The sequence below is a fragment of the Pocillopora verrucosa genome, chromosome 5, assembly GCF_036669915.1.
Source record: "Pocillopora verrucosa isolate sample1 chromosome 5, ASM3666991v2, whole genome shotgun sequence".
Lineage (NCBI taxonomy): Eukaryota > Metazoa > Cnidaria > Anthozoa > Scleractinia > Pocilloporidae > Pocillopora > Pocillopora verrucosa.
Window position 1 is genome coordinate 11,058,694 of NC_089316.1, and position 142,762 is coordinate 11,201,455.

The 142,762-nt window shown below is 38.0% G+C and overlaps 11 protein-coding genes, 2 long non-coding RNA genes and 1 pseudogene across 17 annotated transcripts in view; 7 read left to right on the forward strand and 7 right to left on the reverse strand.

Annotated features, from left to right (window-relative positions):
- LOC131780456 (protein toll-like) overlaps window positions 1-1,704 on the forward strand; it is a 3,602-nt gene extending 1,898 nt beyond the window's left edge. The window contains exon 1 of the mRNA XM_059097065.1: window positions 1-1,704. This exon is cut by the window's left edge and continues 1,898 nt beyond it. Within this exon, the coding sequence (XP_058953048.1) occupies window positions 1-1,042 (1,042 nt within the window). The 3' untranslated portion in view covers window positions 1,043-1,704.
- A 16,600-nt stretch (window positions 1,705-18,304) lies between these two features.
- On the reverse strand, window positions 18,305-18,871 carry LOC131780453 (uncharacterized N-acetyltransferase YjgM). The gene has a single exon (XM_059097061.2). It carries the CDS (start codon window positions 18,869-18,871, stop codon window positions 18,305-18,307), a length of 567 nt encoding a protein of 188 aa, XP_058953044.2.
- Window positions 18,872-24,918: 6,047 nt separating this feature from the next.
- Window positions 24,919-25,854, forward strand: LOC131780421 (holothin acyltransferase-like). Its single transcript, XM_059097027.2, has one exon. It carries the CDS (start codon window positions 24,919-24,921, stop codon window positions 25,852-25,854), a length of 936 nt encoding a protein of 311 aa, XP_058953010.2.
- Window positions 25,855-27,311: 1,457 nt separating this feature from the next.
- Window positions 27,312-28,070, reverse strand: LOC131780452 (probable N-acetyltransferase CML1). The gene has a single exon (XM_059097060.2). The coding sequence runs from the start codon at window positions 28,068-28,070 to the stop codon at window positions 27,312-27,314; it is 759 nt and encodes a 252-aa protein (XP_058953043.2).
- A 7,252-nt stretch (window positions 28,071-35,322) lies between these two features.
- LOC131780470 (pantetheinase pseudogene) lies at window positions 35,323-38,424 on the reverse strand (annotated as a pseudogene).
- A 1,018-nt stretch (window positions 38,425-39,442) lies between these two features.
- LOC131780435 (extended synaptotagmin-2) lies at window positions 39,443-43,481 on the reverse strand. 2 transcript variants are annotated; one of them, XM_059097044.2, is made up of 2 exons: window positions 43,334-43,481; window positions 39,443-43,124 (listed from the first exon to the last, which is right to left on the reverse strand). In XM_059097044.2, the coding sequence occupies exon 2, from the start codon at window positions 43,093-43,095 to the stop codon at window positions 40,777-40,779; it is 2,319 nt and encodes a 772-aa protein (XP_058953027.2). In that variant the 5' UTR covers window positions 43,096-43,124; window positions 43,334-43,481; the 3' UTR covers window positions 39,443-40,776. The 2 variants fall into 2 exon arrangements, with proteins under 2 accessions (XP_058953027.2, XP_058953026.2); XM_059097043.2 differs by having other exon boundaries at window positions 43,330-43,481.
- A 2,341-nt stretch (window positions 43,482-45,822) lies between these two features.
- On the forward strand, window positions 45,823-53,045 carry LOC131780431 (extended synaptotagmin-3-like). Its single transcript, XM_059097038.2, has 3 exons — window positions 45,823-47,802; window positions 51,206-51,448; window positions 52,118-53,045. The coding sequence occupies exons 1-3, from the start codon at window positions 46,094-46,096 to the stop codon at window positions 52,494-52,496; spliced, it is 2,331 nt and encodes a 776-aa protein (XP_058953021.2). The 5' UTR covers window positions 45,823-46,093; the 3' UTR covers window positions 52,497-53,045.
- Window positions 53,046-53,951: 906 nt separating this feature from the next.
- Window positions 53,952-71,705, forward strand: LOC131780442 (protein PHTF2). The gene is made up of 21 exons (XM_059097050.2): window positions 53,952-54,250; window positions 56,370-56,429; window positions 57,039-57,111; window positions 57,668-57,764; window positions 59,078-59,186; window positions 59,394-59,429; window positions 60,054-60,148; window positions 60,994-61,106; window positions 61,512-61,702; window positions 62,347-62,404; window positions 63,066-63,151; window positions 63,734-63,832; window positions 64,682-64,752; window positions 64,857-64,953; window positions 65,797-65,928; window positions 66,140-66,226; window positions 66,358-66,422; window positions 67,425-67,521; window positions 67,973-68,068; window positions 68,785-68,910; window positions 69,715-71,705. The coding sequence occupies exons 1-21, from the start codon at window positions 54,212-54,214 to the stop codon at window positions 69,733-69,735; spliced, it is 1,848 nt and encodes a 615-aa protein (XP_058953033.2). The 5' UTR covers window positions 53,952-54,211; the 3' UTR covers window positions 69,736-71,705.
- Window positions 71,706-73,936: 2,231 nt separating this feature from the next.
- LOC131780449 (uromodulin-like) lies at window positions 73,937-79,382 on the forward strand. Of its 2 annotated transcripts, XM_059097059.2 has the most exons (5): window positions 73,937-74,040; window positions 74,791-75,056; window positions 76,117-76,234; window positions 76,701-76,823; window positions 77,520-79,382. In XM_059097059.2, exons 1-5 carry the CDS (start codon window positions 73,971-73,973, stop codon window positions 77,888-77,890), a joined length of 948 nt encoding a protein of 315 aa, XP_058953042.2. In that variant the 5' UTR covers window positions 73,937-73,970; the 3' UTR covers window positions 77,891-79,382. The 2 variants fall into 2 exon arrangements, with proteins under 2 accessions (XP_058953042.2, XP_066022816.1); XM_066166719.1 differs by lacking the exon at window positions 76,701-76,823.
- Window positions 79,383-84,423: 5,041 nt separating this feature from the next.
- Window positions 84,424-87,624, reverse strand: LOC136280908 (uncharacterized). The gene is made up of 4 exons (XR_010717467.1): window positions 87,566-87,624; window positions 87,380-87,442; window positions 86,789-86,840; window positions 84,424-85,943 (listed from the first exon to the last, which is right to left on the reverse strand). It is a non-coding gene; the product is annotated as an uncharacterized lncRNA (long non-coding RNA).
- A 2,585-nt stretch (window positions 87,625-90,209) lies between these two features.
- Window positions 90,210-91,447, reverse strand: LOC136280905 (G-protein coupled receptor GRL101-like). The gene is made up of 2 exons (XM_066166717.1): window positions 91,395-91,447; window positions 90,210-91,239 (listed from the first exon to the last, which is right to left on the reverse strand). Exons 1-2 carry the CDS (start codon window positions 91,445-91,447, stop codon window positions 90,210-90,212), a joined length of 1,083 nt encoding a protein of 360 aa, XP_066022814.1.
- Window positions 91,448-91,506: 59 nt separating this feature from the next.
- Window positions 91,507-120,697, reverse strand: LOC136280706 (carboxypeptidase N subunit 2-like). Its single transcript, XM_066166365.1, has 13 exons — window positions 120,624-120,697; window positions 116,831-116,902; window positions 116,585-116,656; window positions 107,629-107,700; window positions 103,518-103,589; window positions 98,792-98,863; window positions 97,317-97,388; window positions 94,628-94,699; window positions 94,329-94,400; window positions 92,638-92,709; window positions 92,392-92,463; window positions 91,957-92,028; window positions 91,507-91,522 (listed from the first exon to the last, which is right to left on the reverse strand). Exons 1-13 carry the CDS (start codon window positions 120,695-120,697, stop codon window positions 91,507-91,509), a joined length of 882 nt encoding a protein of 293 aa, XP_066022462.1.
- A 10,873-nt stretch (window positions 120,698-131,570) lies between these two features.
- Window positions 131,571-133,871, forward strand: LOC136280907 (uncharacterized). Of its 2 annotated transcripts, XR_010717466.1 has the most exons (4): window positions 131,571-131,797; window positions 132,659-132,733; window positions 133,199-133,346; window positions 133,594-133,871. It is a non-coding gene; the product is annotated as an uncharacterized lncRNA (long non-coding RNA). The 2 variants fall into 2 exon arrangements; XR_010717465.1 differs by having other exon boundaries at window positions 133,199-133,871.
- A 134-nt stretch (window positions 133,872-134,005) lies between these two features.
- On the forward strand, window positions 134,006-138,694 carry LOC131772409 (diacylglycerol kinase theta). Of its 2 annotated transcripts, XM_066166720.1 has the most exons (9): window positions 134,006-134,043; window positions 134,551-134,699; window positions 135,252-135,607; window positions 135,936-136,026; window positions 136,962-137,004; window positions 137,359-137,427; window positions 137,652-137,705; window positions 138,017-138,115; window positions 138,424-138,694. In XM_066166720.1, the coding sequence occupies exons 3-6, from the start codon at window positions 135,369-135,371 to the stop codon at window positions 137,382-137,384; spliced, it is 399 nt and encodes a 132-aa protein (XP_066022817.1). In that variant the 5' UTR covers window positions 134,006-134,043; window positions 134,551-134,699; window positions 135,252-135,368; the 3' UTR covers window positions 137,385-137,427; window positions 137,652-137,705; window positions 138,017-138,115; window positions 138,424-138,694. The 2 variants fall into 2 exon arrangements, with proteins under 2 accessions (XP_066022817.1, XP_066022818.1); XM_066166721.1 differs by lacking the exons at window positions 136,962-137,004; window positions 137,359-137,427; window positions 137,652-137,705; window positions 138,017-138,115; window positions 138,424-138,694 and adding an exon at window positions 136,452-136,598.
- The last annotated feature ends 4,068 nt before the right edge of the window (window positions 138,695-142,762 follow it).

Consider the following 142,762-nt stretch of genomic DNA (forward strand, 5'->3'; position numbering starts at 1 on the left):
TGTTCCAGCTTATCCTTACATGGTTAATGTTACCATATTAAGATTGACCAATAACCAAATTAAGTCGCTGACGGCTTCCACAGTGGAGAGACTCGAGAATATCGAGATTTTGCTTATTGATGCTAACCAACTGACAACTTTACCGAGGGAAATCAAGACTCTTAATTTCACAACGTTAGCATTGGATGGAAACTTTTTCAAATGCGACTGCACAACCAAGTGGATGAAAGAATGGCTAGTGAAGGAAAGGAATCGGATAAAGAACATTGAAAGAGTTCTTTGTAACTCTGAGCATGTTCATGGGCAACCAATGTACAGTTTACCAGACGACCAGTTCATCTGCCCTCCTCAGCTTAAAGAAAAGAATGCAGGAATCATAGCCGCGTGTATTCTCGGCGCGCTCCTAGCCTTAGTAATGATTGTCGCTGTCTTAATATACAAGTACAATGGAGAAGTCAAGGTCTTTATGTTCACCCACTTTAACTGGCACCCATTTGATCGTATAGATGACTCGGATCCAAACAAAATATACGACGCTTTTGTATCGTTCAGTGGCAATGATGTCGGCTGGGTCGTAAACACATTACAGAGACGTCTTGAAACACACAATCCTCCTTACAAACTGTGCATTCACCACCGCGACTTTGAGCCTGGAGTTCCAATTGTGGAAAATATATGGAAAAGCCTTGATCAAAGCAAGCGTATGCTAGTGGTGCTCTCTTCGAGCTATGCTACAAGTGATTGGTGTTTGATGGAGTTTCGTGCCGCTCATCGCAAAGTGATCGAGGATCGCATGAAGTACCTGATTTTGATACTGTTAGAAGATGTGGACACCAACCAATTGGATAAAGAGATACAGAATTACCTGCGCTCTAACACCTATCTAACGGTGAAAAGCAAGTGGTTCTGGCAAAACCTATTTTATGCAATGCCCTTTCCGACCAGGGAAATAACAAGCGAAAGGAATCAGGAGCATTTCGCCGCTATAGAAGAAGAACGTGAGATGGCTTGTAATACTGGAGACACAGTAGAACTTGTTTGAAGGGCCGTTTGTAGCAGGATCTACCAGGGAGGTAACGAACCAAACGTTTGTACAAAAGTGAACTCCAAATAACCGATAGCAAATGGAACACCATTTTCAATTTGTGTCGAAAGCAGTACGAGATTGCTACGGATTTGCTTTACTTCGTGGTGTGATTAGTCCAAAAACCCCTCGCTACGCCCTCCATCATATAGATGCAAAACTAAAACTTAGTTACCCGCGTTTGTCAGCACTTTGGGCAGTTAGTTGCTTGGTTTTAGTATAAGTTCTCTTTGGTTCCTTAGGGCATTTTCTCCTCTTCTGATAGATCTTCGTGATAACTCTGGTTTTTGTTCTACGACACTCGACCGAAAAGCGCTGTATCGAGAGATATTGGTCAACGAATTAAGCGGTATCGAAGAAAGTACTTTCACCCCTTCTGATATAATTACACTATTTTTTAACAACGGAAACCTGCAGCCTTTTAACCAAAACCTGAGAACTACAGATATCACAGGGAAGAGTATACCATTTTCTTGTAAAGAAAGAATTGAGTGAATAGTTAGCTCGGCCAGTGTAAATGAAGGCTGAGGGTTGTATCGTGTAGTTGAGACTTTCTGAATATGCCCTTTGTCGCTAAGATCTGTTACTTCCATAGATTCAGGAGTAGTTTCACATTAAAAAGCCAGCTGACACAAGACTGTGAAGGCGTGTGTCTGATCTTGTTTGAAACTGCGATGTGAATTCATGTGACTGAAAATCTAAAACCACTTGCACCGTGTTTACTTTCCAAACTCGACCCTCCCTGCCTCCCTTCCCTCCCTGCCTCCCTTCCCTCCCTCCCTCCCTTCCCTCCCTCCCTCCCTTCCCTCCCTCCCCTCCCTCCCTTCCCTCCCGCCCTCCCTCCCCCCTTCCCTCCCTCCCCTCCCTTCCCTACCTCCCCTCCCTCCCTTCCCTCCCTACCTCCCTCCCTCCACATGACAGCCACTTTTTTATACGTGCGCAGTGCTTTATCATGCAGTAAAAGTTTAATATTATTCAAAGTCTCGAACGCCAGCGTTGCTCGAGAAATGAGCCCGCGCTCTTCCCCTAACGGCATTCAAGGAAACAGCAGACATAGCGTTTAAACGTTTACGCATGTGCGAACCTTGTGGTGGCTAGCTGGAGTGCTCTCAGGCCAAAAACTAAATTAAATTGTCTAGCAGGAATTATAATCAAACTAGGAAGTCACGCTTTTTTAAACGCGTACGCCTTTTTTGATAAAAGCTCAAAACAAAATGGTTAATTATCAGGATATCCGTTAGCAAACAGGCTTGCGAACGAAACTCTCAAGTTTTCGTTTTCCATACTTTTGTTTCAATAGGCCATTTTATAGTTGTGTACTCAGCTGCCAAGCCTCTAATTTATTGTGAGGTAGAAGCTGACCGTGTTGAAATAGAGACCAGTATCTAGTTAGCATGATAACAAAGTAATTTACATTTGAAAAGCAGCTTGGTTTGTATCATAACAAGGTCACCTTAGCGTCACTTCTGTTCAAAGCACGAAGCTGTAAAATGGACTATTCACAGAGTTCTATGGACGTTTCCATTTCCCCATATTATGCGTGACGGTGATTGTTTCTTCCTTTGAATTGTTGGTCAAGAAATTGGTTCAATCTTGGCGCGCAGCCAACCGAGATTGATCTCCATGCGCAGACTCGTCGTTTGACCACAGGTGGCGCAAGCTCTAGCTTTGAGATGATTATCTCGCAAAGTAAGAGTCATGGCGACATTACAAGAGTTTTTATTGCAATACGACCGCTTTTAGAAATAGAGAGATGATCATCTTGCGAAATAAGAGTCTGCGAAATTATAAGACTTTGTATGGGAATATTTACGATCGCTCTTAGCAATAAAAAAAATGCAGTCAAATTCTCAATAAAAATACCTCACCTTACTTTCACAGAGCATTGCTTGCTATCTGACCATTTATTACGTTGAAAAGAACCCATTTTAGCGAGTTATCCATTTCTAGGCTTACTGCGTACATAAGAGAGGCTTCTCTGTGGTTTGATGCTCGCGCATACTAGCACTGAGCAGCACACTGTAACACGAACACTGAGCAGCACGCTGTAACACGAACACTGTGAAAGAAGGCAGCGAAGGGAAATACAAAGAGGACCAAAAAGTGCAAATATTGAAATTTCCTGTACATAACAGACGGTAGTTTGTATTCAACCGCCATTCTTTCTGAAAAAATGCTGAGGGAATTTGGAGCGACGCGAGGAATCTTCCCTAAATTTTTAAATAATCAGGGATGCTTTTTCCGTGGGATGCCTGTGGCCAGGTAGGGTTTCATGGCGTTCCTTAATCATCGTCGACGCAAATCGACAAATTTAATGAATTCTTGAGATACTTAAAAATGTTTGACCTTTTCCGTATCTCCTAGCAATGAATGCTAAATTAGCATCTTCGATATTTTTCAAGTCACTCAGAACGCATTGCAAATAGCTAATCATAATCAACTATTACCCCCAATGTTTCTCAGCTTGTTCCTTACAAATAGGCAAGTTCACAGTTATGATACAAAAGTAGCCAATTGCTATCGACTAAATAACGCACGTACTAATCTTAGAAACAATTTACAATACTCTACCAAAGTCCTAAAATTTGGTATTCTCTCCCAATATCGATCACTGGTTTGACTGGCTTTATTACTTTTAAAAGAAAGATGATTGATTTTTTAATGAAATGAATCCGAATTGGCTAAGCCGCACGTCCACATCCACAATATAATTACAAACATATTGACAACCGAGATGGCCTCTCCTATAAGCCTGGTGGTTTCTTCGAGGTCTCCTCACCCTACCATACTGTTAAACGTGTATGAATATTATTTCTTAAGTGGCTAATAAATAAAAAGATGATGATGATGATGAATAAGTTGCCATCAATCGGATCCTTGCGTTTGCGCAAGATTGTTTCTAAACACTAAATGCCCGGCAGTTGGGCACAGTAATGCTCGGCAGTCAGAAATTTTCACAGAATTTCCACTATAGGGTTCCTCTAAACTTCTTAAGAATATCTGATCTTTGTCGAGAAATGTCAAGCAGTTTCAAAACCTAATTTGGTTTTTTTAGTGGACAAATTCCCCCACACTGCCACCCTTTCCACCCATAAATTATCAGTGGTGGATCCAGACCCGGAGCTAAGGGGGGGCCTGGTTTTTTGTCGCTTGCCCTGCCGGCTTTTCTTCCTTCTGTGAATCTTTTTTTTTCTTTTTTTTCACCCATCAAGTGATAATTCCTCAAGATAACGTTGAAAAAGGATTGATTTTCTTGAAAACCCCATGATTTTACCAATCCAAAATCTTTCAGATCCGTGTATTGTGCAGAAGAAAATGTATGATTTCATCACAAACCAAGTCAACTTGCATTAGGAAAGGATAAAGTAGTCAGGAATCTGTCAACTATTCTAAACAATGTACATAATCAACATCAAAATGGAAAGTGTCATCATCTTTCATCATGATGTCGCAATATGAAAATGTGAAATATTGGCACAGAAACTGAGTGTCACATTCTCTCAGCTCAGATGAATAAGTTTGTTTATCTTTTGTCTGAAAGATCCTTATAGCCAATCGGCTTACGTTTAATCAAGGTGTGTCCATAAGATAAGAGAGCAATTGACTGGAGTTTTAGTCAGTCTGAGATATAACTTTGATGTGTACGCAAGAGGATCTGAGGAATTAAAATCTGGAAGAGAAAAGGGACGGTGTGGGTTCCTTACTAATTCCTCACAAGGAAAATGGCTAAGACATGAAAAACAACTTCGCATCAACTAGAAATTTCACTTTTCCCAGACTTCTTTCAAAGATGCAAATTTTCCCTGACTCAGAGTGAAATTCTCAGACTTAAAGTAATCCATTTATTCCTGAATTTTCCTAAACTGTGAAAGCCATACCCTAACCACTATCGTTCCACTTCATTATGAATTAAGCAGAAACTAGACTCCAAATTTGCCTTTCCTTCTCTTCTCCTAATATAAGCATGTATACAGCAGACACCTCAATAAGGCAAAGTTGAGACAGCAAGTTTTATTTTAACCCTAATCCTAACATATAGAGAAATATTCTCCATCTGTAATAAAACTTTGTTTGAAGATTGTATAAACTATTCTCCACTTCATGGCCCAATTGAAAGAGCAATATTATCTTTTTAAAAGTAAAAAATAAAGGTACTTAAAAACACACACACATACAAAAGAAAAATAATGACAGTGAACAAATACAAAGAGATATTGAAATAGGTGACATTAACCCTTTAACTCCCGTGAGTGACCAAGACAGAATTTCTCCTTACAATATCAATACAATATCAATCAGATAAGTGATGAGAATAAAGAGAAAAATCAATTTGAGGATTAAAAAAGGATCCAATACATAATTCTCCAAAGTAACATCACAAGACTTGTATGGCAGACAGTAAGGAGAATTACTAATGAGATCTTGGGAGTTAAAGGGTTAAGGAACACTCAGAAATCAGCAGCCATATTGGAAGGGATCCTTATATCATTATGGATTTGAGTATCCCTCCACCATTATTTTACACGCATGGGTGGCCAAGTAACAATTTCATTTTCAGTAAATCACACAAGATGTAAATAAAACAGGAATGTGCCTTGTATTTATCACTGTTAAGTATAGTTTCCTAAAATCGTATGGAAAGTTTAAAATATGCTTCACAAGAAAATATCCAAGCAGGTTACAGAAATGGTTTACGAATTGTAAGCTAATGTGTCAACAAAACTCTCCAAAATTATGGTGTCGATACGAATTTATCGTTCATAATTACTTATGAAATTCCAAGATTGTTCCTCAATGAATTCAACAGAAAATATCCAGTAAGGTTACAGATACGGACTCTCAAAAACTGCTCTCGAATTCGAAAATTGTACACTAGAATTATTTACGCTAACCATGTGCTTACCAGCGTGCTTGTGGGCTCAAATCGCCAGGACCCGCTCACGATCACAGCTCGGACGCCTCTTGCAAATGTGATGACTATTAATTTCAGAGATTGATTCTTCAGTTTCCAGCATAAGGAAAAAATCATCGTATCGCAGGCATGTTCATCATAACCCGAGCGTTAAGTACGCCTCGAGCTGTTGATCGAAGAGAAGGTGGCGCCATGTTTTGTGAAACAAACCATTTCAAGTTCGAACGAATCGAGTAGAAAGCATGAAAACATAGCACTGAAAAGTACCATGACCAAACAATGAAATTCACTCCTTCCGCTACAAGATTAACACCATTTTACCCGTGAATTTGTTTGCTCCTCACAATTGCGCTCGGTAATTTAATTCTCAGATGTTTGACGGGTTCTTATATGACCATATTTTCAAAATTAAATTACCGCGTCAGACTTCATGTAAACATGAATATCGCTGACTCAATCTTATTATAATTCAATTTTGGGAAAGGCTATTACTTCGTTCTTAGGGTAAAACAACGAACCTTCGACAAAGCACGATTTTTTAAATAGATGTAACATAAACCTTGCCATAGCGAACTGAAGAGAGAATGATAGAGACTTGCTCACGCCGTTCGCTATCATTTTGAAACTTTCTAGGCAAAACATAATCCGCAAGATAACTTCTTTTCCCTAAACACCACGACTGTATTTAACATTCCAAAAGGTAGGTCAAGAAGTAATTTGGAGAATACGAACACTTTGAAATGTTATTCGAGCGATGAACGGACGCGAGGGTTTTAAAGCGATGAATGCAAAAGTCATTGTTTTACCGAAACGGCATTTGAATTATAAACTGAAGCTAGTATCAAACGAAGATTGGGAAAAAAGGTTTGAATTTTTCTCGGACTCAGCGTTAGAGAGAACCCAGATTAGACGCGACTTACCTCTTCTTCTTTCTCGGATCCTTTGTGCTTCGCTTCTCTTTGTTGATGACCCTTTTTCAGTCTTTGCCTTTACATATTAATGGCTAAGAACGTGCCTGCAATACACTTGGCAGCGCATGCTAAAAGTAGCACCTTGTACGGTCGGTCGTAAGGTCGCACGGTCGTAAGTCCAAATTTTTTCAGCTTGATGGGTTACTATTGTTTCATATAATTACGGGGCTACGCTGCGCGCGCTGCGAGCACGGCTATAAACGCGTGAGGCGTTTAAAAACACGAGACGATTTATGTCATAAAAAAAGGTAGGAACGAGAGTTATTGCGAATGAAAAATATTTTAAATAGGTGACTTAGCTATTACATTTTTCGTCAATCTATAATGTACACAAATAGACGAAACTGAGTGAGCGGTAACAAATGTCACACCAAAAAGGAATCAATAACAGACTGGGGCAAGTAACATGGCATCCTCTTCTAAGCTGTCGTGGACAAAAAAAATTAATAGCTTGCAGACGTCAGAAAATTTTCATCCAAAGTTTATTCTCGCACTTGAGATTGTGGTTGGTGAAAAAAAGTGTTTTAGTTGTTTTAGAGCGTTTTGGAAAGAGCGATCAGTCTGCAGTTTCAAGTGAGTTGCTTCACATGTAAACAGTTTTAGCTGATGGATTTGAAATACGCTCGGAAGGAGGATTTTTCCACTTGTTGGGATTTCGTGTTTAATTACTAAAATGAGCGAACCCTTGCACCTTTCGATTAGCTCCGAGTCTGTGTGTAATCATTACTGTCTGACTTGTTTACCATGTGTGTGTGTGGGAAATTTTGCTCTTGCTTCAGTGACCTTAGCATTATTATCAGATATTAACTGCGATTGAATTGGACAAGAAACTTGGCCGCAGTGAATCTCTGGGATATGAAAAACTTTTTCAGTAAATAACCGACTTAATTTTGTAATTCTGTTTACTAAAAATATCTTGAATTCTTCATTTTCAGGTCCAAATTTATGCCGTGCAATACCAAAATAATTTTAACGCACTTGGCAAAGAGTGAAAGAATCACGAATTTAAATATTCTTCCCATGGAGTTGATCGGAATAAGTCAGCAGATTTTGGTCCTTACGACACAGCAAGCAGTAAATTTCATTCAAGAAAGGGAGGGTCACAAGTTTGCCAGTTCTTAGCTGTGATGTGTCATCCTCAGTAAATAAATTTATTCTAATTGTTATTACTATTCATCTGTATTTTAATATAAAACATGTTGCATGTCAATGTGCATGTTGTGCCTTGTGCTTCTTGTTTTCGAATCTTCTCTTCTTTAGAACGAACAAGATTTTCAACGGGTGATGTACAGTGCTCACTTTGTTGACCAATGGATGTGGCTGCAAGTTGCTGTTCATCTTCAGAAGTGGGTTGCTGAATCTCAGTTTCAAATTCTTTCTTTCTCTTCTTTGGTGGTGCAGGGGAATACCACACTTCGGCCTGAACATTGATTCTCTTCCAGTTTGATCCAGGGACATCCCGGACACACCAGAACCGTTCCTAATGACGGCTTCCTCCAAGTTCACCTAACAGTTTTCATCGTCAAGATAGCGAACTCGTATTTGATCGCAACTTATATCCTGAAATGTTTCGGTTATCTCTTTCACTCTCCTTACAAATCCGTAATAACTGAAATAGTCCGTCGAAGAGGTGAAAAAAGTTTTGCATTTTTTAAAATCTGGTCCGTAATAGACCTTAACTTAGTACACAGCCATATTGCTGACCCCGGTTCGGAAAACAGGAGCGAAGCGCGAAAATACCACGTGATCAGTCTGGGCGCTCCAAATGGTCACTTGAGCAAGCCCAGAATTCAAATGCAATCGATGGTTTTTTCTGGGGTGATAACAGTTTAGTGATTTCGGTAGTAATTGCAGTGTGAGAAGATAAAACAGAGGTGTTGCAAAGTTTTCTTTCCAGATTGAATTCAGGTGAGAAAATTGGTATACTAGTTAATGTCATATGCTTCTCCTGAGTCTTAAATTATATTGCCCTGGTTTTTTTTTTGCAAAGCCTCTTTTATATCTGTTTGCAAGCTAATGATTGAAATCTCAGTGAACAAAAATGCCACATTTTAGTAGTTTTTTTAAATTCCTTCTGTAAGTTTTCGACATTAACTGTTCTAAAATTCATAACCGGCATTTCTTTTCCATCCTTGTAGAAATATTACACATTTCAATAACTAAAAACCTGAATCATGAAGTCAACTTAATTTCAATGAGTTTTAAATTTCATTCTACATAAAAACACTTTACTGGAGTATGATGTTACATTTATTCACTGTCTTTCTGGTGCATACGAGAGGTGTCTTAACCCTTTAACTCCCAAGATTTCATCAGAAATTCTCATTATTGTCTGCCATATAATTTATGTGATGTAAGTTTAGAGAGGCAGGGAGAATTTGTTTAACAATCAAGAGATTCTTCAATTGTATATCATTTCCTTTATTCTCATAACTTAATGTTTGACTGAGGGGTGATATTGAAAGGAGAAATTAGATGTTAGTCACTCTCAGGGATTAAAGGGTTAATAACTGTACACATTTTATATTCTGCGCCTTTTTAAAACTTACTTCATAGCCTTCACTAGATATTTATTCAAATAAGATAGTCAGTATCAGTCTGACATTCACTCTCACTTTCCACTGAGCTTGTGGAAAGATAATAAACTCAGTATTTCTTTAATTCTCTTACCACAGATAGGTTTTTTTGTGCATTATCAGTACAAACCTGGCCCCGGTTGTTTGAGGGTTTGGATAGCGCTGTCCACTGGATAAAACTCTATCTCATGGATAACACTATACGTTTATCTATCACTCATCCGCTGGATAGCAATTTATCTGTTGGATCGCATTATCTGCCCTTAATACAACTGCGCCCTGGTCTAATTTGTACACCAGGCGATTGTTCCGGGTAGGCTAACCTTAAAAATTATTTGTGAAAATTTCCTGAACCTGTTGTTGTTTGAATGTGTGACTCGATTTTACCTCAATAACCTAAACTAAATAAATTGAAACTTGAAATTGAACTACAGGTTTACAGGAAATCTACATGTGCATGTGTTTTCAACATATAAAACCAGGATTATGACTAATTTGAATGACTTTACTATCTGTACAGGCAGGTGTTGTAAAAAAAGTTTGCTTCGCTTTTTCATTAGTACACATTTCATTTTCTAAGAATCTTGATTTTCCCGCCTATGCTGAATTCTAAGTTTTCAACCAGATTTTCTCTTTTTTTTTTAATATTCTTAGATTCCTTAGCATCAGTTAATATTCATGTAATTAAAATAATTAAATGAACTCTTACAGATGTATGGTACGTTATTTTTTCCTCTGATCTTACTGACATTTTATTTTGTATAGGGATTGGTATTGGCTGTAAAAGTATAGTCATATTAAAGTTTTGTGCACAGCCTTATTATGCATCAAATTGATGTAATAAAATATTGTATCCTTATTAAAACTAGTTTATCAGAATAAGAATGAGTTACCAGGCACAAGTATGGCTTTTGGGATGAAAGTTTACAGGTTTGAAAAAAGTCATTGCCCATTAAAATGATCTTAGTTCCTTTGCCCTGACAGCCCAACCTTATCAAAACATTGCCAACAGGAGTGATTAGCAAATTAATGATGCAGACAATAAAGCCTATTCCCACATGCACCATTCTCAATCCTGTTTGCTTATTATGGACATGGTATTTGAAACATGGTGTATATGCCACAAATATTCCATTTCCCTGACTAACTATTTTGTAATAGTGTTTATAAGTTGTGGAAAATGGTTGGGTTGAAATATAATACAAAGACTTGCCAGACTACAACTTAACGGCTTAGGAATTGTTCAAAATAAATTTAGTCTAAATGCGCCTGTTTGTAACCAGTTGTCGCGTTCTGATTAGAAACCCCCGCCCGAATGCTCATTTCATAGCTTTCGTCATCGGTGAACATGCTATTCTCGAAAACTGGTTCATTCATCTCGCCGTTTATTAGAAAAAGCGGTAAGTTTTACTCGCTTATTTTAATGGTGTTGTGTTACAGTATGATAACCTGTCAAAACTACGTCTTGCTCTGACTCGTATGCAATTTTTAAGAGAAACTGGATTTGCTCTTTGTTTCCATATTTGTCAAATCATTGATCGATGTTCACCAAATTGCGCGAAAAATGGGAACTTAAAAATTTACAGCACGATACATGTAGTTCAAGTTTGTTTAAGAATCGCCGGCGCGTGCAATTGGGCAAAACATCAATACCATGGGCTGATGACAGACTTTAGAGTTTGTTTTGAAATATCTCAAAATTATTGACAGACGCTTGCGTAATATGATACTGAACGGTAGTTCAGTATCATATATATAAAGCCTATTCGGTTTTTAGATGAATTTTCGTCTTTGACATTGCGATTTACTATAACTTGACCTTTCATCGTTGTAATATGATGCGCTCCGCAATCAAACAAATCATCAAGAGCGATGCGAAATGAAACTGTCTACATTCCTTTACGTAAACTCTGAAGCTGGCAATGATTGCAATGAATAAAACAGAACATCAGTCCCAATCTTAAACAGTATATTTTCCTTCTGATCCTCATCGAAGGTGATCAAGGTAGATTCGAAGTTTCGAAGAAATCATCACCTGCGATGCCAACACCAAATTGTTTACATTCCGCGACGTAAACATCTTTGAGAGCGCTAATTGCAATCAATAAATTGGGAAGCATATTAGTGAGTATTTGTTTCGTTACTCGCTCAATGAAACACGTGTTTCGATGTCTTAAGTAAGTGACATTTTCCTTCCCAGCTGATTCATCAATAACTCAAATCAAGCAAATCTACTGCTATTACTCGTTATTCAATAAATTCGCGAAGCGACGCGACAGGAGTGATTGTAACATGATAGCCTCGTCCTCGCCTTATGGGGAACTTTGTAAGCGTATCGGTCTCTCACGTCTTCGTGAACAGCGATTAGCGAAAATATTGTCCACTGTCTTCAAGATATTAGCCAGTGATGCAGGTCCAAAAAGCTTACGGGATCTTATAACAGTAAGGTGCTCCACTTATAACCTTAGGGGCACCACAATACTGGACCTCCCAAAAGTAAAATCAACAACCTTCAGGTTAAGATCATGGAGATATGCTGCATCGAAATTATGGAACGCTTTACCGGATGAGTCTCGAAAGATACAAACATTTACTACTTTTAAAAATTACTTAAAAACATTAGATCTCACGGGACTCTAATGTGGTGAGGATCTATCCTTGATTATATAAACTGTTTTTAATGATTACATTTTATACATTTTACTTGGTGACTACATTGTTAAATTCTTATATTTTAATATTAGCTAGTTCTTAATCTTAATTTATTTAAATTTATTTAAATTTATATACCTTCACAAGGCTTTATAATTTCCTTTTCTCTTTTTATTTCGTGGCGTACCTGTAAACTAGCTTTTAGCTAAGCGTTCTGACCACGTTAAATACATGACGAGCCAGACGTTCTTAGCAACCGAAAAAAGAGCTTTGGATCCTGCTGAGATCGAGGAGTTTTACTCCACGATCTCAGCTTGACGTCCAGCAGCTTGCAACATTCCATTGTAACAATATCCCTGCTACTGATCATTTATGTTACGCTGAAAGTGCGAACTTTCGCGCGAGCGTGTTATAATCCTGAAACGAGAGTGTGCGTTTATAATTAAAATTTCTATTTTGGTAATTCAAAACGTGTCAGTGAATGTATGCCACATTTGGAGTGAATGACGTATTTTGGCTCTTTGATTTTTATCAATAGGCCGGGAACAAAAGCGAAAGCGGACGAGCCGACTTTATTGGCTGACTTTCCAAGTCAGCTTTCCTTTTCTGAAACCGCTCTATTTTCTGGACCGTAAACCGCCAGACAAATACGTACGTGCCAGCAAATCGATACTAAGAAAGAGTATAATAGACCCTTTTTGTTGAACGAATCTCGGATTTCGTCATTTTGGGTCATTTTTAACACTCACGCGAAATTCCCCCTTTTTTAAGTCTGCCTGAAATGAACAAGGGACGAACCGGACGCCACGACTTTTGCCTTCGATTAATGCACGCAACACGCTCACGCTACGACTACAAACGAAACGCGTATGTCGATCAAAATGAGAACGTTGCGGAGTTTGACGGTGAAATTTAGCCGTTTAAACCGTGAAGTAGTGCGAATTCAGCATGTTAAATTTTTGATACTGTAAAATTTCGGTTATAAGCCCTTGGCTAATACTAACTACTTAATAACCGGGCGCGAGGGCTTAACTGTAAAATTCCAGACTGAGGGATGAAATTTTTGCTTTATGAACCGAGCCTCTGGGCGAGGTCCATAAATAAAAATTTTTTTTTTTGAATCATTGGTTCTCGCCCCCTTTTGCTTTTTGTTTTCGGCACCACGTTTCCGTATTACAATTCCATATTATTTGAAATGATCCCCCCCCCCCGAAAAAAAAAAAAAGAAAAATTGGATGATGAATAAATTTGGAACTTATTGAACAATTATTTGTTTGTTCATTCAAAGAGGGTATTCTTACGTTAAAAAAATAGCCGAATAGCCGCTATGATGGAAAGGGTATTCTGATAATAGTAATGAAAGGTAGCATCGTGAGGGAATAACATCATTTTCCAGGTTCTCCCATACCATAATCCAACAGAAATACTTAACAATTATTCCACGAGTACGCATTGGATATGAGCTGGTAGATAGCCAACCAGAGGATTGAAGTTGGCTATAACCATGTCTTACCCAACACACGCGAACCAAAATACTTATTATGCTATATATCCCAGAAGCACTCAGGCATACAACTATGCGAGGACTTCAACTTGGGTGAACCAAAGAGGATATATGACACTTGCTAGAACTTCAAAACCATGTGCGAACCAAAGTACTTATTATGTTATATATCCCAGAAGCACTCAGGCATACAATTATGCCAGGACTTCAACCTGGGTGAACCAAAGAGGATATATAACACTTGCTAGAACTTCAATATCTTGTGCAAACCAAAATACTTACTATGTTATATATCCCAGAAGCACTCAGGCATACAACTATGCCAGGACTTCAACCTGGGTGAACCAAAGAGGATATATTACACTTGCTAGAACTTCAAAATCATGTGCGAACCAAAGTACTTATTATGTTATATATCCCAGAAGCGCTCAGGCATACAATTATGCCAGGACTCCAACCTGGGTGAACCAGAGAGGATATATAACACTTGCTAGAACTTCGATACCATGTGCGAACCAAAAGTACTGCTCATGTTATATATCCCAGAAGCACTCAGGCATACAATTATACCAGGACTTCAACCTGGGTGAACCAAAGAGGATATATAACACTCACTAGAACTTCGATTTACCATGTGCGAACCAAAATACTTATTATGTTATATATCCCAGAAGCACTCAGGCATACAACTATGCCAGGACTTCAACCTGGTTGAACCAGAGAGGACATATAACATTTGAGTGTCTCTACTGGTATTCTGAAGAAATTAAAGATTTATGCTGAAAAAGGAAGATCTCGTAACTGAAGCTTAGGCTTAAAAGTTTATGTAACGCAATAATTTCAATCCAGATAATGAACTAGTAGATCTGCTGAAAAAATGAAAAGTGAACCAGACTTTTCTTACTCGTGCATTGTTCTTTGGTAACATTCCTTAGTTACTTTTCATGTGCAACAATATTGTTTACTTTCCTTATCACACTAAGTCAGTCAATTGCTTCCAGGGCTTGGTTCGGGTCTTTTTTTCTCAGCAGCTGTTCTGCGATATCGCTCATCACTTTAGCCACTTCAACATTCTGGTCCACCTGATCGGCGAATAAAGATGCAAGAGGCACCTGGAACTTATCGCAAAAATCGCCGATCAAGGTCCACATATCGCTTGTACTGTACTGTCCGGGTTGTCCTTTGCCGGGTCCTGTGTGCCTGAGCTCAGCGTCGATTGACCGCCGTTTTTCACCTCATCTCGAAGGGCCTCTAACTGGGAAAGCACAACTTCAAGTTCAGCCTTAAGCTTAAGATTTTCATCTTGACTCTTCTCGATATCCTCTATGGATATGGCTGACCTTGAATCGACTCCAAATACTCTTTGTACAGGGTCATGAATTTTGTCCTTGTTGTTGTCACGTGTGTCAGTCGCTGTTTGGCAATCTTCATTATCTTGGCCAATATTTAGGCTGTTGATGCCATCAACCAACCAACTGTACTTTTCTTCTTCGCCCGCTTTTAGTTTTTGCCGAAGTATCGCGGAAACAACGCCGAAAGAAGAGGCTATGAATACCTCTTCTTTGTGAACTAGTCGTCGATCCAAGTGCCCGCCATTTTTAAGATTCGAGAGTTGCACTGTGTTAAATTCTTTTGGAAAGCTTGACACCAAAGGGCTACTCGACATGAATTTTCCTACAGGAATGCCGCATATTTTGGAATTCAGGAGATACCAGTCCCTCGAATCGCTCGTGGAGTGCAGCAATTCAGCTCTTCGAATATCGAAGGCATCCATGCCGCACAGCACCTGATCGAAATGAGAACAAATTTCCCGCTATTGCGAGTAATGTCTGAAATTCAACCTCAAGAAAAGTCAAAAGAAAAATCCAGCCCCTCAAAATAAACAGGATTGACGCCATTGGAGGTTGTACACAACGGTGTTAAGGTAATCACCGAACGCCACCCTGTTGAAACCACAAATCGAAAGCGATGATAGCTACTGAGCCGGATCATGATGTCACACCATAGCAACCAAACCCCACGAATTTTTTAACATCCGGTTTGCTCTGGCTCGTCATGATTGATTGATTGATTGATAGCTTTTTTCATTATGTAAATTTTCTGTGGTCCACTCGCCGCTTTTTCAAACCAAAAAGTTCTTTGTTTCACTCAACAATGCACTACAAAGGAAACTTCTAGCACTGAATAACAAAGGCACATGAGTCGCGCATTTTTTCGACCGTGGAAAAATCGTATATACGCGTCTGACTGCCCTGCGTCTGAGGGTATGAAATTCGTCTGCGCCGTTAACGTATACGCGAGCAGTAATGTAGATAGTCAAATGAAACTTTTTATTTATTAATAACATTTATTGTTGTGTTTCATGTTCACATGTTGCGACAACTCCACCTTTCAGTAAATTCAATTTATGGAAAACATGAGAAAATACCTCTAAAACTTTTCAACCCATTTGATATAGCCAATAACAATATCAACTAACTTTAAAATTAAAGAGAAAACTTGATTGACGTTTGGAATTGATTTCTGCGATGGAAAAATGAAATCTAGGTGCTATCTGATGTTTTCTTTAAGACACCCACATCGTATGCAGAAAAATGGTGGGGCAAGCAGTCATACCTGGCAACTTCAAGAGGAGAAAAACGAGAAGCCCATACGATTCTAGAATATTGTTTTACTGGCTCACTGTTCTCACTCCTCCAATCGACCAGTAATGTCTTGACGCGAAGTAGTTCACCGTCGTTTCTTTCGATTTTCCTCAATTCCACCGAACTGAAATTAGACGTCACGCTCATTATAATATAATTTTAACCGATGCTGACATCATACACTTCATCTGAAGAAGAAAACATTCTATATCTTCGAAAATTTGATCAAAACATCAGGAACAACAACGAGCATCCTAGGCTGTTTGAAGGTACCGCGGACTAGCATGTGTGTTGATCGCTTTGCAAGTTTTGAGAACACCGTCCCCAAGCTCTAGACCTCGTCAGTTATTCCCCCCTCCCCACCCCCCGGAGTGGTCTCTAAATCCCCTTAAAGAAAAACTCTTCTACAGCCGGTCTTTAAGAGTTTTATGGCAGTTCTTATTCAGAATAATAAGGGGATGGAAAATAAACTAACAAGAGCTCCGCTTTTAGGCTCGGCTAAATCTATATATTATACTTATCAATCAAATGTACGTTTAGATTCGTAACGTGACTTGCGTGACGTGCAAAAAAGTGATTGCCATAAAAATGATTGGTTACACAGCTGCCACGTACCAAGATGGAGTCCTTCGTCGACCGTAAGCTGGCGACAGATGAGCAGGAATCGTTCAAGATTCGCCTGATCACGACTGAAGAATAAATGCAAAGGTTTGCAATAAAACCAATGGCGAAGGAAGGCTGGCGGCCGGGCTTACTTACTTCGTGCAGAGGGTACCCTTGGATATGTGGCCGTCAACAATGACGGTTTAACCGTGGGTTACATCTCTGCCCGACCGACTTTTCTTCAAGAGGAAGGTTACTTAATAGGACCTCTGTTTGCGGATTCTAAAGCCATCGCAGAGAGGCTACTGAAGGCATTGTTCGAAAAGCTTTCTCATGAAGAGAAAGCTGCCCCATTGGTTTGCATGGATGCCTCAACAAAGCAAGGCATGGAACTTGGAGAAGAACTTCAAGGAAAAAAGGTGTTTGATTTGGTTTACATGGTGACAAAGGGTCTCCCTAATACCTGTTTGGAAAAGCAGTTTGGTGTCACTATTTTTGACCTTGGATGACACAATAAGGAATTTAAACAATGCTATAGGTGTGTATCGGCTGAAGATCAACTTCATTGAGATCCTCAATCAAAGTTGGGAATTCCTAACATAAGTGAAATGTGAAACGCGTGTCTGGCCTTTTAGAGCAGTGTATGATAAAAGAAAGAAAAAAATCAACAGAGAAAACACTAGCTCTATAAAAATCGGTCAAATCAGATGGGATTTTGCTAACCCGAGGAACTTATTTCCATTAAAACTTGTTCATACATTTTTTCAAGTGGTAGAACTTTAAATAAAGTGTATTAGAAGTTTATTAACATATTGTTTCAATCAAATACATTCAGGTGTTTTGTAAACCGTTGGGAACACATTTTTGTCTAATGATGTACTCCTTTTCTTTCTTGTATATTTTGGGGTGAAAAAATAAAGTTGTTGTTGTTGTTGTTCCTTAGTGATTCAACTTGTTCTATGGTATTAACAACAAGCACAGTAATTAAGTGAATTTTAATAGACGCCCTTCAGGCATACATTGAGTCAAATTTCCCTGTGGAAAAAGGGATGAGTGTGGAGCTGATATTTTAATTCTCCACGAACAGATACCACACCATAAGTGCCACAACATCTTAGGCTGCATATTTGTTCAGCTGTGCAACAAGCTTTCCCGTATTTTCCTTAATCTAGATTATTTTAAAATAAGTGATTAAAAGTTTAAAGGGATCCAGCTGAATTATGGCTCATAAAAACGTGCACTTTCTACCACAACAGTTACGGAAGAAAAGGCTCTGCCTCAAAGCTTGCAGATGAAATTACGAAATGTTCACCTAAACTGGAAAGGTGCGAAGACATGTAATACTTAAAGGAATATTTTAAGATGCAGCTAACGAGGAAATGTCTAATTTGAGGTGCATGTCATGTGGTAAACTACGTTTGTTGATGACAGGCACTTCGGTAAACTTGTCACCTAAACTAGCGCTGGAAAATATGAAACCATTCTTCATGTACAGTTGAATCGCTGGCACCAGTGTAGACGTTGTTTTTAAGAAAACCAATTTTATTCTATTTGTCTTGGCATGTGAGATAAGTTCATTAATCAGGTTATTAGCGATCCCCATTCTCCTACAACTCGGGACAACGTACATGCGCTTGAGTTCATAGACGCCTTGTTCGAAGTTTTCCTCGTGAACGAGGCCCACCATCCCAACAACTCTTCCATTCAACTCTGCTACCCACAAGTGCGACTGTTGAATCGACATGTAGGACTCTTCGATGTCCTTTAAATCACCTGAATTCAGTGTATGATTAATATAGAGCCAGCCTGTCAACTGCAAATATATGCAGATGAATGCCAAAACCATGCATGCCATCACCAAAAACACAGCAAAGATCCATGCCGACCAAATTACTGCTGCAAGTATGGCAAATATAGCAGCCATAACAATATACCTTACCAGCAATGATAAATATATTACTGTGATACTCTCTATAAACTCTTGATATCCATCCTTAAATATGTTTTGGCATGCTGATTGGTCCTTACGTTCGAATGAACGAATGATCGGCAAGATCCTGACTGCTTTGTTCTCGGTTAGTGATACCAACTTCTCTCTAAAGATTGACGGAGCCATTTGGAGCTGTGAAGAAAACAATTTTGGCGGCGGTCGCATCAAACTTCACTAATTGAATCTAACTTCAATCACAAACCCACTTCGCTCCAAAAAGAAATTTAAAAAAATCGAAAAAGAATTTGAGCGCCGCTGTCAAAGTGTTTTGGGAAGGCAGATGCCTAAAACTCGGGGATACCCCAAACACTTTGACAGCGGCGCTCAAATTCGTTTCACTCCAAAGAAAAAGGATAAGATGAACGAGAAAAATCCTGCCATCGCAGGTCAAACTAGACTAGCTGACTAAAGTATTTTTTCCTGATGAAATTTTATCCTGGCATATCTTGCATACCATGGCAGCTTATGGTTGAAGAAAACAGAATGTTTGTGTAGCCAAAATTTGGAAGTCTCAGAGGCAGGACATCGGATCCTTCAAAGATTTTGCAAGTTACAAAAATTGAAAAGTTTTTCGAATCGAATGTTTTTGAAAAATGGAAAAGCACGGATATTGATTATCACCGCTGAAAAAAGATAAAAAACAGCATAATAAGCGATAAATCTAAAAAGAATTGTTTTCCCATTTTCAATTTTCCATTACATTTTCCTATTCCCCATTTCTATTCTTCATTTCCTATTCCTCATTTCCTAATCCTCGTTTTCCACTCCACATTTCCCGTTCTCCATCCTTCATTCTCCATTCCCCATTCCTGCTTTTAGTAACAGTAATAATAAAAAAATGATATAACTTCGAAGCGTGAAGAATGCTCCACTGTTGATGCGTTTTTTACTACTGCAATAATTCCGCAAATTGGGATCTGTCTTTTCATAAAATGTCCTATATTCTTATTTCTTATTTTGAAATTCTGTCGGCCTTTCCCACTCTTGTTCATATTTGAAATTCAATTTTTTTTTAACTTCATGGAACTTGGAAATTTTGTGTGGGTCTCTTGAAACTGGACAACGTTCCTTGAAAATTCGGAACAAACATTTAGACGTCAGGCGTAAAAATTGTCAAATTTTAACAGTTGGTCGTGAGAAAAGTTAACCATAAAACTTTCTCTTTTAGCCACAAAAATCATCACCCCATTGAGAATTTCTAACCGTTCTGCACATACTTCTGAAATATCCATTTAACACAAATCGTAGTAATCGCCTGACATTTAATCGCCAATAAAATAGATAAACTTCCCTATTTGTTCCTAAAAATTCAACTGCAGGGAATAAAAGAAAGGAATAATATGCAGTTACGTATCATGAACTACCCATAGATATTTTGATTACCTTAAATCGAGTTGCAACGGATCAATTTCAAATCTCCAGTTGTAGAGGACCAGTTTCAATATGACACAAAGAGGCAAGCTAGTATATACACAGGCTTCTCAAGCTCAAGTCTGATGAAATTTTAAACAGCCATCTCATGGCTGCATATAAACCTTCCTTTGCATAAAATTGACAAGTATTTATTGTATAATAATGATACTTTTTGAAATAAAACGACAAACGTTCATAAACTTGAAAAGCAGAGACAAATTGATATTTAAAATCACTTTAAACGATTCGCTTAGAAATTACAATCATTTTCGTTTCTTTGTCATCTCGCCATGTAAATGCTTAAATTAATCACTAAATGACATGTACAACGATTACATTGTGTAAAGGAAATAATACAGAGTATATCAAAGACTTCAATTCTGCCCTCAGCATGAGAATAACCTTTGTCTATGGATGGCAAATGCGATTCAAGCAGCTTAATTCAAATGAAGAAACTTCGAGATATTCAACGGTATTGCTAAATCAAACATTGTCCTAATGTCTATCAATAAAAACTTAAGAAAGATATCCCGCCAACGATAGAAAAGTTGGCCCAGGTAACTTAAACAGGTAATATTTTCGGTAAATATGCGAGAACAAGGTGGGATATTTTTATTTAAAAAAATGTTATTTTTACAGATTCATTTGGCCGTCTGCCATGCCGAGGCACGCTTAGCCCTGGAGGACATATTGAAATTCAAATGTTCTTAGAACGTTTTTAAGCAAAATATGTTTGTTCTTGCAGGTATTACCCAGAATATGCTCTTCATTCGAGAAAGTATCGTAGAGGTGGACATGGGGGGTTCTGGATATAAATAATAGAACAAACACAGCATCGCCGCAAGAAATATTATCAACACACCGACACCGCGAGATTTACTTGGTCTAAATGTTTTAATTTTTTTTTAAAAACGTCATTACCGTTACTTCTATTTTACAGACATACAAAACACATCACAAGACATTCCTACCGCGTTCTCCGCTTGTAAAATTCCTTGTTGTCGCCTACACTTCAAAGATGACTGCATAAATGACTGCAAAGATGATCCAAAGAAGTTACCGCTGCCAAATGGGTCAGTCGTGCATCCTCTGAAGTTAGAATATAATCCCACAAAATGTGAAATTTATAGTTTGCTTCCTTTGATGTCACGACTTTCTTTGTCTAGTTTTATGTTTCATATCCATTTTCTATTTCATGAGAAAAGCTTATATAGTTAGTCATCGTGGTGACTAACACTGACAGCTAAGTTTATCGTTTGTCTCCTGATGTAGTTAAAGAACTGGATAGTCCGCTGTCATTCATTGGTTTAACAACAGCTGCGATTGGCACATTTCCATTCCTGTTGCTTGGCAAAACGTTCCGCCGTGGTCGACTCTCGTTCTTCCTTGCAAATAATCTTGGCTTTCGTCGCTGGCTCCTTGATTGTCTCTTGAAATTGAACAGCATTCCTTGGAAACTCATAACATATTACATTTGAGACTGATAAAAACCCAATAGTTATTTAGCCGGCACTTACTTCCTTGCTATGTTAGTTGGATCAGTTAAGAACGTCTCTCTTTTTTTCAAAAATTTATCTTGAATTTGATCGGTTTTCGCGTGTGTGACTCACATAGTGTGACACCGATAGTGTCACACTATGTGTCATAGTGTCATTCAAGTCTATCTGTTTGCTTGATTGAAACGTGATGTTTACGAAAGTCGCCTCGATAGATAAGATAGAGTTAATATACATGTTTTTGGTAATTATTTTTTGCTGAGTTCCGTAGTTTTTTTGTAAATTGTCCTCCAAAGTTGTCTCAAATTAAAGTCTTGAAAAAAGTCACGACAGCTTCGCTCGAGTGAAGTTTAATTTCCGTAAAACTCTGAAAAATAAAGAGATCCGATCAAACGGATTGTGGTTTTAGTGTAGGTACATGAGTGTCTTACAACACACAAGAAATGTGCTAAATCCGTCGACCGGACCGCTCTTACAGAGACACTCTCGTAAGACCGTGTCCGGCTGACGGATGTTTAGTCATTTAAATTAAAGCTAGTTTTTTCGTGCAGCGATTCTTTCGACGAAGAAAGGGGTCGCTCTTTCTTCACGCTTGCAGCGCAATTATCTCTTTAAAAAATCTGTAAAAACCTTGCGACTTGACTTACTTACTCCAGACACCTTGAGGCAAATGATCCCACATTTTTCGCCGACGGTGGCACTGTTTACAAATACAAGCAGAAAACGCTTGCAGCGCAATTATCTCTTTAAAAAATCTGTAAAAACCTTGAGACTTGACTTACTTCCTCAAGACACCTTGAGGCAAATGATCCCACATTTTTCGCCGACGGTGGCACTGTTTACAAATACAAGCAGAAAACGCGTGGATTTCGTAAGCGCGATGCTAATCGAACACCGTCCTCCTCTTACTCTATACCAAAAATCGCTCATAATCTTTTCCTATATCTTTGATGCAAAATATGTATTTGAAATTGGGCGCTGAATTGCAAATTTACTCGAAAAAAGGAAAGTAAATTCCCCCCAATGTTGTTGTTTATCTCGATAACCTTCACGCTAACACGTACCAATTCGCAAGGAAATATTATCAGCATACATTATAACATACCTAGTAAATTTTAAGAAGCTAGAGTTGCTCTCGGCTAGGCCTCGAGCAACTCTTACGCATCTTTCGTGCTCTCCAAACTTCCCACGTGCTTCATATCTCGATGAACGCACGCTAAAAAGTAACTAATAACAAATGAAAGAGGAACGAACACCGTGTTTCCATACGTTCATGTAAAATGGTTTTATGGCCAATCAGAGCGCGCGTACTATTTGAATTATTTTATAAAATTCGATTGCGCGAGCGTGCTTCATATTCCTATTGTGCACGCTCATGACGTCAGCAAACAAATCCGTCGAGAAAAAAAAAATTGAAAATGTTATAAAACAATTGGTTCATACGTCAGCTGTGCGTTCATCGAGGTATGAAGCACTTGGGAAGTTTGGAGAGCACTCAAGAAGCTTGAGTTGCTCTAGGCTACGCCGCGAGCAACTCTTACGCATCTTCCGTGCTCTCCAAACCTCCCGCGTGCTTCAAATCTCGATGAACGCACGCTGACATATGAACCAATTGTTAATTAGAGTGACGTCACGGAACAGGATTAGTATCGGGTTTGCATAGACGTTCCCTCGCTTCCATTCCACCATGGGAAGGGGAAAGCTACACGTAGGCTAGCATGGAAACCCTAACAAAGCAGGGGATGGAACTTGGAGAAGAGCTTCGGGAACAAAGTTGTTTGATCTGGGGTATATGCTGATCAAGGTTCTCCCTAAAATATGTTTTGAAAAGCAGTTTGGTGTAACTGCAGTTGAACTTGGATGAGTTAAAACGGTACTTACCACCAAGTTGTAGGTTCGTTATTTCATAAAATTTCGATTGTTTTAATTATTTTTCCAGGAAAATAAAACAGAACTATGGTCCAAATTGGTAGATGTTTTAATTTCCATTCCTAGAGATGCTTTCATTAATTAATGCCAAATTTAAATAAAGAGTTATGCACTTCTCACTCATGACAAGGTGAGGATTCTTAAGTGTATAGTTTAAAACACGACAAGTGTATTTCGCTTTCTTCAACTTTGTCTGGTCAAATAATAAGCTTGAGAGTGATTCAACTTGTCTTGTGATTGTTTCATTCATCTTCTAAATTTGTTCAGTTCATCGAACCTCTCCCACCCCCCCCCCCTTCCTTTGCTCTTAAGTCAGAGAAATCTAAGTTTAATTTTTCGAAAGGAGAAATACAACTGAAATCTTAAAAATAAATGCGAGATACAGCTGAAAAGGTGTTTTATGGTAGCTGGTGCCGAATAGTGAATGGTGTAGTAATCCGGAAGTCTCCAGCAAAGTGTTGACGTTTTTCGCGAACTTTCGTTCGGGATTTCGGTTTGCATATTTCGTTTACATCGCGTATTGCGCCACACAAAGAAGTGAATTCGTCACATTTCCGAAAACATTGAGAAGTAAGAGTCTTCATGAAAAGGTCAAAAAGAGAAGTCACCATGTGGCAAATCCAAGAGAAAGCCAAAAAGATCGAAGGCAGAAGATTTGGTGAGGCGAAGAGACCGACCATGCTCTTCGGTGTCTTTGCTTTACGCAATGAATTTGTAGGAGTTCGTTTAACCGATTCGTTTTGCCTGGTGAGGTCGTGAGGTGAGTTTTCTTGCTTGTCTTTCTGGAAAAATTGAGCAGGAAAAAAGAGCTTTCTTTGCTTGTCTTGCTTGAAAAATAGAGTAGAAATAAAGCATTCTTTGCTTGTCTTGCTGGAAAAATAGGGCAAAAAACAAATTTAGAACGAAATTAAATGAAACGAACATGTCTTTTAATTTTTGGTGCTTTATCAAAAAACTTCGCCAAACCATGCGATTTTCACATGAGGCACAAGCCTCCTCGCTAATGCATAATGAAACTGATAATGATCACAATGATAAAGATACATTCATCTACCACCTTTTTATGTGCTCTATAAATAGACCTAGTTAACATGATAATAGTGTCATTTCCAGAGGACATCTTGCTTGTCTTTAGTACGAAAAATGGAGTCTCTCGTTCACCTTCAGCTAGAGAAAGATGAACATAAATCGTTCATGATTCTCCCGATTACGACTGAGGAGGAAATGCAAAGGTTTGTAATAGAACCAATGGCGAAGGAAGGCTGGCGGCCGGGCTTAAAAGACGCCGAGTGTTTTCTCGCTTGTGACCCCACGGCAGCTTTTGTTGGCGAACTGAACGGGAAACCCATAGCCACAGTAAGAATCTCAAAATATGGCGACAGCTTTGCTTTCATTGGAGCTTACCTGGTGGATAAGGAATATAGAGGAAAGGGATACGGCTTGAAGATCTTCAATGCCGCCGTGTCAAGTGTGAAGCCAACCAGCAACATCGGATTATATGCTTTCCTTCACCTTGAGAAAATGTACGAAAGAGGCGGATTCCGAAGTTACTTTTATGCAGCGCGCTATGACTTCCATCTCCCAACAGCCATGGCTTGTTTTCCAGGAATAGTGAAGAAAATCTCTGTAGAAGTAAAAGCTATAGAGGACGTAGAACTAGAGAACTTATTCCTGTACGATAGGCATGTGTTTGGCTTCGAACGTAGCGCGTTCTTATCGAGATTGCTTCGTGCAGCCGGTACCCTCGGATATGTGGCCGTCAACCGTGAAGGCTCCATTGTGGGTTACATTTCTGCCCGACCGACTTTTCTCAAAGAGGAAGGTTACTTAATAGGACCTCTGTTTGCGAATTCTAAAGCAATCGCACAGAGGCTACTGAAGGCTTTGTTCGAGAAGCTTCTTCATCAGGAGAAAGCTACCCCATTGGTTTGCATGGATGCTTCAACAAAGCAGGGTATGGAACTTGGAGAAGAACTTCAAGGAAAAAAGGTGTTTGATTTCGTGTACATGGTTACAAAGGATCTCCCTAATACCTGTTTGGAAAAGCAGTTTGGTGTTACTAACACTGACCTGGGATGAGATGATGAGAATTTAAAACAACGCTATTGGCGTGTACCTCACGTAATGCTGTATTGGTGAATTTTACTGGACACGACTCGTACACTATTAAAGTGTGAAAACCTAAAATCTGCATAATGTCCCACTTTGATATGTATCTCACTACAATGTATGCTAGTTACCCTTTGCCTTTCAGTGTACAAAACTGTGTTGCACAATAGGTGCTGCATGCTTTTATTGATTAATGCTAAATTAAGAGGGTCTTAATAGGGAGATGGCTTTTAGGGCCAGCGGTTGAAATTATGGTCATTTTACGGCTAACGATTAATTTCTTCCTGTGACAATTAACAAAAGTGATAAAAAGTTCATTTCAGCTACTTAAAAGCTGATGATTATCTTTCGTGCTTTCAAATACACTTACACCCTGGCTTTTACCATAAGAGTTAAGCAATCAGGATTAATCTAGAGCGAGCGGCTTTTGAATGATAAAGAGTAATTCGCTATTGGCCACGTGACAAGAGATATAACAGCCCAAGATAATTTCACTTTCAAAATGATGCATTGTAGGTAGGAAGTTGTTTTTACGGTTAAATTTTTTCTGAGACCAACCGTTAAACTTTGTCTGTTTTAACACCTAACGGCTAATTTTCAGTTTACGGTTAATTTCATTGGTACCCTCAATTAAAGTTGAGGATTCCTAACATAGGTGAAATTTGAAACGTGCATTTGGCCTTTTAGAACAGTGTTTATAAAATAAGTCAAATAGTATACGCGCTCTGATTGGCCATAAAACCACTCGATAAGCTGGAAACCCATTTCTTCAATGATGAAAGAAAGAAAAAAAGCAACAGAGAAAACACTATGTCTGTAAAAATTGGTCAAATCAGATACGATTTTGCAAACCCGAGGCAACTTTTTTCCCTTAAAACTTGTTCATACACTTTCTCAAGTGGTAGAGCGTTAAATGGAGTGTATTGGAGGTGTATTAACATATTGTTTCAATTAAATATATTCAGGTGTTTTGGAAACCGGTAGAAACACATTTTGGTCGTCAAATGATGTGCTCCTTGGTGATTCAACTCGTTCTGTGGTATTAACAAATCATTAGTAAATTAAATAGACGCCCTTTAGGCGCGCACTCTGAATCAAATTTCCTTGTGGGTGTAGGGATGAGTATGGAGCTGATATTTTCATTTTCCACGAACAGGTACCCACCATAAGCGCCACAACATATTAGGCTGCATGTTTGTTATGCTTTGCAAAAAGCTTTCCTGTATTTTCCTTAATCTAGATTATTTTAAAATAAGTACATAAAAGGCTTCTTGTTTAAAGGGATCCAGCTATGGCTCATAAAACGTGCACTTTTTACCACAACAGATACGAAAAGAAAGGTTCTGCCTCAAAGCTTGCGGATGACATTACGAAATGTTCACCTAAACTGGAAAGGTGCGAAGACATGTAACACTAAAAGGAATATTTTAAGGTGCAGCTAATGAGGAAATGTCTAACTTAAGGTGTATGTCTTGTGGTAAACTCCGTTTGTTGATGACAAGCACGTCGGTTAACTTGCCATTTAAACTAGCGCTGGAAAATGTGAAACCATTCTTCATGTACAATTGGATCGCTGGCACCAGCGTAGACGTTGTTTTTAAGATAACCAATTTTATGCTATATGTCTTGGCATGTGAGATTAGTTCATTAATCAGGTTTCTAGCGATCCCCTTTTTCCTACAATTCGGCACAACGTACATGCGCTTGAGTTCATAGACGCCTTGTTCGAAGTTTTCCTCGTGAATGAGGCCCACCATCCCAACAACTCTTCCATTCAACTCTGCTACCCACAAGTGCGACTGTTGAATCGACATGTAGGACTCCTCAATATCCTTTAAATCGCCTGATTTCAGTGTACGATTAATATAGAGCCAGCCTGTCAACTGTAAATATATGCCGATGAATGCCAAAACCATGCATGCCATCACCACAAACACAGCAAAGACCCATGCCGACCAAATCACTGCTGCAAGTATTGGAAAAATAGCAGCCATGACAATGTACCTTACCAACAACGATAGATATGTTACTGTGATACCTTTTATAAACTCTTGATATCCATCCTTAAAAATGTTTTGGCATGCTGATTGGTCCTTACGTTCGAATGAACGAATGATGGGCGAGATCCTGTCTGCGTTGTTCTCGGTAAGTGATACCAACTTCTCTCTAGAGATTGACGGAGCCATTTGGAGCTGTGAAGAAAATATTTTGGCGGTAGTCGCATCAAACTTCACTGATTGTATCTTACGTCAATCACAAACCCATTTCACTCTAAAAAGAAATGAAAAAAATCGAAAAAAATAGTATTTTGGGAAGGGGGATGCCCAAAACGCGGGGATACCCAAAAATGTTTCACAAATACTGCAAATCGTAACATTTCATCCCCAAAATTCGCATAATGACAGTCAGATAAATAAAGTTCACTTACCTTCGTTTTTCTATGTTGTCTGGAGTGATATCGGAGGGTTTTGGGTCGGTTAATTCCCCACTTTGCACTGATGCCCCTCCAAACGTAAAAAAAAAAACGGGGCGTGTAGCTTCCAGGACCGCCTGGGCCGAAAGCGTAAAAAAAAAATGCCGAATTTCTTCCGCTTCCAAATGTCGCTCACCTCCCAGCCTTGGGCACGCTAAAAGACGAAGGAAAAAAAAAGTGTAAAAGCGAAGCCAAAAATCAGGGCAATTGCCTACCTCTAACCACCTCAAAAGCCTAACCGCCGTAGACTCATGATGTGGACCTACTAGTCTATCCAATCAGAACGCAGCTACTACTGACAACTTCGTTCCAATTGGCTAATATTTTTTTTCCGGTTGCGGAACGGAAGTGGTAAAATAATAGTCTTAGGGGAACGCTGGTTTGTACCGTCTTTCGACCGACACACTACGCACTGGCGTGGGGAGGGTCTGGTGAAATCTGAGTTCCCTTAGTGTTTAATTTGAATTTTAATACGGTTAATCGAAGGCTTATGATCTACCTCTTCGGTCCACATCATGTGTCGACAGCGGATGATAAGCGAATGTCGGAAATCGAGCAGGCTTTTGAGGTGGTTCGCGGTGGGCAACTGCACTGATTTTTGGCTTGGCTCTTACACGTTTATCGACTTAAGGCAGGAGCCCATTACCTTGCTTAAGGTTACTTCCCACCTTCAGAGGCCGAAAAAAATCCATTTTTCTTTTATTTGACTAAATTGAATTAAAACATTCAACCTAACGTTTCCAGAAATATTTAAAGGTAACCGAGTTATTTAGAAAAACGTTTTTTTTTTTTGATGAAAGTTAATAAATCAGGAAGGTGCCATAATCACGGACCTGGGCGAGTCCCTTGGAGGAATGTTTCGGAACCGCTCATGGTGGGGCTCGATTTTCATGTTATTTCCATATTTTTTTTACATCGCACACTTTACAAAATTCACACGTGGAAGCTCTTTGTTTATGAAAAAATCTTTGGTCATGGAAAAATCAAAAGTGGAAGAAAGTCCTCGGTAAAAGAAGAAGAAGAAAGAAAGAGTACCATTCTGTCAAGAAAAGAGAAGAATTCCTTTGTGAAAGCGACTGGTACCGGCGGAGTTTCACGCTAGCGTCCAGATTTCGAACAGAGGATTCGCCGTCAAACCAAAACTTGCCCTACATGATGTTAAAAACGAGGTTCCTTTTCTTTATGCAAGTACCAGCTGTGATACAAAAGCATTAAAAGTCACCTCGAATCGTAATTTTGAAAGCTATATGTCGATTCGTTGTCGTGCTCCTCAGCACATTTTCCGTTTTTGCCGCGGGTTTTTCCTTTGCTTTTGGCAACTTTGCTCATTATTGTGTTGTCCTCCTTAACGCTCTTTGAGCGATCGAGATAAAAGATAAACTTGTCTGCAATGGGTTACTTTTCGCGGTAAATCTTGATCCATTGTCATTGACGCCAGGAGGTTCCGCTGTCCTATTGGTTTGCAGTTTCAGGAGGCGAGATAATCTCCAGACGTGGCGCGAGGTTGTTTGCGAACCTTTATGAGCTCGCATTTGATTTTGGGAGGAATGCAACCACTTCGAGCGAATTTATAGGGTATATGGATTTGACCGATTTTCGTCAAATTTCACCAAAATCCTTTAGGAATAATGACAAACGAAACCGTGTCGGGAAATTTTGATATTTGAAATATTTGTCCCGTGGCGTCCATTTACGCAACACGACTCGCATATTTTTAGCTACTCCAACTTTAGATGCCGATATCTAGACAACCAATCAGAATATCAAAAAGCCCGACACGCTTAACTGATTAATGCCTTGTGAATAAGACTGTGCAGTCATTTTGCTCGCGCTGTGGCATCCGACACCCGATAAATTCAATAGAAGAACCTTCGGTCGTTTCACGCCTTACCGGCTCCTTATCACTTCCCTAAAACAAATGTCGCTTAAATCATATTTTTATCGCAAACTTCAGTTATTAAGCTTTCTTCTGATATATAGTTTACCAGGATTTTAGTGAAACTAGCGCGCGTACGAATATTTTCCCAAAGGACACCCGCGAAGGTGGGAAGTAACCTTAAGTTCGACGTTCGCAAATGTAGAGTGAAATTGAAGCGAAACCTAATGCATACATTATGACAATGTCGCCCCGAATACTTTCTCAGTGGGATAACGTGAAACGCATGCATAGATTTGTTTCAGATTTTGGAAAATGACGGCTTGGAAAAGTACCTATGCTCGTAGGGATGTCAATGAGGATGAAGATGAGCTTGAAGTCAAAGTGCGAAGATGAAAGCCTATCATCTGAGCAACTCGAAATCAGTCCAAAGTCGGATTTACCGGAAAGTTCAAGCGTATTGGGCTCCTTGCAAACTGTATCTCTTACCAAAACATGTCAGATACGCACAAGAATAAAGAAAAAAAGACCTCTACATACTCGAAAAAGTTTCTTAAATCTTGCATGAGAGTATGTATTCCAAACGTTTGTCCACCAACCAGTATTTCTTATGACACGGCGGCAAGGTCGAGCGATCATTCTGTTGGAGTTTCGAAAGTTGGTCAAAATGCATAAGATGAGGAGGAGCATATGTATGCGTTTCCATATTTCTTCACGATATGAAAGCAAAGCATGTTGTGTTAACATCCTTCTTCTTTTTTCTGCTAGCATTCGATGTAAAAGAAGAACCCTTTTTCGTTGATCTATGGACAAATCCATGTCAGCCATCTTTCAGCTGACTTGACCCTAGTCTCCTAAAGCGATGTCTTCTTAGACCACTGAGTTAGAACGAGTCAGCAGCTATTAAGTACGACGTTTGAATCAACTGTCGTGCTGGAATCGAGCTGAAGTCGAACTTAATATAAGTGAGTTCGACACGAAGATAGCACTACGTTTGAACCGGGCCTAAGAGTTTAGCTAGCGCATAAACAAACGTCACGAGGCCTCAAACCCATAGGGTTGTCTGCCTGTGGTACAACGATTGCTTTGCGTAAAGGAAATAACCCAGAGGATATCAAAGACTTCAAGTTTACCCACAACTTGAGAATAACCTTTAATGTTTATCAATAAAAACTGAAGAAAGATATGCCGCGAACAATAAAAAAGTCGACCGAGGTAACTTAAACTGGCAATATTTTAGGTAAAGAGGCGAGAACTAGGTGGGATATTTTCATTTAAAATGGTGTTCTTTCTACAGATTAATCTGGCCGTCTGCCATGCCAAGGCACGCTCAGCCAAGTAGGACATTGAAATACAAATGTACTAAGAACGTTTTTAAGCGAAAGATATCTATTCTTGCAGATGTCACACAGAATTTACTCTTCATTCGAGAAAGTCTCCTAAGATATGGCACGATTCTCTGCCGTAAGGCGACTACAAATGTTGCAGGTTTCTCAGCTTTTGCTCTCTAGTACTGCACCTACCTTTCATTTCAAGATAATTCTGAGTTTAAATGCCGATGCATCCACTCGATATTTTACCACACGCGTTATTGAGTACCTATTTACTGATGGAACCTCAGTCATATTCAAACATTTATCATTCCCAGAAATGTCGCAATCTCTGACCCTATGATAATGCTTCAGTATCTAAGATCACGCCTCCAAGAGGCTAGCTAAGGGGAGTTTCTAATCCCCACGCACGAATTTTTAAAAAATTCACCCGTCACGTATTTAAAAGGGAAAACTGTTTACCTTCTTCTTCTTGTGTATAAGGTTGCATGGAAATTCTGAGCTTTGCACGAAATGAAAGAAAAAATTCAAGCATCTCGTACCTTTCAGGTAGGCACATCACGCCTTTATCTATAAGTTCATATTTTAATGCAAAATTATGAATCCAAACTTCCTACTTTGCGTTGATTTAACTGAAAATAGTTAGAGACCTGTCGGAAGGAATCGCTAAAAATGCCATAGTTTTCAAAATCATAGCCTGTCTGCTGTATGCTTTCCAGTCCTTTCGGAAAAAAATCTCAAGCTTACAACGGAAGCTTATGACGTAGATTAGAAGAAGCTTCTGCTCACAGGCAGAAGCTTATGCGTGATTTGCTATTTTACAAGCACATGACGCGTGATTTACAAGACTTACTAATTAGATGTCCGTGGTAGGTGAACGCTCTTTGATCTAGAAGAATACAATTCATTCAAAGTGAATAGATTCTTTTGAGACTGTTTACTTTGCTGAGCGGCTTCTCGATCTTTGTTAAAGAAAGATCAATAAACCTTTTCTGTCTTCTTGCTGACCTTTGCTTGACCTCTGATGTCTCTGATCTTCGTGGTAGGTCCAAAGGCAAAGGTGAATATAGTTAAAAATTTACACGAGGATTATGACCTTCAGTGTTCTTTTTGTAGACCGCGTAGTCGTGGTTGTGCTTCAGATCGTATGCAGAAAGACCAGGAAGTAACCGAATCCATCGAATAAAAGATCTGAAAGAATGCCGACTTAAACGATCCAAACGGTTGTACGCTACGAAGCCCAAGTAAACGCTCTCGGAGCACAGGCAGCCCAAGCTCACGTCTGGAGAAAAAGCCAATGGTTAATTCATCAAAGCGTCACGGGTTGTGTGACTCGGTGTTAAGCTACGAGAGGAACCGTTGAAAATTTGAACACGTTATAAGGAATAGTATGGGGAACAAAATATGGTCGAAGTCGTCTTTTGACATGAATAATAGTGATCGTAAAGCAAGCTTAAAACGGCAGAGATCGCCAGAAATCGCCAGAAACTACAACGGATACACTAGATATGAGTAAGTTCTATTGATTTGACGTGTAAAATATTCATATTTCGAAATATTTATCGTTGTAAGTTCCCCATACTATTCCTTATAACGTGTTCAAATTTTCAACGGTTCCTCTCGTAACTTAATACCGAGTTACAGAACGCGTGACGCTTTCATGAATTAACCGTTGGTTTTTTTTTTGAAAGACGTGAGCTTGGGTTGCCTGTGCTCGGAGCGTCTAGTTTCAACAAGTAAGTCGTCTCTATTTGTCGAGCGAAAAGCAATATGACCAGTTTTTAATAATACATTCGATAGGTTGAAATCTTACAGTATTAGCTTAGCGAACTTACTCCCTTTCACGTGACGCGTGATTGTTTAAAAAAAGTTCTCTGTGATGTGTGATTAAATAGAAAAATTCATTGTGATATGTGATTGGAACCCTCCTTTTGCCGCCCTATATAATATGATTTAGAGCTATTTAGATTATGCCGAGGAAAGGAGATGGAAAGAAGTTCAACCCATGATACGTTAATCAACCCTGCAGATAAAAAAAAGAAAAAAAAGCGCAGTGCGTTATATATTTTTTGGTAGGTAAAAAGGTCAATTTTCTTCTTGGTCTGACATTTGCCCAGTGAACGACAAGCTCTCCTTTGCACACAATCGTAAACAAAATCACGTTTTCGGAAAAGCTAAACGCATGTTACGTGTTTTGAATATAGATTTATACTTTGCGGCTTCACCTCTGACGTTTTCGAATGCTTCGGTTTTCCTTTCCTTCCGTCGAATGAACTAGTTAAGACTTGGTGACGTCAATGTTTTCTTTATGACGTCAATTTTTCCAAGCATATATACATAACGTTTTTCTATAAATAACGATCACGTTTTTTCCAAAAGGATGTAAATTACAAGGATAGAATGTAGCAAACAAAATCTAGGTAATCACATGCATAGAATGGAGCGTAGTGTTAAATGAACCCGACAAGAATTTCTCACTACGATGTAAACAGCGTTTAATTGACAGAGACCAATGTTCCTTACAAAATCAGTTAAAATGAATCGCGTGCTTTAAGCTTAACAATTGGTTCATACGTGAGCGTGCGTTCATCGAGATATGAAACACGCGAGAAGTTTGGAGAGCACGAAAGATGCGTAAGAGTTGCTCGAGGCGTAGCCAAACCTCCCAAGTGCTTCATATCTCGATGAACGCACAGCTGACGTATGAACCAATTTTCACATGGTTTACAGGGGAAGTGGAGTAAAATCGGTAAAATGAATATGAAAGCCATCTTCCCAGTAGCACCCGCCACTCCCCCCCCCTCCCCAACAATAAATAATTGCTGGTCCCTAAAGCATACTTGAGGTGAAATCTCCTGAGTATTTTCATTACAAAGTGGTAAAAGGTCATGACAGATTGCCTTTTCTGCCTTATATCATTGGGTGTCTGGATATAATTACTTGGGTCCTCTACAGAAAATTATCTAGCCTATAGAGACCAATCATTATTTAGTGCCTTGGGTGAGGGGAGGGGTGGGAGGATTTTTGGGGGGGATAACATGGTTTCAGGGCAAAAGGAGAGGGGACCAGTTGTCACTAACAGAGTGTCTGCCAATGAGGGGGATCACTTGGATAGTAAGTCAGCCCTGAGATTGCTACACTGAACCTGTACTAAGCAAAAGAGTCAGGAATATATTCTTCTTTTGTTATTTAGTGGTAATGAAGTTATGACAGTACACTCTGAAGGACTTTTTTCCTTTTAAAAAGAGTCTTATGACTTTTAACACAGTAAGGCTCCACACATATCCAGCAAGCAAACTGGGTCAAGCAATTTTTGGGGATAACACAGTTTAAGGAAAAAAAGGGATCAGTTGTTGCTAATGGAGTTTAAGGGGGGGGGGGGGACTGTAGAAGTGAGAGGGGGATCATTAGAATACTGCAGAGCCTTAAGGGGGGGTCAGAAAAAATCCTTTGTTCTTCCCCTTCCCTCTCCCCCCCCCCCTTCCCCCCCCTCCATCAAGTGATAAATGACCTGTCCTTATGTCAGAAGATGTTGTCAGGTATAACAATCATGCTTGAGCTATACTTGTTTGAAAAATTTTTTACCCTACCAAGGAGTAGGCATTTCAGAAAGTTGGGTCTGTTTTACTTGTCACCCAGGAAATATTAACCCCTTGGAAAAGGAATTTGAAAGAAAAAAATACTCAAACATCTTTCACCAAATTCTGGTCCCTTTTCAATATATACTAAGTTAACATTGGCACAATTACTTTGCCAAACCACTTTTTTTAATAATTGAATTATAATGGACAGAGCTACCTAAATTGTTTGATGATTGTGATGTTATGAATAAAACTGGGCCTTTGGTACAAAGCCAATAGCATCACATTGCATTGTCCTGATCAACAAAAGTCTCCAGTAATTTAATTAAATAATAATAGAGTTAAACATTCAAGTAATGAACTTTGTTTAAATTCCACACTTTTCATCCCTAACATTGTATGAACTTCAAAACAAAACAAAACTTGTACTCAGGAAAAACTTGTGGTTATCAGCAACAGACTCCCAACTGAGCCTGAGATTGCTACACAACCTGAACTAAGCAAAAATGTCAGGTAAAATACATTATTTTTCTGTTATGTTATGGTAATTAAGTTAATATGATAGTCCACCCGAAAGGGGCATTATTCCTTTTAACCCTTTAACTCCCATGAGTGACCAAGACAGAACTTCTCCTTACAATATCAGTACAATATCAAGCAGACAAGTAATGAGAATAAAGAAAAATATTAATTTGGGATTTGTAGTTGATCTAATACCAAATTGTCCAAAATATGGCAGAAGATAAGGAGAATTACTGATGAGATCTTAGGAGCTGAAGGGTTAAAAGAGTCTTGTGACTTTTAACACAATAAGGCTCCTCATGTACTAGCTACCTAACTCAACATTTCATAAATTCCTCTTTAAATGCATTTTCTGTATTACTTCTCTCCTAGCCATACTCTGTACACATGGCTAAATGTATGTAGCTAGAGTGCATTCTCTGGGGGCAGGGGGGGAAGACTACATTTCCAGGCTACTCTTTCAGTGCATAAGGCAACATTAGTGGTCTAGCAGATATCATCTTATAGAAATTACCATGCACAATCAGGGGTTAAGCCACTGATTAAATAACCTAGATTGAGGACATGTTATGTCAGAAGGTGAAGCATTGCACTAACAATATAAACCACTGTCAAATGATGATGATATGCTATAATTGTACAATATTACACAGACAAGTGATTAGAATAAAGAAAACTATCTATTACGGGATTATTAGTTGATCCAATGCCAAATTCTCTGAATTAACATGACAGACAATAAGAATAACTAGTATAACTACTGACTGCTAGGTTTTTAAGGGTATCTGATTAACATTTTAAATAGGTTTCATTGCATAATCTTCGCAGCCATGACAATCAAATTCAAATTTCTAGTTTTTAACTACATTATGAAAATAAAAAACAGATATAATGTCTCTAACCTCAGAATTCAGCACTAAGTAGAATGTTTGTATGAGTTCTGATTTCCTGCAAGTGTGAGTCATTTTGCTCTGCACAACTGATCTCATATCAAGATAAAAAATGTTCTTAATTCTACCTAATGCATAAGGATATTTCCTGAGCTTTTGAAAAACATTTGAACACATAATTTACTGCCAAATAGAACTGCTTTAATTGCACAATGTGAACAGACTCTACAAATCCTGCATAACTTCATTGTAATATTTGGGGCTATACCCTGCACATTTTCACTTTTCCTCTTCACTTAGCAGACTCAAAGAAGCAAATGTAATGATGGTTACTAATTTTCAACATGATCAGCTTCAAAAACTCGACCAACAAGAACAGCTGATACTAAAGGCTTGTTAAAGGAGTCTACACTCATAACATTTCCTGATATCGACATTGCCTCAGCTGGTATAAGTTCCACATCGGAAGCCAGAACAGCTGGAAAAACATAAGCCTTTGTTGAAAAGTTCCCCATCAGATGAAATGATTTGAATACAGTTGATGAAGTCTGAGTGGCAGTACCACAGGATGACTCCTCCATGCTGAAGCATTTTATCAAAACACAAGCCTGGAGTATGTAACCCTCTGGGTCATGGTGACCATTGAAAGCTCCTAATGCAAACATTTCTCCACTGAAAGGCTTTTGACTTTGTGTAATGTAGCTTGCATGGCAACAAAGCTCACTCCCACAGACTGAGACCTGAGCCTCAGCACTGTCAAGTTTGACAAATGTGTACATGTCATTCATCAACTTGGAATGGAATGGCACTCCTTCTTGCCATCCTTCTTGCTTGAAGTCATCATTTTTTGTTGATGGAAGTGAGACTGATTGACAAGGTTGCTGATAGCATTCTTGATTTAAATCTGGTAACTGCGCAACAAGAAGGTGTCCTTCAAATGTCTTCATATCATACACATACGATAATGGATCTCCACAAGAGTAAATTCCACTTCCTACCATATCTGCAAGAGGGAAATGCTGATTGGCTGCTAAGAGATTGACACATGTCAATCTTGACCATGCCTGTTGATACTCAACTGAAGCCATAATAGGAAAGCCATCCATCCAAGCAGTTGGAAAGACAATGTTCCGTATGCCATACTTTTCCACAAGTTCAATCGCTGGATCACGGAAGACCATGTCGAAGCAAGTAAACACACCAAACTTGACTCCAAATGATGTCTTAAAAATTACGATTTCCGGTTTTTGGGGAGTGTTGAACGCTTTCTCGTGAAACAGGTGTTGTTTGTGATATTTTGCTAGCATTGTACCATCCGTATCGAACACAACATCTGTATTAAACTGGTATCTGCCATCTCCCGGACAGTGAGGATCTGACTTTTCGCAGTACTGCACATCACCCATATTGGCTACCACTGCAATGGAAGAGTTTTGAGCAATACAGCTCAGTTCTCTTAACACTTCAATGTTGCTATAGCGGGCTGGATCTTTGCAGGGATTCCAGCTCTTCTCCAGTTGGGAAGGATTTGGAATGACTTCTAAAAAGGGAAGAATCTGTTCACGGGTGTAATCGAAACCATATATTCCATCTTCCGGGAAAACTATGATCTCTGCCCCCTTAGATTTCGCCAAGACAGCTTTCGTCTCGAAAACAGCGAGATTTTTCTTCATGATTTCCAAAGCTCCAGAGCGAGTTACCTCTGTCTTGTTTTCCATTACAAAGAACGTAACGTGTTCGTACACCGCAGCAGTGTATTTAGATGAGCAGAAGCTGAGAGAAAGTATGAGAAAAATAGATGACAAATAAGAAGCAGTTAACTTAGACTCCATCGTGACGAAGCAGACTGATTTTACAATGTACTTTGAACCAGACGTTATTTATATTTGTGGACTGGATCCAACTAGGTTTTGCGTGACATCGAGCACAGGCCGCCCAACCTCCAGCTGTGGGATGATCATCTTGCGAAATAGGAGTCATGGCGAAATTATAAGAGTTTGAATAGGGATATTTACGACCCCTCCTACGAATAAAAAGATACAGTAAAATTCTCAACAAAAATACCTTACTTCCATGGTGCAGGTGCTATTTATATTTATAGACTGGCTCCAACTAGGTTTCGCGTGACATTAAGCACAGGTCGCCCAAGCTTCAGCTAAACGCTGATCACCTTACTTCCACAGTGCATCGAATATGGATAACTCGCTAAAATGGGTTCTTTTTAACATAGTAAACTGTCAGATAACAAGTGATCACTGTGGAAGTAAGGGGAGGTATTTTATTGAGAGTTTGACTGTATCTTTTTGTTCCTTAGTGCGGTCGTAAACATTTCCACACAAACTCTTGTAATTTCTCCATGACTCTTATTTTGCAAGATGATCATCTCACAGCTGGAGCTTGGGCTGCCTGTGCATCGCGATGCTTTCTACAAAGAAGTCTGAAATTTTGGTAAGGAGTCTATTTTGCTCATTCCAAACGGGATATTGTCGGGAAAAAAACGCGACTCTTCATAGGTAATTCAAAAAATCCCAAACAGACAAGGTGAAACGAGTATTTTTAATTCGGGGACTGGTTTGCTTTTCGTAAAAGGTAAAACTTTCCATTTATTGACCAGCAACTGATTAAAATATTTAAACTTTAAAACCTAGACCTGTTACACCTTTCCTTCTGAGCCATGCTATCGCAAAAGTGGACACTTTACCTTAAAATACTTCCGCTGTAAATACTTGGCACTTTTGGTTCAAATTCCCCGCCCTACTCAGGCAAGGTTCAAATTTCCCACCCTCACTGGCACGGTCGGAATACTCGTGGAGGTGAAGGGGGGTGGGGGGGATTGAAGCAAGAAATTAATCAACGCATAATTATCACTCTTGGTGTGGCAATAATTATTATAATCATTTTTATTATCATTCTTGTTATTATTACTATTCTTGCTGTTATAAATTATCATAATTATTAATGTTGTCATAACAATTATTGTTCATCAATACACTTGTTTACGATCTCTAGGCCCTTGGGTTACCAATGGTACAAACCATTTTTTCATTGAGACTTCCTTCTCAATATTCTTGAGGTTTCAAGGAGAATATTTTTTCAGTTTGCGCTTCTCTGAAGGATCACGCGAACTACCTTATCTCGAACCCCCTCTCATTTTGGCACTCTCTCGCTCTAGAACGCCCTAATATAAATGTATTCGAAATATATAAGTATAGGTAACAACATGATTTCAAGTGCGATTTTTCGTGTTTGAAAAAATTTATAAGTGCTAAGTTAGATCAAGTTGCACAAGAAATCCTGTTGTTACTCGTTAATAATTTACCTGAAAAACACATCACAAAAGTTCAGACGGACGAAATTTTTTCAGCACTATTTGTAATTTGCGCACGTGTTACACGAAAAATGCACTCGTTTTCAACCAATCAGACGCGCCTGATTTTTTTATGTATGTTATTACAAGCCTTATCTGATACAGAGAATGTGCCCCCCTTTTTAGTTTGTTGGAAGGCGATGGCTCTTTAATTACCGTCGGGTCACAATACAGCAAAGAAGCGTCCGACTTTCATTCCTCAAGTCTCAATTGCATAAAACGTATAGTCATGTGAGTCATAACTAATTATTAAAAGTATAGTATCAGTAATCATGATGATGTTGAATTGAGTTATTTGAGCTTGCGATGGAATTAATTAAATTTGTCGTCTAATACAAATCAATGGATTCGTTTCCTGGTTCCTCGCAAACATTCGTTACGTTGCTAGAAGCGATAAGTAAGAATCTGACGGTTAATTCGTCTCTCAGATGAAGAATAGTAACCCAACACTTAAGTGGAATCGAGTGCAACAAATGTTTACAAAGTGGACATGGATTACAGCTACACAAGATAACAATAACTTATTTGGCTTCGGCTAAATTCCAAAAGAGCACTGACTATTATCATATTTTGCGATAAAGAAATTATTAGGGAGATCATTCTTTTATAATAAAAAAGAAAAAAAAGAATTTGCCTCATAAATTAAATAAGTTAAGAGAATCTAAATCTGTTTTTGCTGATAGTCATTCGACAGATTTTGTGTTATAGTGTTAACAACATCCTCGACTCGTTCCCAGTGCTCTTGAAGAGTATTTGTTGCTGATAATCACCATTGACGCATCGTGTCTCGCTTCCATTTGGGTGGGACCATCCGCGAGGGTTTTCTGGAAGTCGCACACTAAGCTAAGATTTTCATTTTGTTAACTCGCAGTTCATCGTCACACCAGCGGACAGACTCAACTCGCAAAGATTTATTGTAGTAGACCCAATCAGATCCCTGCGTTTCCTGGGCAATTGGACAAATCTCTCATTTTTGATGATCACTTCCAAGTACTTACTGCTCAACTGGTCGAGACCGATAACGTATTCAAAAGTTTCGTTAAAAACGGGATTCAGACTTCCGGCGTAAAAATCCGTCTTGCGAATCGATTTCTTGGAGCGAGAAGGTAGCAGATTTATCTGTACGTAAGGATTCGTTTTGGACAAAGGTTCTGATGACACAAGTTCCTTTGCACTGAGTACAGTGACGACCAATCTGTTTCTACGATGATCGTATATAAGCCACAATGATACTTCTCCCCGGGACATATAATCCCTAACCGAAGCCTCGGGACTTTGCCCGTTAGACGTGTCACCTACGATGCTCCCACTGGGAGACGAACCGGAACCGGAACTGCTACCTGACGTTTTCTCGGCGGCTCTGCTGCTGTCGCTCTCGGTGCAAGTGGAGGTAGGTGGATCATCTTGACCATCCACTTCCGGTAACATTGTGGGCGTATCTGTTCTCTGGAGACAGATTTTATTGTTGTGTAAAGCGTTAAACTTCCGGCCAAAGTGTAAAGGCATTGGTGCATTGGAGGTGTCTGAAGTCTTCAATGCGCGAAGGATGAACTTGCACTCAACACTTCCGGTCTCGTTACTCAGCCGGAAAGAGTCTTGTAGAGCCATTTCTGGTTCCTCTATCAGCTTTCGAACAGTGAATACCATAGATCCCATGCTCCTGTTTTCGTTACCATCCATGACTTCAATACGGGCCTCTTCGTGGGGATCTGTAAGTAGGAATCGTAAAGACTGCCCCCAGACCGTTTCATCTCCGTGCGCAAGAAAACTGTTTAGCGTTGTATCTCCAACGGATACCTTACAGAAAACTTTTCTTGTCACAGCTAACCTGGATGAGGTTGGGAGATTTTGCGCTTTGATCAGTTTAACAAACAGCACAGCTACGGACTCCTTTCCCTTGGTATATCTAAAATGCAGTGGATCACTGCTCAGAGAAAACCATTCCAGGTTCAAATGGATCTTTCCCTGTTTGGCTTTTTCTAAAGGCAGCCAGATTTCTTGGACGCCATCCTCCACCACAGAACCAATTTTAATATCGACACTTCCAATTTTAGAATCTTTCGAAGCAATATCACGGTCGTAGAGGTAGATTTCTAATTCTTGGCCAATGGAATTGTCTATGAATGACTCAAAGGTTTCCTCCCACGCCGGATTTGAAGTATTGTTCTTCGTTTCAGTGCGAAACTTTTGCGCACCAACTTCCATGATGACGTAAGGGTCGGGAGCACCTCCGCCAATCAGTGAAAAATCAGACTTTACCAGTTCCCGCGCTTCCAGAATTTGCACACGTAGGAGGCCCTCCGGGATTGGGTACTGCAGATCGTTAAGGTCCACGCTCTCAGCCAAGGGTATCGTAATCCTATTGGGCAAAACTGCAAAACTAGCGATGACGTCATCAACAATGCCACGCAAAGTTGTCTTTAATCCGGGAAAATCTAACACATTCAACAAGTTTGTCAAATTGAAAGCGATTCTGGGCCTCTTGAGAAAAAAGAGTGTCACACCGCCGACGATAGTTTGATCGGAGATAAGAGGTTTTAAGATAATCCGAAGCGAGCCGTGTATTTGAAAATCGGAGATTCCCAAAGTGACACTTTTGATTGTTACTTTCACCTGCGCATCACCATTGTATGTGACATCGACGTCCATTACAATTTCAGAAGCTCTCTTTTCTCTGTTTCCACTTCCATATGATTTTATATTTCCGATGAAAGGAGGCTTTTGCCCCAACTCGATTTTGTCGAAGGAAAGAGTCTTCAATGCCGAAGGAAGGTTTTTCTGTATTTCAGGCTCGATACGTTCCTTAATTATATCTTTTGTCATTTCTTCGATGGAGGGCCACAGTTTTTTAATCAACTCGTTCAGCCACGTCGCGCTTTCTGTCTCCGAAAGATAAACAGATGGTATTGGGAAACTTTTTATCTTGAACAAATTTGCTTCATCCGTCATCTTACGGAAGTTTTGACGCTTCCGTTTAAAAAATTCTGAACGATATTCTCCAAAAACATAGATCAAAACAAATATCATTATCCATGCGAAGCTAATATTCCAACACCCAAACAACCACAGCATGGAAGCGACAAGAAAATGAAAAATAATTTGGGTCCGATCGATCCTTACCAATGCTTGAAACATTTTCGATGAAGTATTCCTGTTTTGTTGATGTTCCATTGCGCGTCTATCGACGATCTGTCGTCTTTCTGTTGAATAAAAATATATTGATTCTAATGTATATGTTTTGAAGCAAAAGCAAGGAAATGTATTTTCCTTTATTACTCAGAGACGGGAAAACGAAAAAGCCACACTTTATAACGCATTTGTGTAAGATATTTTTCGAGCATGCAAGAGAATGAAAAAAATCCACATATTCGGAAAACCAAAATCTCCCAAATTTAAATAACTCACCGACCTACGCCAACATTATAGTAAAAGACCAATGGTTCGACGAGATCTGTTTACAGGCGCACAAGTGACTTGTGATCAATTCTTGTTAGGCTTCTATGGACATTTGCATCTCCCCCAGTTGTCTAGATTACTTTGCGTTTATTTGCACGTGGCCAAATGTCTGTTTTGAGAAACCCCCAACTTGCGATCTTTTGTGTGCGAAAGCTTTTCTCCACTTGTTCAGCCAATCATGGATTGATTTTAATCCATTGATCTCTGACCGTAACCATTTATAATTAGGGGCTTATGCAGATCAGCGAGCTACTTTCATCTCTTTCACCTTTCATGATCATGAATTTTTAATCAGCGTCGTTCAGCACTGACGACTGAGTTTGATTGTGCACAGAACTCACACTTTAACGATGAAGTGAGGGCCCTTATAAAAATAAACATATGATAAGGCAGATATCTACTCGAAAAATACTACATGTGATTGTTTGCATTGGATCTGCGCATCTAAAAAAAATATTGTTTGGAATATTTCTACTAATTTAAATTTTTGACCATAAACTATTTCTTTATTTCATTGTATTTCATGGTCCAGATGTTTCTTCTTTTCTCCATATTAATGTTTTCCTGGCTGTCTCCAAAGCGCTCGGAACGCTTAAGAGGCGCCAGCATTTTTCAGTGAAAGATTTCAGTATATCGTGTCCGTTTCCTCCCTAACATGACTAACATGTTCATCTTTTCACAGTTGTTGGACTTTCGAATTTAGGCGAGCGCCTGCCTATTTAAAACACTTTTTTGCTTTTAATTACACGAGTCTGGTATCTTGTAGCCCATGTCACGTTAATGCTCTTTCTCCCGCTTCCAGACTAAACCGATTTCCATCTATATTTCCGAAAACACACTAACTAGCATCATAAATCTAAAGATTCTTAATCGAGTGACTTCATATATCACCAGAGGTTTCAATAACTTTTTCCATAAGCGGCCGCCGGCTGTGCTCGGAAAAGGGACAGTAAGGCGAAACCCAAACAGAAGGGCCTGCTTGCAGACTTAAGAGACGGCGGTAAAAGGTTTTAAAGGCGGAGGTACACCACTGGTCCGGTGAATAGCTTTAATTGAAACCTTGTATTAGTCACACCTGCCTACATAAGGACCGATAGATTCACACGACTCGACTAAATGCCCTGGGCTTGTTTCCCGTCGAGGTGCTTCAGAAATATGCCTTAATGGAACCCTTAAAACTATAACTAGGTCGTTATGACTTAAAAGCACCCGCCTCATCGTTTATTTTTTTTTCTCTTTAAATTCTATCTTGGTGGGGCATATCTTAAAATTATATCCGATTTACGGTTTACCAAAACTTAACAAAAAATAGAGAAAATTATCAATCAAGTGAAACTTAATTTTACTCCCCCCTGACATACAATGAAATAAAATCATAATACATAATAATCATAATAAAAATCATAATACATCATAAAATTATAATACATTATTTCACAAAGTGGTTTCTTTACTAAATCGGTTTCTTTATTATGACCCTTAAATGTAAAGCTGTTCTAATCTACTGGCCTTCTTTAGGTCGTTTCGAAGCCCTGTTTTTAATTCAACCATGGCAGCAGAATTTCTGCCCGCCCGCAAAAAGCTCCACGACATATTTTTCTCGTGTGTACTTGTCATGCAAAGTAACACAAGAGCGTGTGCCAGGAGCGAAAAACCCTCGTGTGTATGGGTCTTTGCCGGGGCGTAACCTGTGCGTGTGCCTGCGAATACCAACCTTCATTTGTTTCGGCAATTTTTCATACGATTCAAACAGTACTTAGCCTCACCCTTTTCCTTTATGAAACGGTCATAGTTTACATCTGGCCTGATGAAGGCACTTCATGTCAGAAACTCCCTCTACCCTCCCCCCCCCCCTTCCCCACTCCGCGCGTTATTCTGTCACGCTCTGGTAAGCGTAAGAGCTGATTAACATGCGTGAGCTCCGCACTAACATCTTTTCAGCGCAGTCCGTTGATCATTTACCGTCAATTACACGTATTGACATTTTGCCCACTGAACCATAATTTCGCCGCTTTTTTTTTTTGAAAGAGTGCGATTTTTACAACTGAGAACAAATGCGATCTATGTATTGACAAGTCATATCAATATGAACGATTATGTATTTATCTGAATATTTTTACATGAATTTTTTTTGTTTGAAAAGCGTTTGCATTTGGCTCAAGTCCAGTCTGCCCGTAAGCTTAAAACGCGTTGAACCTTCTTGCATCGCCCAATCGTGCAAAAAATGTAAAATATACATTTGCCAGCATAAATGATATTAGGACACGCTCGATGCTTATCGTAGTTGACTGTAGGTTTCTGAGGTATTCAAATGCCCGTCTGTACGTGTCACTGTTGAATAATTAGCCTAGACTTTTAAAGCTGATTGGCTTATTAGGTGTTTATTTCACGCAACAATGGAATTGAATCTTGATGACCTTTGAATAGGGTATAAATATCTATCCATGCATGTTGTTTTTCGTCTGGGCGTATTAGACGTGTGCCAAATAATCTGTGGCTTGCCTTTTGTTTGGAGAGGAGTTTTACGTCGTTTTTTAGCCTTACCTGACGGGTTTGTGGTCAAATTTGTTCAAGCGAACTTCAAGGATCATTCATAAAAGTCTCATACCGGGAGGCTGAAAGATAACAGCCCCGTGATTTCGATTGCACGAGAACTTTCCCTCCCAAGTAGCACTCGAACAAACATCAAATTGTTTAGCGTTTGATTTGCGACATGGCGGACACAACTTCGACGACAGTTACCGCTCCGAAACCAGCCCACAAGCGAATTCTCCACAACTTGAGGAATATTTCGCGCGACGAAATTAAAGAGTTGCTTCTTTATTTTGCTGTCACGCTCTCTCTCTTTCTGGTCGGCCATTTTCACTTCAGCTTCGCATGGATTATCATGATTCTTATGGTGTTCGTTAGCTGGGAATATCAGATGGACGAGAAGAACAAGCGAAGGGATCGCATGGAAAAAGCCCTGAAGTCTTCCTTTATCGATAAGATAGAGAATCTTCCCTCCTGGGTCTACTTTCCAGAAAAAGAGCAAGCAGAATGGGTTAATAGCATCATTGATCAAATGTGGCCCTACGTAGACGGCATGGTGTACAAAATTCTTAAAGAAACTGTCGAACCTGAGATGCAGAAGAACATGCCCAAAGCCCTGAACACGCTGTACTTTGAAACAATCGACCTCGGGAACAAGCCACCTTACGTAGCGAATGTGAAGTCGTATCCTAGCAAGGAAGAGAGGAAATCGGAGTTTATTTTCGATATGGATATAGTGTACAATGGCGATGCTACAATCAAGCTTGCAGTCAAGAAAGTGAAACTGGGCCTGTCTAACATTGAACTGCGTGGAGTGCTCAGAGTCATTTTCAAGCCGTTGGTTGCCGAATACAACCCTGTTGGAGGCGTTACAGTGTTTTTCTTGAACAGACCCAAACTAAAATTCGATCTAACCAATTTATTGAATGTTCTGGATCTTCCTGGGCTCAAGAGCTCTTTGCGCCGAATCACAGATGACGTCATCGCCTCCTTCGTGGTGCTTCCTAATCGTGTCGCCGTTCCCCTCGCTACGGGTGTCGACGCCAGCGATCTTCAGTATCCAATCCCTGAAGGAGTTCTTCGTGTGAAAGTCGTGGAGGCGAAGGACCTGATAGCGAAAGATATCGGCTTCGTGAAGAAGGGAAAGTCTGATCCTTACGCCATAATTCGCATCGGTGCTCAAAGCTTCCGCACCAAGATGATCTCAAACGATCTAAATCCCGAATGGAACGAAACCTTTGAGGCGTTTGTGGATAACAGTGAGGGGCAAGAGCTTGAAGCTGTGATCTACGATGAAGATACATCTTCAAAGGACAGCAAGATTGGTCGACTCGACACCGAGATTGTTTCCACAGTGGAGACTGGCCATCAGGACCTCTGGCTACCGCTTGAGGGTGTCAAACAAGGGAGGGTCCACTTACAGCTAAACTGGTTCCCGCTCAGTGCCAATGCGTCAGACCTAGAACCCCCTCAAGGGGAGGGCCTCTCAGTAGCAGCGCTCATCGTGAAACCCATCTCTGCCGACGCCTTACCTCTCACTAGTGGTCAGAAGGAAGCCCTGAGGAGTGTTTACTGCGAGATCACAGTCGGCAAAACCACTCTGCAAACCTTCCAGTGCTATGGAGAGAAAACCGAATGGAAACAAGCATTGCGATTCCTCGTTGGCGACCCTGGGGGCCAAGAAGCTGAGGTTAAAGTGATCGAGGCCAAGGGCACCAAAACATTGGGTAAAATGTCGTTCGATATCCGCAAGCTGCTGAGCAAAGATGGTTTGACCGTGGAAGAAACCTTTCCCTTGAAGGAATCTGGCGAGAAGAGTACCTTAACCTGCCGCTTCACCTTGAGGGTCCTGAACACACCGGATGTTAATCCAAGCGAGCCTGAAACGAGGTAATTCAATGTTGGAACTTTTTTTCATTTCTACGTATAACATTTACAACTGAAAAAAGGACTGGTACTTCTAAGAGGTGATAATTTTTTTTTGGCATTTGAATTTAGGTGATATTTTTGTTTACAAATTTGGTGTCGATATTTGAACTCTTTTTTAAACCCAACAACTAGGGGTTAGTCAATCTAATTTTAACAGTTTTGAGTGATGGACAGAAATTCTGATCTGCTATCATGTACGAAATAGTGCCTTGGTTTAGGTGGATGATTTCTTCAGACTGAAATGCTGAGTACATGCGATGGTAGATTTGGAATTTTGTAGTTCATCAGGACAACTAAGTCTTATTGATAGTTTTGCATCTTCTCTGTACAGCGTCCTAATGATAATTTACGTTGTTGTATTGAGAAGTTTCAATTCATATATGGCTATTGGGTTGACTTCACTTAAACTGTAAAAGTTTTTTTCCACAGTAAGGAGTGTCTCGGAAATTTGAATGTAGGTTTGCACTACAAGGAAATATTTGCACCTGTAACTACTCCAAAAAAAATAAAAGCTTGTTAAGTGCAGGTTTAGCAAAAGTGCTCGAGATCATCGCAGATTTGTGATGATCAGGTAATTGTACACAGCGTGTCACGCAGTTCTGTCACGCAGCATGCTGCGTGACAGACTGCTTTCAAAAACGATTGTTACCTTTCGTGCGTTGACATTCTCACAAGACATCCATGAGATAACGAAGACTCCATCTAATCCTTCCACTCCTGAGAAATAATAACTGAAAAAACTCTCCTTAAAATGGTATTACAATGTAAATTAATCAAATTGTGATGAGAACTTTTAAGCTTATCAATTATGGAAAATTGTCATGATATTTCTCCAAGTTCTCGAGACAAGCCAACGATAGAATAATTTTTTTTAAATTAGCGGAATTGGCTTTAAGACCTTCAGCCAGAATTCAAATTTTATTTTTCTACTCTTGTTATTTTTTTCGTAGTCTAGGAGATATATTTTTTGAACAGCTCGGATTTTCTGATAGCATTTCGGAGTTTTTCCGGTCTTTGACCCCTGGCTGTCTTGTGGATATCAACCCAATTCATTGTTTTATGAGGTGAATGCATGTATTTGTAAAGAGGCTTCAAGCACTAACAGTTTTCGTGACCACCGACTGAATCTACTGTAATGTAACCTCTCTGTAGCAAAAGAGCTCATTAAATGTGGGTTTGCATTTTTTGTTTAGCTGTTCCTTGTGTCTGTGATTTTTCGGGCACTAATTCGCTCAGCTTTAATTAATCCTTCTATTTCTTTACACGAAGAATAACACCTTACCCTCGACAAGCATGATTATTTTGTCGTAAGTTGGACTAACGCGCTTTGTAGAGGCAAGCATCAATTTGAAATAATTATTCTGACAAATTGACCTCGGTGCGAATTTTTTTTGTAGTGCAAATACTAAATTTACAAATCACCATGCTCCTCACGTGACCACAGTTATACCTTGCACGTGTCAACTCGAACGTTTTGCGGGATATCCCGTTTCACTTAAACCCACTTGCGCGCGACGCCCTCTTCTCTCCGAGATCTCCGCCTTGTTTGGAAGCTACCCCTTCACAAAGGGTCACGGTCGCTGAATTTAATTCCAGTTGAGAACTGTAAGACGCGCACAAAAGATGACAGACTTGCGTGAGAGATGATGATGATTCTCCCTTAGCTCCGGTTGGAGCATAGGCCATTAACCACTTCCGTCCTCCATCGGGTTCTGTCCTGGGCAAATCTTCCTAAAGTGGCCCAAGTGTGGCCCCAGTTTCTCATTTGGGACTCTACACCTCTTCTGCTACCCCTTCACAAAGGGTCACGGTCGCTGAATTTAATTCCAGTTGAGAACTGTAAGACGCGCACAAAAGATGACAGACTTGCGTGAGAGAGCACGCTCTGAAAAGCGTTGCATATTCATGTTGGATTTGTTTGGAGGCGACCTGTGAAATACTAGGTCGAGTACAGTAGGTGGAAGCCCTACGCGAAAAATGAATGAAAAAAACCAACAAATTCATCCGCTTCGTGGTTTAAATTGTTCTGCTTGGCTTTTGTTCTCTTTTAACCCTTTAACTCCCAGTTGTGATTAAGATGAAGCTTCTCCCAGTAATATCCCATACATTATTCAGCAAACAGGTAATGAGAATATTCAAACTTATCAGGTAAAAGCTGCTGTCTTGATCTAGCACCAAGCTCTCACAACTAATTTACAAGGAAATGTGTAGCAGCTAGAGGGGAGAATTTATAATCGAATCTTGGGAGTTTAAGGGTTAAAAAGCTGCCACAAAATTTTATTTTCATCTGTGCAATGCAACTTTCTAAGAACTTCGGGTTCAAAAAAAGGACAATTGTAATCGTTTTGCTAAATTCTCCGTGGAAGCAAACCTCGATTTCGTGTACTCGACCCACTTTTCTTGGACGGCACCTAAGCACATCGATTTTTAACCTTTGGATGGCTGTGGATGTCAAGGAAACGGCTGAGTGTTTTTTTTCTTTGCTTGACCCTCGCTATTTTTTTCGCGGCCCCTTCTCTGTTCGTTTAACTAACCAACAGCCTTGCATAGGCAAATCAGTCCTTCTTCGTCCGTTGCAATGACGCGCATGCGTTCGGCCGATCGCCTCCCACAAACCTCCAGGCAAGCCTCTACCAACGTGAGCGTTTTCAACCTCTTAATTCCCAGAAGAGATTAAATTGTTACTTCTCCCTACAAAGCCAATATATTATCCAGCAAACGGGTAACGAGATAACTCAAACTTGTTCGGTAGAAGCTTGATCCAACACCCAATTCTCATAACTAATTTACAAAGAAATGTGTAGCAGCTAGAGGGGAGAATAAACAATCAGATCTTGGGGGTTAATTAGTTAAACCCGGAATCAAAAGGGGTCAACCCTTTTACATACAGGAACTGTACTTGCATAGTCCCCTTACGGGGTTAATCCACTGTCAAATAAACAGGTTATAATAAGAATTTAGAGAATCTCAGAAACGGGATGTTGTTTGTAAAATACAATAAATTTCTTAGGACCGGCTAAGAAACAAATCTCTTTTCATCTGTTTGATGGAATTAGCTTACAGATCTTGGTTTGGTCTGCTCTGTTTGTCGCATACATCGTGAACGATCGTTTTTGAAAATTTTTTGTAATATCAAACAATCAATCCTGGTTAATAAGTTTCTCTCTTTTCATGACTTTTTTGCTTTTGGTCGCTTTGTAATTGTAAAGTTTGTGGTACTGAGAAATTGAATTTTCTCAAAATGAGCAGAAAGATCCTGTCCGCGGGACTCCTGAGGCGGGGCGCTGGAGATAGTGTACACTTATGGATTTTTTAAAGAAACTTTGAATTTTGATCGACTCATAAAATCATCTCACCATTGTAGGTCTAAAGTTGAAGTTGATGCTGGACTCACGAAACCAGAGATTCCCTTGGCTCACTCAACTCCAATACCAAAACTTGTTATCAATGGGGTTAATCCTGAAGAACAAGCGGAAGCAGGTGAAGAACACGACAAAGATTCTGACGCCGGAAGTGTCTATGACGGAAGTATTTATGGCACCGAGAGTCAACGAACGGATTCCAATGACGACTTGACCAATAAGGGTCAACTGGATTTGCACTTAAAGTAAGTGGCTAGTCTAGAAATAGGTGCAAATAGTTAGAAGAATTTTCAATTGAGAGTCGAGAGTACGGGTCGCTCTTCACTTCGGATAGTCCGCGGTCTGCAAGGATCATTGTTGTTCCCAGGGAAAACATGACTTGCGAAATAAAATATTGAAAATATTTACCAAAGAAAAACCGCATTCGCAAATCGGAGATTTCATATTCAAACTCACTCGAAATATCCATCTGCGGCGAATATCCCCGCCTGCCACTCGACAAACTAGAAAGTGTGAAAGTATCACGTCTTTTTTTGTACTTGTCCTTCTGCGTGAACAGAAAATCGCCGAAACAATTCCCAGCAGAAATTTCATTCCTTTTGAACCGCAAAAATCCGTTCCCGCAACACTGAAATTAATATCGTACATTCTTAAAACAAAACATACTGTTAGTGCAAAAGTTCTTATGCAACATAATGTATGACTCAAGTTTCGAGTGTTTTATTTAAACGTGTTCTGGTTCCAAACAAAAATTTTAAAGTATGCTTTCAAAGACCGAACACTCATACGAGACTGAAATTTGTGTTTTACTCGACAAGTATAGAATGCAAGAGATATTTCCTTAGTGACATTAGCGAGTGATTTTACTGAGCTGGATGTGAGAATCAAAATCAACACGCTTATTGACTTCCTAGATACAGTCATTTGAAGAACTGCCTCTCCGTCACCGTTAAAAGTGTTCGAGAGCTCGTGTCTCGTGACTCGCCTGGCAAGACCAATCCATTGGTGCGCCTGTACTTGTTACCAGATCGCTCCAAACGCTCCCGGCGCGTCACAAGAGTGATGAAAGGGACCTTGAACTGCGTGTTTAACGAAACCTTTGAGTACATGATTGGCCTAGATCAACTGGGCACGATGAAGATCGATGTCGCAGTGAAAAGTGACCGTGGATTTGCGATTGGACGGGTGCGGCATCGACTGATTGGACTCGCTGTGGTGGATTTGTCTGGAAAGCATCTCACTGAAGGGTGTGACGTCAGTTGTGAGCTTAGAAAGTTTAGCTTAACATTTTGAATGGTTCTGGAGAAAATGGATCAATGTCAGTGTCTGAGCAACGGCATACCTACCGCTCTCCAAGCGAACATTAACCCTTATTATCAGTTGAGTGTTGTTGTGTTAGGGGAAAGGTAGGTAAGCAGTTTCGCAGATACTTAGTTTGCTCCGAGAAAAATAGCTTTGTAGAATTGCTTCAAGCTGCGTTGTGTTGCTTTCAAGAAGAAGATAGGAGTATGAAAAGGCAACGCACGCTATGGTAAAATGAATTGTGTAGGTAGTTTGGCAGCGAGAATAACCTACACCCAAAACGTAGTGCACTAGCAATACAAGTTTTAGAAACTAAAAGCTTTCGTTAGCAAGATATCTTTTATGTGGAAAAATCGATGTATTTATTTCAAGGAAAGTGTGATAGGAAAGTGTATCTTCTAAGTAGTTTTAGTCATACATTAGTGTTGTTAAGTTAACTATAAAAGTTTTTTAACTTGAAGAGATAAAACGTACTCGAATCTAATTTTTAGAGCGCTTTTAATATATGTAAAACAGAGAAATAAACCGGTGCATGTGTGATATGTCTTTTTGTACACATGTACTGCTGTTCACATAAGGGAATGAGGCTTCACTCCATGTAAACGCTCGGAAAATTTATGCCTTTGCGTGACATATTAAGTGCCATGTCACAAAGGCCTACTCCGAAATAGACTTCAAGGATTCCCTAATCTACTCCTTTCCGTGAAACAATAAAAGTCGGCGAAAAAATATCCTAGCTCAGCGTGGACTCTGGGAAACGTTGACGGTTGCCGGGATCTCTGGGAAATGTTCACGTAGAGATATCTGGGAAATGTTTACGTTCACGCGCGTCACGGGGTGCCAGACTATTATTTTAACCCGGTGCAGCAAGGATTCTTGTCTTTTCAACTCGGAAATATAAAATTTAAGTGTTTCCAAACGAATTTAAAGCCGCAAACTTCCGATCGAAAGTTCTAATGCTCTCCTGTGGCAATCTTGAGCAGAATAATGTGGATTTTAGCCGAACGACTTCACATGTTTAACGAAAATGCAATGAAAAACTCGCCATTTTCCTTTATTAAAATGAGGGAACGGAGGTTGGATAAAGAAATAAAATCTTAAAAGTTCATTCGATAGTACGAATGCTGTCTGTAGTATAGGTTCGTGTTTGTAATATCGCTATGAAATTCATTTCCGGGAATAGCTAATATCGGAGTAAGGCCAACATGACCGGAAGCGAGAACTATACAGCCTTCTTCAAGAAAAGAGAAAATGCACCATTCTGCTCCAATTCAAATTAAAATTGAGAGTGCCAAATGGAATTTCATTTATTGTCTAGTGAGCGTTGCTTAGAGCGAGTCGATTACTCGATTTGCGGGTGTTAAAGGAAATGAAAATTTGAGTGTGCCCTGGGTTCTACTATAAGTTTCCACTGAGCCCGCGACAAATCAAAGAGTTGCGCGGAGCTCCGCGGAGCGTAAAAACAGTTCATAGCACTAACTACGGCAAGAAATTTTATTAGGCTCAAACTATATATCTGTGCTGTTTGTGACGCCTACCCACTTAGAACTGTTCTATCTCAACGTCAATTTCAACGTATCTGCCTTCAGGGACTTGTTTCTTCGAGCGATATCCCATTTTAACACGCGTATCTTGAGGCACACAACATCAGCCGTAATTTTGACATTGTAAGACCGGCAAGCTTCTCTCGGCCATTCGAGAGTTGAATGGCTTTTGATCAGAGCATTTCCTGGTTTCAGCAAAAGGTAAGATTCTTCTTGATACATGAACAGAAAAAGAAAATTCTGAAGGGAATTATTAAGTTTCCTTTGTGTTATTTACACTGCGCGCAAATCTTAAATTTTTCGGTTACTGTATGCGAAATAGATTCAATTTTGAAATATTTTCAATCTTGGGTGAAGTACTCTCCATTCTATGCTTGAGTGTAAGCTTATTTATGTTGGATTCTGAAACGAAATATTCTTTTTTTCTTTTCTAAACAGCTGAATTCGGTCCAAGCAATAAGTGTGTTTATTTCAACTTTATCTGATTTGCATAAAGCACTTGAGAAACTCTAAAGGCGCGACGAAAAGCGCCGATCGTTTCTCCGTGATGTGTACTTGGCCAATTTCACTGCTCCCTATCAGATATTTTCCCTAAATTTAAATTCCATTCCTTTTGGATTCAAAAACGTCATCGAGGTTAAGGAAACGAGGTTTACCTTTAAATCAATATTCAGGCTCTAATCAATTGGTTAATATTGAGCTAAGCTTCTGCAGTTTTAAACCTAAAATTATTTAAATCGCCTCCCGCTTTGCCCCCTTTGAGTTTGGTTTTATTTGCGACGGTAAATGTCGGTCAATACGGTACGTAGTCAATTTTTCAGCTGTGTTTATTATCTAAGAATAGTGGACTGTGAGCATATCCACATCCTGATTGGTTAAATTGTTTTGTCTATGTTTCAATCATTGATTTTCTTGGGGAAGACGTTCATGCTAATTTCTTGGTAATTACTTTGTTCGTCGGGCGAAAACAACTTTTTAAGTTAGCCATATTTTGGTAAGATTTCATTGGGAGAAATTTTTAAAAAATCTGAATTTCGAAAGGGCTTTTTTTTTATTTTATGAATATTATTTTGCTAAACCGGCATCTGGATGTTTGATTACACAGAGATTAGCAGCAATTGTTTACCAATACAGCAAGTGTGAAGGTATTGGTTAAATAAGATTAAGTCTGATGAAAGCTGTGGTTTTCTAAGTAACTGCATAATTAAAGTTGGTCACTGGAGACAGAATGACACCAACCATGCTGTTTAAGACATCTGTGACTGTTACAAATTTTTTATTTGTTTACTCATTTGTTTCCCGAGTTTGTCTCTCTGATTCAATGGCTGCTATTAATGTCTAGCAGATTTTTTTCCATTTCTAAAAAAATTGGAAATTTGGTCACCAAATTTGAATTAATTTCTATATAAAAAAATTTTTCTATTCCATAAATTTGCCCACAATAAAATGTAAACACCATTTTTTCAAAACCTCAAAGCAGAATATTAAATCATGTTCTTAGTTAATTACAATTTGAGTTCAACCAATTTCTGTAAGCCTGGTGAATTTAGTATTATGACAAAACGCAACATGGTGGAAAGGATAATTTTGCTACATGTTATATCAGCACTGTAATTTATCCATACAACATTCAGAATCAGAATTTTTCAGTTGCCTTTTTTTAAGATTTTATATTTTGAAATTAAAACCCACCCATTAATTGTTGCACAATTCTATCAGTTTATTTACATCACATGGTGTATTTAATCCTCCCTGACAGTTTTGATGCAAAATTTCACTTTTGCCCTTGTAGCTTTGCTTCTCAGCCAAATATTCAGCTTTTGAACATCACACAATTTCCCAGGGCTTGACATTATCGGCTGACATACTGTGGCCTGAAGGTTTTAATTAACTATTCACAATGAAATTAAAAGAAGTAAATTAGATTAGAGTGCACAATTTACTTGAGATGTCAGTAACCTTAAAAGCTGATGAAATATAATGTAGGTAAACACTCTTTGGGTAATGTAAGTCTTTAATGCAACAGTCAAGAATAATTGTTTGAAGTTTTTTTATAAGTGATCAGCTCATAAAATGATTTTATTTACACAGATACAGTTACATGTTCATGGGTTTTGACTCGCACTTGCATTTGAAATTTTATTTCCTCCTTACCCATCAATCTTTCTGTTGATGATTCAAATCAGGATTGTCTTAGATGAAAACAAATCTTTTGTAGCCTCTGATTTTACTGTACAAGGCTTTTAAAGCCTTCCTTTCCCATTTTTGTTTTTCTTTTTTACTTGCTTGTTTTGAAGTATGGTTTTCTATGTATTTTTAGCTCGGAAAGTATGATAAAGCTTCATGGGAAAGAACATTTGAAGTACAAGAGCAGGAGACGGTAAGTAAACCTGTTAACCTTTTCACTCCTAATATTTCAATGAAAACTCTCCTTATTGTCTTGGTTCAACTAACAATCTCCTAGTTCATATTTTTCACTATTTTCATCACCTGTTTGCTTGACATTGTACTAATATTGTAAGGTGAAATTCTGTGTTGGTCAGTCCTGGGCCCAGTTCAAAGGCTGTAGCAATAGTCCATGGTTAAATGTTAATCTGCATTTTTTACAATTATTTTTTCAAAAGCCTTTTTTGGATCATTTTCTCTGTTTGTCTCAAAGCATCCAATCATCATATTGTAGACAAAAAGAACTGTAGTTCTTTTACAGCTTTTAGAACTGAAATCAGATTTCACTCTAACCCTGGGTTATCTTTACCCAGCTTTGAACAAACAGGTGCTGGTAGTGGAAGGGTTGCTAACTTAATCAATCAATAATTAACTCAGCAGTGATGGCTTCTTGTCTCACTCACTGAAGTAAGCTGACTAACCTTAATTCAGGGTTATCTAACAAGGCTATTTGGGGCAAAAATAATTACCATGAAAATTTAACATTTTTGCTCAGCTGCTCTGCTTGACTTTTCTTGTCATTCATGGTTTTTCTTACCAACAGGGTACCTTTATTCATGTTCCTAAGAAGCCTGGTGGTTTAAAACCTGAATTGATAGATGTTGATTTAGTTATTGGTATGTACATGTATATCAAGAGTGTTAAGTGTAGAATTTTTCATGAATGTTATAAATTTTGTCTTTTTACTATTGGGTTTGTTATTTCTGTTTTCCTATCATCTGTGTCTGAGCTTAACTTGTTCTGATCAATAGAATCTGTTGCTAGGGAGTGTACAAATGTTAACATGACTCCTTGAACAGACTTGAATGAATACTTCATAACTTCAGTAACTAAAAAATCACTATGGACAAGAGACAATGATGTATTTTGATTCACAAATTAGGAAAGAGGGATGAAAAACTAAACAGCCAAAAGAGAAGGGAAAAAATAATATTGTACAAAAAAACACAATGATGAATATTTACACTAATAATGGAAAAAAGAAGTAAACAAAAAAATTACAAATTCCAAGTCCTTATACTCACATTAATTTTATAATATGACCCTGTACAGCCACGTACATGCGTGGAGGGCTATGCATTGACTCATTTACTATATTGAGTGGAAAAAGATGTCATAAACTATTAGCATGTCGCTGAACTTTTATTCTTCACCATTGCAATAATTGCTTAGGTTCAACATTTCCCAAGACAAAGCCAGTTCATAGTTGGTTTGCTGTCACACAGAAAGGAGTGTGTAGAGTTCTTCTGTTTCCATTTTTCCGATCATGGTAAGGAAACCTTGATAGCCGCTGAAATTGAAATTTTGTGCCTTCTGCCATGTAGGACTCTGTGAAATTTCACAGTTGCCACTGCTATCTTTATGATTGCTGTAGGACTCTTGTGATCAAAAGAGCTATAATTGTTTCATGTTTAACTTAATATAGTACAGTGGAAACTGCATAAGGTCATGTGAGCCTATACAGGGGTTCCAAACCAAACTGGTTACAACCAGAGTTCTGCCAGCTACTTGATGACGTGTTGCTGGTTACTCTGGTCAAAATAATTACCTTTTGGCAGCTTAATGAACATTTCACAGTTATGTAATTTTGGAGAGTCCATTACACCACTATGAAAAATTTTGAAAGCATTGCTATAAGGCAGTTAGTGATAAATTCAAACATCAATATTGCTTGTATTTGTTACCAGTATTTGTTACATTTGGTGCTTGTTGCCTATTTGTACTGATTGAAGGAACTTCTTGTAAGTTAGGAGAAATTTTTTCAGTTTATCCCATTACACCCTAACATCAGTTTGCATATTCTCCATACTGTTCTCTATACATTTCTAAGGAGCAGATAAGGAGAATCTACCTAATAGTCAAGAGCTTCTTCAGTTGGTCTGATCATTTCCTTTATTCTCATGACCTTAATGTTTAATTCAGGAGTGACAATGTAAGGAGAAATTAGATGCTAGTCACTCTTAGGGATTAAAGGGTTTGTGGTAACTTGTTCTAGTAGTAGAGACTTCCTTTAACCCTTTAACTCCCATGAGTGACCAAGACAGAATTTCTCCTTACAATATCAATAGAATATCAACCAGATGAGCGATGAGAATAAAGAAAAATATCAATTTAGGAATAATTAGTTGATCCAATACTAAATTCTCTGAACAAACATTATAAGAATTGTATGGTTGACAGTAAGGAGAATTTCAAATTTGATCTGGGAGTTAAAGGGTTAACAGGTCACAAAGAATTATGCAGAAAAGCAGAAAAGCTATCCTTTGTTGATGACAGCTGAGGAACTGAAAACTGCTTTGGAGGACAAGGAAATGGAAGCACATATGCACAGCACTGGCACAAACTAGAGCTCCAACTTATTTAACCTTAAGAGAATGACTAGCATCTAATTTTTCCCTATAATATTGCCCTTGTATCAGAAATTAAGGTCTCAACAGTAAGGACAAGAAGCTCTTGATTGTTAAATAAATTCTCCTTGTCAGCCCCTTAAGAAATTTGAGAAGAACATTATGAAGAACAAGCATACTGATGTTAGGATGTACAGGGTTCATGACTGAACTGATTTTGTTTTTGTTTTTATAGGTGGACGCAACAGTTATCCCCTAAGCTATGGTTCCTGTTTCTATTTCTTTATTTTTGTGAAGTTTTGGTGCTATTTGTTTACTTAAGAAAATGGGAATCACATTGGAAGGTATGTGGATTGTGCTCAGAGCTCAGATATACTATTCAGATAAATTATACTTCACAATTTTGCCTTTAGAAATTGTGAGCCAGAGGCAAGTGATTTCCAAACTCCCAATGTCCTGCATGGGTTAAACTGACGGAAAATGCAGTCTATTGCTTTAATAGAGCTTGTGTTGCTTTGACTACCTCATGACTGAGTCATTTTTCCCTTTAGGTCGTCACTTGGTCAGAAGCATGTGGACCAGCTCTGGTAAGAAGTTTTGCTTAATTCAATAACACCTAACTTAGCCTGAATTATGTTTTAAATTGTTAGGTCTTATTGCATTTGGTACAGATGGTTGGAGCAAATTAAACTATCCCATTAGTGATGGGATTTTTAAACATACAGGAAAATTCTGTCAAATTCATTGCATATTTGTCATTGTCAAATCCTTATAAATCTGATAAGGGGTTCAGGTTTATTCTTGGATCATAATTTATCAAAGCAGTTCAAACTTTATTTTCCTTTGTTCTAGATCATTACAGTGAATACAAGAAAAACTAGAACTAAATTACACAGGCTTAAAAAAATTTTCTCAACCCCCTAAAAAGTGAACCATAGTGTACGCATTAACCCTGTCATAGCCAGGCATTCAGTTTATAAAACAGAGCCAATGACTAAACAGCACAATAGTAAATTAGTATAACAAAATAAATGAACCAAACCTCCCTCATTTTATTCAATACTCTACCACCATTGGATGGTTTACCATCACACTTCATTTTACTCACTAAATACTTGGAATAGGCTAACCAAAAACCTTGACAGGGTTGTGCAAACTTCCAAAGAAAAAAAAAAAGGTATGTTTAAATGAAGAAAAGATCTTTTTTGTAGATCATGGTTTTGCTGGGTGTGCTCTACATGTACATGGTGTCAACTGACTATTCAAGCTCATCTCAAAGAAGGAAGGCTAAAAGTCTCAATAGGAGGTATGAAAAAAATTTAGTTTTGACGAATAATTGTTGTAGAATCTCCCTCATGGGACACTTCTGTGCAAGGGACACAAATGCTGGAGTAGACCTTATTAAAAAAAAGCTCCTGTGACCTTTGAATCTGTTTCCTTCATTAACTACTGAACACTTTAACTCCCCAGATATGATTTATTCATTGTTAATTCTCCTCTCTAGCTGGTACATATTTCCTTATAAATTAGTTCCAAGAACTTGGTGTTAGATCAAGGTAATAACCTCTACCTGATTAGTTTCAGTATTCTCATTACCTGTTTGCAGAATTATGTCTGGATATTATAAGGAGAAGTAACATGTTTAAATCACTTGTGCAGTTAAAAGGGTTAACCCTAAGGGTCTCTCTCCTGGACCTTTGTGGAGAAGCTAAGAACTCCTGTTTTAAACAAAATACAAAACCAAGTTATTGGTAGTTAGTATTTTTTGTTGGTTAGTTACCAAGTTATTGGTATTTCAATGGTCTTGAAAAGTGCTCAAATGCGTTCAAAGTGTTAGTTTAAAAATTTTATTTTCAAAGAATTAATTATCCTTATGTAACCTAGGAACAATATTTTTTATGTCAATATTAGCATAGTCAACTAGTGATTTGCGTTATCGGCTGGAGTCAATTGTTTTAATTGCATAAGATTTTGACATTTTTTCTATCCAAGATTCTTACTTGTCCTCACATGAAGATACTAACAGTCATTTGCATATATTTGTTTACGATATTCAAAGTAAAGAAGTCAATCCTTTTATTCTTAACAATTTGCACTTCCCTACTTCCTCTGTCTTTTTGATGTTTTCTAAAAGTAGTTATTTATATTTAGACGAAGAGCTGCCAGGCAGAAGAGAAAGAGCAGCACACAAGAAAATGGAATGGCACACGATGGCATTGTTACAAATGGAATACGACAGAGGAAGTCCACAAACTTGTCACCTGGTATATAACAGTATACATTATTTTGTGAAACCTTTTTGCTTTGTTCTTATTTTGTGCTCTTCTCAGTTAAAAGTCACACTGTCTCATAAGAAGTTGGGGAAAATGGACAGAATTTGTCGACTTTCTATAACTAAGCTTAATTGCTGATTAAAATGTCTCTCAGCTTGTCAGATTCCTTGTAAAAGTTTCTCTAGTCAAAATTTATCACAGGAGTTTTAGAACTCTCTTTACCCTGATCACTCGGATTGCTGCTGTATAGTACACATTGCATTTACAGCTTCTTTCATACATTTGGATTGCTACTGGCAAGGCAAAAAGAGTCTGCAAATGGTGACAATTTTTTTTTCAACAAGGAGACATGTTGTTACCAGACAGACTAATTTTGAATATTTCATTTGTTCCCAGACTTTAACGTCAAGGATAACATAGAAACTGTGGAGAATTCAAATCATTACAATTCAAAAGACAATGACAATGATAAAACAGAAGAAGAACTGAGTGAAAGTGGAGAGACGACCTCGTCAACCACAGAAAGTGATGTGTCTGATGTTGAAATGGACAGTAATAGTGAGGATCCCTTTGCTTGGGATAAACAGGTTCGTAGAAATTTTACTGATTCAATTTTTCTTGGAATTACTTTATTTTTTCAGCTAGAAAGTTGTTTCTTGCAAGTCCCTTCAGCTTGAGTCTAAAAATGCAAACTGTGTTTCAGAAATACTTGACTTTTATTAAACAAGATATTCCTTCGTTGAAATTTCTAATCAGCTAGATTCAAGGGTTAATTAACCCCTTGTGAAAATTAAGTTTAACATAGTGATTAAAGATCTGTGTTCAGTTCATGGACACTGTGGGCCCAGTTCCTAAAATCGGACTATTCTTGCAAAGCTGCAATGTATTTTAACACTCTTTAATAGCTATTCATCAAAGTGGGAATGGCTAGTGGAGGAAATATACCAAGCTGCAAAGCATCAAGGTATTATAAACCGCTAGCCACCAATACTGAGGGGATTAGTTTTTTTTAATATATATACTAAAACAGTGAGATAATATAACATGAAGAGATGATCATAACCCATTTATTTCTGCAATGATTACAACAGTGTTGTTGTTGCTTGGAGGTGAATTACAAAGGATACTTGGAGTTTGAGTAGCCAATCAGAGGGTGCCTTTAACACTACTAATGGTTTTAGTATAATTATGCTAGTAAATGATATACTAATGTATATTATATACATCAAAGGGTAATGGATCTCCAGGAATGCAAACCAGCCCAACACCCCCACCCACTGCAGAGAAGGGTAAGTACACATTCATACATCTTTTCTTATACTGTAGCCAGTAGAGCAATTTTTTTGAAGGGAAAAGGAATTAAGAGATGAAAGAATCCAACAGAAGTGATAAGAACTCAATGTTAAAATAACCTCACTTCCTGAAAGACAGACATATTGAATATTTGGCATCTTCATCAACCTTTCCTTTCCTGTTACTACAGTGCTGCTCAAAACTAAGTCTTGACAGTCTTGAAACTCGATCCTCAATACTCAAAACTATCAAGAATCAAGGATAATAATCCATATCACACAGAAATATGCCTACAAAGTCTTTGTAGTCTTGTCCTTGTGACCTAGTTGCTGTTTTCATGATAACCTCATATTTTTACTACCACATGGCATATCTTTACTGTACGTACATGTACTTGTACATGTGGTAAACAATTTAATATGTATACTAACCATTAACACATTAAGAGTGGCTATAATCTAATTTCTCCTTACAAAATCACACCTGAATCACATATATTAAGGTCACACACATTAAGAACTGATCACTAACTAAAGATGCTCCTGATTGTTAAACAAATTCTCCTTGTCAGCGCCTTAGGAAATGTATAGAACAGTATGGAGAATGTACATGCTGATGTAAGGGTTTGGAGTGTTAATCTTGTCATTTTTTTGCTAGTTATGGTTTCTATTTGGGAAGGAAATCAATGCAAAAAAGCCCAGTTAACACTCATGGAGATTAGTGCTGCCATTGCCAATAAAGTGGTAAGTCACATTTTTTTCTTTTTTTACATTTTAGTTGTTTCATTTCGTATCATGTGTAGACAGCTGTTATACTTCTTGATTTGCTACGAAATCCTAGCCATTGATTGTCCCTCTTCCCCATTTATTTAGAACTGATCTGTCGTGATTAACCCTTCAACTCCCAGAAGTGATTAATAAGTAACTTCCCCCTACAATATCCATGAACTATCCAGCAAACAGGTAATGAGAATACTCAAATGTATCAGGTGAAAGTTGTTATCTTGATTTAACACCAAATTCTTGTAACTAATTTACAAGGAAATGTTTAGCAGCTGGAGGGGAGAATTAAAAATCAGATCTTGGGAGTTAAAGAGTTAAATGAGGAAATATTTGGGTCAATCTCTTCCAAACATCTTTAGATATGGCTGGTTATTACAGTGTACGATTTGTATTTTTTAATTACTGTTGGCTGTACATTTATGTTGTTATGGGGAGATTTGGAGCGTAACGTCTGTATGGTGCTCCAGCAGAATCCGGCATCCTGGTCATTAAAAGATTTTATTGAAAATTTAAATTGTACTTTGATTGTTTTCTTCTTTGTAGGACTCTCATAAAAGCCACACGGGTTATGTGCAGTTTTCTGTTGTTGTCTCTATGACCCTTGCATTTATTCCTCTTCTTTTCCGTCTCTACAACACAACAGTGAGTCTGCTGTCATGAATTGTTACAGTACAGTTATAGTTCAATGTTACTTTGTCCACTTGGTGTACGGTACCTTCACAGACAAGTCACTGAGGATCATTTAGACAGATTAACAGTTGTTCAGTCAATTTGTCAGACCCTCAGCTAGTTTGTCCTCAATAGGACAAATCAAATTGACGAGACACGATGACGTATAATGAGTCGCAAATTAGGAAATACGGGTGACCCAAAAAAAATAATCAACAGCCAAGAGACAAGAAAAAACTAATCCAAGACAAAAAACGCAACGATAAATATTTACACCAATAATGGAGACAAAAAGCAAACGAAAAGATTTTAACTCATGTGCATGCTATAGTCACAAATTCACAGTCCTAATATACTCGCCTTTTAAATATGACCCATACAGCCCCATTCGTGTTTTTACTGTAAAACATTAGATAAAGATCCTTGTGCGAGAGTGGTATTAAGCCAAGAGAAGTGAGGAAGAAAAAGGACAGAGCTATGGTCATATGATAACTTGCTGATTACTATGTTAATAAACGCTTAATTAGCTAGACAGTCACTTAACTAGATCTCTTTTTAGCGAGATAGACAGTCAACCAGTCAGTCAGTGTCAGTAAGTCTGTCAATCAGTTAGTTAGACAAACAGCCTATCTCAGTTATTTGGGAGGATAATCAGCCAGTTATATATGTCAGTGAACCGTTTCCTTTTTTCATTTTTGCATCCATCAGAATTTCTATTGATTTTATTTATTTATTTGTCTATTTATTTATTTTTTAGTCAGATAAACTGTTAAATCATACCGCTGTTAATTACCAACTAATTTTCTTTTTCCTTGTCTGAAGGGAACTATTGGAGACCTTTTGATTAGCAACAGTGAAGATCTCTTGTGTAAAATGTTTGGATATTCATCATGGTATGTAAAGTTCTTTTACGTATTTTCCACTTTTTATGCTACAAAGCTTTGAAATTCTCTCAGAACTAACGTTTCTTAATATTTTTATTCCTTCTGTCTCGAAGGTCACGTGTCATTGTTGTTATTAGCATGCTGGAGAGGTTCTTCTTGAGTTTCTCCTTCTTCTTTCTGCTGTGCGTCGCAGAAAAATCCTACAGAGAGGTGAGCGAAACGAGTGTACGGTGAAAGATTTCCAACACTTGAAATTGTACTTCATTTCCTTTTTCCCTTAAAAGTATTAACCCTTGACACCCTAATGTCAATATGCGTATTCTCCTTATTGTTCTTTATACATTTCCTGAGATGCTGACAAGGAGAATTTGTTTTGCTGATCAAAAGCTTCTTTTGTTGGTGATCATTTCCTTTATTCTCATGACCTTAATGTGTGATTCAGGGCTGATATTGTAGGGAGAAATTAGATGCTGGTCACTCTTAGGGGTTAAAGGGTTAAGTTGCTCTGAGGGGGCAGAGCAGAAAAGATGCGCGCCAAGTTTAAGATTGGTCTACAAATGGATTAAAAAATATTCTGGGTTCGAACGCCAGCCAATTCATTTCATCACAGTGTTTGGATGGTCTATCAGTAGATCTACAGAGAGCCTGTTACGGAGTCTGGACATATGTTATACCCTTAGCTTGGGACCAAGCCTTCATTGTTAACGCTCAAGATTTGGGACAAGTCGGAGAGAGTCTGGAACTAATTATAATCAGTGCTAGACTCGTTCCAAACCTCTCACCGGTTCGCGTTTCTTAAGGCCCCATACTTGCGAAGAAAGACTGGTGCCGAAGAACTAGTAACAAGGGCGTGCCCGTCGGCTATTATACTCTCAGATGGCGAACTTGTTGCATGCTTTCAGGATAAGTAATTCGAAAGTGCCTTGTCTGGACATAAATTAGAATGGTAGATTTTTGCACTCGGTCCTGAAATAAGTAAATATTTTGTGCATTTTCCCTGTCTATCTCGTTTGGGTTTTATTCTGACAATGCTGTTCCGTATAATGATTCCAGCGATGTCTGTACGCAAAGTTATTTGGATGGCTAACGTCGTCGCGGAAGTCTCGCCGTGCGGGGCTCCCTCACTTTCGTCTCCACAAAGTACGGAACATAAAGACCTGGCTGTCGCTAAGATCCCTGTTAAAGGTTAGCTAACACTCTGTAACGATTAAGCTGCGTCAATAATCTACATGAAAAAATTACGCGCTTCTGATTGGCTGAAAACGAGTGCATTCTCGTGTAACAAGAGTGCAAACTTCAAATGGCGCGCGCACGCTTCAAAATTTCATCTGTCTTGACTTTCTGTGTTGTTTTTTCATGTCCATTATAAACATGTAATAATTTTCTTTGAATTCAGAGACGAGGTCCTCAGAGATCTGTTGACATGATTGTGTCATCATCATTTATACTGGGCATGGTTCTAGTAATTCTCATGTGTGTACAGGTGAGTCAGAGCCACGTCCTCCTTGTCTTGAAATATTAAAACTTTAAAGTTAGATACATGTACACCTTATGTTCATTGGAATTTGTTCCTGTGCCTGCCAAAACGTTATTAAAATTCTTTTCTCTTGGCAGCTTATAAAGGGAAATGAAAAAGAGAGGTTTCTGTCGATATTATTTAACTGGGAGGTGTCAATATGGTAAGTGATCAGAGGTAGTTGTAAATTAATAAATATGTGAATCATTCAGACCAGCAAACAATCAGTCAATCCAGTCGGTGGTTCATGAGAGAGTTGATTAATAAATGTGTTACTGGGTCATCATTCGAGCGATCAGTCAGCCAATTTCTTCTATCGATCGCTCGGTCCATCCCCTCATTCATCTTCCATTTGATGGAAATCCTAGTCAATAAACAGCATGTGTATCATTGGAGCTAATCAAACAATATTTATCGGCTTATACCTTTTTTTGTATCTATTGAATTAATCAACTAGTCAGAAGTTAATCTGCTAAACTTCACAGCTAGTCATCCCATCAATCATTCGTAAATCCTATCAGTTATGTATTTGTTTATCAGTCGATTAGACAGTCATTCCGTCTGTCCGTGTGTCTGTCTGTTAGTCAGTCAAAACAGTCTGTCCTAAAAAGCCACAAATGACCGAGGTATCTGTATAATTTTCTTATCAAGCGCTTTTGACTGGCTGAAAACGAGTGCATTCTGATGTAACACGAGTGCAAAGTTGTAACACGGGTGCAAATTACAAAAAGCGTACAGGCTTTCAAAATGTCGTCTGTCTTGACTCTCTGTGATGTTTTTCATGTACATTATTAACAAGTAATAACGTGATTTCTCTTGCAATTTGGCGTAATAAGCACTTGTAAATTTTTCAACGAATCCAAATTGCACGAGCCTATACGACAAGTGCAATTTGTAGTCTCTTGGAAATATTATCCTCAACTTTATCATTTGCTTTTCTAGGAAACTGTAATGACTGTAGTCAATTGGTAACAGGACTTCTTGTCGTCTAGTTCGATAAGAAATCGTACTCGTGATCACGATCATCGAATCGGGTCCCCGTTTCGCGGGGCCTTTCCTTAGTCATTTAACAACTTACATTTAATGTGTTTAACCAAGTGAAGACTTCGTTACTTAACCAAATTGCTACTGATCGTACCTGGTTGTTTACTTGTTTTGCTTTAAGGTGCCTTGTTTTATCTGTCTATGTTCTGCGGTTCATGACGTTAGGATCCAAGATCAACAGTAAATTTACGAACACTTCGGGACTACTAACGGAGCAGGTGAGTAAATTATTTAAAAGTGTTCGCATAAAGAATAATAAGGATGGTAAATTTTGAGCTCATTAAGTGATTGGAGACGGCTTTTTTTACGGTGTCGCAGAAACTCTTTATGGTTAGCGAGGCTCTACTTTTTTAACACTTGTCCTGCATACTGCTTGGATTAGAAAAGATAAGAAGTGGTGTAATAAAGGTTTGTTATTCCTGCGGTTTAAGATAAAGGAAGATATTTTACCATAGTATTTCCCAAAGTTGTTCCAACATTTTTGCAGTTTTGTTAGTTTCGTAAATCACTCATTTAATTGAATAGCTAGTGAACATATGTCGGTATATTGTCGGAAATTAAGAAACTCTTTTCACCGCTGGTGAATTTGGCGGATTTTAAACATTACTGGAGTGAGAAATTGTTAGTTACTACTCGTTTTTCCCTTTTTTGTGTGTCTATACTCTTTAGATTAATCTGTACCTTCAAATGGAAAAAGCTCCTCATAAAAAAGACGACCTGACAATAGCTAACCATGTGCTTAAGTTGGCCTCGAAACTACTAAAGGTAATACTGTATTTTGTGTCTATTAGACCGAGAGACAGAAGGAGCTTGTTTGGTAGCTGTTTGTAGCGTAGAACTTAATGAGAAAGAGGCGCGAGTTTTATGAATAAAACACGAAGCGAAGTGAAGCAAAACAAATGCAATCCCAGATTACCATCGACACTCATTTGAAAATTGCTTCATTGCTCGATGCAAGGATCCAACGAGTAGGCGTTTGAGGCAGTTTTTTTGGTGTTAACTTCGATCTTTTAGAGAACTTTTACTGCGAGGTATGTCCAGAAATGTATAAAGTAATGAAAATGGCGAAAATTCGTCAAAATTGTCAAATCCGCCAAGCTGATTTGCTCTGACGAATTTGACTAAAATTTTTCAAAATCGTCAGTTTGCCAAGCTGATTTCGCTTTGACGAATTTAACTGAAATTCGCAAAAATCCTCAAATCCGTTAACATTCACTCGGTGTGACGAAATTTCGTAAAATCTGCCATTTTCGTTACTGTGTGCATTTCTGGACATAAGTGTTTACTGCAGACAACACAAAAAGTTATATTTTAGTTTCAAAGCTTACGTTACGAGCGTTAGCCCTTTGTCAGAGCGAATGGAGGAATTGTGAGTTGTGTGTGTGTGTTTATATGCAGAAAATGGTGCCACGCTATAGGTGGGAATATGGTGACCAGAAAGCAAGGGTACTAACATACTAGTTGTTTGGCTTGCTTATCAGGAAATTGAGAGCCCATTCAAGATGTCTGGTTTATCCATGAACCCCTTGCTGTATAACATCACCAGGGTAGTTGTGCTGTCTTTGTTTTCTGGAGTCATGTCAGATCTTCTTGGATTCAGACTAAAGGTTCGTGAAAAAGCACTGCTTCGTCCTAGTTTTTCTTTTCTTTTCTTTTTCTTTTTTTTTTTTTTTCAATTGTCTCAAGTTTTTGCTAGTAAATAGTTTGAACTAAAATCTTTTCGACTTTTCCTATCTCCTTAATATGTTTAGTTTTCAAGGGCATCGTGCTTGATTTAATTAGAGCCTTCAGACAATCGTGATCAGAGAGCCTGTACTTGAACTTGACGGAGATTTCAGTGGTGTCAGGTAGAATTTTTTGTCATCGTGACGGAAGGGACAAAAATAAATTAAAGGATCTCTCTAAGACGCTCTTGTGTAATCTAACACAAAATCAATATCCACCACCTTTCAAAACGCATTTTTTTAAGGAAACAAATGAAAAAAATGGTAGTATGGATTCATCAAGTTATTGATGCATGAGAGTGATAAAACCATTTGGAACGACCGTGAAGGGGCTAACTTACGGTTTTTCTTCAAGTTCGTCAATTTGCAATCTTTTCAAACTCCTCCGTCGTAAGCTATTCTTGTTGTTTTGATCTCTTGTTACTCCTTCCTCACTCTACTTCATTGAACATTTATTCCATGTGTTCTGTTTATGAAATATCAATCCTTTATTAGTCGAACAGTAACTCGAAATATTATGACGTTTGAAGTTCATGTGATCGTATGGTGTCGATACCTTGCTGGACGCCTTGCCATCGCGCGCTAATCCCTCGCGTGTTCTACAAAGAGCGGTTTCTTGTGAAGGACCCGCGTTACCCTGGAGGGAAATCTTCTTCTAATAATTCCACATTTTCACTTTCTTTTCAGGTTTGGAAAATCAAGACGTAGCATCAACTTGATGAGAAAAAAAAGGCAAATTATTTATATTTAACTTAACACACACGTTTTATTTTTCTGTCAAATGAGGTTGTATATATTCTATTAACGCCACGTGAAGTGGTGATCATATATATAAATATATATATATAAAGGGCTCGTAAGGCCAAATTTCAAAATAAGAATTGCTAAAAGAGGCGGCCAGAGGAACCGTGGGCGACAATAATGAAAGTTTATCGCGAAGCGATTGATTTAATGCGTTTTGATTAGTCATATTTACGAAAAAAGATAGCCCATCTTTGCTTTATGGTTTTCATGGGGTGTGGGTTTACATTTATGCAAAAAATTTCTTTCATTTCGCACTAAAATGCTGTAAGCCTTGTTTTAAGCTGGTGTATTAAGTAATTGGAGAGGCAGTGGCCTGCTTCTAGAGGTCTGGATTCGAGCTCTGAACGGCACTTTGGGTGGTGTTTTGTGCAAGACGCTTTTTACTCCTGCAGCGTTTCTCTCCACCCAGGATTACAAATGATTATCAGTGAGATGTTAAGCTATGCGTGACTTGAAATGGACAGCATCCTTTTCAAGGGAAGAAGCGATATTTTAATATGGCCACTGAAATCAGCCTAAGTATTCTAGCGATCGGCTTCTTACTTAAAATCATATTAGCATCTTATAATTCTTCTCGATATTGTCGCCTACTATTTCACGTTTCGTTTAGTCATTCTAGCCCGAAACAACTGTATATTACCTCTCACCCTGCTGTATATGTTTTGGAATTTATTAATGGCTGGCCTGTACATTTCTACTCTCTGTGATCCTGTTAATTCATCAACTTAGTAAACTGACGTTGGTTAAACGGCGTCGGGAAAACAATTTAGATTAATTCTCTACACTCTTTAGTATTTGTGTTCTCCTCACTGTTCTCTTAAATTTCCAATAACACTGACAAGGAGAATTTCTTGTATTGGTGATCATTTTTATTATTCTCGTGACATTTATGGTTGATTCAAGGGCCATACTGTTAGGAGAAATCAGAAGTTAGTCACTCTTAGGGGTTAAAGGATAACAAACTATTGAACGAAACTCCAACAATATGAATTAAGGAACGTTTTCATACTTTATTTTTAAGACTTGAACTATTGTGTATATCTGTTATAAAGTTTTTTTTGTCGAATTCTAAGTTGTTCAGTTTGATTAAACACAGGATCAGTTAAATGCTAACCGAGAGGTTAGTTTCCTGTGCTTGAAGAAGTTATAATCAGTAATTGAGTTTGCAATAGTTTGCAACTTTGCAATTTCGTTCTCGGGTTAAAAGGCTATTCGGACGGAAATTTGTTCCAGGGATAAGTGATTGGAAGTCGGTTAACATTCCATAATTCGTTAGATAAGAAATTGCATAGCTGCCAAAAGGTCTGATGGCTTAAAGAGGGAGATTTTAAATCTCTCTGTGGCTTTGTAACGTCATGTCTTCGAGACGGTGACAGTAAAATCATCTTAACTCGAACTTTGAAAAGTTTCGGTGTTCAACCGCCATTTTGAAAAAAAGGGTCTTCCAGTGTTTGATGATGGACACGTGGCATTTACTGCTGCTATATAACACTAAGGGCCCATAGAGTTACTGAGTTCAGTCATCAAATAGTTGCCTTCTCCTTCGCTGGTTATTTGTCTAATTATAGTACGGTGAATTTGATCACGAGCGGTCCCTCCTTTTCGGCTAAGTCCGTCACGCGAGTCAATAGAAAATCGGCGAAAAAAACCAATTAATGTTTGCGCGTCGCGTATAACTCCTAGGAGCACGTAACGCTATGCACAGAGTTCCGCGTGGCGCGCTACCATCGATCTTTTTTTCGCTGAATTTTTTGACTCGCTCGACGAACTGCTCCAAAATTGATGGACTGCACGTAGTTTACTTGAAATAATAAATAATAATTTTATTTTATTGAATGATGTTGATATTTTCAATAAAATTATTACAAGACTGATATGGTGTGTGTTCTTTGTTTCATGGGGGGTCTCGTTTCGTGAATATGGAAGCAACGACGCCAGCGACGCCGTGGATAACGTTAACGTTGGTTTAAAAAATGAACTTATATTTTACCTATGATTCTTGCGATACTGTAAAGTCATTTAGTTTGTTTCTCATTGTCAAAACTATCTCGAAACTGAATATGGAACACAGCGTTGAATTAGAAATAGGAATTTGAAAAAACTAGCCGTCGTCGTTCACGTTACCCAGACAACGCAAAATTTGGTCACTCCACGTTGTTATTTTGCAAAGGACGCAAATAAATTTACAAGGTATATTAAAGTTCACACGGCAACCAGGTGGACAATCAGACATAGTTTGATGCTACTCTGGTTTGCAGATTTAATGAATGTAACCGAAGAAGTTACAATTCATAGACCCAACGTTTCGACACTCCTGTCTAGTGCCTTCATCAGGGGTGACCTAAACGCTGCAACAAGAGGTCCTTTTATAGGATCACTAATTAGCGGCCTTTTTTCTGACGAGGTGTAAATGGGCGTCAGGAAGCAAGCCGCCATCGTCACGATTTAAAGAGCGTGGGCGGAGTTAATATGCCAAGCCTCCAAACGAAGGCGCCGGTGGTAACGCCGATTAGTAGTGATAATTTTAGAATTATCCCACCCAATTGTATGGTTAGTTAGGCACGTATGCTCCGATAAAGCTGAATTTTCCTTTTTGCAAAGGAAAACTGCTTTTACCAAACTGACGTTTGGTCTGTCCAAAAAAACATTTAAAACGGCCTTCCCTGAAGTGCTTTCAGATTTTGCTCCTTCAAATTGCGTTCAAGACACTGTTTTATCTTAAAAAATCTCGAGCTACTTATTTTATTGCATGAAGGCTGTTAGTACAGACCCGAGAATGAGTGCAACCCTGTAACTCCCAAGATCTCATTTAGTGATTCTACTTACTCTCTGACATAAAATTCTTATGATAATTCTCCAATTTATACTTTTCTTTATTCTTATCTCTTATCTGCTTGATATTGTATTGATATTGTAAAGAGAAATTCTGTCTTAGTCACTCAATAAGAGTAGCGTCTCTTAAATGCGCTGAAAATTTAACAAATTTACGGTGATTTAGGGTGGTCTCTAATCTCTTACCGACGACGATCTTCGTCGTCCGTAATGGTCAAAATGTCTACTCCTTGTGAGTTCGTAACAACAAGCTTGATTTCTGTGATAAAAATTATTTTAAAAAATAGAAAAAAAACAAGTTTTCTCCAATATGCTTGTTTTGAAGTTGAAGTAAACAAACGTCAGTACAAAGTAGGTAATTTTCTTTTTAATTTTTCGAAGGTAGTATTATTAATTAAGCTTCTTCTGAAAATGACTTTACCATGTAAAATCTGATATGGGAGGTTTAGTAATACATGTTTGCATTCACCGTTTGTTGAAGAACTTTATTTACAAAGAGATGAGATGAATATTTCTCTATAGGTTAAATAACCTCTATATGAGCAAAACACTTTGGAATTCTTCTGTTCACAATGATTTAAATCCTCAAAAAGTGATTGAAATTAATTCCAGTTCTTGGAAATGTTTACCAATTAATTCATGGGATTAAACGCCAAGAAAAAACTGGAAATCCCACAAACAAGTTAATGATAAAACCAAATTTAATTTCGCATAATAATCAGAATAAGAATATTAAATGTCGGATGTACGTGAGGTCATCAGAGAAGTGATTGTTCACACTGACTGCTTTGACTTGCCCTTCATAAGCTTCTCCTGAGGAAGTATTTACACAATGCTATGTGAAAACACTGTATTTGACGATGTTAAAATTGAAATCCACGACAAATAAAACACTGAGAAACAAACGTTTCTTGCGCTTTATCTGTCAGATAAAATTAATGTCTGTCCCACAAACCTAACTTTTCCCATCTATCAAAGAGAATCACAAAAAACTTGTAGCGATGTTTTTGCTTACGAAAGTAATTAAAACAAGAACTGCGGTTTAAATTAGTGTTGCGTTATTTGTATCAGAAATGTCAACAACTTAGTGAAAAGTAAAAATTTTCATCAATGCTGTTATTGATTCATCACAGGCAGCTGCTAAATTTGTAAACCAATAATCAGAACACCTTTGTTTCATGATAAAAGTAGCAGGAGCCTCGCTCCTAATTTTGGCACTTCTGAGCGATAACTGTCTTAAAACTTAAACAATATTCGATGTATGTCTGAGATATCAATATAGAACCTCCGTTGTCTTTCGGTCAACCATGGAGTTTAGCTTGCTATTTATGTTTTTAACTTGGACTGCAGTGATGACTTATTTAACGTTTGGTATCGGTGAGTTGCAAACTGCGAAACATTTTTAATTTTCAAAGTCATCCTCCATGCGTGCAATTTCGAACGTATGTTCAGTTTTCTCGTTTCCCTGTTCCAGTCATAACTGTCTGTACAGAAGCTCTTGGCTTAACACTTACCTGTGGGAACCAATTTATGTAACGATTCATATTTTCCGGCGTCCAACCATAACGAAAAACCTGAATTCAACATCAACGACTGGAGAATGATGACAACATTTCTTGGGTAGAAATTAAAGGGGAAATGAACGAAAGGGTATTTTTATCGAATGCCATTTAGAAAATCAATAAATTAGTCATGAAAGAAAGTAATAATTTCGGATGCAAAGGAGAACTTCTAATTCTCTCCATGCTTGTTCAGGAAAAGTATTTTCTAATTGCGAAAGCACTGGGTGGGGCATGGATTCCAAAGGTCTGAGGTTCAGTTCCACAAGGGAACTCAGAAGTCTTTCTTTGTCCTACGTTCGTGACAAGCTAAAAAGATATCTTTAGTATATATTTTAACAGTGGACAGTGTTGAAAGCGTGATCTAATATTCACCTCCAAGCAACTTGCGCTGAATTTGCGCCCGAAAAAAGTTGTAATCGTTGCAGGAATAAATGAGTTCATGTGAGTTTAAATCATCTTTGCGATGCACTTTATCATCTGGCTTCGAGGCTCGGTACATTTCTACCATTAGCCACCTCCGTTTCGGTGAAAAGTTTTTAATTATTATTGAATTGTTTTATTTTAGAGAGAGATCGCAAGATGTTTTTTCCTGATTACTACTTCTTTGCTGAAAGACGTTTGGTAAAACATACGATTGCAACAAAATACGTCAAGAACTTTGATGACTGCGAGCTTTTGTGCTACTTAAACGACAGCTGTGTCAGTGCTAACTTCAAAAAGGATCCAGAGAATGGTGGAATAGCTTATGCCTGTGAACTGAATAACGCCACTCATCTGGAGCACGAGGTGGACCTGATAACTGACATCGTTTTCTATTACCGTGGGTCTGAGGTGGGTTACAACTTAAAATTAATGCAATAGTCGTCTCGGAATGAATATTAGGGACCTTAAGCAGTCAGGACGGCAACGCCAAGGAAGACACAGTTTCGGTTCGCAGACAATGCAAATTGTGGTGATTTCACGTCGTTGTTTTGCATAGGACGGCTAAGAAATGTACAAAATTTTAAAACGCTCGTGCTGAGCTATTGTTCTGCCAACTAAATATTTTTTTTTCCATGTCCTCGTTGCCGTCGCCGTTATGGTTTGCTTAAGGTCCCTAATAGGGAGTGTAAGGAACCCCGGAGACAAAAGCAACAGGAACATCTCTACACAAAAAGGTTTTAATGATTTGAACAACGGCTGCGCACACGCGCTCAAAATCTTTGTAAATTTATTTGTTTACTCTGCAAAACAACCACCTGAAATGACCAAACTTTGTGTTGAGCGGCGACGGGTAATTTTTTAAATTTCTATTTATAATTTAACGCTGTGGACTATATTCAGTTTCGAGATAACTTTGAAAGTGAGAAACCAACTGAATGGCTTTAGAGCATTGCAAGATTCGTAGGTGAAATATAAGATCATTTTTTAACCGAAGTTGTCCACGGCGTCGCCTTTAACTCCTTAATTAGGAACCTTTAGCAACGCAGAGGATGACGTCAATGAAAAAATGAATTTACATTTTCCGTCAGAATTACGCGAATGGCTGAATGTGTTTGTCATCTTTTACGGCGCCACACCTCAACTTTAGCATCACGATGTAAACAACTATGAGTTCCAAATGGAAACTTGAATAATTTGCCGTCGGGTTTACGTTCTCAGAGCGGGCAAATTTTGGTGAGTTAACGTCGTTGTTTTGCAGAGGACGGCCCAGAAATGTACCAAGTTTTAAAACGCTCGTGCTGAGCTATTATTCTACTCATAAGATCTTTTGTTTTGCCACGTCCTCGTTAACGGGGTTTGCTGAAGGTTCCTTTACAAACAAACTCTTGTTTTTCTTTGTTCCGTTCTTTCCCTTTCTCTCTCTAGTTAATTTTTGTTTACTTTTAAAAATCTTTCATTTCTGATTCAGAACGCCTGCAGCAAAAATCAACTCTGCCAAAATAACGCAGCTTGTCAGTCTGGTTTCACAATCAAAGGATATCGATGCTTGTGCCCTTCTGGATTCGAGGGAGAATATTGCGAAAAAGGTAAGTTTTAGATTTCCGCACAAATGTCGCTCTGATATTCATGCTAGCACAACGCTACTACCCGTGGGTAGTTAACGTGTCTCGTTTAGTTTGACGTTTATACTGTACTTCTTCGAGTTTTTGCAAGGGGGGAGGGGAGAGAGGGGGTCAGGTCAGTTATATTTCATTCCATACGTTTTATCTCAACGTCTCTTTAAGGAGAAAAACGAAGTGTCTCATCATACGCAGAGGATGCAAAAGTACCCTTGAACTTGCATCTAATTCATCTGCAAGGTCTAAACGAAGAAACACAGGAAAATATTAACGTTACAAATGCGAGGATCGAGAAAAGTGTATGGTATTTGCTGAAGCACTGATGCATTGTTGATGGAAATCGTGAAACTGAAAAAAGGTTCCTCTCCGCATTCCCTCTGTTTTCTTTCTCACTATTTGTCTAATTTTATGTTTCTTTCGATCACCTTTTTAGATATCGACGAATGCAAAACAAATTCGCACGATTGCAACACAAATGCCTACTGCTATAACACAGAGGGATTGTATCACTGCTTCTGCAAACCTGGATATATCGGAAATGGACGGAGTTGTACAGGTAAAGTCGAGACCTTCTGAGACCTCTGGGTTCTCCTAGATACCTAGATACCTAGGCCTAGATACAGAAATCCTAAAAAAAATGGCCCAAAAAAACTGTTCGGAAATCGTTTATGTTCTAAAAACCTCGTTTGACCCTGAAAACCTAACAAAATCCGGATTTTTGTATCAAGCCCTATCATAGGCAGCAACTGAAAGGATATTTATCTTTTTATTTATCTACCTTTTCATTTATTTGTCTACTTCATCATTGGTTATTTGGTTTTTTTTTCTGATTGCTTCTTTTGATATCGAGCCAGCTGCAACGCTGAAAGTCGTTTTCTTCTTTTAGATCAGAGTGTTTGTTTCTATTCAGTGTCGTAAAATCAAAACCAAAGCAATGACAACAGCCAATCAGAGCAAGGGAAGTATCATAAGGAACCGACGAGGACTCGAAGCGCGGAATCCGCCTGAAGCGCGGGAAACGCGAGTGACCAAGTTGTGTTTGGTTTTAGTGTGGAATCTGATTGGTCAAGAAAGTGGCGCGAACTTTCAGGACCAATCAAAGAGCGAAGTAAAGCAAGAACGAACTATTTATATACTTTTAAGACTATGTGTTCATGATGATGGTCCACCACTTCATAAAATTCTACAACGATTTCCCCTTTTTTTTTTTTTTTTTTTTTTACAACGGTTTCCTTTTATTTTTCCTGTTCAGTTGATCCTTGTCAACTCCACACAATTTTACATGATGAAGATCGAGACATAGAGGACGTTGGAGGTAGTGAATGTGACAGACAACTAAACGCTGGCTGGTATCGTTTCCTAAACAAGACAGGAATACGAATGCCGACTACGTGTCCACCGACTGATACAAGGTGTGGTACATCATGGCCAGGTTGGTTAGAAGGAGTTCATCCGACGGTGGAAGACGGAATAGTTGCAAGAACTGTCTACTTTCGAAGGCGTCAAAACTGTAAAGAACTAGCTGTACACAACATTGACGTGAAGAACTGTTCTTCCTTCTTTGTTTACTTTTTGAGACCAACCAGTAAATGTACCTATCGTTACTGTTACTCCTCTAAGTAACCATTTCACCCCATAAGAGTGACTAGCGTGTAATTTCTCCTTACCATATCGCCCCTGAATCGAGCATTAGGGTCAGGAGAGTGAAGCAAATGATCAACAACCAAAGAAGCTTTAATTAAGATGGCAAAATCTATTTGTAAATACCAACCGTAACTAGTTGTTTACTGTTCTCTGTACATTTTCCCGACGGCATTAAACACTGGGGGTCTTAGTTCGAGCTGCACACCCACCCTCGTGTGTAAGTCGTTATTTAAGATAGGAACGCCAGCTTCCTTGCGGATTTGTTGTGTAATGAATAGGCGATTACAATTTCGAGGTCGTTATAACCAGAGTGCGTAGCTGGCAGTTTTATTTGGGAGTACTTGAGCAAGTTTCGGAAAGGGAATGGATAACAAAGATTCACGCTTTAGGAGCGAAATAGCTCACAAGTTGATTGCGTGACAAAAATTAACTGCCAAATATGTGTAAAATATAGCCAAAAAAGATGCGCAAATTCAACTTGAAGAAAGAATTAGAACGCTGGAAAGGTCAAATCAAATTAAATTTTTAAAACTTCAATAACCTGGTAAACTAGTAGCCAAATATATGTAGCATATGGCTTCATTGCAGCCAAATCAACTTAAAGGCAAGAATTAAAATCGCTCAAGCGGAACGAAAAATATTTTCATATCTATGTTGAGAGCTCTATGTACTCAGGCTAAAATTTCGGCCTTTGTATCATCCTAAAGTAATTTGAGCTGAAGAAAGTACATGTAGCATGATATTGTGGACAGAGGCAAACCTCATACAGGAGGCTCGCAACTGTCATCCCCAATTTCCCCGATGGATCACCTGGGAAGACAATGAGTGCAAAAGATAAAAAAAAAGGAAGAAAAAAAAAGGAACATCCCAGAGTTCGTGATTTTCGATTACGTTTCATAACTTAAAATTTTGCAAATGCTAAAAAGAAGTAAACATTCCCTGTTTGTCTCATAATTACTTTATCTCTTTTCAACTGTGATTGTCATAATTTTATTTTTTTAGAGAAATTATGGACCCATTGCGCATGGCCGGATAAATTTCAAGATGCGACAAAAGCACTATATGCATAATCAACTCGGTGTACTCAAGCTTTTTGCAGGCAAAATAACAGACACCTTGCGCTTTTATCCAGTCTTAAAATTGCTCCTGAACATCTTTTTTATTCAGTCCTACAGTGTACTTCAGATTCTTTATTTCGGTGATGATTTTATTATTTTATTTATTTATTTTGTCTATTTATTTGCCACAAAACCTAACAAGTAAAACCTAGAAATGAATAACTAGTATAACAATTAAGTAATTTTGCTAAGAACCCCTAAAAGCTAAAAGCTTTTAATATTTTGATTCCCTGGTTCTTTTATGTTTTGTTGACTAGCGTTTACATTTACTTTGGCGTTGAATGATATTAATATCATGATTAGCAGAAAGATTTCTTTATAACCCCATACTATTCTAAAACAAATAAAAGTTGTAGTCCTAAAGGCAAAATATTGTTTCTCCCATTATTTTTTTTATCCATAAACTATCTGCATAGTGAAGAATGGGGCTGCGCAGAAATCTTGCTAGGAGAGCGAAAAGGAAAGGCTTCTTAACCATTCCCATTCTGTGTTATAACAAGAAATTTAAAAGAAATTTTTTCCCTATTTGGCTATTACCACATATCCAACAAATATTTCGCTCGTGCTTGGTCAATGACTTATGCCCAATAAAATAAGTTATAGCTTGCAACACAGGATTTACATATTGCATGTGCTTAGAATTAAAGACAAACAAAAAATGCTAAGTTCTAAATATTTCAAAAAACTTTAAACTTGGTTGAAATGTCATCATTATTTTATCAAATTGCCATTACAAAGAAAATATGAGCATTTTCCAACTAGTTGGAAATTTCTTACTCTAAGTAAAGAAAAACGTCAATTTGGGGATAATTAGTTGATCCAATGCTAAATTCTCTGAACTAACATCATAAGAATTGTATGGTTGACAGTAAGGAGAATTACAAATTTGATCTGGGAGTTAAAAGGTTAAGAAAACTTCCCAAACATTGCTTGTGTCATAAATTAAAACTTGCACTTGCACTCAGGCCATCTTCTCTATTTATAGGCCCCCTTAGTTCCTCCATGGTCATTGTTACAATCCACATTTACTTACCAGGAATAACATTCTGATTTCCATGAGCTCCGTACCCTAGGTGAGGAGGGATGATCAATTTTCTTTTTTCACTGCAAAAAAGAAAAAGCAGAATCATAGACTATTAAAAAATATCAGCCTAAGCACCGCTTCTGTAAACTCATTTGAGGGAGCCACAAAAACAATCAACCAAAAGGGTTTTTGAACTTATTTGTGGAGAATGAACAATGCGAAAAGGATGACGAGAAAGGCAGTTAAGACAGTAAGGGGCCATGAAGCCCAAAGGGAGTTTTACTTAAAAAGTTTGCCATGCCAGTCTTGTTGTCAGTTATGCCTACAAATAGCTTGTTTCAAATGAATAGAGCTTGGAAAATAGTATCCATCCATGGGCACAATTTTTTGCACCCTAACTAAATGTCACTTAGAAGTAAAATTTTAAGCAGGTATTTTTTTTCACTTGAGAAAATCCTGCAAAGCCCCCCTTTAGAACGAGTCCCTCGCTCAATGGTACTAATCGCTAATAACGAATGTCTGCTCATAACGAAAATCTTGGACCTCGTTGTCATTTTTTATTACATAGCAATTCTAAAACTTACACTTTGCACATTCCTTTTATACCCATCTCCCAACCTGTAAACAAATAAATTAATAAATAAAGAAATAAGTAAAAAAGTTATAGGGAGGAGACTTCTTTTAAATTGGTGAACTTTCTGTCACTGCAGTTTACATGAAATGAAAAATTGGGAAATCTTAACATCTCTAAAAGGGCTTTAACTGGGAGCTTTTAAAAATGTATTACTAAACAGACAATAGAAAAACTCAAAAGTCCTTTCTTCCTGCAGTTTGAACACAATAATTACACTGTCCTTTTTAATTTCAATGAAGCTCACTACATTAGATATCACAAAAGGTTCCCATGTAATCAAATCCTCAAGCATAATTGATTGACAGAGGATAAAGAGGTGCCTTATTGAAAGGTAATTGTTTTCTAGTTATATTAGCTTTCAGTCTTTTCTTCTTTATAATTTTTATATCTTATTATGCACATGTGCATGACTAATTAAATGTCATATAGTTGTAAGTCATACTCCGGTAATTCACAAATTGTAAGTCAAGAGAATATAAGAGTAAATAACATAATGAAGCCATAAGTTTATTATCCTCGTACTATTCTCTTGTAATTTCTGTTTTTCACGTTACTATGTTCCCACCAGTGGCGTAGCGTCATTTTTTCTGCATATTTACTTTATAAAATCAGTTGATAAAAAAACCTATCATGTAATACCACCCCTTCCCTCCCCCCCTCCCCCCCCCCCCCACACACCGACGCAGAACCACAGTTTCTTTAGAAATTTACCCTCTTCATTCATTCGCTTCAATGCTTTTTTTCTTAATTGATGACAATTATTATTACTTCATTACAGATCAACATCAAATTAAAATCAGAGATGCCCGTACAAATAGATGGTGAACCTTGGATGCAGCCTCCTGGTAATGTGATTGTACAGCCCAACGAACAAAGGTATTTACAGAAAACTGTGTAACGACGCTGTAAAAGATTACCGTTTGGGGAAAATGAAAGGCTTGTGATTGGACTCGCATATCTCAGTGTTAAAAATGCACCTAGAACATTTCGAAAAATCAATTTAGTTTTATCTTTTTACCTGAGAAACTTTTTAATATTATTTTTTTTGTCAACATTTACATTCAAGAATTCAATAAAACGTTTATAACCGGACGACTTTGGTTCAGAATTCTTTGGAGAATTAAGAAAATTTCGCTAGAACCCAAACGGCCATCGAACACTTCTAGAAATTTCATCGTAAGTTCCCTTTTTTTTTTTTCTTTAGGCGCTGATGCTATCGAAGAGGAAGGTTAAAGTAAAAAACAAAAGAAGACCCACAAGTTCGTCTCGCCCTCCTGCAAGCCCCAGCGCAACAACAACTATTTTTTTATGACGATTAAACACTTACCCCGGGCTTATGGCAGCTTAATTAGAAATCATACTGGATATTTTTTCCAGCTCTGATTTATACTTAACTTGGTAATCTTGTAACGTTACATCTTGTTAAGTATTGCTTTAGCCGAGAAAATGTAATTCGAAATTGTAAAGGATATTATTGTCATTTGTATCGTTTTGGGTATACGCTGTATTGTAAACAGTGCAGACTAAAATTCCATCTTTATAGTGCGTTAAATTGAACCAATTGTGAAATTCTACAATGGTTGAGCAATCACATGAACATCACGTGCTCGTCATATTGGCTGAAACAAGGAGAGCGGCTCAGTCCTCACCATTCAAAACTCTTCAGTATACATTACCATTCGTGCTACTGGAGTCAATTTCTATCTTTCCCCGTTCCGCCCGTAAATGCGCAAAGGCGTTGTAGTAGACGCTACGCGCTAACGAACCAAACTCGTAACCTGGTATTCCATAGTCGTATGTAGGAAAAAAAGGGTGGCGCGAGATTTCTAGACGAATCACAGTTTATTAAAGATTTCATGCTTAAGAAAAAAAGTGAGAAGAATACGATTTACTAACGCAATTTCAGATAGGAATGAAAACACTTGAGAGTCGACGATACGCGTACCCTGGTGTTCCACAATCGTATATCAAAGGTGCGAACTAAAATGTTGAAGTCTCTGTCTCGAGGTGGAGTTGAAAGCTTAGCTTGTCCCGTCAATGGAGTTGAAGACACCGGTGAATTTGAAGATAATATAAGTTTGAGTATATTAGAAAAGAATGTTGTATTTGTAATTATATGTAAAAAGTGGTTTAACTGCAGAAGTATTCATTAACAAGCTAATATGCATGAACGCCTTCTATTGATTTACCTTTTCTCCATGTTTCATTTTATAAAATGATCAGTTCACGTAGATGTGTTCTGAGTGAATTGAATTTGTGACAAAACTTTTCATTTGTTTGTTTGTTTTTTTTTTGTCGTTAAAGGCATAGCTGGTGATAGGCTCGCGGTAAGAGGAGAGAAGAGTAAAAGAGAGCGAGCAAAAATCGGCGAGGTTCTGGGAAGGCATGTCACCTTCCTTCATTCTAATTAGATTTTTCTCTCACTTACCCCACGTTTATGCCAGTGCTCACTGTGTCAGGCTTCCAGAGGCAAGGTTAGCTGTGTAGCATGAGGAAGAGTGTAGAATGGAAGGGAAGATTTTCCGGTTTTCTTCTAGTGAGTTGTACAGACGTTAAGTTAGTTAAGTTAAGTTAGTTTTACTCAGGTTTTCGGCTCGATTTACTCAGGTTTAGCTGAAGGTCTCTTTCAAGTTTGGTCATTATAGCTGTGTAGCTCTACATGTCACACCTTCGAGTCCTTCACTGGAAATGTAAATTTGGAGTGTTAATTCTATTCCCCTAGTAAATTAAACCGCAATGGCAAATTATTGAGTTTCTTAAGTTATCTCAGCGGTTGACAAGAAGGAAATCAGTCACTAAGGACAAAAATACTAACCGTCACTCCCACCCACCCTTGGTGGAAGTCTTTGGATAGAAAATGAAAAGCTTAAAAATGTCTCCTAACCTCCTGGATATATATATTTGTTACGCCTTATTTTACATGGGGGGGGGGGGGGGAGTCGAGTCAAGGAGATACATTATGGTGTCAAAAGAAAACAGCTCAGTTTTTGGGAAAAACTCAAACTGAATAATTCATTAAAAAACAAAAAGTTCAACATTATGAGAGATACAGAAAGCAATTTTGTATCAGTTTACTTGTCACAGGTCATTGAGGCACATAATCCACACTGTGGATGAACCTTAAGCGTGACTTAGAAACCTTTATAGGGTAAACTGAGAACGGACTCATGTGTAAGGTCTTAAAGATGTTTTATTGAAGTCTTCGTTAACGTTTTAAAGTAGATCTTGAACCCCTGTTCGTAACTCTGTGTGACTTCCCTCAAAAAGCCACTTACACATTCAAGTTTTTCTTACTGTAGAAGCCATGTTGATGATCCCGTTTTAACAAAGATATAAAAGAATACCACATACTAAAATGAACTAGAATTCTCATTTTGAGTTAAAAAATTTAGGAATAGGCTACAAAATTAGATTCATAAACACTACTAAATATCTAATTTAGTGGCATTCTAAGACCTTTTTTCTTTCTTCCTTTTTTTGATTTTCAGGTTAATGTTAATAATAATGACGAATTATGTAAAAAAGCAGGCTTCAGCCACGACAGAGGTCACTAATGCTCGCAAACGAGTTATAAAAACTCTAAGACATGACCTATTTAAATCATTTTCATTCTATAAAAACCTCTAACAAACGAGTTCTGACCTTGATTATTTTCCTCCAACAATTCCAAACTCAGTTTGCATGCAAAGCACTCACAAGCTTGAACTATTCAAATTGTTGTCGTACCAATAAATATCCTATGTCTGACTTGTTACTCGTTACCACAACATCTTTCTAATTTCTTTTTTAAGGAATTTGCGTTCATAAAGAACGTAGTAACATAGCGAAAATAGACGTCACTCTACCTTTTAGCTATCATTATGCTCTCATACGAGTTATAAAAATTCTAGAAATGAGCTACTTAGGTCATTCAATATATTGTTAAATCTCTAATGCATGACGTCTTATCCAATTATTGTTTCTCTTTTTTCGTGTTACATTTTTACATCTTTTTTTTTTAACTAGAGATACTAACGAAATTAAACAACTCGATTCGTACTCTGAGTAATACCTGGACGAGTTGTAATAATGTTCGAACTATTCAGATTGCTGCTGTACCGTCTAATGTCTATGTCGGAAATCTTAACCGCAAGTCTAAGTTCTTTAATTTAATATACAACCCAAAATTAACGTCACTTTAACTCCTTATGACTTTAATGCTCGCGGATGAGTTCTAAAATGTTAAGAAATGAACTATTTAGATTACCAGCGTACCATCAAATATCTAGTAAGTGGACGCCCTAGACCCGTGCATTTATCTAAGTTTTTCTTGTCAAATTTTAGATGATTTTTCGTGTTTAAACAAAACCTAGAAATGAATTATCTAAATAGTTGTTGTGCAGATTAATATCTGATAATTCTTTTTAAAGCTTGTTAGTTTTCTATTATTATCACATTATTAACCTTCTATGCTCTTTTCTATATTAGGAACTCTACAAGAAAGTTCTTCTGGGACATCAAATCCCCTCTAAACTATGAGTAAACTCCGAATAAACTTAACATTTTCCATGGAAATGAGCTTAAACATTACTTTTAAAACCAGCGGCGCATTCCTAATCAAAACATTTACTCAGCTATATTTTATTTAATGATGGAAAGATTAGCATGCAAAATAGAGTACCTTACCACATCAGGACCATAGCCAGGTTTTCGACTTGTCGTGGGCTTATACCCTAAGAAAGTTCAATTTTTGTTTCAAAATTTGCAAGAGTGATATGATAAAATTTAATGGTACAGGACTGTAGGCTGGCTACACCCCTGGTATTGTTGTGTTCCGTCTTGAGCCATCCGACTTAACTGCGGTGTAGCAATCATGGTCTTTAGAAATACGCTAAAACTAACAGACTCAAAGTGTCAGGTAGATGTACATGTTACAAAAACAAAGAAACAAAGAAACAAACCAAAAGCGGGAAAAAAAAACAAAAGAAAAATGAACTACCACTACACGCCTACTCAGACATAGCACAATATGTTCCACTCCAACTATACTAAATTACCATACAATGATTAGTTCAGACAACAAGGTTACTAATTATTGTTAACATTAAATCTAAAAAAAAAGAGATCAAAAACCAGATTTTTCTACTAAGATGTTACCATACGACCATACTTATTGATTACTAGAATTATTTTTTTTTCTTTTCTTTGAACTTTTTCTAGTTTTTCTCCAGCACTCGCAGTCTCCATACTAATGGCAATGTTTTTGGCTCTTGTAGACTGTCAGACGCAAAAGAAAAAAGCATGCTAATCAATGAATGCAAAAGTTAATTATCAATTAGTTGTTTGTTTGATCTACTGACCCGACAATCAGTCAGTCAAGCATTGAATGTTTACATGTCAACATTGAAGTGTATTGCAGCCATAATATAATCCAGTTAGTAATAACCATGCCCACTGGCCAGGTGGAGAGTCCGGAAAACAGTCAGGCAGATAATCAGCCCATCTGTCAGTCAGCCAGTAGTCATAGCTCAGGTAGTCAATTCAATTTGACGGCTTACCGGCCAGTTAGTCAGAAAGTCAAGTGACCAGACTGTCAGTGAGTAAGCTGGTCAGTGCTTTAAGGACAGAAGGCAGATATGAATATACAAGCATATACAGAGAGAGCACTCATCAGTGCGGCGTACTCGCCACCCAGAAGTTTTTTTTATTATAATTTTTCAAATCATACATCAACAAAAGCAGAAAAAAAAATTGATCAATTTGAAAATGTTTTGGTACCCTTTCTACCAACAATGAAGGGGATAGCTGAAAAAAATTCGCAAGTGACTTTGAAAAAAGACAAACAGCATATTATAGCAATAAAAAAATCAGACTTCCTTCTTCATCTCCAATAACTTCAATCATTTCAGTTGCGGTTAAATATAAAATTTGAAATTGGTTTGAATTAGCAAAGGATTTAAAAAATTTAGCATAGAGTTCACCCTACATCTCAAATATTACACGTATTCTATAAGATTAGAAAGATGCATGTAAAAAAAAACCATTTTCTTTAGAGGGATTTGTTTTCCACAACCCTTTAGTCAGCGGTATTCAGTATTAAAGCAGACGTAATAAGCATTTACCTTGGTTCGAAAAAAAAGAACTAAAGTCTGGTATCAAACACCTCTTCTTCCCCTGGATGGAATACGAAAAGAGATTGAAATACAATGCGCTCATTTTCTTTTAAGTGATACAATAATAATTTTCACAAACACAGAAAAGAGGGCTGCCACTTATCAAAGCTCATTAAATTTTTGCATGTCTGTGTTGAGGTGTTTTGAAAACTGAGGTACACAACATCAAAGTAACCATGTCCTTTCAATGAGCTGGGGTAAGAGGCGGCTATGTTTTCTGTATCTGGGAAAATTATTTCTGTATCCATAAAAAACCCAAACAAACAAACTAGTAAAACGGCTTCATAAATTCATAAATGTTTGATTTTTAGCATTGTATAAAAAGTTATGGCTCTTCGTTACGAGGAGGTATAATAATGCCCAAGTGGTGTGGTTTTTTTTTTTTTCTCAATGAAGTCACCTCCCGATATGAACCACGACCTTTCGACTAAGCACTTCAAGTGATCTTTAGCCAATTGAGTAGACTGATTTTGCATCACCTTATAAAGCATGTGTGGACCAATTTGAATTTATCTCTTCTGATTTATAAAAAAATGTTACCTTCCTCTGCGACATCCATGTCAGGCTCAGGCGCCTTCACTTCTTCTTCACCTTTTTTAGCTCCTTTAGAAAATGATTTGTTTGATACGAAAAAAGTTAGTATACAGTCATTAAATTTTGTGTTTGTACTTAGAAGTTAAAATCATTAATGGTTAGTGACCAATCAAAACCCATTATCTCCTTTACCTTTGTTACTGGGCACCGAAATCTCTTCAACCTCCACCTGCTCCTCAGATTTACCAGCTGTGTGAAATCAGATTTATTATTAAAAGTTACGTTAGTTACATTTACAACGCAACTAAGTCTTAAGTCTTTGACGACAACAAACTTTCTAATAAGACTTTTTTAAATTCATCTACCCATTAGGTTTAGTAACTGAGAAAGGGTTTTGTACCTTACCGGAAATAGAGACCGACAAGCTGCTCTCGTAAATTTTTTCATATGACAGACTTAGAATCTTGATTTGATTGGTGATTAAGCGTTAACATGATAACCCCAGTCTTATTGGTGTGACATACAAAACCAAGCAATCAAGTATACCAAGTGCGCCAGCTTGATAGCACCAGCCACCATTCGCTGTTTTTTTTAGCAATGAAATGAAAATTGAAAAGGTGTTTACCTTCCACAGTCTTTGTAGTGGCTGGTCTGATGTCAAAATCCTCCTGATAATCTGTTTTAAGGAACAAGTAGAGTAAAATGTTTCATGATACTCATGGTTCATGTGTTATTCTGCAATAAATATCTCTACAAATTTTATTTTAGGTACTTCAGAATTTCAGATGTATTCAATTATTTACAGAGTTACAAAGCTCACATTTAAATCTGAAAGTTAATTTGGGCGCATGAAAATAGTTGCTGAAATAATATCTCTGCCAAATATACTTGTTAAGACGCATTACCTTTTTTCATTTTGGCGATTCCTATGACCGTTTGTAAAAAGCAATTTGCAGTTGAAGTCACATTGGGCAACTGTGACTTTTGCAGTACTAGTACTTCTCTTAAATCAAGCGGTTGTCTACGCCTTCTTTATATATTTCTTTCATAAATAAATTTTTACCTGAGGAAGATGGATTCGCATCCCCTCCACAGGCTTGTTCAATTGCTGTCAACAGAGCAATGAATGATCATGAAGTTATTTTTAATACAATATTAGTGAAAACTGGAAACAATGAAAGATCATTTTCAATATATATGTATTATTTATTAACTACAACCGTGTCATATGGGAGACGATGTTATCTTCCGTCCATAATACACTGTACAGGTTACCAATGGAAAGGAATGGGGATCTCATGAGTGGAGGTCTTAAAAAGTGCATATGGCAATTTAACACCAGAATGTCTGGAGGTAACTTATCAACCAAAAGTAATATAACCTAATTTCGTCACATTATTGTCATATGGGAAACCATTCCTTAATCTATCCTTTCTCAAAATGCACCTACAGAAATTATCAGAGCAGAAAAGGAATGCTATGGTGTCTATAGGTATTTCAATTTGAGAGGACTAATATTTCCTAGGTTAATTGATTAAACTATACATACCTGCCAAGAGAGTTGGATTGCAAAGTCAATTACAGCTTTATCGTTAGCATCAAAACTCTTATATTTATTAACTGACCTGGTTGCAGTGCAGGCAATTCAGGGGCTTCCACTTCTGGGGTTTCGTTGTATTCCAATACCTGCATTTCAATTTGCTCTCCTACGGGAAAGGAAATGAAAAAAGGAATAAAGTATAGAAAAGAGAAAGGAAAGAAAAGTATCATACAGAGAACCCTACAAAGGCGTGGAGGAGATATTTCGTATGTGACTACACTAAGAAGCACTCTATTTTTACCCTCTTCGACGTTAGCATGTTCATCTCGATTTCCAATCTGTCCCTGCTGATCATTATCTGCTTCTTTTAGATAAAAAAGTAACACCAGTAAAAAATTAATGACCATTGTCAGGTTTATATATATAAAAAAAAGTTCTACAATTCAGAATCTCAACCTTGTGATTTAGGACAGAAGTATAGCAATTCATACTTTGAGAATTGTTCGCAGAATGAGTTTTGACTAGCACGTTATTTTAAAAATTTGTCGCAAATGGCATCCATTTGTCTCAATCTTCCCTAATACATAGTTTTAGAGAGACTAACCCTCAAAAATCGAACTGAAAGCATGATTTCAATCATTAAAATTGATGATTTAATACATTGATCCCCTCTCTATTTAGAATCACTCCTGTTTCCTCTTTTACGTCTGCTACAACTTTACATATTATCAGTTGTACCTTTGTGGTTTCAATAATTTGCTCAGTTTCTTATTCGAAAAAATTGAAAAATATGTGTGTTTTCCACGATTTCATACCATTTTTACTCTCTTCCCCCCCTTGAAAGCCTTGGGAGTAAAAATTACATAAGTTACTTAAAGAAAACTGGGTTGCTCATGCTCAATTCGATAAAAGTTAAAGTTTGTTCATTTCAAGGTTTGGAATATAGTTATTGTTATAATGGTTTTTTTTCAATGGAGCTTAAAACTATACCTTCTTGATTTTGTGCTCTGCTGAAAATAGATCGAAAATTGGACCACAGCTTCATCAGTTTTGCTTTCAACACAGGCTGAACCTAGACATTCAAAATATATTGAATAGCTTACGTATAAAAGACTTTCAAGTAACGTATTTAGAAGTCACGCTGGTCTCTATGGTTAAAGTCGACGGTGGAGATGCTTAAAGATCTGTCCGATCATTTACTTTTCATGCTTGTTTTGTATGCCAATCGTTACAATTACAAAATTAAGTTGCCAGCCTGCTCTGACACGAAACCAAATTTGAACATAACGGTAGGTGCTATTCCAAAGAAACAAAAAAAAAACATGTTACCTGCGGAGTAGAAAGCGTATACAGCAATGGGTTGATAGCTGAATTGATCGGCAGAGCAAACACTGCAATCCACACTGCCAAATCACCAGGTGGATCAAATGTTTTCTCGACGTGGGACCGGACGCCGATAGTAATGATTGGCATCCAACACAAGAAATCGGTCAGAATAATGAAGAAGACTCTCTTGGCAAGTGCTCTTTCTCTTTTAGCTTGTGCACTTTGTGCTCTTGCTCGTATTTCACGAACAGTTCCATGTGCACCAAGCCGTCTGCTTGACGACCATGATTTCCACAAGATGGCAACATAAGCAACCATAATGAAGATGAATAGGGAAAAATTCAAAACGATAAAGATGGAAGTGGAGTATTCCCAGCCTTCTTGTAATTCAGGGGAAAGCTGCAGGGGCAGGCACACTACATTATTGCCATAATACCTCTCACTGAAATAGTGCATTCCGGATAAAGGAAGGAATGCCATAACGCCTCCCACCAGCCAGATAACCACGCACATTATATGGGTCTGCCTTGGGGTAATTTTTGCAAAGGTGTAAGGAAACACGATGTTCTTGAGTCTGTCCAATGCGATCAGAGAAATCATCATCACTGAAACTTCACTTGAAAAGACAGACATGGCACCATTGAAATGGCAAAACCAACCGGTGCGCCACTCATAGTCATGCAGGTAGTATTCCCCTGACCATTGCAGGTCTTTTATGCCAATAATGATAAGGTATATCCCCATGATGCCGTCAGATACACCCAGATTCACCAACATGATAGACTGGACCACATTGTTATCAGGGTAGAAATACTGCCACCCAACTACGAATAAAGACCCTAGCAACGAGAGAAGACCGACAATCCAAAGAGTTCTCCTTGGAGCATGGTGGCGGAACATGGAGTGGCAGCTTGCAAAATTGTCATTGAAGGAGTATTCGCAATCAGCATCCTGCCTGAAAAGATCGAGATGGCAGCACATCAGGTTGGTGTCCAAAGTTCTGGAATTCGAAAAAAGAAGGAAAAAAAAAGAAGAAATAACACTATTATTGCATCTTTGAAATCCCTTAATCATTAATTGATTACTAATATAGACTATTATTAAAATAATTGTTTGAAGGGATGAGTGAAGGAAAGGATCGTCATGGAATCTTACACTCTGATGATGTGCGTCAAATGCTTGAAAAAGCCTTTGGGGAGCTCGGCCATCAGGTTGTAATGCATGAACCTGTGATTTAAAATAATCATAATGTGAATTTTAAGTTGGTTTATATCATAAATAACCTAAAAAAGTGAATTTCAATAATAAGATTCATTAAGTTAATGTTAATGTTCAAATTGACTGTCCAAAAAGACAAAATCAGGAACCTAGCTGAGGATCTTCAGTACGGACCCTAGCTTGATGTTTTCTCAAAGATTCTTTCAAAAGTAGTCATTTAGCCTAAGATAAGTCTCGTCTTGCTTTCTTGGAAATTTTTGATGGCTACTGATTTTATGGACGTGGCAGCCCATTCGGTTGAGGTCGTTCGCTGTACAAAAGCCTTTTTCCGGACTCTTCCAGGGAAAAATTCCTTTAGTATATTTATGTTATTTTCCAAAATTACTTTGGACGAGTCTTTTCTTTGACAAAACGAAATCAAAAGAATGTCATCTGATTTCAATATATGCAACTAAGTTTAGTTGCCTAGATAAACATCTGTCATTTACAGTAAACTTACAAAAATCGCAATTCGTGGGCATAGTTGAAAGTCGTGCTGGTAACGTTTTGTATCCTATTGCCGAAGATATTCCTGAAACGAAGAACGTAACTATTTACAACTAACACCAAAACGGGGACTTGCAGCAGTCACATTCCTCATTCTAATAAATTCTCATAGAATTTCAGTTAAGACTACATAGATCTCCACAATGTTTGTTTCCGCTTTTTCTTAATATTGATCTAGGTGCAACAAAAGTATGTTATATAAAGGCACATTTTTAGTGCAATATAAATTAAAAAAACATTGCTTTGTTGAGGAAGATAACTGGCACCACCCCTGTTCTACATCGTGGTAAATTTGTAGACAAAAATCTCAGATTTGAACGCTGATATCATATTCATTCTATCACTTCAAATATTCTGGAATGTTTTGTATGTGATTAACTGTACTTACAGAGATCTGAGCTTTTTAACGCCCTTGAAAATTTTATCAGGCAGAGCCTCGATTTTGTTCTCCGAGAGATATCTTAAACAAAGGAAACAGATAAGGAAATAAATATTAAAGTACAGTAACATAATATGATTGGGTAGGGCAAATTTTATTTGAGCAATGACGGAGTTAACAGTAAAAAAATATTACTGTATACGGTTTGAGATTCAGATCATTATGGAAAACGGTTTAAACTCTAAATGCACTTACAAATCTAATAGCTCCACCAAGCCCTGGAACTGATCTTCATGAAGCTTCTTAATTTTGTTGTACTCCAATTTCCTGAAGAAAGCATTATGTGCAGTTTAGAATGAAATGTGTAGTGATATGTAGTGCTATACTTTTTTTTTTTTTTTGTAAGATTTGCGGTTAAGGCAGGGAATGGCAACGTTTTCCAGTAAAATAGCTCCCAGTCTTTATATATTAATCTTCAAAGAACACATAAGACTTATCTATAATGATCTCAAGATTAAGCGCGAAAACTCTCAAGTTCACTCTCTGTTACAAATTACAAAATTAGTGCCAGGGTAGTTTGATGTGGCAATACAACAAATTCTCAGATATTGTCAACTCGGATAAAAAGGAAACAAAACAACCTTTGCCTTCCAGAAGTAATTTACAATGTAAGTTGTCATTCACTGAGAAGCTTTTATAGTCACCAAGTGTTGTTATTTTCAAGAAAATCTTTTAAAACAATTCTTAATATTTTGGGACGATATCAATCTTACTTACAGAAATTTTACCGCTCTTATGTTTTTGAAAGCATACTCTGGCAGATTTTCAAGTTCATTGTTTGATAAATCCCTGAAAACAATTATTACACAGCTAATAAAATCTCGCTTATGTTAGAGCTACCAAATGAAATCTGGGAATTGTTAAGGTTGCTATTTAATCAGAAGCTATTAAATTCTTACACCACAAAGTAACTTAACATTACTAACCGAAGCACAAGAAATACATAAGATAGCATCGTCTACTTCAATTAAGATTTGCAGATACGAGCTGGAAAACTTCATGATGTTTCAACTATGATGGCTGTGCTTTTAAAAAAAAATATTTTAAGAATGATCATTTGTTTCTGTCCAATTATCTCCTTGGTTAAATAACTAACTCACTTACAAATATGTCAGCTTGGAAAGGCTGTTAAAAAGTCCGTCTGGTAGACTCTTCAACTTGTTATTTGACAGATAGCTGATAGGAATGACGAAACAAGAAAATGCATTTTCATTAAGTCTGCAAACTGAAATTTATAAGTAAAAATACATAAAGATTCTGGTCATCAGAAACAACCAAAGAACAAAGAGAAGTACGTAGTGATACACATGCAATGTTTTGTCTTACAGTATAGAGAATATTCAAGAGTCATTTCATTCATTTAGTTTGGTCAATATTTATGACAAAAGCAATTGAAGGCCGCTGAAAACTTGAAATCTGTGTGCATACTGAACTCTTTTCCCCAACACTGGCAATGACTGCCTCTTGGATCAATAGTGAAATCATTAAGCTCGTGATCTAAGAAAATATGCCAGCATGGTTCAAAACAGAAAAAGATAACCCATAAAAACAACTCTGATATTCATAACATGCGTGAATTTCATTGTTGTATGTATGATCGTTGTCACTGAAATGTTAGTTCAGCAACAAACACAAAATTCTAGATGGTTCAATTTTAAAACGTGTTATAAGTGCAGATGGAAAGATTTTATAATCTGCAACTTGAAAAGATTTTCTTTCTATATGCTCTAGTTAGAGAAATGGACGAAAAGTATAATACTACCAGAATCTGTGTTAAAGACACTAGCAGTGATTTAACAAAAGAAAGGAAAATTTTACTAAGTGTTGGAACACTTTATGTAGTCATTGAGTTAAAACAAGGGAAAGCTTGGAATGAAATAACTTACAGTTCTTTCAAGCTTTTTAGGTCTTGGAATAAATTAGGAGGCAATTCAGTGAAGTTGTTGTCTTGCAACCATCTGTGTTGAAATTAAAAAAAAATATGTGACCTGTATGTAAAATATGTTTAGTTTCATTAAAACAGTTATTTACTGACTCGTCTTTTGATCACTGAGTGGAAGGGAGGAAAAGAGAAAGGAAAAAAGCTAATTTGAAAAACAAGATAGACAAAGAGGTAAGAGAGGGTAATGCTGCTGCGTTACAAAAACAGTTTTCCTTCTACAACAGTATTGATACATTAACTTACAGTTCCTCTAACATTGTCAAGTTTTTGAAGGCACTTCCATTCAACCCTTTCATGTCGTTGTCATTCAAGCGTCTGCGTTATTTACCATATAAAACTGACAATTAGTTTAAAGATCCACCAGAAGTTTATCTGCTTAGATAGGGGTACTACTGAAACCTTTCAGGGCTGTTGTCGAAGACAGTTACGGTTATTTTGACTTGTGAGCAAAAGTCGGCATCACTGTCATTGAGCGAAGAGTTGTTTGTGCTAACTTCACCGTTTACTCATTTTACAACATAAGGTTATAATTAAATTTGACATAGATATGGAAATTTGTAAATGATGCCAATTGGAATGATCTTTTTATTTAATGAAGTCACTTCTTGATGCCTTTTATACAGAGAACAGAATCTCATAAACGGTTAGTCCTGGACAAAGATTCAGAATGTAACAGTCGATATGTGATCTTCATGATATTTGATATTAATTCTTGATTTACAAAGCGAAACGAATAATCTGATAAATTTAATAAAACAACGACAACAACAAAAAGCAGTTGGAGGCCTGTAGGACTGTTGTGCAGCTGGTCTGAGATTAGAGTTCTTAGTCTGCAGGTGCGAAAGTTGACTAGTAGTGTTAATTAAAGGTGAACTTATTTTGTACTTAAATTGCTACATATTATGAATGAAATATATGCAAATTTTGTCAATCTTATTAACGCTTACATTGCATCACTAGGAATCTAGGAGGGCGGATCAGACAGAAATAAATGAGGTTACTTACAGAATCCTTAGCTGTGTGTTCTTGTCAAAGATTCCTGGAGGTAGGTGGTGCAATTGCATTTCAGACAAGTACCTATGAATTCGACGAAAATTTAGCACACTAAATAAAGGCCAGAGCTGGGATGCATATAAAGTAATAAACCAGATGACTAGTGGAATAAACTCAGTTTTGAAATGCAGCCTGAGAATTCTGTAGACAACTCAAAATGATTATTATTGAGATTTTACCGTGAAATCAAAATGGTGCAGCCATGTACATGTGTTTTAATATTCTCACTTGTCAAGACGAGCAAGGTTTTGTCTGTCGTGCTTATCCTAACTCAGTTATGTACCCTTTGACGGAGAAACAAGCTACTCATAAGGCCTCGAAACAATCCTCCAGCTACATCGGTCTTAGGCCACCTTTCGGGCCTTTTCCCATGATAGATGAACTGAAGCAGGCTTTCTTTTTTTTTTGGCGGTTCATCTTACGATAATTTGTGGTTCCCCGTTTCCTTTCCGAATCTGTTGCTCCGAAAACATATAGAAAGGTTATCTTTCTGATTCTCGAATACACCATCGTATTTTCCTCCTCACATGATTCCGAAAGTTCTTGCGATATCTTGTCTTGTATTTTGATCCTAGTTTCTTAAGAAATAAGTTTTATTTTGACCTGCAGATGAAAATCAAGTACAAAACTAATCTTCGCAGGCGCGGTTGTGCAATTGCACCTTACCTGCAGGGATCATTGCTTTGCTTGATTTTCATCCGCAAAATTTATTTCATCAAAAAATATGATAATATTCCTCTACGGGAAAGAAGAACCCTCCAAAATGTGCCCTTATCTCAACGAGTGGCGTCTTAGCTCAGTTGGTTGAGGCACCCCACTAGATTTGGGGAGGCACGGGTTTGAATCTTGTTGAAGCCTGAATTTATCTTCGGGCTTATTATGCTTAGAAAACGTATGCATAGAAAAAAGTACTATGTTTTGTAACAAATGCATAGAAAAAAGTTTCATTGTGGATATACCATTCAATTTTGAAATTAAATTTAGCTTGATAAATCCTCTATCATATCATGATGTGTGTACTTATGATGTCTATCAAAATTTAGGCTTTTGAATGCTTTGGAAACAATTTCTTCAAGAAGCAGATGAATTTACTTACAAAAGTAATCCCCCAAAGCAGTTAGGTAAGTTTAATTGCTTCTGAACACTCGCGTGTCAAAATGGCGGACACTAAGTTGAATATGTGACTGCGAGCTTTCAAAATTCCCACCTCTTAAACATTTTTAATTTGTGTTTTTTCCAAATAAATAGGAACCCGTAGGATTACTTTCATTGACAGCGGTTGGAACCAGGTAAAGGCTAAGATGTTTTCGGGCGAAAACTATGATAGAGGAAGCAGCTTCGCAGAGAAAAAACTTGATTTAATCTGTATAGCACATCTCTCTTTTTTTGGCAGCCATTCCAAATGGGAAAACAATGAAAAACGTCTCAAATATTCATAGCGATAACTGCATTTTGATTTGCCTTGTGTTTAGTGGTGGGAATTTGCTCAAGAAAGCAACCGACGAATTTGGCGCCTAAATTAACTGTTTTTGGCTGTTGAGAGTATCATCTTGCGTTCCCACAATTTAGTCCGAGAGAGATGGTAGTGATACACATTTCTGCCAAGTATGAGAAAAATCCCTCGCAAAATAGCTAAGTTATTATCAATTTTGTGAAAAATATGGGTTAAAGGCAGGGTGACCCAGGCCTTAATTAACCTGATAATGTCGTCATATGATCTGTTAGTCTCAGCGTATAATTGTAATATCAGAGTGAAATATTCTTGTTTTTCAAACTAAAAGTGGTACCCAGATATTTCACATAAGAGTGAGTTGGCGTGTTTTAAAATACAAAGACAAATATTGTTTGATGTCCCTTAATAGAGGAAAAATTAACTTACAGCCAAATCAATTTAGTATTTGTAGCGAAAATGTCAGATGGCAAACTCCTCAGTGGGTTATCAGACAAGTACCTGAAAGATAAAAAACAAAAAAAATTAGAAATGCAACTTGAACTTGTTAATAGTGGCCTTGTTTAAGCCGTCAGTTTGGCATTGTTAGGTAAAACATCGATATGCATAAGACATTTGTCATACTGATATAAAGAATAAAATAAAATAAATGGTTATCCGATAAAACGCTCTCAACATAAATTGCCTCCTTTACATGTCAGAATGTGTCACTTAATTTACGTGAAAGACCTTTACGTTTACTCACGGTCAATCCTCATGGAATTACAAGATTATGATTATAAATATTGACACTGACACGAAGTCTACCAAGTAAAACGTCGTACTTCTACCTTCTGTACTTCTAAAAGATTAAAATATAGTAAGTAATAATACAGATTTGCATGGATGCCGTGCTGCAGATATAATGAAAGGAGAACTAACTGGAAAATTGGGACGGTTTATTAAAGTTTAAATTCTGTAAGCGATGACACTTGACGCAAGTGGCGACGTAAGCTATTTCACAACACTACATTGCCGTAACTAGAGCCTCACTTCAAAAATTCTGTGTGGAGAAGTGCAATTATGATCCCAGTATTTCTCAGATTATACGAAGGAAGTCGTTCCTTTCAATGAAATTGGACTTTAAATATTCTAAACTATTTATATTTTGACGTCTCTTCTTGTGTAAGTTAAACACCATAAGTGTCACTAGCAAGTACTTATGACTCTCATATCACAAAGATAAAGAAATAGGTAAATTAAGGAGTGCTCAACTGAACGTTGACCTGACCCTGTTTCGATTTGTTGCATGGAGTTTAGAGATCGACGCTGTGTAATGATGCTTCATTGAATAGATTTCTTTCTCTGGTCTACTTGGTTTTCTTTAAAATGAGCTATGCCACTTTTTTGACCGAGGAAGCTTACCATTAGAAAACTTGTAAAAGGCGAAACTTAGAAGTGTAGTATTTGACAAGGAGATTGTGTAAAAAAAATTAAATTAAATTAAAATAAAAAAAAAAAAACCCAGAGATAGAAAGGAATTTTCGTTCAGAGCACTAACTTCAGAACATACTAACTTTAAAATAGACGTCATAAGTTTTCTTTGATAATTTGCAGAACGAGCAAAATTAAAAGATCCAAAAAATTTAAAGATTCGTAAAGTAGTGTTCAGCAGAAGTGAGGACAGGGACGTAACACGGGGGTAGGAGGGTGGTGTCTGAGGATGCACTTGACCCACACCCATACCCCATTTTACTTGCAGAGGAAATAAATAACATGTTTACGAAAATTAAAAATTCCTACTTTGTAGCTGATATTTATTTGGAGCCAAGACAACGCCGCTCGTATCTGATGGTTTTTTTTCACTAATGCGCAATGGATTTGACGCGTTCCTTAGACAAAAACAAAACAGAGTCCAAACTTACAAATATTCAAGCTCGGTGTTGCTACTGAAAATGCCTGATGGTAATTTCCTCAACTGGTTGCTGTCCAACAACCTACCAAAAGTAATAGAAAGAGGGTGTCGGGTGTTGAAAATGTCGTATTTTTCTTAATTTTCTTATCTTCTAACAAAATCACATGTGCAAGAACCAATGTCTTCTTTTCAGAAATAGATAAGGAGACCAAGGGTAGTGTTACGAATTAAAATCTGGCTCAAAACCAATTGAGACTTCTGGTTTTTTTTTTAAGTACTAAAAACAACTGAATGCCTTACATATGCCTTTTCTCCCTACTTTCATTGCCCAGCGATGCAATACGTAAGGCTTGTATTTCAGAATAGTCTTCATCATGAACCAGGCGACATCGATTGCATGGAGGGGAGGGTAATATACCGCGACACAAATTATCTGGATAGTTTTGTTTAAGTTTACATACACAATGTCTTCAGCACAAGTGATAACGCCATGTTCAAACTTATTTCAAATTGTTTTCCACTGAGACTCTTACAAACATTTCTTAGATAATTACAGTTAACAATCTTTATCCACGTGATGTCACGTGAGGAAGCCCGTGAAGAGAGTGGTGTTCAAGGTTAGAAACCAACATTTTAAGCATATTAATGGAAGCGGAAAAATTATGCCTCAGAGAAAGATTGATAATGTATGTTACGAGTGACGAAGGACTGTTGTCAGTCGCGGCGGACTGTTGTAGAAAAGAGAAATAGAGAAATCTTTGTCAGTCACACAAAGCCAAATGTTTGTCATCTCATTCATCGACCGAACGCCGACAGATCGCAGCACGGTTATTTGTATCGAAATATCTGTTTCAATAACAATTGTTTTGTTTTAGGTGTTGATAAAACTTTCTTAAGTACTGTCCGGTCATATCTGTTTTGATATAATCCTACGTGTCGCAAAAACATTTGAACAGCATCACATAAGAGGCTTAATGAGGTTTGAAGATACGCTCGTTTTGTACCCCAAAATTAAGTCATTTCACCATATTAGGGCACTGGGAAGCAAAAGTGTGAATAAGCACTAGAAATATTGCATTCTCCAGTGGCTCTAATAGATCCTGGATGTCGGGCAGTGTTCTTAGAAAGTAAGTCCAGCGATGTTTCAAGCCGAAGGTGAAAGGCGGGGCATGCCTTTCGTTATATCTGAGGAAACTCTACGAATTGAACTATTTCACTGACCAAATCAGACACCTTCTCATTGACGAATTCCTCTCGTGAGCCAATCGCCGCTCTTTAATGGTTCTTCCCTTCCATTGTCATATTAATGTCTGTGTCCTTAAATACTTCTTTCACACTTTCTTTCTTGTCCCGCTTTGCGATAATCCAGCACTTCTTTGCGTTTAAGAAGTAGCCAAAATCTGGACCCAGGGTACTCAACATGTCCCACCATCTCTTGATTTCTGTAGTGGAGCCTGCCCCACCCGCATCATTGGCGAACCAGCACTGCTTTGCTGTGGACCTCACCTGTAGACTCGTGGATAGAGGCTGGATGCACAAAGGGCCGTAGCGATCGGATCTCCCTTTGTGGTCCCTTCTTCTCAGTGGCGGGATCTCTTTACCGCCAGCGGTAAGTTAGTAATTGTCACTACGTATTGGTCTCGAACGTACTTATAATGTTTACTTATGTTTTAATGGGTCCTTTGAGCATCACCATGCGTATATAAAAGCTGAGTTAGCATCCTTTTAGAGAAGTTTTCCTTTTGATTTCGAGTGGCCTACCATTCTTATTCCTTTGCAAACAAAGCTGACGCTGATTTTCCACCAAAACAACAAACTTTTTCGCCAGGGATTTGGCCACCGAGGAGGCGATGACCAGGTGTGCCCGATGCGGCGATTGCGATTTTCGCCAGTCCCCGCTATCGGGGTATAAAATCGCCGATATCTGGGATGTCAGATATCGGCGATTAAATTCACCGGCATTCGCTAAGTCGGCCCGTGGAATTTAAACGTCACCCGATGGAACCTGGGATGAAGTGCCACATTGTCGTGATCGGCAAAAAAAATCGCCAAGTGTGTCCGCAGCTACCTGTGGCGATCAAATTGGCTGCAATTGGCGCATAAAATCCCTAGGTGTGTCGCCGGCTTAAGGCAAAAGGTGCTACGAACTTTGTAGCCATATTAAGGATGCTCTACTTCGGTTGATAAATCCACACCTGCTTCTGCAACATATTTTTATTTTGTGAATTAGAAGGTTTTAAGGTTTTGGGAGGTTTTAGTGAGTGCAGCTTAGGAAAAGCCTAATTTCCCACGGTCACAGCAGAATAAAAGAGCCGCAAGTAGTGTGTCATTTTATTATATTGGAACCGCAATGAATATCATTGTATCACTAATACCGATGAAGAACAACTGTAGCTGCAGTTTAAGCTGTCTTCAGCATAAGTACCGTTATCACAAACACACAACTTTAGCTTACAGAGGATCTTACTTGAAGGGTTAATAATCTTTCGGGACATATGAAACAGCTCTATAAAAATATAAATAACATTCTTTGCAGTGGCCCTCTCATTTCTAAAAAGTTTTAAAGACATATAGAAAGATACCTGCTAGCCCTATAAATCTCTGCGCTGCTGACGCATCTGCTGGTCGCTCTATTTTGACTGTTGCTTCCAATCCATTGTTCGTCATCACATGTCCAATGAATGGCACTTCGTTTTATTTGAATTCGAACCTCTCTTTTTTCAGCTAGATGAATTTTGCTCCACAACGCTCCTGTTCTATTATGACTGAAATTTGTGTGGCGCTAGAAAATTGTGTTCTTCTTGCCTACGCAGTAATTATTCTACATCTCTACGACTTTACATGGCTGAAAAGGGTAAACCAGAGTGGATGTCGATGGCTTCTGTCCCGAGACATGTGATCTCCTGGAAGACCTGGCCTAGAAATGGAACAGTAGAAGTGAAGATTTGCTGCGGTGTTTGAGGCTTAGAACTGATGCGCTACTGCTACTATCTGGTTGGAACGTCATATTTTTAACTGTCACTTTGTCACCATTTCTCTGTCCAAAGTCAGCTTAAACACAGTTTTAAGTTGCTTTATGTCTTGCTGAGAACTTCCCATGCCCTCAAATGATGTCACGGCTAACTTTTCTTGTTGTCCCCCCAGGTCTCATGCATCCATCGAAAATAGGCACCTTTCATGGGCTTCGCCTCGTACGTAGGTCTCACCGGTTAGCACTATTGACCTTTGCGACCTTAAAAACCGGTCACATTGATTTAAGTACTTAAAATGTGACCTGAAGTTGCTTTGATTTGTCACATAGTGGCTTGAGTAATCTCGCTGCATTGATGGTCTTTTGTTTATCTTCCGGCGTAACTAACGAACTCATTCTTGTCAGAATATGTAAAATCAAGCACGAATGAACGAGACAACGAGACGCCCTTTCCTTTGGAATGCAAAAATAGGCCTGTAGTGGCCCATCCATGCTTCAAGGCCTAGAAGTGCTCAATGAATTACTATAAATTAATTATTAATGATTAATCAGACTTCATTTGGGTAAATAATCACCAAGTAATCAAAACTACAAACTTCCTGCATATAAGATAAGTTCCAAGCTTACCTTTTATATTAGGGGCTGGCGGGTGTATTAAGACTGATGTATCAAACAATGATACAAATCGGTGACTTTGGTGGCAAAGCCTTATTATTCTGATGTCATAAATGTCGCTATCTGTCCCTAAAATTATCTGGTTATGTCCTCTTGTCTTGCTTTTTAACAGTCAGTAGGATGAAAACTACAAAGAAGAGTCTCTACTCTTTGACTAACAGATATTTTAGTTAGTTATTTGGTACGTATGAAACAGCTCTATTACAAATTACTAGACAAACAATGCCCCTCCACTAATGGAAGTTAAACAACACATGTTCAACTTGGAAACTCGTCGCGATGGTTTAAACCTTCGGACTTCGAATTCCTGTAGTAAACGCATGCCGAATATGAACGAATGTCTAAATTGTAACAATCAAACTAACTACTTGATAACATTTGAACGCCCCTCCCTGTGCAAATTAAACACTATAAATGTCACTACCGGTATTTTTGACTTTCATATCACAAAGATAAAGCAATAGGTAAATTAAGGAGTGTCCTAGTGATTATTAACCTGACTCTGTTTCGATTTGTTGCCTGGAGATCGACACTGTATGATGTTCCTTCACTGTACAGATTTCTTTCTCTGGTTTACTAGAGTTTCTTTTCGACGAGCTATGCCGCTGTTTGACCGAAGAAGCTTATCATGGGAAAACTTTTAAAAGGCGAAACTATGGAGTGTAGTCTTTGACCAAGAGATTATACAATATAATAAACTACGATTAGAAAGGAAATTATTTTTTAAAACACTAACTTCAGAACACACTAACTTCGGAATACACTTCACAAGTTTTCTTCGATAATTTATAGTGTGAGCAAGTGTGTGAAGATATATAAATGGGAATGGTATGTAGAGTTCAGCAGAAGTAAGGAGAGGGATGTAGCACAAGGCAGGAGGGTTTAATCAAAGGGTGCATTTGACCTACACCACTACTCCATTGTACGTGCAGGGTAAAAAAATTCCGTGTTTACAAAAATAAAACATTCCTGCTTCGTAGCTGATTTCTTTTGGAGCTAAGACAACGCTGCTCGTATCTGTTGTTATTTTTATCAATGCGCGATGGATTTAACGCGTTCCTTACATAAATAAGACAGACTCCAAACTTACAGCACCCACAGCTTGGTGTTGTTACTGAAAATACCTGATGGTAATTTCTTCAACTGGTTGTCGTTCAACCACCTACCAAAAGTAATATAAAGGGGTTTTAATTACGTTGTGCTTATCAACATGGTGCGGGCAAGGTGTATGCTCGAAACTGACGTATAATTTTGAGTTATAATCTGCTAATAAAGTCATATTGTCTGATAACCGATGTCTTCTGTCCGGTTTTACATATAGAGACCTTACATTGCACACTGTCATCTAGAGCAGTCCTCATTATAATCCAGGCGACATTGCAGGGAGGGGGAGTTTAAGAAATACCAAGACACAAATTGTCTGAATAGTTTTTTTTCAACTTTACATACACATTGTATTCACTTGTACCAGCACAAATGATTACGCCATGTTTAAACTTATTTCCCTAATCAAACTCTAGATCGACGCGGTGTGATGTTCCTTCACTGCATAGATTTCTTTCTCTGGTTTACTGGATTTTCTTTTCGACGAGCTACGCCACTGTTTGACCAAAGAATCTTATCATGGGAAAACTTTTAAAAGGCGACACTTGGGAGTGCAGTCTTTGACCAAGAGATTTTACAATATAATAAACTACGATTAAAAAGGAAATTGTTTTTGAAAGCACTAACTTCAGAACACATTAACTTTGGAATACACTTCACAAGTTTTCTTTGATAATTTATTAAGCGAGCAAAATATGAAGATATATAAATGAGAATAGTATGTAGATCTCAGATGGGTGTTGTTGCTGAAAATGCCTGATGGTAATTTCTTCAACTGGTTGTTGCCCAACAGCCTACCAAAAGCAATAGGGAGGGGTTTCGATTACATTGTGCTTGTAAACATGGTGCAGGCCCCGTGTTTGCTCGAAAATGACATTTTTTTAAAATTATAATCTGCTGACAAAGTTACATTGTCTAAAAAACCGATGTCATCTGCCCAGTTTTACATATTGAGACCTAAGATTACACACTGTCATTACTGTCATTTAGAGCAGTCCTTATTACAAGCCAGGTGACGTTGATTGACGTTGATTGCAGGGGGGGGGGGGGGAGTTTAACATAACAAGACACAAATTGTCTGAATAATTTTTTTTTTACTTAACATACACAGTGTCCTCCCTGTGATTTTTATCTCTCAAAGGTTGGATTTGGTATTGAGAGACTCCAAAAAATGATGTTATGCCTTAGTTTTGTTCTTGTCTCACCACGCCTCGCACAGTTATTGAAAATAAGCACCTTTCTTCACCTTACATCGAACGTTAAGGTCTACACTTTTCACTGGTGAGTACTTGTAACTCTTAGATCCTCATAAACTTGTCAGATTAAATCAACTCTTGGACGCAACAAGGTTTAACTGGGATGCTAGGATAAATTAGTAACCTATTTTAAATATGACAGGACTTTGTTTTGGTATGTCACATAGAGGTTAAAGACTTTGTGATGTCACTCCATTGATGGTCTATCGTTTATCTATGGAGTAACTAACAAACTCATCCTTTTTAGCAGATTCAAAACCAAGCACAATTGAACGACACAACGAAGCGCCCTTCTCTTCGGGTGGCAAAAAAAATAGGCCTCTAGTAGTGGCCATCTCTTGACCCTTGGCTCAAGCGAGACCGATATGTAAGTACCGTTGTAAGTTTGTTTTAGGTCTTTCCTACAGTTATGAGCAAACATTACAAAGGATCATATCTCTTTCATGTTCTACATGAGGCCCTGAAACACACCCGCTATCAGACTCGTTTGTTTAAGATGCGATGTTTTCTTTTCGTGTTTCATATTAATGCCTTAAATAGATTATGAAGCTGCCCAAAAATGCATGTAACGGTAAGATTATGTTTGGTCACGTAGTGTTGTTTTCATAATGTGCCAGAAAACATTGATTGCAGGGGAGGCTAGGGGTTGATTACCGATAAAGGAAAAGAGTGGGGAATTTTAAAATAACGACACAAAATGTCTCAGTTGTTCCATTTAAGATTATATGAAGCGTGTTCAATCCAGCAGGTGCAAAGGAGAACGCTACGTTCAGGTTTATACTGCCAGGTATAGTCATGAATGACCTAAAATCAAAATTATGCGCAAATGAATCTAGTTTTTTTTTAAGAGTTCAAAAGAGTTAATTAAAAGAGAACCGGTATGTTAGTCTCCTGATCAGGCTTTATGAAGCATAATTTGCATGCGTTATAGTCACTGATCAGATCTAGTGGTCCGGCGTCCACTACTTAGGGCTTGTCCGGTGTTACAGACAGAGACTGGGCTTTGCTGGTATTGCCACTATGACTTTGCCTAGTTGTGAAAATAATATTTGAGCGTCAGTCAGCAGAGGTACTTGAGGCTTGTCTGGAGCGCCTGGGATGGATTGCCGTAAGGCGATCATCTTCTGCAGCAAAGAAGCCGTCCATATTGGTGGATACGCTCAATGCCAAGGACCGACGCCAAAAATTACTTCTCGACCTGTGAACACTTCCTGTCTGCCACCGAGAGCGCCCCACTTCTATATGTCACTGGTTGACCATGCTGCATCAGTAAAAAGCCAAACCCATCCTTGGACGCATCGTCTTGTCCCCCTGTTTGGTCGCTCTTACTAAAGTAATTGAGTACTGGTGCTTTAGAAACAGCGTCTTTGAATTCTTTGAAGGCATCTTTCTGGTAATGAGTCCAGATCCACTCAGCATTCTTGCGTAACAGGCGGCGTAGTGGCTCTTACATTCTTGAAAGGTTTTATAGGAATTTAAAAAGTTACCTCACTAGCCCTTATAATCCCTTCACTGCTGATTGTGTTCGTCTTACTTAGCAGTAATTAATCCACATCTCTAAGACTTTATCGACCCTGCCTTTCTCCTCCTTAGGGGTAGAGGGTAAACCAGGATGGATATGGAGGGCTTCTGACCCGATACATGTGATGAAAGACGTTACTCGATAATCTTCCAGCTTCAAGTGTAAATGGAGGATAAATTCCGTGTTTCAAGTTATTTATTTCAATATTTTTCTAGATCTCCACGAAGTTCTAGCCTCGAAAGAACTTGAACTTTAGAAGTGAAGATTGGCTGCGATGTTTGTGGCTTGGAACTGATGCATTGCTGCTGCTATCTGCTCACATTTGTCTAGATTCTGTCGCTGTGTCTAGGACCAAGGTCAGCTTAAATTCGACTAAAACACAAGTTCAAAGCTGCTAAATGTCTTGCTGAGAACTTCCAAAGTCACCATGTAGCAGTAGCGGCCCGAATTAGAAAAAGCAAGTTAAACAGGACTTTGAACCGGTTTGATGACCTGCCAGCTCAAAAACACATAAGGTCACTAGGTCGCGATATCTCGCACTACAGTCTTACCATTGTAAGACTCTCTTACAATTTTGGAGGGAAAACGACCTAACATGCATAGTTTCAAGCAAGTCGAGGTTCTTACTCTGCATTGGATCTTTTTCCGTGATGGTATATCAAAAACCTTTTTTCAGATTTTCTTTAGTTGAGAAATTGTAACTTTCGACCGATATCCTCTCCTGATTATAAACGATTATATTGTAAATGAAGAGAATGTGACTAGTAGGTATACCACTCGACAGCTTCGCATAGTTAGTATTCTAACATAAATAACTTATACCTTGTTTAAGATAGATTATCGTTTTATCGTACAATTCAACCTCGCAACCCGCATTCAAGAGCGATAATCTCATCCTCTGGAGTAAATGCACAGTGAATCGGACTCTTAGAGAGCCTTAGTGAGAGACTTGAATAAATGATATCGTGCCTGAGTTTTCTTGTTGTCCCTCCAGGCTCATTCGTTGGAAATAAGCACATTTCCTGTGTTTTACGTCGTAGTATTACAGGTTTCACCGGTGAGTACTTTTGACCAAAATCGGTCTGGAGATAAATTTTTCACGCAATAAGTTGTAACTCGGCTACTAGGATAAATTAATAGCCTGCGTACTTAGAATGTGACCATAATTTATAAGCTTGGCAACAAATTTCAATCATTGGTATACCTTAAATGTTACAACTGTCCCTCAAATTATCTGTTTATGTCCTCTTTTCTTCCTTTCACAAATTCAGTAGGCCTGGAGTAAAACTACTGAAAATACTCTTTACTTTTTTACTTACAGCTCGCGCAGGTTGATATTGTTATTGAATATGTCTTTTGGCAAGTCCTCCAACTGGTTGTTCTTCAAATTCCTTTCAGCAAAAGACGACAGTTAGTGTTTGTAACAAGTATTCAGCTGCCCTATCAATCTAAACGCATTCTCATTATCATCAATATTTTGACCACCTAGAGTTGTTTTGGGTAAGCACCGAACAAATCCATTTCTAAACCTCGCCCTTCGTTTGCTGATGTCTATAACAACATTCATCTATGATTTCTTCAATTACATCCTTCTTAGGAGGAATCCCGATAAACTTAATTGATTCCCTTTTTACCATTTGCGACTAATTTGTGGTAGCAGGTAATTTAGTGTTAACAACTGGGTTGAAAACGTAAATTAGCCACGGTAAAGGGTAAAAAGCTGACGTTTCGAGCGTTAGCCCTTCGTCATCGCTCTGACAAAGGGCTAACGCTCGAAACGTCAGCTTTTTTACCCTTTACGGTGGCTAATTTACGTTTTCAACCCAGGTGTTAACACTAAATTACCTGCTATACTCTCCCACCGACGCAGCACCACAGTTTCTTTAGAAACTTACCCCTTTATTAATTTGTGGTAGGACTGCTAAGGAAAAAGCTAATTTTTCATGGTCACGGAAGAATAAAAGAGCCGCAAATAGTGTGAAATTTTACAACACTAAAACTACAGCCATCTTTGAAAATAGGCTTCTGAGCTCTGGAGATAATAAAGTTTCACAGAAATATGAATTTATAATTAAGACCGATGAGGAACAATCGTTACCGCGGTTTAAGTTGTCTCTAGCATTAGTACCATTATCGCAAAGACAGAAGTTTGGCTTACAGAGGATCTTACTTGAAGGGTTAATAATCTTTAGGGACGCATGAAACAGCTCTATAAAAATCTAAAGAACATTTCTGGACTCAAACCGAGTACTTCCACTTCGTTCTAAAGCATTTTCGTATTTTGCCTAATGCTCGTATTGAGACTTGGTTCATAATCCACCTACACCTCGTAAGCGTAAAGCGGTAAACTCTTATACTTGATTATTTGATAGCGGTACGCATAGAATGTTCTTTAGCTCTTTTTCTTTCCCTGACGTTGCATTTTATCTTTTCTTGCCTTATGAAATCCCATCAAATCGAATATTGATCGCATCTCAATGGCAGGAAGCTGGTGAATATTCTGAGTGGTAAGAATACCTAGCAAAGGCCCATTTTGATAATAAATAAAACAAATTTAAAATCAGTGTCAAATAAATGATACAACCACAGCTATGACAACAGTAGTAATGATAACAATGGTATTGTTAATAGCAGTTATGACACTACTTTCGAGTACAATCATATTTTATTCTTATCGAAGCCACTCATTCTGCCGGTTGTGGTAAAAATTAGGGATGTTAACGTTCCGTGTTCAATGTCGAGAACTCTCAGCTCATTATGTCGTTGTATGACAAATCCGCCTAGTTTACAAATCATGGTATTGTCTAATGTACAGAATTGTCCGCATACACTCTTGAATACGTGGAGGGAATATCATCGACTGTCTAGCCACATTGTAGTTTGACAGCATTACAGAACTCCTGTTTAATCAAATTGGAGCCCATTTCTCGGAGAGGAAGTACTGTCAGCTACATCGACGACCCTTTTTCAGCTGCCAGATCAAGCACTAGCTTAATCTTTGGTGGTGCCCTTACCCTGGTGTCTCTGAGTTTTCCAGGTCTTTCGCAACTGATTACGTTGTGTGCCGGCTTACTAAGAGACTCGTCTGGTACCTGGTGAATTTAAGATGTTTGAGATGCTTAACGAGGTGTGCTGTCACTTTTACTGATGAAGCGTACTCCCGCCTTGGATTTGCAAGGCTCAGGCGCCTCCCAGGCAAATAGCAGCGCTGGATGTCCGTATCTAGCTGATTACACTTGCGCTTCGTTATCCCAGTTATAAGTCCCAGAGATATTACATTCTCCAGTGGCTCTAGTAGATCCTGGTACATGAGCAGTGTTGCCAGAAAGTAAGTCCACCGATGTTTTAAGCCGAAGGTGGAAACGGCATAGCATTCCGGTGGCTGTGTCTAAGCGAACTTTGCCAATGAACCTATTTCACTGACCAAATTATGCACCTTCTCACTGATGAATTCCTCTTGATACTCTTGTGAGCCTATCGCTGTGCCCCGTGGTGTCTTCCATTCTATACTGTTATGTTAATGTCCGTTTCTTTAAATACTTCCTTCACACTTTCTGTCTTGTCCGGCTTTGCGATAATCCATTACTTGTTTTTGTTTGGAAAGAAGCCAAAATCTGGACCCAAGGTACTCCGCATGCCCCACTATCTCATTTCTGTTATATAACCTGTCCCACCAGCATCGTTGAGGAACCGGCACTGCTTTGCTATGGACGCCACCTGCAGACGCATGATCATTGGCTGGACGCTAAGAACAAAAAGACTCATAGCGACTGGATCTCCCTGTGTGATCCCTTCTATTCAGTGACAGGATCTTTCTATTGCCTGTGACAAGTTAATAATTGTCTCCACGTCTTAGCCACGAACGTACCTAAAACGTTCACTTTTGTGTTGTTTGTTTGTTTTTTTTTTTCGGTTTTTGTACTCGGTCCTTTGAGCATCACCACACTTTGATTTCGAGTGGCCTTGTCAACCTGGACCTCTTGATGTTTTTTGACTCGTGACCCTTGGCTCAAGCGGGACTGATTTGTGAGTTCCTTAGTAATTTCGTTTTTAGGTTACTTTCTATCGTTATGGGCAAACAATACAAAAAAACATATCTCTTTCATGTTCTGAATGAGGGCTAAAAACACATCCGCTAAGAAACTAAGATTTTTATCTATCCTGCCTTTCTCTTCTTTAGAGGCAAAGCAGAAGCCCTTGATATCCTGGTTTACTGGGTAAACCAGAATATCGAGGGCTTCTAACCCGAAACATGTAATGAATGTCGCTGCCCGATAGTCTTTCAGCCTCGAGTGTAGATGGAGGGTAAATTCCACGTTTGAAGTCAATTGTTTTCTAAATCCCCGCAAAGATCTAGCCTCGAAAGAACTGGAACAAAGAAGTGAAGATTTGCTGCGCTGTTTGTGGCTGGGAACTGATGCGCTGCTGCTGCCATCTGCTTGGGACGTCATATTTGTCAAGATTTTATGGCCTACTAGTTTGGTCTTTGAACCAGTTTGATGGCCTATCAGCTCTAAAGCACATGGTTCTTCTGGGTCACGATATCTAGCAACACACTCCTTGCAATTTGGAGGGGAAACAACATAGGAGGCATAATTTTATCTTTATTTTTATTCGAAATGTGAAGTCTAGGTTCATATTCTGCATTGGATGTTTTACCGTGATAGTATATCACAAATACCTTTTTCAGGTTTTCTTCAAATTAGAAAATGTAACTTGCGACCGGTGTCCACACCTGACTACAAACAGTTATGATGTAAATGAAGAAATGCAATCAGTGGGTATAACACCTGACAGCTTTGCTTAATAGTTATTCTAACATAAATAACGTTTACTTTGTTTTATATAGATTGTCGTTATATTGTAGAATTGAAACTTGCAACACGTATTCAAAAGCGATGATCACAACCTCTGGATCAAATGCACAGTAAATAAGACTCTTAGAGAGCCTTAATGAGAGACTCTAATAAATGATAACGTGCCTAAGTTTTCTTTTCATCCATCGAAATCAAGGACGATTGAACGACACAACGAGACGCACTTCCCTTTGGGTAGTAAAAATAGGCCTCTAATGGCTATTCCCCCACTTCTCCCTTTTCTTAACTCAACACTCAAGGGAATAAGGCTGAGAAGTGCTTGAATGGATGACTGTATAAATTATTAACGATTAATTTGATTTTATTGAGGTGAATAATCACCAAGTAATTAAAAACTACATCCTCCCTGCATGTAAGATGGATTCCGAGTGTGACGATATGTCAATTGTCTAGATCAGCCATTCAACATTTAATTCGACCATGTGCTTGAATTGTTGTTGCGCGTTTTGACAATATGGCCGTGTAGCATTGCTTTGTTCCAGATTAAAGTTCCGTTGAGTTTACGGTATCAAGTAACGAGTCTTGATTTATACATGGTGTCAGGAGCGAACGGCTCAAGCAGCGACTGGTAAAGACGGTCTTCGTTTCAGTTAGGAGACGTGCAGCTCGATACGTTCAGGCGCCTTGTTCAGCGAAGACTTGAAAACAGACAAGTGTAGTCAAAATGCCAGCCGACGGGGAAAATGCCACTCCGCCATCGACAAGCGGTACGAACACAACAACTATATTCTCGTGCAACGTCTCCTTACCCCCGAAACTAGAGGTACGCTGTGTAAATCTCTCAAAAGAATGGAAACAGTGGCGACAGGTATGGGATGCCTATGAAGAAGTCACCGAATTACGAACGAGGCTCTCGAAGTCCACAATGGCCTACCGTTTCAAAGCGATGAAGAATATGCAGACATAAACAAAGTGTTGGAGTTATGGGCAAATCATTGCATCGGGAAAACAAACATCATCTACAAAAGATACAAATTTAACAACCGCATGCAGGAACAGGCAGAATCAATCGACACTTACATCACTACACTCAGAGCGCTCGCCGAAACTTGCGACTTTGGAACTTTGAAAGATGACATTATCCGCGATAGAATCGTTTGTGGTGTCCGTGAAAATGGCAGACGTAAAAAACTAATTCAAGAGTCCGGATTAATGCTGTCGAAATGTGTTGACATCTGCCGGGCGAATGAAGCTACCACAGCACAGCTGAAAGACATGGCGCCGAGCCAATCCACTGAACAAGAAGCAAACGCGGTTAACCAGAGAGAAGATTACACGGTACAGATATCTGCCGATGCCCTTCGGAATCTCTCCTGCTCCAGAATGTTTTTAGTGGAAGTTGGATCAAAATCTTGAAGGTCTCGAAGGAATCTACAAGGTAGCAGATGACATCGTAATCACAGGTCGCGGTACAACCAAGGATGAAGCCGTAAAAAATCATGATGCCAATTTACTAAAGCTGTTAGAGAGATGCCGGGAGAGGAATTTGAAGCTAAATAGAGAGAAACTACAGCTGAAGTGTACAGAGACCCCCTTTATTGGCCACGTGCTAACGCCTGAAGGAATAAAGCCTGACCCTAGAAAGGTAGAAGCTGTACTAAAGATGGAAAGACCCAGTGATGTGGCAGCAGTCCCGAGACTGGTAGGCTTAGTCAACTACTTGTCAAAGTTTCTAAGCAAACTTTCGGAGCTGTGTGAACCACTAAGGCGACTCACCCACAAGGGCGTCGAATTATGCTGGTCAACAGAGCAAGAGAAAGCCTTTGGAAGCGTGAAGCAAGCGGTGCCTCAGCTCCAATTCTGCGATATTTCAACTCCAGTGAACCTGTTGAAGGCCAGGGAGATGCTTCTGCCAATGGTATAGGATTTGTGTTCATGCAGAATGGCCAGCCAGTATCCTATTCAAGTAGAGCCCTCACTACAAGTGAAAGGAACTCTTCCCAAATTGAGAAAGAACTGTTGGCCCAAGTTTTTGGCGTTGAGCGTCATCATCAGTATGTTTATGGTCGGAAAGTCATGCTGTGGTCAGACCATAAGCCCTTGGAAACTATTTGTAAGAAACCCTTAGCAACAGCACCTAAAAGTCTGCAAAGGTTGCTTCTACGATTACAGCAATATGATGTTGAGATCCTTTACAAACCTAGTCCTGAAATGTATTCGGCAGACATTTTGTCCCGTGCCTACCTGCCAACAACTGCCCGCTCTCCAACTGAAGAAGAGACGGAACTAATTCATGCGGTTGAATTGCTGCCCATTTCAGAACCACAATTGGCTGAGATCCAGCGTGAAACCGCAGCAGACTCAGTATTACAGTGCCTTACTCAAATAATATTGCAAGGCTGGCCAGAATAGAAAGAAGTTCTACTCTCAGAATTTCATCCATACTTCATTGTAAGAGATGAGCTTACTGCACAGGATGGAATCCTCTTCAAAGGTTTAAGATGTGTAATACCTCTTTCCTTGAGGCCCAAAATACGCGAACGACTTCATGGTGCCCACACAGGAGTTGAGGGCTGCCTGCGACGTGCGCGTGAAACAGTCTACTGGCCTGGCATGAATGCTGACCTTCGCGACTACAGAGCCAAGTGTGATGTGTGTGCTACGTACCAGAAAGATCAGCAGAAGGAACCACTTATCTCGCACAAAATCCCCAACCCTCCGTGGGAAACAGTTGGATGCGATATCTTCCATTTTGAAGACAGAGACTACCTCTGCGCAGTAGATTATTACTCCAGCTACTTTGAAATCGACCAACTTAAGGACAGGACTGGCAATGAAGTGATCGGAACCCTGAAGCGACACTTTTCAACACATGGAATTCCCAACAGACTGCAGACTGAGAATGGTCCGCCCTATACATGTATTTCTCGTGAGTTCCAACAGTTTATGAGAAGCTATGACATTGAACATGTTACTAGCTCTCCACATTACCCACAAAGCAATGGTAGGGCCGAAAATGCTATCAAGACAGCTAAGAATCTGCTAAAGAAATCCAAGGAAGCTGGAACAGACCTTTACCTAAATACACCCTCTGAAAGCCTGGGAAGTTCTCCATCACAAAGAATGTTTGGTCGCCGTACTAGGACACTGATTCCTACGACCAGTGAACTCCGCAAACCCAAAATAGTTGAGAATGTCCGAGGAAAGCTCTTGAAGAGAAAACAACTGCAAGCCAAGCACTACAACATCAGTGCCAAGGAACTTCCCCACCTGAGCAAAGGAGAAATTGTGCGTGTAAAGCCTACAGACAGGTCTGGTAGATGGTTCAAAGCTCGTGTAGAGCAGCAAGTGGATGTGAGATCATTTGAAGTCAGGAACGAGGATGGAAAGATCTTCAGGAGAAATAGAAGACACCTCCGAAACAGTAAGGAGCCAGCATGCACTACGGTCAAGCAACCCTGAGCCCATCCACATGCCGGAACAGACTCACCTGTCGGAAAGTCTCTCCATCCCCAAACCTGCTGTCAGTCCTCCGAAAACCAGTACTCCTATGGAGGTACCACCACTTAAAGAATCTCGAGAAACAACTTTTTCCAAAGAACCGGAGAGCAGCTTTTTATAGCGGGGGCTGACGGTTCTATCAAGACTGATGTATCAAGCAATTATACAAATCTGTGACTTTGGCGACACAGTCTAATCATTGTAAAGCCTTGAATGCCACTAATTGTCCCTGAAATTATCTGTTTACGTCCTATTGTCTTCCGTTTAAAATGTCAGCAGGATTAAAACTAAGAAGAACAGTCCTTACTTTTTACTTAACATATATTTTAGTTTAATATCGGGGACATATGAAACAGGTCAGAAGACAAACTATGCGCCTCCACTTGTGAAAGTTTAGTGCAGGAACTGAGTATGCTTGAAATTTCTTACTTTTTAGTGTTCTAATCTCCTAACAAAGTCATATTCTAAAAGAACCGATGTCTTCTTTTCCGTTTTTAACTCGTGAATTGCGCGCATGCGCAAGAGCGAGTTATAGATACGATGTGGAGAATAGCATTCGCTCGCTCGCTCGATTGGTCGATTCCTGTAAACTTTTTTTCGATTTTAGGCTTTTGAGTGCATTTGATAAATTTTGGCGAGCAATAAACAAACGAAATGGCGACCTTTGTTGCTAAGAATAGTGGTGGGGTAAAAAAGAAGCCAATGATAATCTTAAAAGAGCGTTTTTTTTTCGTTTTAGTTTCAACAAGCGGCGCCAGCGACTGGCAGGCATGCTAGGATTCACACTGAAATAACAGAACAACCTTCGTTTTTCATAAAATTGTAATTCACAATCCTTGAACTTGAAAACAATCCGAAGATTCATTGAAAATATCACTTACTGCAAAGTGAACGGAGTTTACAGATGTTCAAAGCTTTTCTTGTTGTGGCGTGAGATTGAGGACAAAATCGATCATTGCGTTTCGTATCGTGTGTTTTTCCTGTGTGAAGCAACAGAAGATGCCGACGACTGACGAAATTACAAGTAAACACGAAAATCAAATAACGCCTAAACAAACAATTTTAGCTACCGATTTTCAGTGAATTTTTAACGAACAATTTTCTTTTAAGGTTCAAGACAATTTGAAGATTCAAAATACGTATTACGTACTAAAATGCGAAAGTTATATACCACAAAATTGATAAATAGGCCTGAAATGAAATTCTATCTTGTTATTAATAATACGTTGCCTAGCACGTGACTAAAATCTACCCAGGCGGACATCTAAAATGACGGTGGCAGTCTTGGCTTAGTTATATCAATCAAAACTCGTTCCCGTTTGTCTCATTTGATAAAGAGGGAATCGTTAATGTTTTCATTAAGACAGTATTGCCTTGATTTTCTAATTTTTACAATGATCGACCTTCTTTTGAACCAGAAACAAAAATGATATACGTTTAAAACACATGACATCATCCACCCTTGTCAAATGTAATAGCATGATCATTTCAATTTCAATTACTTTGTTTCTTTGCTACATTAGCGAACAATGAACTACTGCTTGCACTCTAAATACGACAATCAACCACAAAATTCCCTAAACCAGATAACATTAAACAATCCAAAAAATCATGTGTCAATTCACGAGTTTGCTCATAGAGCACTTTGATTTACATTTAGAAACCTAAGGTAGCATTACGAATTATAATATGGCTCAAAACTAAAGCTGGAAAAGTGAGATAACATCACTTCGCCACAAGGTTCAACTTGAATGTTAGAATAAATTTGTGACTTACATACGTTAAATTCGACCTGACCAGTTATCTTATTTTGTGTTGCTTCATTGATGGTGTATTGTTTATTTTTCTTTACCTAACAAACGTATACTTTATCGCAGATTTAAAATCAAGCGCAACAAGAAGAAACTTTCTCCTCTGGAGGCATTCTTTACAAAAAGAAGAAAGAGTCCCAACTTACAGGGTGTACAGCTTGGTATTGTTACTGAATATTCTTGATGGTAATTCCTTCAACTGGTTGTTGCCTATACTCCTGCCAAGAATTGATAGAGGGTGGTGTTACGATATATTCAACAATTACGTTGAATTGAAGGGTGTATCCAGTAATGCTGTATTTCCTTACATGCTTTGATATGATATCTATCTTGCCCTGTGCGAGATGGATCTTAGGCATTCTTTACAAAAAGAAGAAAGGGTCCTAACTTACAGGGCGGACAGCTTGGTATTGTTACTGAATATGCCTGATGGTAATTCCTTCAACTGGTTGTTGCTAATAACCCTGCCAAGAATTGATAGAGGGTGGTGTTCATTACCATGTATTCGATGATTACATTAAATCAAAGGGTGCATCCAGTAATGCTGTACTTTCGTGTGAGCTTTGATAGGGGGGCTAAAACAAATCTATGTAATAATTTCTTTACTATCAGCCATGAATATAGCCTATTTTGTGCTTAACCAGAACTGTAAGTGAGCTCGATCCATTTTCACGTTAAGTATTTTTTCTTTATTTTTGGAGACTGTGCCTTAATTCTTAGATTTGGGAGCTCTATGTAAACCCAGAGCCTGAAGGAGGGGGAAGGGGCATTGGTTAAATACCCATTAACACTAAAAAGCAGGGGTGGGGGGGGGGGGATTTCGCAATCTCTAACAGGGAGGCTCCCCAAATTAAGAAGAATTTATCGGGTAATTATTATTGTTCGGGTGAAAGTGGTGCCTCGAAGGATTGTGTTCGGAACCAATTTCAACGTTTCGATAAGTCCGGCGGAGGTTATCCTAAGGGTCGAGTAGAGAAACATTGTCAGTCGACAACAATCCTTCGCAGGACTACCCCCATCCGGACGATCAGGCCACAAGATCACACGTCTGTCCGTGTTACTGACACAGTAACTGAAGTAATGAGTTCAGGTACACTTCAGGTGTTCATGTAAAGGTTGGGCGGAGCTAGTCATGATTTTTGGGAGCTACAAAGACTCAACATTACAACCGCAGATTACTCGGTGAGGAGTCCTTTAGTTCACTGTTACTCAAATTCCTATCAAGAATCATTACAAACGTGTCTGACACAAATAACAAATAGTCTTGGCTTACAGCCACTCCAGCTGGGTATAATTACTGAAGATTCCTTGGGGCAATTCCCTCAGCTTGTTGTTGCTTAAGTGCCTATCAAGATAACGTCAGAACGTATAAAGTACATGCTGAGTACAACCGTTACGATAAGAATGACACCTGAACGTCTAATCTCTTCATTGTCAAAACTATAAGGAAATTTATAGAGAAAACAACTAATAAATGACTAATATCGTATCTTGAATCATAGGTTACTCTCGTCAGCCTAATGATCCATCACCGCCTGATATTTTGCCACTTTCTGAAGAGTAGGGATATTGAAAGTGATGATACTCTATTTGAGTGGAACGATAGCCCATCGCCGGGAACTTCATCAATAGTTTTCGTAGTTTCTTAGTTTCACTGTATCTATTTTTGATCTCTGGCTAGAGAGAATGTCTTTCGCCAAAACACAATACATTGATCTGGCCAGGGCTTAAATCCGAACCTGTCAATCTGGAGTCAAACATTATCACCAGTTGGTCAGTGAACTTTGCAATGTTAAGAGCAGTGTTAGCAATTGGCTCATGCGGTGCTTCTTATGATTGGCGTTCTTTTACTTCCTTTGGTATTAAGCAACTGTTTTATGGTTCAAATCTCATTGATCGAATAATTTATTCCTTATCTTTAGCATTGGCATCAAGATAGTTACATTGATTTCTGGTCAGTTATTACATCAGTGAAAGTTAAAAAGTGGCGCAAACTAAATTTGTCACAACGTCAACAGATAAACCAAACTGAACTGATAAGTTTATTGTTTTCACTTTTATTTCAGTGACGTATTATAGAACATTTACAGCTCTGTGTGCTGCAACCTTTGTTGAAATTGAAAGTTAAAACTTAAAATGAGTTTAGATTCTTCGTTAGCGTGGCTTGACAACTAATTGCACTCTTTGATCAACCCGATAAAGCAAATCCTTCATTTCCCACTTTTTTATTAAATTACACGCTGAGTGTTAAATTCACACGGTTCAGGACGTACGTGTTACTAGTTTTAAGAGAGGATCAAGTAAAGAGACTGAATCCCACATGTAAGCCTTATTCTTGACCTTATCTCTGTTAAATTATTTTAGGATCAAACCCTTCCTTGTAGATCCTAGGAGGATATAGCCAATCCAGCGTAGAAAATTGTGCACATTAAGAATTCCCACGACTCGACTACCTGTTATGGTACATTTTACGTTGTCCTGGGGTTATCCTAATCGATTTGAGTCTTGCCATAACATGAAAGTAATTCCTTTGAGAATAAGGTCCAAGAGAGCATGAGAGGAATTCCTCTAAGAATAGGGCTTTTGGTGGAGAAGCAGTCCTCTGGGTCAACCTTTTCTTGGTGTTTATAACTGTTTAATTACACTCACAATTTTGACATAGCAAGCGGAAATTTCCATGCAATTGAATTAAAGCTTTTTCCACCACAATTCACACTAACAATAGTTTGGTGGAAGACGTCACATTCGCAAGGGTCTGGGCACTCTAAAATGAGGCAAGAAATGATTGGCCGTTAAAATTCGTCAACAAAGGCTTCAAATCAGTTGTTTTGGCAACGAAGAATATTTCATTTTGATAGAACATTACTGTAAAATCACAATTACCAAGATTACATGAACACTTCAGAGTTACGATGTAAATTAACTGATCATGAATCAAAGATGAAAACTGGATTGAAAACACGAACTTCAGGTACACTGTATGCAGGCGCCAAAATCGAAAAATCTGTGGCATAGTAACTTCACTTGGAATAGAAACAAGTCTAAGCGTACAAATGGGAATTTCCTTTGGTTCTCATCATATCCGCCTTCCCCTTCACCAGATAACTGTCATACCAATAATTAACATTCAAACCTAAAAACAACATACAAGTTACATTAAAGGGATATAGAAAGATTACGTTTGAAAGGTTAAATAAGATCCAACCACCAAAGTAGCTTAAACTTTTTTCCGGGTGTATAGAATTTTGAGCAAATGAAAAGGTACAGGTTTAGATAATCCAATTATGCAAAGTACTGATATACTTCAACAAAACAATAATACCTCACCTTCAATTCTGAGGCTGATGTATCTTTTTAATACCTCTCCATCTGTTCTTACCTCGCAACTGTAATTCACGTTGTTTTCTGAAGTTACTTTAAGCCGAAATGTTATGCTGGTACTATTTTGAACAGCGACACCATCTTTTCTCCACACAATGTACGGAGCCGGCGCACCTTTCACTGGGCACCACAGGTTAGAGGTTCTGTTCAAAAATACATACTGCGTCTTTGGAGCTTGATCTAACGTAGGATTGACTATATTAGATTTCAAAGAAAAACGGAATGTAATTGTTAGATTATTATGATGCATGCATATCAAAAAATATTCTAATTCTGACACAATTCAGTGTTCAGGCCAAAGTAACATACGGATTCTATTTGTATTCCTCCCGTTTCTCTGTCTCCGCCTGTCCGGCTGTGGGTTTAAGGATACGGTAGACCTTAGTTTTTTTCTTCATGTCAAACTAAGCATTATTGATTTCATTATAATTTCCAAGAACATTTTTGTGATATATTGAAATGCGGGTGAAAATCTATGTTATCGGTCTGCGTTTAAAACTAGCATGTGAATGGAGAAAGATAAAAAGGAAAAGGGTCCATAGATGAAAGTAAAAAAGAAGCCTTGTTTTCAGCAAAATAAGTAAAGAAATTCGTTGCGGAATGGCGAAATGATCTCACTAAAATGGATCAAGCCTTATAATTTTGGCAATTTTTGTTGCTGGCACTCGATCAGCAACCATTCATTTTTGCCGCGGCGTGCTTAGGCCGCTTTTTAAGTTGAAAAAAAGAAAAAAATTGAAATCAAAATTGCCGTTCAGCAGAATTGAACTTCAGGTCTGTCACGGGTTACTGTTAAGTAGTTACCGCGAATCCTGTTTTTGCCAGGAACCTCCTGAGACTATGCAGGACGCCTCTATGATTTTATTAGGAGTTGGCATTTTAAGTTTTTTGCCGAGTTTTGAAGAGTCAATAGGGTATATAAACTTTACTTATTGCCTTGTAATTTGATCTGAAGACTCCCAAGATATCAACCTAAACGACCGTGTGAGGGAATTGCGTCTTTCAAAATGGATCTCCGCGATGGCCTCTAACGTAATGTAGATCGGTGAAGTTTTGATAGGTAAACTTGACAGTAATAGACCGCGAAGGTCTACTTCATTAACTTGGTAGTTATCACTTCTACAGAATAAAACGTGTAGGCGAAGTAACAATTGCTCAATGCAATTTGATCTATAATTTGACCCACAAACATGACGCTATCAACGTTGTTCATCCTAGAAGTATGCAGGAAGCGTGCCATATGAACTTCATAATACACCTCGCTCACCGTAGAGTCTCTGTGGCTCAGTGGTAGAGCATCGAAGCGCGGAATCCTAGGGCCTGAGGTTTGATTCCTCAAGGGGACTCAGAATTTTTTCTTTGTCCTACGCTCGAGACCAGACGAAAAATAATTTTTTTCTGCTTCTTTAGCGAGCTCAAAACTTACCATCTCTCTTACTCTATTAACGAAAAATCCAGTTGCTTCTGGAATTTACAATTAGTAAATACATACATATATATATATACATATATATATATATATATATATATATATATTGATACATTGAAAGAAACATCATGCCTGTTTCATTGATGGATCTGGCAGTATAGAATACATCAAAGTTATAGAGATTTGTCCGGATAAATTTCAACCACATGTATCGTCCACTGGATCGCACTACTCCAGTTCCGTAATCTCCACAGAATTCACCAAGAAGATTGGTTGACTGATTACTGCCATCACGAATTTCAAGATTAAATCCCCATATACATAATCCTGGAAGCTTGCTGCGTATTGTAAAGTTTAGTTCCACATAATTCCCCAGTGGAACTGAGAGAAATTTTTTTCCGTCAAACTCCTGGACTCGTTTCCAATGTTGTGAATGTGCTTGCGTATCATACTCAAACAAACCTGCAATAACTGTAACTAGTCAATTAGTCTGGTTGCAAAAAAAACAATTGATAGTTATTATGAAGAAATTATAAATGGTACATTAAGACCAAGAAAAAAGACAGTGGTTTCCAAAAAAACTGAGCTCTGTCTTGCAAGCACAATTACTCCATTTATTATATTTTAGACCATTAAACAAATCCTAGATAAAAATATACTTTACTTCATTTTATACTCCGCACAGGAGAGAGTGAAGTAGTACCCACAAATCGACCTCTGCTCCAGCTGGGAGCAGGATTCCAAATGGCAAAAGTGTCAGCCATTTAGAATGAAGACTGTAAATCTAGTTTCCTTGTGAAAAAAAGTGTATCGAGGATAGAGAAAAGTTGGTTTATCACTGGTTTTCAAATACATTTCATTGGTATCATTTTATTGAATTGTAATTTGAGTTAATTTTATTGAACTTGAAAGAGATTGAAATCTCATAAAAATTAGTGCACCAGCAAAATATGCAGGAGATCCCTATTTGAACTTTAGATGGGACTATCTTGACGTCTTGGACAATTTGTAACAAAGAATGCGCCCCATTTCTTATGCATAGTTTTTATACTACAAAGTTGCATGATACACTCATATTCAAGAGATAACGATCTCTTGCTCATCTTTTCAGCAGATGCCATCTTTGTTCATCCTCCAACTCTTCAATACCCTCCTTCGACGAATATCCCACTCATTACCTCTATTCCCATCCCAGTGGCGCCAGTCCCACCCATGGAGCCTCCCCTCCTTCATAATGAGAAAAAAAAACAAAAAGCTTAAATTTCTTAGATAATGGTTGTAAACAGCTAAGGCGCTTACAGAAAACAAGGATGAAACTCCACTTGGCCATTGAAGATACCATCACAATTTTGTGTGCTCTAGAAGTAAAGTTCATATGCTTAATTTTTCCCTATTCACTGTAAGCTTACATCAAGCCAACAGAGATTTGTAAACAAAATCCATGTAGACGCAGTGAAATGCAATAATTTTTTCAAGTAGAGAATTATGTTTATGTATGCTTTTATCTTCGACGAAATTGATTGACATTTTTTTTTTCTACAAACCATTACTTCACCTGAGTTTTGGAAATCTTTGCTAGTTTGAGAACCATCTCTGGAAAAAAGGAGAGAAGCTGAATCTCGTTTTCGGTCCATTACGTAGTTTGGGACCAAGATTGAAAACAACGAGATCATTTACTATACGGTTTATTCTATTCTATTATATTTTATTCTGGATAGTCTATAAATGACGAATCTTGTTTTTCTTGACACCTATTTTCTGAAAAAAATATGTTGATATGTTGAGAGAGTTAACTCTTCTTTAAATCTGAAATTGAGATAATGTACTTTCGCTACGGAGGCTGATGTCATCTAATATCAGCATAAAAAAATATTAATTCTTGGAACCCTTATGACTGATGGATGAATTTTCTGCATTCAGAATCTAAATATAAATTAAATTAGAATGCTGTCTTTTTTTAAGCTTTCAATATTTTATGGTGAAGGAGAAAAAAGTCCCTGTCTGTGGTCAGCAAAAGCCAACATGAAAGATTAATAAATCGGTTGTAAAATCTTTTGTTGGACTAAGAATTCAAAAATTGGAACACGAAATAAAAAGAAAAAATAATTGAAAGAGCAGCTTTGTGAATATAAGTTTTTGTCTTGTTTTAACGCGTTGCTGTTTCCCTTTTATTTTGATCATAGACAGGTAGTAATGATACTCCTTTATTCACTGTAATTACTAAAAATATTTACAAAATAATGATAAAATCCTTAAAAATCGAAAAATACATGAAAATGTCAAATAAAAATCTAAGAACAACTAACGGATACACGCTTCGTTTACGTTTACTTCTTGATCTTTGAAAAAGAAGATAATTGGAAAAAAAAGTAATAATAGTAATGTGAAGAATATTAAACGTTTTAATCCTAAAAGATCTTGGTAGTTTGCTACCGATTCCAAAGCCCCTACTAATCCTAAATGTGAGGAATAGTAAAAGGTAGTAAAAGCTAGTTCCACTTAAATTCCTTATCACGATTCTTGTCTTTTTTTTAAAAAAATGACCTCAAATACACGTACGAAATTTTGTAGAGCGGATAATTATACTTCTTTTCCTTCCTTAGCCAAAATATCTTGGAAAAGAGGCCATTCAAAGTATCTCAATAAGTTCATATTATCAGGTTTAAATTACGCAGTCCATCAACATGCACCCGAAATGAATCAGTCTCTCAATTCTCGCTTACAGACTACTTAACAACCCAATAAAATAAAAAATAGGAATTCCGATGTGATCACTGAGCTTAGTTAGAATTCAGTTACGAGATAAATCATTGATAAACTTATTGCTAATTCATGCCGACCGATAAAAAATATTCCATACTATATTTGGCGCTTTTCATCCTCTAAACATGAAATATAAAGGTGATTTTTATTCCTTTGGAAAAGCTGAACAAAATCCCGACCGTTGCGCAAAGTAAATATTATGTTCATGCATTTTTAATGTAAGGAAGAAAGAATGTACAAATTTTTTGGATTTTCCTTCCTATAAAGAAAGTGCTTCTCTTTTCCCGTGTGGAGTTCTCCAACCTCTTCGGCGAAGATATTGATGACACATTTACAGTTTTGGAGGAAATAAATTGAAATCCTCGCGCTGGGAATAGTTATCCTTTTATCCATCACTCAGCTGATGATTTTACAAGCTGCATGCTTTTTGTTTGTGCTCTGATGTCATTTAAATTTTTCCTTTTGATCGAGTTGATCGTTTCCAAAATTCTCAACACTAATTTTCTTGACAATAAAACGATGTTGGTAGAGGGAAATGAGATTTCGATGAATTGAATGAAGTGTTATCATGAATTGATTCAAGTTTTACTCATTTTGTCGTGTACTGGTTTTGACAGGGCGTCAAATGCACACTTAGAGCATAACTCACAGATACTATGGTTATAAACTGAAAGGAACCGAGTTGATTTTGCAGTGGAAAAATATTTTAGACATATTAGAAACTATATTGTGGTAAAGCACGTAGCATATTCATCAACAGGATCGACATCTGTACTGACTGTGTACATGTAGTTATCTCGCAATAAAAAGGAAGGCTCGCCACCTTTAGATAAAAATAGCTCGTAATAGAATAGGTTCTTCATTGTAAGAATAGGTTCTTCATCATCATGATGAATAGGTGATGATGTTAGAATAGGTTCTTCATTGTTCTAAAATTTACCTTAAATTCTAAAACTCTTCGTTCTTTTTGGTAAGAGAACGGCTATTGCCCTTTAAACAACAGATGTTTCAATATCTATATATATATACTAGTTATATTTTGCATAATTTATGGAGCGAATGTCGCGAGAAACTATTCAAAAGAGTTTTTTAATCTTTAGATGAAGAAAAGCCACAGAAATGTTAGGTTTTCGATTTTATGGTTTAACCGGTCACGTTCTTATCAAAGTAAATCTGTTCGATATCAACATATACTGACGATAGAAGGAGAAATTGCGCTTTTATCACTCTACTGCCAAAAATTGCTAGACAGCACATCATCAAAGAACTGACAGGAAAAAAGATCTGTATGCGTTGCGCGCTTTCTATATCACGTAAAAGAATAATTAATTCAGCAATTTTTTCAATCTCTCATCAGGACAGATTTTTGAAAAAGTCTTCAGGAAAGACTCCACAAAATCGAAGAGTTGTAAATTTTTTTTTCTAAAGATTATGTCCGATACTCTGTGAATATAACTGTTAATCGTTCACAAACTGACTTCTTCGTGTCTTTTTCCTCAGGTGCCATTTGACTTTCAAATTAACGTTTGAACAACTTACAAGGAATATGTTTCCCTTTCAGTAAAATTCGATTCTCCATTGTAAAATACCATTACAAAACATACACTCTTGTTTATTATTTCGAGGATAATACTACTATTTGTGTTTTTTCGAAGAATTTAGACTCTTTTCTATGTCGATAATTAGTCGATTAATTTGTTTAACTTTTTTCGTGTCCTTTGTTTCTCAAAAAAGGCGGAAACGATAACATAAAAATCACAAAAATAGAGAAAACAAACTAAAATGATCGAATTACAGAACTTCAGAAGCTAGAATAGTTTAGGATAAATATTGTTGTAACAAACATAACAAAAATGATATCATCGAAAGGATCGCCATCTGTCAACATCTAGGAAGCTTATATCCTATCAACAAAAAAATTCTCTCTACTTTCAAATGTAACTTTTGTACAGTATAGTGTGCGAGAGAGATGAATTAAACTATTATGAAATAAGAACAGAAAGAAACGAAGCTCTTATGTTTAGTACCTGAATGTTGATTGTCCCTTTACTGAAAGAATCTGATCGCATTTATCGGGTAAAGGGTTTTACAGCTGTTTTAACTGTTGTTTTTAATAAATTAAGTTTTAAATAGACAAAAATTTCCATCACGTAATTTTCTAAGTCCACGTCTACCTCAAAAGAGGAACTGAAATAAGGTCTATTTGTTTTTGTTTTTTTTTTTTTGTCTTCTCCCTTTTCTCTTTGAGCAGTTTTAAAAACTAATTTATATAATGTTGCAATGAACTGAATAAACTGACTAAATTATATGACTAACGTGACTATTCATCGGCAACCAACGCTTTCATTATTTCATAACAGTATTTGACTTTTAAATCCAAATTATGCCAAATTTTTTACCCTAAATACATTTTTTTTTATTTTCATGAACACTGACTTACTTTTTTGAACCGAGAATCCAAAACTACGGATCTCATCTCAAAAGCATTTTCATTTTCTTCAGTTTATCAACTTCTCGAAAACGAAACTTATTTCCGCGATGTAATGTCCCTGGATTGAAAATGACCCGTCAGTGGAAAGATAAATATGTTATTTACCGACTGGGAGGTTCTTAGAGTTTAAATCTCCGTTAGAGGGCAGGATTTTCAAGTTTTCACCACAAGGACCTTCCTTAGCCGGTTGATAGTTTACCATCACTTTCTCTTTTTTTCTCAGTTCGTGAAGGGGGGGTATTTTACAATTTTGTGATCTGATCGGTTCTAGGAGCGGGCAGTCCCGCTTCTTCCCGTACCGCCCCCCCCTCCTCCCACACGCCCACACGCCCACACACCCACACACCCACACACCCACACACCCACACACCCACACACCCACACACCCACCCACACACACACGCTCACAGCGGGTGATATCCGTCAGGTGATGAGTTGTGTTATATGCAGATATCCATTTTTTGCCAGCGGGCGACAGCGTGTTTAAAGCCTTGATCATGGATCACTTCTACTTGGGCCGACCTTAACCACGCAAATGACTTATGTAAATTTTTACTCCTCAAATTATTTTCGTTGTTTACGTAAAATTGGTTTCCAAACAAATGTATCATTGATTGGGTTATAACATTTGACACGCCGTCTAAACACCATGGGTATTGTTTACTCCTTTGCAAAATGACTTGGAGAGGTATTTATTAGCATTTTATTAATAATTCTCACGTTCAGTTATTTAAAGTCTGGATTCTCCTAATTTTTTCGGTGAACAAAATTTAAGCATAGTTATGAGTTCTTCTAAACTAAACTTTCAGTAAGTTCTTTCAATTCGGGCTTCCACATCAGAAACCGAAAAAATTCAGTGAGCGAAAGCTGAATTAAATCCCCTCGTTTCTTGTAAAGTTATCTCTTCAGTTAACCATGGGAAGGAAATAAGATGTAGAAGCGCCATTACGAGCAAACGAATAAATTCTACTAACCGTGACTTTCCATGTCATTTAGTGAGTAGCATTACCATTGCATATTATAATAAAGTTCGGATATAACGCGCGCTGTCATTGGTTGAAAGAGCGTGCTCTATGAGAGTATAGAGCATAGAGCTGAGCTACAGCTGTCACGCCATCTGCCAATTGTGCTATGTTCGACCTTTTCCGGGACTTCTTTTTAGCTTTTTTCCGATAATTGAAAGTGAAATTTCGGAACAAGCGAGCCGGCAAGTAGCAACAGAAGAATCAAACAAAGGTTTGCAAACATACCAGGCGCCGTAATTTACGTTATTAAAACGTGAGCAGATACGAAAATCCTCAAAGGAAAAACAAAATAGACATTCCGATAAAGATTTTCACGCTCAGTTAGATTGCAAGCTTACGTACGGTAATAAAAAACAAACACATCCAACACTCGTATAGTATATAAAATTCAGCGTTCAAAAACAAAACAGAAATGATGAAAAATATAACCAAACTGGCATAACAGTTAAAATTCATACTAATCATGACGGTGTCTGAGTAAATATGATCATGCTGAAGTCCATCGCGGTTCGCTTATCATGGCGATCTCCGGTCATCACAGTAAAGCAAGCCTCAAAAGCTACATCGGCCGCCCTTCGAGTGAAAAATAAGAGCTCGTTTTGATATCCTTTCCGATGTGTTGAGTGGAAAGTCACTTCAGCCACTGCAGCCGAGTTTTGCGGCGCTGTCATCCCGAGCGATCTTCATGTTCCGGTGAATTCGGCTGTCGTTCATTTAAAAAACACTCGCCTTGAACAGTTTGTTTTCTACTTTGTCATGTGAAAAAACTCGCGTGCTTTTTTTAGCCATAATTCGGCTGAAGTTCACTGAACATTTCACTTCAAGATTCTGTATTAAAAACTTCAGGCAAAAGCCTTAAATTCGACCTGCCGAACTATTTTAGTTTGTAATCTATCGCAGATTGTGAACTTTGATGGTTTTTGAACTTTGATGGTTTGACACTTTTGACAGCTTTTGTCTTGTACAGCCAATCAGATTATTTGAACCATTCAAACAGGGATTCTGACTACGTCTCGTGTTTCTCCCTACACTTCTTTCGTGCTCTAGCCGCTTCCTAAGTGCTTTATAACAGAACAGAGCACAGTCAAGGCTTCTCTATTTGTTAAATCGTTAATAGAGGCGGATAATACTTTCCGATAGATTATTTGACAGGTTCTTAAGAAAATATTGATGTAGAGTAATCTTTCGGTGTCTAAAGTAAGTGTGAAGTGTCAAAAGCCAGCCAAGTTCGTTTTGGGTTTGCTTTACTGCGCTCTGTGATTGGTCCAGAAAACTCGCACCATCCTCTCAAACAATCAAATCTAAATTAAAAGCTAGTCGCGACTTGGTCAGTCGCGTTTGCCCGCGCTTCAGGCAATGTACTTTAACCCTTTAACTCCCTGAGGTGATTACCAAGTAAGTTCTCCCTCCAGTATCCATATATTATACAGCAAACAAGTAATGAGAACACTCAGACTCATCAGGTACAATTTATTTCCTTGATTAAACACCTAACTCTCGTAATCAATTAACAAGGAAATGTGTAGTAGCTAGAGGGGAGAATTGACAATCAGATCTTGGGAGTTAAAGGGTTAATTGTCACCTTTCTCAATCACTAACCGAGTTTTGGTTTCTACGCCGATTGCTCCAGAGTGGTCAACGAATTTCAAGCGTTGCGCATGGAAAGTTTCCAAAATTAGGGTATAAAATCGTATCATAGTCAACTGATGCTGAGAAAGAGGCATACTGTGATATCATTTACGAATAACCCCGTAAATTAAACGGTTTACAGTTTTATTACTTCTTTTTATTTTTCTTGCTCGACTTTGTTTCAGGCTTGCCAGATTTCTTGCCAAATAGAGAAGCCTTGACTGTGCTCTGTTCTGTTATAAAGCACGCAGGAAGCGGCTAGAGCACGAAAGAAGTGTAGGGAGAAACACGAGACGTAGTCGAGTGTTTCTTCCCACTTCTTAACACTCACTTTTGCTTGAAGTTTTTAAGTCTCTAATACAGAATCTTGAAGTGAAATGTTCAGTGAACTTCAGCCGAATTATGGCTCATAAAAATACGTGAGTTTTTTTCACGGTTCAAATTTCTGGCTGGAAAAATGTAAGCTTGTGAGAACATCCTTTCCTTAGGAATTCCCTGTGATGCTTTCAAGTAAGAAGCAGACAACATGAAGTCATACATGTGCATGCTGTATAGTGAACAGAAACAATGTTGTCATTGATCTGCTTGGTCCTCACAGGTAGCAGGCTTTTACTGAAATGGAAAGGTCACATACATGTATATAGAATACTTCATGGAAAGTCTGTCCATGTGGCAATTATGCAGAAGTTGGCAGTATAAAATATTCAAGGAGTGAGACTTCTGATATAAAACCAACAAGTGCAGACAGATAATGATCACATATTTACTAGCTCTACTGGAAGCTTCTAAACTAAAAAAAGAATTAAAAAACTCAAAATTTCATCTAGATTAATTAGTCTTCATTTTTGCATTCTTTCCTGATTAGTGTGAAAGTTTCTATAATTTAAGAAATTAAATAACTGCATTCTGTGCAAACCCTAGAGGGAATTTAAGTAATGTCTTTAATCCCTTGGATTTGATTTTGCCCCCTCACTTAATTATATTTACAATACTCATCTAATTTAACACAATTTTCTTGATTATGTCCATTGCCCAGTTTCCAAATTTGGCAATAAAATAGTTCATTGAAAAGAACACCAAAAGCCATCAGAGATCAGAGGATATTCAGATTACTGTGCAGACCATCTTTTCTAATGCTAAAATTATAGTGGCCCAAGCTTTTTTTGGTTTACAACTATTTTGAGAATATTCTTAACAAAATTGTTGTGTCACTCATATTCTACTGAGTTTCAACACCATACTTTTAATGAAAAATCTAGTAAATGTTTTAAAATTGTAGGAATTTCCCCTCTCAACTCCATTTTGTTTGTCTTAATTCAACAATATATACACAGTCAGGTATTTGAACTACTCTTCAGAAATGCACAAATCATACTTTTTCTCTAATATATATTACAATTAAAATCTTGTGCTTATTGGATTGGTACATGTATGAATATAATTCATTGTTACATTGTATGAGTTACGTTGTATGAATCACATGTGAACCAGTTGCACCCACTGATCTATTGAAGAACAGTCTACAGATTTCTAATAAGATCTATGCTTTTAAGTCCTTACAAATTATATTTCATGTAAACTAGAAGATCAAAGCCATGGTATTAACCTAATCACTGCTGCCAGGAGACGAAATTTGTAATTAATTATTGATTTCTAACATCACTTTAGACCACCTGTCGTGACACTCCTTCTCAAATAGCCCAGACTATTATGTAGTGTGCATGTATTCACATCTGTTCACATTTACCACAGAAGTGTTATCAACTGGCATACACATTACATATCAACAGTTTAATCGATATTCCAACAACAACCTTTAGCTTAGCCTCTTTTGGCTAACAAACGAAAATGGATTTTTTTTCAGTATAACATATTTTGCTATAAAGTTCACCCAAAGTCCTCCCGTACGTACCGTACGTATGCAAAGTTTAAAAACTTAAGCTTCTAATTTTCTCGAATGCATAACAAAATCCGCGCGGGTAGGTTATCGCGACAAATTTCGTGAATTTTCCCTCAAATAATACCAATTTCACAAACTTTATAAATGCTCGCTTTTTTTTTCGAAGAAAGATAAAATCCAAATTCAAAATTGCAGAAATTAGCACCCGATCGATCACAAAGAAATACTACCAGTAATTTAAGCACAGGAAACTTGTCTGAGATTTCAATCTCTTCACATACCTCAACAATAGTTTATAGATCCTTCTTCTTTTTGGCTCCAGCAGCATACCCACATGAAAAAAAAAAAGTACCACAGAACAACAATCTTAAGTTTTTCTTCATTGGAGATCATCATCCAATTTACGCGATCTTTGAGTGTAATAAAATGTCGGCTGTAATCTAATCGTGGCAAGCGGAGGCAGGCGACTCTTCTTGCACCTCGAGAAAGCCTGGGAATGAACCTCAAGAAAGATTGACTCTCTATCGCATCCAGAAGTGATGGCTCTCTTTGGTGAAAAAAATTTGGGGAAGACAGTGGAAGATCCACTCCTTATATGTATATAATTTTATATGCCTTTTAATAAACTTTCAGCTGTATAGTTGTCATCCAAAATGCGACAGTGCATCACCTAAAGAAGGCAATACAAAGACACATCTTACTTAAACTCTCCAGGGAAGGAGGTCTGCATATTGTCTCTTGGTAAGTGGATAAGGAATCAAATAATGTCAAGTTTACATAGTATGGTTTTACATAGTTTTATATTTCTGATTGATGTAATCAGATGGCCCCTATACAATGTACTTGCAAAATCAACATATCAGTCCACTGCATTGTGTAATTGATACATATTTATGTTTTCAGCCATGAAAATTTGATACTGAATCAAACAATATAACCTGATATTCATTTATTCGACTATTAGCCGACCATTAAGGAACTGTCTTCTCATTAGCTTTCTGCTAGAAAACTTGTCAATATTCATAGTACAACACTCAAGGTGGTAGAGGGTTAGATATTAACTTTAACTGTTCAACTTATACACAAATCTAATACGTCAATAGAGATGATGGAATTGAAATGCTTACTATCAAAAAGCATAACAGCTGATCAGTAACAAAGTAGACCTTTAAGGGAATTGTTAGATTTTTCCTAACTTTGGTTTCCCTGTTCTACGTAGAAGTTAGTGTCACGAGACCTGTTTTCCATATTTGGTATTGTACACGAGGTTTTCTGTTTAGATTAAAAATAGTTCTTCTGCCATCTTGATCTAGTTACTGTGTTCCTGGCCTTTTATTCGGAATACACAACAGGAATAATTAATGAGTATCAAAATACTCCAATGACAGCAAGCTATAACCCACCAATAATTACAAACCAAGGTGCTACAAGTAGTGACATAACAACTTTCAACCTCATCATCTGATGAAGGTGTTGATGGATTAAATAGATGTTGATCAATCAATTAGCCTGATTCTGACATCATGAGACAAACAGTTTAATGTTTGTTTACCAATGCACAAATCATAATGTAATATAATTTTGTAAATAAAAAACTAATAGGAAGTACATTTGGAAAACTTATTGGTTGTCATTTGAAGGACAGAAGCTAACAGAGAATCATCAACCTCTCACGTAGTAAGTCAACAGTAGATGTAGTTATGTATTATTAAACAGTATAATAGTTTGGCCTTTTACCCCTTAGACTGACCAACATCTAATTTCTCCTTACAGTATCACCCCTGAATCAAACATTAAGGTCATGAGAATTAAATAATGATCAACAGCACTGTAGGAAATGTATAGAAAACAGCACGGAGAATATGCACACTGATCTTTGGGTGTAAAGGGTTAATTATCTGGGTGAGGGGCTCCTCTGCCTTTTTACCTTCCACTTTTCTTATTTTTAAGTTACATCCATTGAATGTATAATGGTAAGATGGTGACAACTTTGCTTTCCATAGTTTCATGTCTTTGCACCCATTTTGTTATTAACTTCCTTTGATAACTGCAAGGTGATTTTTAATGATAAATAATAGATCTTGTATTCATCTGAAGGTGTTAGACTCCTTATAAAAGGTAATGTACTTCTTTTCTTTGCAGAAGTCTGTAAGGAAAATGAAACTCACAAGATTCTACCTGAGGCAAAACATAGAACCCTTGGGCAGTTTATGCATATGCATTGGTAGTCTCCCAGTTGGCCTTGACACAAGCAAATACAAAATTTTGATTGGCAACATTCTAGGAGAAAGTAAGTTCTGTTTTGTGTGTTTTTTAGATGCTTCTAAACAAGTATCTTTGTTTTACGAGGGGCTAATGTGCGTTTCCTGAGTCCTCGTTTCCCTGACCAACTGCCATGTCCATTCAGCTATTTAAGAGTGACAGTGACCCTTGTAACAAGATTGACGACACCTTGGCGACCAAATATTTTACGCATTAAAATACTCAAAGGAAGGCTTTTGGCTGTTCTCGTATTTTTTATTGTAATTGTTTTGTAGCCATGGAATTTTGTGAGGTGAAAAGTGTGTTTTCAAGTTGTGGTAAGTTACTAGTAATCCTAGAGCTCAGTTCATGTATCTAATATTTAAGACACATTATTATATCACTGGTAGTGCCCATGGGAAGTATAAAGCGAATTCTGTGTTCTTTCTGTAGAGCATTTCCTAGAAGTACTTTAAAAAACAGATGAACTGAAAAAGACTGACTGGAATTAAGATTTCTGTTTCTTGCATATCGGTATTCTCTTCCTACAGTTAAGGAGTTATGCCTATTTTGATTTTTTTGTTATTCCCTATAGCCTAGACTGTTCCCCCTGGAAGCCAACCCCTTCTAGTACTAGTAAACTCCAAAAGTGGTGGCGGTCAGGGGGCAGACATGTTCACAGCTTTCCAGAGACTGCTCAACCCTAATCAAGTGTACAGCCTCTAAGAGGGAGGCCCATTATCAGGGTATGTTAAACTCGCTCCCCCTCCATATCGAGACGAATTTGTTGAGGTTACACGGAAGTTGTTTACTTAGTAAGAACTATCTCCTTAGACTCTTGTGTCCACGAGAATTGACCGAGGCCGAGCTAATCAAGCCATAGTGCAGATATGGGTGGGTGCAGAATCTTTCCAGTGCAGATTGCACCCTTTAAAGGGCGATATCCACATTTACATGAGATAACCCAATGTCTTCCCCCAAGCCTCGCTTTCAAGGTGGAACAAGCAAGGAAGTGGTAAAGATTGATGTAAAATTTTTAGTCCAAAAAAGGCATGGCGGTTAGTTTTCCTTACATGACGTCGACCTGCAGAAGAGCGATTTATATTTTGTTGTATAGGTTGCTTCCCAAATTTATCATTTACAGCTATTCTATACTCAAAACTATAAGCCTTGTCTTCTTCTGTCAGCTTTGTCCCATCGTCTTTAAATCTCTGAATATCTAAAACATGAATCGATTTTTATCTTTGTTTCAGAGTTTATGCTTTCAGATCTATTTCTGATTTTCGTGTCTTGATCTGTGGTGGTGATGACACAGTTGGCTGGGGGCTGTCATGTTTGGATGATGTTGTTCAAGAGATAAAGTGTAAGCTACCTGCATCAGCAGTTCTTCCTCTTGGCATTGGTAAGTGGATTTTTTCCAAAGTATTCGTGTTCCCCACGATTTGAGGAAAATTTATTTCCAGAGTCAAAAGTACTTTTGTACGTTTTGTTTTTCTGCGATACGTCATAGATTTCAAGACTCGTTCGACAAACTTGGTCAATGGGATGAAAATCTGAAACTAATCATTACTTGGTCATTCGTGTTTTCTAAGCGATAGAGACCCTGGAAAGTCATGCAGATTTTCCCTTTTTAGGCCTGAAAAGTTCGTAGTATTTGAAAGTAAATCAAGTAGTATTGATTACTGAAAGTCTGGAACTCTATACGGTAATTATATGCATTTTCAAGTTACGATTAATAGCAGAGTTTAAATTAGTAGAAAAACCGTTATAGCGTATTTTGAAAAGCTGCCGTTTCGGGTGGTATAGCAAAGTGAAAAGAGAATGGTTGGGAAATTGAATGAGACTCTCGTATGAATGAATCTCTCTCCTGATTTCTATAGTAGCAAGGTAATGAGTGGCAAATTGAATGAGATTCCCAGCTAACATGTATTCATCTCTCTCGTGATTTCTATAGCAGCTAGAAAATGAGTGGGAAATTGAACGAGATTCTAAATTTACACGTAACGATCTCTCTTGTGTTCTCCATTGGGGAGGTGGTTACTCTGGTGGCGAGAGTCCTGTATCGCTTCTCATGGCCGTTGATCAGGCACACGAAGTGTTTCTTGATAGATGGTGTGTCATGTTTGATTCAGCGGACACTAATGTTCCAGATACAATGTCAAACGACAGCGCGCTTGGCTCGATGGGAGGAAGAGAAGACGATCCTAGTATTTTTACCATGAATAATTACTTTGGCATCGGAATTGGAGCTGAGCTTTGTTTAGATTTTCATCTTCAGAGGGAGGAAGCACCTGATAAATTCCATAGCAGGTGAGGATACAAAGGAGTAAATTTACAGGTCACTAAATTAGTCGTAGTGCATTCGATTGAAGAAAAAGAGTGTTGATTGCGAAAGCCATTGGATGGTAACAAAGGTACCATAGTCTTCTGAGATGTACTGTTGTTTCATCTTTACTGCGTTTGTGGGAATGTGCTCAAGCTCCGGATAAATATTAACCTCCGTTGAAAGCTCTTTTGAAAAGGGATAGGTTGAAAAACCCCCGACTTTGTGATTTGCAATTTATTGTTAGTGCGACTCTGATGAATCTTTAATTCCCCCTTTTTTTGTTTTTTTTGTTTTGGTTTCTTTTTGTTTCAGGCTTCATAACAAAGGAGTTTACTTTAAAGCAGGTATAAAGAAAATGGTCAAAGGCTACTCGCGGACATTTACTCAAGAGGTCGAAATAGAGGTGATTAATCTGTAGAATGATGGTATTGAATGGCTGATCACAATAAAAGGGGTGTACCGCTGACTATAAGACCTCTTATTGCCTTTTGTTTACCTTGCGAGCGGGCTCATGTTTGGGTTTCACCATACTGCCCCTTTTCGGGCTCAGCCGCCTATTTTACCATCGACAGCTGCTTATGGAAAAAGGTTATTGAAACCCCTGTATCAGAATTAACTTTCTTAGCATCGAGTGATGGTCCAAATCATCATGGTCTGTCAGTTGTATTCAACTCTTAATGATTGCATGTATATCAGTTGCACAATTTTTTATTTCATGCCCCAATCACACCTGAGCGTTTTGTTTTGGCGTTTTGCGGTGCTTGTTTGCCTTTCGTCCTCTGTAACTTTCTAGAGACCAGTATCTTATTTACTTCCTTTTCGCTGCAGATTGATGGCAAAAAACTTGACTTACCAACACTAGAAGGAATTGTAATTCTGAACATAGGCAGGTAAGTAAAAGCTGGAAATTGAGGTCAATCAAATTAATTCGAATTAATTTTGCAGTGGTTAGATTTTCAATTTAGTTGCAAGAAAATCGCTGAACATCGGCTTCAACAAGTAATTTTAAGCTGCACAGTTTTTGTCCCCGGTGAAAGTATGATTCGTGTAGTTCAACATTATTTGTTTCATATAATTATGATCTGATTCCTTTACGGGAACGAACAACCTTTTAAAATTTGTCTCACTCACATCACGTGGCTTCGCAGCAGTCCTCAACTATTATCTGGGAGGCCCGGGTTCGATTCTAGTCGAAGTCTGAATTTTTAAGGCTTCTTTTCTGAGATTACTTTGATAGCAGCTGACCTGCGATTATCACTTCGTTACTTGTAAAGTCTTTTATTCTTTTGTATAAATTTTGCGCTTTAACTTTTTTTTTTAAATTTGTTTTCCGGCCAGTTGGGGAGCAGGCAGAGATGCATGGGGACCAGACAAAGAAGATGTATGTAGTACTTCATGAATTTAGTGGTGATATCTGCTCATATTCTTAGCACCAAACAACTGATAAAATAACCATGACATGTTCTCCCTAGAAGCGGAGGTCTGGAAAAGACTCAAAGATTCAGCGCATTAGCTATAAAGAAGCCAATAGGTGCGAAGAGTAGAATTGTCCAAACCGCCAATAGCGCGGGAAGTAGCAAATGACCAAACCACTGTTGGTTTTAGTTTTGCCCGTGATTGGTTCGGAGAGTGGCTTGAATTATCTGGACCAATCGCAAAGCGAAGTTAAACGAAATAAATGCAATCCCGGATTCCTTTTCCACACACAATTGAAATTGCTTGAATATTTTTGCAGGGTCATTCCCCAGCTTGTCACTGTGACGGTCTTGTCGAGGTGGTTGGAATTCAGGGAGTAATGCACTTAGTGAGTCAGAATCACCACCATCTTTACCTTTCACATCCTAACATCAGCAGGCATATGCACCATACTGTTCTCTCCAATCTGCTCCGCGTATTTTTTTCTACAACTGCCACAATTTTTGTATCCTGCCTTTTCCTTTCTTCTTAAATATTTGCATAAGAAACGTTTTTATTTAGCAATAAAAATGGTGCATTTGTTCTTAATTGAGACGAATTCTTTATTAAAAGGGTCAGATTCAAAGTGGAATCAGGACTGGTATTCGGCTAGCACAGGGAGCCCAGGTATAGATGTCTGGTTGTAATACAGTAAATAACATAATGAAGCCATAAGTTGATTATCCTCGTACAATTCGCTTGTAATTTCTGTCTTTCACGTTACTATGTTCCCACTAGTGGCGTAGCGTCATTTTTTCCGGCATATTTACTTTATAAAATCAGTTGATAAAAGAAACTATCTTGTAATACCACCCCTTCCCCCCCCCCCCCCCCCACACCGACGCAGAACCACAGTTTCTTTAGAAATTTACCCTCTTCATTCATCCGCTTCAATGCTTTTTTTTTAATTGATTACAATTATTATTACTTCATTACAGATCAAAATCAAATTAAAATCAGAGATGCCTGTACAAATAGATGGTGAACCTTGGATGCAGCCTCCTGGAAATGTGATTGTACGGCCCATACTAACACAGGTATTTACTGTGTAACGACGCTGTAAAAGATTACCGTTTGGGGAAAATAAAAGGCTTGTGATTGGACTCGCATATCTCAGTGTTAAAAATGCACCTAGAACATTTCGAAAAATCAATTTAGTTTTATCTTTTTACCTTAGAAACTTTTTTATTATTATTTTTTTTGTCGACATTTACATCCAAGAATTCAATTAAAGGTTTATAACCGGACGAATTTGGTTCAGAATTAAGAATATTTTACTAGAACCCAAATGGCCATCGAACACTTCTCGAAATTTCATCGTAAGTTCACTTATTTTTTTCTTTAGGCGCTGATGCTATCAAAGAGGAAGGTTAAAGTGAAAAACAAAAGAAGACCCACAAGTTCGTCTCGCCCTCCTGCAAGCCCCAGCGCAACAACAACTATTTTTATGACGATTAAACCCCGGGCTTATGGCAGCTTAATTAGAAACCATACTGGATATTTTTTCCAGCTCTGATTTGTACTTAACTTGGTAATCTTGTAAAGTTTCATCTAGTTAAGTATTGCTTTAGCCGAGAAAATGTAATTCGAAATTGTAAAGGAAATTATAATTGTTATTTGTATCGCTATGGGTATACGCTTTATTGTAAACAGTGCAGACTAAAATTCCATCTTTAAAGTGCGTTCAATTGAAAAAATTGTGAAACTCTATCAGCACGAAATGCATGCTGGTTGAGCAATCACGTGAACATCACGTGCTCGTCATATAGGCTGAAACAAGGAGAGCGGCTCAGTCCTCACCATTCGAACCCTCTTCAGTGTACATTAACATTCGTGCTATTGCAGTCAATTTTTATCACCGGCCATGATTTGTTTATCGAGGTGGTATAAAATGATTCTGAACTAGTCTCGGCCACGTTCTGTCTTTCCCCGTTCCGCCCGTAAATGCGCCAAGGCGTTGTAGTCGACGCTACGCGCTAACAAACCAAACTCGTAACCTGGTATTCCATGGTCTTATGTAGGAAAAAAAGGGTGGCGCGAGATTTCTAGACGAATCACAGTTTATTAAAGATTTCATGCTTAAGAAAAAAGCGAGAAGAATACGATTAACTAACGCAATTTCAGATAGGAATGAAAACACTTGAGAGTCGACGATACGCGTACCCTGGTGTTCCACAATAGTATATCACAGGTGCGAACTAAAATGTTGAAATCTCTGTCTCGAGGTGGAGTTGAAAGCTTAGCTTGTCCCGTAAATGGAGTTTTTACAGAAGACACCGGTGAATTTGAAGATAATATAAGTTCGAGTATATTTCAAAAGAATGTTGTATTTGTAATTATATGTAAAAAGTGGTTTAACTGCAGAAGTATTCATTAACAAGCTAATATGCATGAACGCCTTCTATTGATTTACCTTTTCTCCATGTTTCATTTTATAAAATGATCAGTTCACGTAGATGTGTTCTGAGTGAATTGAATTTGTGAGAAAACTTTTTATTCTTTTTGTTTTTTTGTCGTTAAAGGCATAGCTGGTGATAGGCTCGCGGTAAGAGGAGAGAAGAGTAAAAGAGAGCGAGCAAAAATCGGCGAGGTTCTGGGAAGGCATATCACCTTCCTTCATTCTAATTAGATTTTTCTCTCACTTACCCCACGTTTATGCTCGTCCTCACTGTGTCAGGCTTCCAGAGGCAAGGTTAGCTGTGTAGCATGAGGGAGAGTGTAGAATGGAAGGGAAGATTTTCCGGTTTTCTTCCAGTGAGTTGTACAGACGTTAAGTTAGTTAAGTTAAGTTAGTTTTACTCAGGTTTTTGGCTCGATTTACTCAGGTTTAGCTGAAGGTCTCTTTCAAGTCTGGTCATTATAGCTGTGTAGCTCTACATGTTACACCTTCGAGTCCTTTACTGGAAAAGTAAATTTGGAGTGTAAATTCTATTCCCCTAGTAAATTAAACCGCAATGGCAAATTATTGAGTTTCTTAAGTTATCTCAGCGGTTGACAAGAAGGAAATCTCACAAGCAGTCATTAAGGACAAAAGTTCATGAAGAGTCAACACCCTAAGAGGCAGAACAAAGGGTAGTGGGAGACTTCTAAACCAATCACAGTGCAGTAAAGATTTCATATCTGAGGGTTTTTTAAATACTAATCGTCACTCCCACCCACCCTTGGTGGAAGTCTTTGGATAGAAAATGAAAAGCTTAAAAATGTTTCCTAACCTCCCGGAAATATATATTTGTTACGCCTTATTTTACATGGGGGGTAACCAAAAACCCTCACGAGAGTCGCTTCAAGGATATACATTATGGTGTCAAAAGAAAACAGCTCAGTTTTTGGGAAAAACTCAAACTGAATAATTCATTAAAAAACAAAAAGTTCAACATTATGAGAGATACAGAAAGCAATTTTGTATCAGTTTACTAGTCACAGGTCATTGTGGCACATAATCCACACTGTGGACGAACCTGAACCGTGACTTAGAAACCTTTATAGGGTAAACTGAGACGGACTCATGTGGAAGGTCTTAAAGATGTTTTATTGAAGTCTTCGTTAACATTTTACAGTAGATCTTGAACCCCTGTTCGTAACTGTGTGTGACTTCCCTCAAAAAGCCACTTACACATTCAAGTTTTTCTTACTGTAGAAGCCATGTTGATTATCCCGTTTTAACAAAGATATAAAAGAATACCACGTACTAAAATGAACTAGAATTCTCGTTGTGAGTTAAAAAATCTAGAAATGGGCTACAAAATTAGATTCATAAACACTACTAAATATCTAAGTTAGCGGTATTCCAAGACCTTTTTTTTTTTTTCCTTTTTTTGATTTTCACGTTAATGTTAATAATAATGCCGAATTATGTAAAGAAGCAGGCTTCAGCCATGACAGAGGTCACTAATGCTCGCCAACGAGTTATAAAAACTCTAAGCATGACCCATTTAAATCATTTTCATTCTATAAAAACCTCTAACAAACGAATTCTGACCTTGTTTATTACCCTCTAACAATTCTAAACTCAGTGCAAAGTACTTACAAGCTTGTTGTGGAAGTGAACTATTCAAATTGTTGTCGTACCAATTAATATCCTATATCTGACTTGTTACTCGCTCGTTACCAAAACATCTTTTTAATTTCTTTTTAAGGAATTTGCGTTCATAAAGAACGTAGTAACATAGCGAAAATAGACGTCACTCTACCTTTTAGTTGTCATTTTGCTCTCATACGAGTTATAAGAATTCTAGAAATGAGCTACTTAGGTCTTTCAATATATTGTAAATCTCTAATGTGTGACGTCTTATCCAGTAACTGTCCCTTTTTTTTTTGTGTGACATTTTTACCTTTTTTTTTCAACTAGAGGTACTAAGGAAATTAGGCAACTCGACACGTACTCTGAATACTCGCTGGACAAGTTGTGGTAATGTTCGAACTATTCAGATTATTGTTTTACCGCCTAATGTCTACTAACTCTGCTACTAGAAATGAGCTATCTAAATAGTTGTTATACAGATAAATCTCTGATAATTCTTATTCAAGACCCTTAGTGTTCTATTATTATCACATCATTTGCTCTTTTCTATATTAGGAACTCTAAAAGAAAGTCCTTAAGGGACATCAATTCCCCTCTAAACTATATTGTAATTAATGATGGAAAGATCAGCATGCAGAATAAAATATCTTATCACACTAGGAGCATAGCCAGCTTTTCGACTTGTCGTGGGCCTATACCCCAAGAAAGTTCAATTTTTATTTCAAAATTTGCACGAGTGATGTGATAGAAGTTAAGAGGTACAGGACTTTAGGCTGGCTACACCCCTGGTATTGTTGTGTTCCGTCTTGAGCCATCCGACTTAACTGCGGTGTAGCAATCATGGTCTTTAGAAATACGCTAAAACTAACAGGCTAAAAGTGTCAGGTAGATGTACATGTTACAAAAAGAAACAAACAAGCAAACCAAAAACGGTCAAAACGAAACAAAAGGAAGATGGACTGATAGATAGAGTGTAAGGTATACAATGATTAGCTCGGACAACAAAGTTGCTAAGTATAGTTAACATTAGATCTAAGAAAAAGAAATTACACGCTCACTCAGATATAGCGCAATATGTTCTACTTAAACTAAACCTTGTTACCATACAATGATAACTTCAGACAACAAAGTTATTGAGTATTGTTAACATTAAATCTAAGAAAAAGAAATTACACGCCTACTCAGATATAGCGCAATATGTTCCACTCCAACTATATCTTGTTACCATACAATGATAAGTTCAGAAAGCAAAGTTACTGAGTATTGATAACATTAAATCTAAGAAAAAGAAATTAAAGACTAAGATGTTACCATAGACAGTATGTATTGATTACTAGAATTATTTTTCTCCATTTCCTTGAAATTTTTTAGTTTTTCTCTAGCCCTCGCGGTCTCCATACTAATGGCAATGTTTTTGGCTCTTGTAAACTGTCAGAGGCAAAGGAAAAAAGCACGCTAATCAATGAATGCAAAAGTTACAAATCGATTAGTTGTTTGTTTGATCTACCGACCCAACAGTCAGTCAGTCAAGTATTGAATGTTTGCATGTCTGTATTGAAGTGTTTTGCAGCCATATTATAATTCAGTTAGGTATAACCATGCCCACTGGCTAGGTGGAGGGTCAAGCAGACAGTCGGGCAGACAATCAGCCCATCTTTCAGTC

What these genes read in the sequence shown, in the direction of transcription:
- LOC131780453 (XM_059097061.2), bottom strand. Translation starts at nt 18,871, where the DNA reads ATGGCTGCTATATTTGCCATACTTGCAGCAGTAATTTGGTCGGCATGG.
- LOC131780421 (XM_059097027.2), top strand. Translation starts at nt 24,919, where the DNA reads ATGGAGTCTCTCGTTCACCTTCAGCTAGAGAAAGATGAACATAAATCG.
- LOC131780452 (XM_059097060.2), bottom strand. Translation starts at nt 28,070, where the DNA reads ATGGCTCCGTCAATCTCTAGAGAGAAGTTGGTATCACTTACCGAGAAC.
- LOC131780435 (XM_059097044.2), bottom strand. Translation starts at nt 43,095, where the DNA reads ATGGAACATCAACAAAACAGGAATACTTCATCGAAAATGTTTCAAGCA.
- LOC131780431 (XM_059097038.2), top strand. Translation starts at nt 46,094, where the DNA reads ATGGCGGACACAACTTCGACGACAGTTACCGCTCCGAAACCAGCCCAC. An exon ending in CCAAGCGAGCCTGAAACGAG is followed by an intron (nt 47,803 to 51,205) that starts GTAATTCAATGT and finishes TCACCATTGTAG; the next exon opens with GTCTAAAGTTGAAGTTGATG. An exon ending in CAACTGGATTTGCACTTAAA is followed by an intron (nt 51,449 to 52,117) that starts GTAAGTGGCTAG and finishes TTGACTTCCTAG; the next exon opens with ATACAGTCATTTGAAGAACT.
- LOC131780442 (XM_059097050.2), top strand. Translation starts at nt 54,212, where the DNA reads ATGGCTTTTGATCAGAGCATTTCCTGGTTTCAGCAAAAG. An exon ending in GCTAAAAGTCTCAATAGGAG is followed by an intron (nt 60,149 to 60,993) that starts GTATGAAAAAAA and finishes ATTTATATTTAG; the next exon opens with ACGAAGAGCTGCCAGGCAGA. An exon ending in TGGCCTCGAAACTACTAAAG is followed by an intron (nt 68,069 to 68,784) that starts GTAATACTGTAT and finishes CTTGCTTATCAG; the next exon opens with GAAATTGAGAGCCCATTCAA.
- LOC131780449 (XM_059097059.2), top strand. Translation starts at nt 73,971, where the DNA reads ATGGAGTTTAGCTTGCTATTTATGTTTTTAACTTGGACTGCAGTGATG. An exon ending in TCTATTACCGTGGGTCTGAG is followed by an intron (nt 75,057 to 76,116) that starts GTGGGTTACAAC and finishes TTTCTGATTCAG; the next exon opens with AACGCCTGCAGCAAAAATCA. An exon ending in GGGAGAATATTGCGAAAAAG is followed by an intron (nt 76,235 to 76,700) that starts GTAAGTTTTAGA and finishes TCACCTTTTTAG; the next exon opens with ATATCGACGAATGCAAAACA.
- LOC136280905 (XM_066166717.1), bottom strand. Translation starts at nt 91,447, where the DNA reads ATGGCCGAGCTCCCCAAAGGCTTTTTCAAGCATTTGACGCACATCATC. An exon ending in TTGACGCACATCATCAGAGT is followed by an intron (nt 91,240 to 91,394) that starts GTAAGATTCCAT and finishes TTCGAATTCCAG; the next exon opens with AACTTTGGACACCAACCTGA.
- LOC136280706 (XM_066166365.1), bottom strand. Translation starts at nt 120,697, where the DNA reads ATGCCAACTCCTAATAAAATCATAGAGGCGTCCTGCATAGTCTCAGGA. An exon ending in AACACCAAGCTGTGGGTGCT is followed by an intron (nt 98,864 to 103,517) that starts GTAAGTTTGGAG and finishes TACTTTTGGTAG; the next exon opens with GTTGTTGGACAGCAACCAGT. An exon ending in TTGACAATGTTAGAGGAACT is followed by an intron (nt 94,401 to 94,627) that starts GTAAGTTAATGT and finishes ATTTCAACACAG; the next exon opens with ATGGTTGCAAGACAACAACT.
- LOC131772409 (XM_066166720.1), top strand. Translation starts at nt 135,369, where the DNA reads ATGGCCGTTGATCAGGCACACGAAGTGTTTCTTGATAGATGGTGTGTC. An exon ending in CCTGATAAATTCCATAGCAG is followed by an intron (nt 135,608 to 135,935) that starts GTGAGGATACAA and finishes TTTTTGTTTCAG; the next exon opens with GCTTCATAACAAAGGAGTTT. An exon ending in GGGGACCAGACAAAGAAGAT is followed by an intron (nt 137,005 to 137,358) that starts GTATGTAGTACT and finishes ATATTTTTGCAG; the next exon opens with GGTCATTCCCCAGCTTGTCA.